General features: G+C 38.4%; 3 protein-coding genes and 1 pseudogene across 16 annotated transcripts; 3 read left to right on the forward strand and 1 right to left on the reverse strand.

The window, feature by feature from the left end:
- Positions 1 to 27,783: 27,783 nt before the first annotated feature.
- On the forward strand, positions 27,784 to 87,630 carry LOC149209665 (transport inhibitor response 1-like protein pseudogene; annotated as a pseudogene).
- Positions 87,631 to 107,984: 20,354 nt separating this feature from the next.
- Positions 107,985 to 118,480, reverse strand: LOC149209666 (uncharacterized). Of its 14 annotated transcripts, none has more exons than XM_089396448.1 (8): positions 115,344 to 118,480; positions 114,796 to 115,260; positions 113,558 to 113,631; positions 112,652 to 112,914; positions 112,383 to 112,526; positions 111,841 to 111,918; positions 111,678 to 111,751; positions 110,915 to 111,034 (listed from the first exon to the last, which is right to left on the reverse strand). In XM_089396448.1, exons 1-2 carry the CDS (start codon positions 118,414 to 118,416, stop codon positions 114,803 to 114,805), a joined length of 3,531 nt encoding a protein of 1,176 aa, XP_089252574.1. In that variant the 5' UTR covers positions 118,417 to 118,480; the 3' UTR covers positions 110,915 to 111,034; positions 111,678 to 111,751; positions 111,841 to 111,918; positions 112,383 to 112,526; positions 112,652 to 112,914; positions 113,558 to 113,631; positions 114,796 to 114,802. The 14 variants fall into 14 exon arrangements, 11 of the variants coding, with proteins under 11 accessions (XP_089252571.1, XP_089252572.1, XP_089252570.1 ...); XM_089396450.1 differs by lacking the exon at positions 110,915 to 111,034 and having other exon boundaries at positions 111,058 to 111,751; positions 112,652 to 112,710; positions 112,845 to 112,914; XM_089396449.1 differs by lacking the exon at positions 110,915 to 111,034 and adding an exon at positions 113,732 to 113,789 and having other exon boundaries at positions 111,058 to 111,751.
- A 16,610-nt stretch (positions 118,481 to 135,090) lies between these two features.
- LOC149209667 (serine carboxypeptidase-like 27) lies at positions 135,091 to 138,188 on the forward strand. The gene is made up of 5 exons (XM_089394310.1): positions 135,091 to 136,479; positions 136,622 to 136,729; positions 136,957 to 137,052; positions 137,150 to 137,242; positions 138,082 to 138,188. Exons 1-5 carry the CDS (start codon positions 136,146 to 136,148, stop codon positions 138,162 to 138,164), a joined length of 714 nt encoding a protein of 237 aa, XP_089250436.1. The 5' UTR covers positions 135,091 to 136,145; the 3' UTR covers positions 138,165 to 138,188.
- Positions 138,189 to 139,028: 840 nt separating this feature from the next.
- LOC149209668 (chaperone protein dnaJ 8, chloroplastic-like) lies at positions 139,029 to 140,186 on the forward strand. Its single transcript, XM_089394311.1, has 3 exons — positions 139,029 to 139,579; positions 139,819 to 139,887; positions 140,003 to 140,186. The coding sequence occupies exons 1-3, from the start codon at positions 139,385 to 139,387 to the stop codon at positions 140,171 to 140,173; spliced, it is 435 nt and encodes a 144-aa protein (XP_089250437.1). The 5' UTR covers positions 139,029 to 139,384; the 3' UTR covers positions 140,174 to 140,186.
- The last annotated feature ends 3,993 nt before the right edge of the window (positions 140,187 to 144,179 follow it).

The raw sequence follows: 144,179 nt of genomic DNA on the forward strand, positions 1-144,179 counted from the left end.
CCAGGATGAGTTAAGTATGAGTGGTAATTAGTTAACTCAGTTTATTAAGTTAAGTCCAGTTAAATTAGTTTCAAACTATTTGAGGAACTAATAGTGAGTTAACAGTCAATCGATGCATTACTGCACTCAACTAGTGCTACTCCAGTTAACTGAATATTCCCTCATCAGAAACTCATGCATGTAGATTATGAGTAAGACCCAGTTGAGACTAGAGTGCAGGGACATTGTACTATTTGTTTTAGATTTTTCTAAGTTGCACTAATAGTGCATGCATTCAGAAACTAAGGAATTTCCCTTTAAATACACGCTAATTCTCACAAGCATTGTGCAAACAATTAGAAGCTTGGAGGCTTTGAAATTTGGCTAAGTATTGGCCAAAGGAAGTCATCAGGTGGAGGATAGGAAATACTTGTGCATGTTAAGCTCAAGGTTGAGCATAGCATATTGTATTCATCCAAATTCTTTGATCAAGGGTGCAAAGAAATAGGGAGTTTGGAGAGCAGAGAAGAGGCCTTTATTTGGCTTGATCTTTCTTATGAGTTGGGAGATTGATTTTACTGAGTGCTGGGATTGTTCTTGAGAGAACAAGCATTGTAATCTCATCTTGATTTTCCGGATTAATGTAATACAGATAGTGGGGTTTTGAGTTGTGGCTTTCCCCAAATATTTATTGTGTTATGTGCCATTGATGTTCTTCCTCTTGTCGATTATTGTTTGCTCTATATTTATGGGATTCCACTATAAAGAGTATAAGTAGATTCTTGTCTCTTGTTTTAGTAGATTACATGAGCTTGTGAATCTATAAGAAAATTCTACATGGCATCGAAGCTGAGAACAATATACTAGAGGAGATTTCGAAGTTTTGAGCTTTGGGCTGTGAGTTTGCAGAGAAGATCTAAAAATTTTTGTGCAAAATTTTCAGAAACAAATAGCATATTTAGATTATTTGGGAAAAAATACCCAAATTAAAAATAAAAATAAAAAAATAAAAAAAAATAAAAATAAAAATAAAAATAATAAAATAAAAAAAAAAAATAAAAAAATAAAAAATAAATAAAAATAAAAATAAAAATTAAAAAATAAATAAAAAATAAAAAATCAGGCGAATTGGAGTATGGATGAGGGAGATATCACTGATTTAAAATGAACTCTTTTTCTAGAAAATTTCGTGATGATAGGACAGATGAAACAGATTGGTGTGCTAACCAAGAACCTCTATGCTCTTGAGGTTCAAGATGTATGCAAAGACTTGAGGAGATAGGAAAAGGTTAGAGACTTGCTGGTTGAGAGGGAGAGTAAATTACCTCTCAACATGCAGCCCCAAAAGAACCAGTCTCAGAAGCAGCTTCAGGAAGTTGTGGAGCAGCCACAATTAGAGAAGATTAGAGGAGACTGAGTGAGGCATCCAGTCATACAGAGACCTCCAGTAGGGGGAAATTTCGATTGAAGTGGGTAGAGGGATCACATGCAGCGATACCTCCAGGTGTGAGGTGGGGCGATTTGAAGTGATAGTCCCAAGAGGGCTGAAATTGGGCAGGGTTCACTGAGTGGTTTTATCTCATGGATCGTATATTGTTACATGAGCCCAAAGTACATAGTAGTAGGAGGAATCAGTGTGATTGATGCATTCAGAGATCAAAGTGACAAAGGCTAGAGCAGTCAGATATTGAAGAAGCGTAGAGAGGGTTGACAAAAGTGCAAAAAGGCAGAGTCAATAGAAGCACAAAGTTTTCAATCGAGAGAGGAAATAGTAGTTAGAGACTTTGATGACAGAGGCATCATTCTAATTCAGGTTGGATGTTTTTTGCTTCTGGAGTTGTTGGAGCAACAACACTCGAGAGAAGTGTTGCAAGCAGAACAATCCAAAGGTTCTGGATCAGGATCGAGTTGAATTCCTTTCTTGTTGAGAGGGAGTGTTGAAAATAGCAACAACAAATGCTAAAAATAGAATCCAGAAACTCCAATTTAATTTGTCCTTGAATTAAATTGTGAATTAAATTTCTCATAGCAACTTGTAAATAGTTAATTAAGTTTAATTAACTTAATTAACTTAGGAATTTTGAGTTGGAAGTCTTTCTGAAGTCATGTATATGTTCTCCCTATATTATAGGGGTCCAGGATGAGTTAAGTATGAGTGGTAATTAGTTAACTCAGTTTATTGAGTTAAGTCCCATTAAATTAGTTCCAAACTATTTGAGGAACTAATAGTGAGTTAACAATTAGTTGATGCATTAGTACACTCAACTAGTGCTACTCCAGTTAACTGAATATTCCCTCATCGAAAACTCATGCATGCCGATTTTGAGAAAGACCCAGCTGAGACTAAAGTGCAGGGACAATGTACTATTTGTTTTAGATTTTTCTGAGTTGTACTGATAGTGCATGCATTCAGGAACTGAGCAATTTCCCTTTAAATATGGGCTAATTCTCTCAAGAACTGTGTAAAAAATTAGAAGCTTGGAGGCTTTGAAATTTGTCTAAGTATTGGCCAAAGGAAGTCATGAGGTGGAGGATAGGATATACTTGTGCAGGTTAAGCTCAATGTTGAGCATAGCATATTGTATTTATCTAAATTCTTTGACCAAGGGTGCAAGGAAATAGGGAGCTTGGAGAGCAGAGAAGAGGCCTGGATTTGGCTTGAGCTTGCTTGTGAGCTGGGAAATTGATTTTACTGAGTGTTGGGATTGTTCTTGAGATAAAAAGCATTGTAATCTCATCTTGATTTTCTAGATTAATGCAATACAGATAGTGGGGTTTTGAGTTGTGGATTTCCCCGGATATTTATTATGTTTTGTGTCATTGATGTTCTTCCTCTTGTCAATTATTGTTTGCTTGATTTTTATGGGCTTCCGCTGTAAAGAGTAGAAGTAGATTCTTGTCACTTGTTTTAGTAGATTACATGAGCTTATGAATCTACATGATTTTCTACATTTTTGTATGCGAACTCAACCAATGGAATATACTCCTCCCATTTCCTCTACTAGTGCATCACATACATCCTCAACATATGCTTCATGATCCCGTTGACCCTCTCTGTTTGTCCATCTTTCTACAGATGATAAGTTGTATTGAAGGAAAACTTTGTACCCAAGCCTGCAAACAATTCCTTCCAAAACTTGGAAGTGAACTTTTGCATCCCTATCTGACACAATCTTCTTCGGAACACCATGTAATCTCACTATCTCTCTTATGAACACCCGTGCTACCTCAGTGGCTAAATATGTAGTCTTCCCTGGAATAAAGTGAGCTACCTTGCTCAACGTTTCGACCACGACCATAATATAATAATGTTGTCTCACTATCCTCAGAAGACTTGTAATGAAATCCATGGAAATGACCTCCCATTTCCATTCCATAATCGCTATAGTTTGTAGTAGACTACCTAGATGCTTACATTCCACCTTTACCTACTGCCAATCTAAACATTGTTATGAAACCAGCTCACCAAAATATAGAAAAGATAGGTAAACGCCTTAGAAACAAGCCTCTTCGAGGGGGAAACCTTCTTTACATTACACAAATGAACAATTCTTGGATGATACAAAAGACAAGACCTCCTTTCTATATATAGGAGTCTAAAGGGTCATAATATAATCAAAGTCGACATAACAATAATAATGTAAGGGCACAACAATAACAATAGTGGGATTCTATGGGGCACAATAATAACAATATGGGTACTACATGGGCACAACAATATAATAAGGGGGTTGCACTAATAATAATAAGGGGTTACACTAGTAGTATAAGGACATAACATGCCCCTCTCCTTCAAAAAGTGTTGTCCTTAATGCTGGAGTAGTTTTGGACGCTTCTGTATAAAATTATAATCCTTCCATGTGGAATCTTCAGCAGGTGAGTTCTTCCACTTGATGAGATACTCTAAAATTGATTGATTTCGTAGTTGTCAACTTCTCGGTTCTGTGAATGCTTCAAGTTCCAATATGATTTTTCCTTCCTTGTCAAGTTTTGGAAATATTGTTGGAACTGGAATCTTCGGCAACTTTTGAATGAGTTCCCACCCTACTTCGCCATTCTTCCATTCATCCCTTGCTTTGTTTATCAAATTTGGTTGGATAATTATACCAACCTCTACCATTTCTGCAACCATATATTCAATTTCAATCCTTTGGGCATATGGATATCTATAAGGCCTGATGTTTGGAGGAACACTTCCTGGAATCAAATGAATAGCATGATCATGATCACAAATACATGGGAGACCTTTGGGAGTCTCAAATATCTTGGAATGATTGTCCAAGACTTTTTGGAGGTCTCAAGAAATAAATGATTTCGATGTGGGAACCATTAGCGAACTTAATTGTGCAATTACGCCTCATTGTTCTTTCTTTAGAATCTTTGTCATTCAGTTAGAGATGATTATCTTTCTTGGTTTCACTGTGATACCCCTTAATTCAATTTCCTTTCCTTCCAAAGTAAATTTCATAAAAAGTTCTTGAAAATTAAAAGCTATTGTACCCAAGGATTGTAGCCATTGGACTCCTAGTACAACATCAGCACCACCCATTGGAATGGAAATCATTGGGCTATTCAATACATATTCTCCCATGGATAGCTTGATATTATGGCACTTTCTAGAGAAATTTATGGTTCCTCCACTTATAATCGTCACATGACACTCTGGTGCTGGACATAGGAAGCAATTCAATTCCTTCGATATCTTACAATGAATAAAATTATGGGTACTACCCAAATCAATCAACACCATTACCTTTTTCTTCTTGATATGTCCTTCTATCTTTATAGTTTGAGGAGTGGTAATTCCGACCAATGCATTACAAGATATGGTCATATTCATTTCTTCGTTCTTTGGGGTTGGTTCTTGGTGTGTATCCTTTTCTTTTGATGTTTCTTGTTACTTTTCTTCCTGATATTTCATTGCTTGAACCTTCTTGTTCTTGATATGTCCTTCTATCTTGAGAGTTTGAGGAGTGGTAATTCCTGCCATTGCAATACAAGACATAGTCAGATTCATTTCTTCTTTCTCTAGGGTTGGTTCCTAGTGTATATCCTCTTCTTTTGACGTTTCTTGATCCTTTTCTTCATTAGGAGGCATTTCTTGTAACAACTTTGTCCCATCTTCCTTCAAACCTTCCATGTCTTTCTTCAAATCTTCCATGCCTTTCTTCCAATATGATTTCATACCATCGATATCAGCTTTCAAGGCATAAATAAAACTATTTATCTTTTGCTTCTCCAGAATATCATTTACCCTTATATTCAATTTTTGAAAGTTGTCAATGTGCTCTATCATTGAACCTTTTTTTTTTAGATTTATCAATTGGCTAAAGAACGTGTTTCTCTTTGTATCTTCATAATGTGTTATCATTTCCTCTGTGAAAATTGACCACGTGACAAGTGGTTTACAAGAACAAAGCCCTTTATAGCATAAAAATTGATTCAGTTCTAAATAATTAGATGCAATATGTACCTTTTGTAACAGTGGTACACCATGTAGATCAAAATATTTCTCCATCTGTAGTATCCAATTTACCGGATCCTTTCCATCAAACTTCCTCATATCGCCTTTTCTTGATTTTAGGAGCTCGATATTAAAATGACTATAACTTTTGACTTTCAGATCACCAAGTTCTGAAATTGTATTCTGTAGTAGCCCTCTGAGTCCTCTTTCTAACCCCGCAAGTCGGATCAGAATTTGATTCTCCAAGAAAGAGTTATACCCAATCTCCTATGATGACCTGATTATATAATGTTTCAGTAAAGCGAACTTGTACGACTTTCCACGTCTCACTATTTCGACCTTTGGATCTGAAAAATATACACAAAAAACTATAGTCCATCCTCTTTCTATAATTTCTTACGAAATTTCAATTTGTTACTCAGAGAAAAGTTATGACGATTTTCCCAGGGTCACCTGTTTAGAATGTAATTCGGGAGTCTGCACAAATCCTAACTTCCTCAGATTATATCTCCTAACATATAGTGAGACAAGATCTGAAATTCAGGCCCGCGATTGACCAAGTTGTTGGCTCAAATGGGTTTTAAGTTTAGACTCTGAAACATCGTAGAAAAATAATTATAGTGACAATTCCACGATGGCCTGTTTGAGATGGAATTTTGGAACTTGCAAAAAGCCCTAACTTCCTCAGACCATATCTCCAAAAATATAGTGATACAAGATCTGAAATTTGGATCTTTAGTTCAGCGCGACGTTTTCTCAAATGGGTTTTTGTTTTAGCTTCTGAAATGTCGCATAAAAAAAGTTACAACGAAAATTCCACGATGGCCTATTTGGAGCAGCGAAACCCTAGAATCCAAAGCTCTGATACCAAATGTTATGAAACTAACTCACCAAAAGATAGAAAAGATAGATAAACGCCTTAGAAAGAAGCCTCTTCAAGGGGGAAACCTCCTTTACATTACACAAATGAACAATTCTTGGATGATACAAATGACAACATCTCCTTTCTATATATAGGAGTCTAAGGGGTCATAATATAATCAGAGCCGACATAACAATAATAATGTAATGGCACAACAATAACAATGGTGGGCTTCTATGGCACACAATAATAACAATATGGGTACTACATGGGCACAACAATATAATAAGGGGACTGCAATAATAATAATAAGGGGTTACACTAGTAGTATGGGGACCTAACAAACATCTAGCCATGAACTCTGCCACTTCCTTCTTCAGATTGAGTGACCTGCAGTTAATTTCATCACACTTATCCTTTGAGAAACTTGAAGTCAATTTTGTGACCTCATTACAATTGTTGATTATATTAAAACCCAAAAATAGAAAAATACGCAAAAAAATGAGAGTAGACTTGCCTCTTTAGAAGAAGATAACCAATCTAGAAACTGCAGAATGTTAGCATACTTACAGTTGTTCTAGTTGTTTCAACTAGGATATTAAAAAGGTAATGCCCAAGACATATTTCCAGCAACATTGAAGATGAAATCAAGTCAGGGAATTCTATGAAATATAAATGATTAAAACGATGACTAGAGGGATGTTTAGATGCACATAGTAACTTGGAATCTCCCTCTCACAATTGTGAGATATATGAAATTATTGACAAAACAAAATACACACCACTATGAGAACTGAATAAGATATTTAACAAACTTACTCCTAATATCTTTGAGCCAGTGAGCGACATTACCAAAAGTAAGCCTGCAACTCATACCATACACAATGAGGGCTTCCATAGCTCTCGTTTCGTAAGTCAATGTGATGCCTGAAACCTCTTCAAGCCCATGGTGACCCAAATTTGAGCCTTGGCGTCCTCCTATCGATCTCCATTGCCTGGGTTTGGAATTCTACGCATATCGTTGCCTCCATTGATCTCCATCACCTAGGTTTGGAATTCTATACCTTGGTGTTAGGGCTGAATTTTTCCCAAGCACATAAATTCAATTATAAAATAAAATAAAAACATAACATGCATCTAGACCTCATTCAAGGGCCTCCCTTTCATGAGGCCCACATAGATGCATCTCCCCACCTACCTAGTTGCATCTCTCCATCTGGAATATCCATTGAGTGCTTACACCTACCCTAACACCTAACCTCCTTCCCTTGTCACAACACTACCTCATTTCTTCCCTTGTCATGACATTACCTTAGGTTCTTATTCATGGTTTGAGTGGAGGTCCGAGACAACTATGGCTTCCCAGTCACTTTACTATGACACAGTTTATCATAGGTTTGGGATAGATTATATTTTTTATTGATCCATGATATGGGGCTCGAGTCACATGGAGTGGTCATTCTAGGAGAAATTGGATGAGATCACGTACTCTCTGAAAAGAAATGAAAACAACACTTCTATCTTGGACAACCACTCATTAGAGATGGTGGAGTTATTGGATTTTGATGGTGCCTTCCAAACTAACTGTAATAATCACCATGGTTTTATGAATTAACATGAATAATATCCATGGTAGTTGTAACAAACATAACAATAACCATTTGGAGCTTATTGTTGCAGAAGACAAGGTCAAGGGTTTTTTGCATAACACAAAAATGCATTGCGATATTATGTTGAATGATTTAGGTTATGAGAATGGATTGGAATTTATTGGAGCCATAGAATTGTAAACAACAAAAGTTGTCAAAAGGGATCAACTTTCATCAGCCAAGTTAATCAAAGATCAATCATTAGTAGTGATACTAACCCCATATAGGCTCTAGTAGATGCTTTGATAGGATTTTTAGAGGTTTATAGCCAAATTGAAGTGGCTATAATGGATCTTTTCACTAAGATAAATCTAGAGCTTCCAGTCTCTGGAAGAGGACAAGAAAGAAAAACTGTAATTTTATGAATTTAGTTTAGTCTCAATTTCTTCAAGCTCTGCATCAAAGAAGAGAAACTGTAGTTAATGCCTTCTAGTCCATTACATTAAATCTCCACCTTTGGAATGGTCTTGAAACCTTCCTTCCTTGAAAAAAGCTTCCTTAACAACCAGAAGGGGGTAGAACCTCCATTGACAACCAGAGGGGTTGGACACCCTCCTCGACAACTAGAAGGGGGCATAGCCCTCCTTGACAATCAGAGAGGGTAGAAGGGGGATATGACATTTGGAGAAAGGAGATAGACACACCTGTACATGACACATGGAGGAGGAAATCACCATAGTTAAGGACATTAATCTCTACAAATATCTATAGTGTCTGCAACAATAACCTCATAATAAAAAGCCTATTGGCGTAATGAACTAAAAACACAAAAAATTAAAATTAAAATCAAAGCAATTAAAATTGATGTAGATTGCAATTTTTTTTTTTTTGAAATACATTTTTGAATGCATAAATAGATTCAACACTCTAAAACACCTTTAGAGAACTCAAATTCTATAGATTAAACAACTTAAACTCAAGTTTCCAAAAATATCCATTGGATTTTGATTAAAATTAATTAGAAAAAATATTCTAGAAACAAGTCATTTCGTCTATAAGTTAGATTACTCCAGTAAAATTATCTGCTATAATTCATCTATAAGTCAGACTACCCCATTAAAATTATCTGCTATAATTCAGACTACATTAAAATTATCTATTGTAACTAATTCTAAAAATTCACATCCACTAGCACACACTTCTCTGAATTTTTAGGTAAAACACGAAATCGATCGTCAATGTTTTATTTTCACCATAATTAACGTCATAGATTCACATACCACTGACACTTACTTTCCCAAAAGAAATGACAAATCCAAATTATTTTTTCATATTTATTTTTCTGGATGTTTAGCAAGTAGCAACTATTAATTAATAACACTAAAAAGAATTTCTCATCCCATTAACACTCACTCGAATTTTTAGAATTCTAAAACATGTTCTATCCCAGGGCATTCTTTTCCTTTTTTTTGTGTTTTTAAGTTTTCAAGTTCGAAACACACAATGGATTTGAAGTCCTAAGCATTCTAGGAAGGACCATTTTCTCCACGAACTTGATCTATCCTTAATTAAATTTTATAAAAAGGTCACCTTGCCACATTTTTTAGATTGGAGGTTTACATATATTCCAATCCTTTTCTTAACTTAGTACATTATTTCATTGGATTTTATTTTGTCAAATACTAATTAATTAAATAAGTACTTCATGCTTAGTAACTTAAAGAAAAAAAAACCATTGGATGTTATTTTGTCAAAACTAATTAACTAAATTGGTACTTTGTGTTTAGTAACTCATACCCCAAAAAAAAAAATCTTGGATTTTACCATGAAAAATGTGTTGCTTTAAAGTCCTCTTCAGTTTGGAATCTAGACAAGTTCGAGTCATTTTTCTATAATAAATACAAAAAAATCCTCCATGCATCCAAACTTTGAATTAAAAGACCCTTTTTAGTGATGGGAAATGTAAACTTGTTTATGTGGCAAGGATAATGAGGACAATAACTTGTGACCTCAACAAGCTCAAAAGCTACCACATAGAGAGCTTGAACATTGGCATTTAACAAGCTTAGAAAGTGGCATAGGACTTTCTCATGTGATTAAAAAAATTTGTAAGTGTTTGACCCCTTAAACTTGAAATAAGTTTAGTCAAGTTTTATAAATCCCTCTGATTTTGGAGTCAAGATTTGAAGCAAACTTTGGTTACTTTGTTTTTCTCACTTATGTTGACGAAAAATTGTAATATATAAAGACCCTAGGTTCAAACTCAATGGCCAAAAAAGGGTCTATGGTAGTCTAGCACAACGTTGACATTTTCACCTTACTCAGAAGAAGTAAGGCATCTCACTTGAGGTGTGTCGTAACCTTACTAGTATAGGGACTAGAACCATACATCAAGGAGGGTTGCACAATGATTATTATTCACATGTATTCTAGTCTTTTCCTCAGATTCCACACGCTTTACTCCTTGGAAACTTTTATGACTTGGCTGCGACTATTTCATCTCACTTTGACAACCTTTGTGACTTGTTTGCACTTGCATGTTCCCATATTTGCTGCATACCAACTTGAGTCTATGACATATATTAGTGGATTTTCTCTCTTTTCCTCAATTGTTTCCTATGAAATTTCCCTTCAGTCAAACTTGGTAAAAATGTGTCAAAAACTTTCCCCCCAAAATGGAGGACCCAAAAATCCCTGACCACAATCGATTGACTCGTCCCCAAGTCAATTATTGGCTAAATTTGTTGTTTCTTCTTGTTGCTGTGAGGCTCCTTCTTGTGTTGCTTTTTCTTGAACTGTTCTTTTATGTGTTACTAGTTGTTGTTCAAACAAAGGACCCAACTGTGGGACAGATTTTATGGCTTTGGTCTGGAATTTGGCATATTCAATAATGGTCGAGTACTAGGAATCCTGTAGAGTGGACACTTGCTCAAGAAATGGTATGGCAATCTCAGTTGTCGGCTGGGTAGGTTAGGTATTCATGAGGGCAGTTCATTGAGTATTTTCTTTTGTGTTGAGCTACCACAACTTCTGATATTGGATCTGTGCTGGTGGTTTGAGGTCACAGAGTAGAGCCTTGGTGGCTCGAGAGTCATCCTCGATCTCTTGGATCTGATTCTCAAGTAAATCAGTATGTGCAAAAAATCCCTTTTACTTGTCAAGGTCAGGTGTAGTCATGGCTTGGTCGAACAATTGGTGAGCTTATTATCGCATAGCATAAACTAGTTGATTTCTTTGTAAGGAACCCAGACCAATCATTAACCTGAGTGAAGATTTCTTTTGCCTCTCTAGTATCTTGATGAAGGGAAGCCTTTAGAGAAGCCACATCGGTAATATTCTGCTCAATTTCAATTGCATATTGGGTGGTGGGATTAGGGAGTGCTCTTTGGTGGGCTGCGATAGTCTTTTGAAGCTCCTTGTTCGACGAAACAAGGTTGACGCATGTAGTTCCGATGTGGTCACAACAATCTGAGAGGGTGCAAGCTATTCTTCGGTGCATTCGATACTACCTCAGTGATGGTAGGCCAAAGAGCCTAGAATTTGGCATTGATATCATTAACCTGTTGTTGTAGCACTTGCTTTTTTTGGAGGATTTGATCTCGCTTGACCGTTATGGAGATAATTTTTTGTTGTTGTTGCTCATGTTCAACTATCAATGTATTGTCTAGTGCTTCAACATGGCAAGGATCCAGTTGAAAGAAAGTAAATAACTCAGTGGACGACCAATTTTGAAGCTCATATGGTGTCATGATATTAGGGTGAGGGAATCAGGCTTGCAATGATTTTCCACAGGTAATCGATTTCTTATAAATGCCTTGGGGTGAAGCTTCCCATTGTAGGTTTTCTACAGTGTGGGTGTTGGTGTTGTCTGGAACAATTGATGGTGGAGAATTAGGAAAAGGGTTGGATGTATGAATTAGGATATTTTTAAGCTCCTAGCCCTGTGGAGTGGAGTGGATTTGTTGGTCATTCGTTGGTTGAAGGTTGGATGCTAGTAGAAAGGGTGTGAGAGTCATACTAACCATTTCCACATTTCTAGTGTTAATAGAGAGGGTGTCTTGGGAAGTTTTAGTGATTTCTTGAATGATGTAAGCTACCTCCATTTCAGTCTCAACATTGAGGAGGTTTCTAGTCTGAGGAAGGTCTGAAATGGTTGCAAAGGGGGATGTCGTGCGAAGTGATGGGTTATGAGACACTAGGAATTAGTTGAGGTGGAATGCAAGATTTATTTGATGATTTGGGTGTTGGCGATAGAGAGGGGTTCTTTGTCAGTGAGGTAACTGAAACAGAGTTTTAGGAGACTTAGGAAATCAAGGTAGCAATCAGATGGGTGTCTTGCATTGTGGGCTTAGTAACAGAATGAGGGCCCACCAGGGGGAGGAAGGCAACCACTAGGCTGAATGACAAAGTACTGAATGGACTAACATTAATAATTTTATAAAATAGGGGCAGATAACTTATTGATAACCCAAGAGCTTCCAGAGTGTTTTAGACCGACATCACAGTTTTCTCAAATATTGTCAAGACAGGATTGAGAATTTCTTCTTCTTCTTGCTTCCAAGAGGCGAATGGGATCTCACTAGGTAGTGGTTATGGCAACCTTCCTTGAAAAGAGTATGTTTTTGTATCGAACCTCACCAATGATACCTAGCTAGGACAAAATTCCATTGTGGAACACCAAAGGTTGTCAAACCAGACACATTCCATTTATGGGCTCTTCCCTTCATTGTGGAATGCTTGTTTCGAGAGAATGAAGGGCAAAGCCCACTTATGGAATGTATCTGGGTTGACAACCTTTGGCCGAATCCAGCTGGTGTCATGGAAAACACAAAACCATATGGCATTTCAATGGTCATCCAAGAGTGATTTTGGAATTCTAGGGGCAGCCTCTATGACAGTGAGCATCTTAGTATACCATCTATTGAAGGAGGTCTTGCTGATTTCATTGTTGTTTGGGTCCCCTAATCTCTGCCATGGGGATTACGTGAGTTCCAGGGGCTGATATTTAGAAACCAGGGCTAATTCTATTTGGATGGCACCACTTCATCATTGTAAGAGAGACAACCAGATACCCATCGATGAAGTAGGTCACTCGCTTGTATACATCCTCACAAGATTCAAATAATTCATTTAGTAAGTAGCTTCACGAGTTCAGCTACTCCCATTTTTCACAAGCTTCAGCCACTAAGATGGTGTCCAAGGTGTATTTTCCCTTTGTGTAATTCCACATGATTTTGTTGGAAATTATGTGACAAACGAACTTAATTGAGATCACATTGATCAGATCGATCGTGGCTCCTTTCCCACCGCACTGGGTGGAATACTTAGTATCGTAGTTATTGTCACATCTCTTCTTCCCATGCTTAGAGGTGGTTTAGAATTAAAATGAAACCATGCCTCCCATAATGGATAACCTTGTCAAACTTTGGATATCATTGGCATAATTTTGGATACTCGAGTCATGATTGTAACTTGTTGACTGTATACAATGGACACAAGGAGGCGGAATTTTGACTTAGAGCCAAGGGAATTCGACACCAAAGCCAGAGTGAGGAGTTCGACCACCTAATATTTTACAATGGAAACGATATAGAAAGACTTGACCTGACACTTGTGATTAAACCGTTTAACTAATGATGAAAATGATGGCCAATCATTATGAAATGATGTCAAAACAAAAAATATGATAACCGGAATGTGTTAGGAATATTACGTGAGATATTTGACCCAAATTCGAAAAGACACTGGAAATTATTATTGATTATGATGGACAATATGACTACCATGTGCATTCCCTGACCACAATCCGTTGCGGAGGGATGCACTCAACTAACTAAAATACCTAATGCAAGTAACTTTATTCGCAACTGACATAACTGACTCAACTTCAAATCTACCTAATTGACTCTATCCTAAACCTAACTACGGTCCCATTTTGGAGATCATACCAATTTGATTAAGAAGTGGGTGGGTCATGGAAGGGATTCAGGCATGTGCAATTCACCAAACCAGTCGTCCAGTTGCACAAGATTAATAGCTCTAGACTATCACATTTACACAACAATGAATGGTCCGAACTAGTGCATCTAGAGCTTCCCAGGATACTTCAGAGACTTACTTTCATATAAGAGAACCTTATCCCCAACTATGAAAGGCTTCATCTTGATGTGTCGATCATGCCATGATTTTTGTCTCTCCTTCTCAATGGTCTAGTATAAATCATCTAGAAACATGGTTTCAACTAACTCCCATAATTCATTTAGTCATTCTGCAATTGACTCATCCTATGTCATCTTAGTGGCATGTGCAATAAAGAGGTTGTGAATTATAAATTTAGCAGGTACTACAAATTCTTGGCCATAAACAAGCTCAGATGATGTATATTTATGAAATTTTTTTACTATGGTACAGTAGGCCCACAAGGTAGTTGGTACCTTCTTGACCCAGTCATCTCAGTTGGCAATCCAAATCTTGGTGAGGTCCTTCTCTAGCATATTGTTGAAAGCTTTGACAATGTTGTTCACTTGCGGATGACATGGGATGCTTTTATGATGTTGGATTATGAAGTTTTGTAGAAATGCATTGACTATTTCATTAATGACGTGAATCCCCTGGTCACTGGTGAGTCTCTGAGGGCACCCAAATCGAGTGATTACATTTTCAAACATGAACCAAGCAGCAATGTCAGCAATGCAATCTTTAACTCATGTGACTTCGACCCAACGGGTGAGATAGTTTGTAACAGTAATAATGTAATGAGCATGTTAGTGACGAGCTGATGGATTAATAGGCCCCAAAAATTCCACAAACCATTTTTCAAAAGCTTGGAGTGTGTGTATGGGTTGCAAAGCAAGTTCATTTTTGTGAGATGGTCGCCCCACTTGTTGACAAACATCACATTTCTTGATGTAATATGTCGTATCCTAGAAGAGCGTGGGCCACTAAAGTTCTGCTTGCAATACTTTTCTCACAGTGTATTTTCCCCCTACGTGTCCTCCCACAACTCCATAGTGGCATTCCCATAGCACATATTGCTTCTCATGGTTGAGGACACATCGTCACAATATCTAGTCGAGACCCATCTTCTACAATTAGCCTGAGATCGGCTAGTAATTCACAACTTGAACCACCATATACCTTCATTGGGTTGTTGTGTACTCTTTCGAACATTTTCTAGTGGTTAAAAATAGTGTGATGTCTTCCAAGTAATCGAGGATGGACTCAACCCGAAATAGATAAGCTTCTGACAATTGATCATCTATTGACCCCCTGTTTCATCCAATTGACGCTGGGAGAGATGGTCAAGCCCCTAATTCATCCTTCCTTGCTTCACAATCATTTTGAATGTAAACTCTTGGAACAACAAGAGCGATTTGAAAATCCTCCCTTCTAGCACAGGCTTATTAACCAGATACTTCAGTGAAAATTAGTCAATGAATAACTTGAAGGGACCACCCAAAAGGTAGTGCCTAAATTTCTACAGCCACTACACCATCGCAAGAGCTTCATGTTAAATAGTGGTTTAGTTCTTTCTGCAGTGGAAACTTTTCTGTTGGAAAAATCAATTGGGTGATTAAGGCTACCGTCTCTAGGTTGGGCAAAAATAACTCCCAGAGTGATCCATGACGCATCAATATGGACATGAAATTCTTTATTCCAATCCAAGTAAACCAAGATTGGTGCATTTTCCAACTTCTCTTTTAGCATATTAAAGGAAACATTGCATTCATCGGTCCAGGCGAACCACTTATATTTCTTCAGAAACTTCTCAATGGTGCAGTAATAAGGGCATAATTATGAACAAACATGTTGTAGTATCATGTGTGGCCAAGAGTCGATCCTAACTTGGTGGAGGCATATTTAGAATTACCACAACCTTGGTAGGGTCAATGAAAAGTATATCTTTGCAAAATATATGCCCCAACAGTGTTCTAAAAGGGACATCGAAAATGCATTTCTTCGAGTTCAAAGAAATATGTAGTTGCTTGTAGAAATCAAACATTTCCCTTAGCAAGCTAGAGTGTCTCTTCAATAAGTTTTACATTGTCCAATCATCCATATACACCTACAAGAATTTGTGAATATAGTCGTAGAAGGCAGCAATCACGATCCTTGAAAACATCGTTAGTGCATTCTTCAACCTAAACGACATGAAATGATAGGCATAAGAGCCCCATTCAGTCATGAAGGTGGTTTTCATCTTGTCTTCCTCTGCAATGCGAACTTGGTGATAGCCAAATAACCCATCCATGAATGAATAGGCTTCGTTACTTACAACATTATCAAGGAACTCTTCATTGAACCTAGCAGGCAATGGATTAAGGATGTATACATTGTTCAAGCTCTTATAATCTATATAGACCATGATCTCTTCAAATTACTTCTTATTCTAAATGAAAATCAAGCTAATGCATTCAGCTTCATCAACTAGGAAGATGAGGCATGCTGCCAACATTTTGTTGATTTATCTCTTCACATTACCCTTGACCCTTGTATTTAGTTAATACGAGTGATGTTTCACTAGTCTCACATTTGGCTTCAGCAAAATATTCATTTCACCCAATTCCCCTTTAATTATTTTGAGCTCTGCAACAAACGAAGGAAAGATATCATCATACTCATTTAGAATATCAAACATCTCCTTGGTGGTTTGTTCATTCCAATAGTCCCCGATGGAATCCAGCTTTGGTTTCTCTTTGGTCCCGATGTCGTGCTTCCACAGTTTCAAGGGTTGTAGTTGTGGGCTAGTTATTACGAGGCCATATTCTATGTCTCATTCCCCATTAGATTATTTAAAGGTCAAGTGCCATAAACCTTCTAAACCGTCACTGCCATGTTTAATATTGACCTTCCCACAAGCTGCAACCTCATGAAATATCGATTCGTATGTATGATTGAAGGCATCCTAGTCACAAAATTCCTCAATAATTTCTCCTGCCTACGACAAGACCCTCTTGACAAATTTCAAGGAAAATTTTATTCTCTTATCTTTTTCAATAAAGGATAAATCACGAATGATTTGAGTTGTCGTGCGATCCCACTAACAGATCTACCTCTTTATTTCTTCCCTAAGATACCAAGCCTGGGAGAATTTTCCCAGAGTGTGGATGAAGCTATGCACCCACAGACTCTCAGGAAGCCCTTCCCTGGTCAATCTATATTTACAATTTTGGATATGCCAGTAAAGATCAGTGTACCCTTCATACTTAAGGAGATTGGGCGAGTAGTCCTCTGAATACCCAAATCTGCACATCAATGCGGACTTGACTACCTCCCATCCTAGAAGTTGGTTGCGATGGGAACCCCACCACCTTGTCGGTATTGCTTGAAGTGTGACTGATCTTAAATTAAACATGAATGCAAGAAATTACAGATGTAACCATAAATACAAAGATGTAGCATAAATAACATTTTATTCCATTTATATCAAATATTGAAATATGCTTACAAACAGAATGGAAATAAACTAGCTCAGACGATGGTAACTTATCTCTAAGAAGAGATGTGGCGGCTACATGCCTCTGAACTATGTTACCATGAGGCTCGAAGGCCTATTTATTATTGAGAAGCAATGGAAAACCATAAACATCCAAAAACCTAACCCTAGGAGATGAAGCGCCAAAACTATGGGTCCTGTTTGGGTAAATTGGTACATCAACTTCCCGGGGTTGTAACTTTGGCATATGATCTTCGTTTGACACAAACAATACTGTGTTAGAAATATCTATCTAAGGACTACAACTTTCAAGTGGAAAACACCAGTCAATGTCCCTTACTTTCCCTATTATCCCCAAAAAATGTCGTTTAGGGTCTCAAAGCGACTTCGGAAGTTTAGGACCTGAAAAATGCCAAAAATAGTAAACCGTGCTACAATTAAGGAAACTAAAAACTGAAAGAGAAAGTCATGGGGGTCCAAGTGGAATAGGTGGGTGGCCACCAACATCCACCTGGATTAGTCCTCCCCCCTTAGGAATCAATGGTCCCCATTGCGTTGAGTGCCTCCATGAGATGGGGAAACTTCTACTGAACTTGGTCCCTGGTGAGCCACTTGCCTTGGTGCAGGAGTTGGTCAGCTTTGACAACTTGATATAGTTGGATCTTCTGCTAGCGAGTGTTCTTGATCTATGTGTCCATAATCTAATAATCTGTGGCATGTTCCATGCAATTTGGGTTTAACTCTGTTGGTGTGAGTTGTTCTACAATATTTGATGTGTCCAGTAATGGTGGGAAGTATGGTAGAAGGTAGTCCACATTGAACACTGGATGTAGGCCAAGGAATGGGGGAATGTTAAGCTCAAAAGCATTATCTCCAAAAGCCTTGGTAATGGTGTAAGCACCATATCAAAGTGATCTGAGCTTTCTATGGGATTTGTTAAGGCGTTCTTTCTACAAATGGAACAAAAAATTTTCGCCCACGTGAAACTTGTGTGGCACTCGATGTTGATCATGTCGTTGCTTGTACTTGGAATTTCACTTCTCTAATATGTCGTGAACCTACTAGTGAATGTGTTTGCTATGTTAAATAAATCTGGTTGATTTATCAATCTTAGACAATACATGTGTGGATTTTGTCTGTGTAGTTGCATGAGGCATGACAACATCAATCAGACACAATGGTTGACATCTTAGACCCACTTGAAAGGGACTGTGACTAGTTGAACTATGGATAGCTCTATTATAACTGTGTTGCACATAGGGAAGACTCTCATCCCAGGTTTATGGATGCTTGTAGTTGTACATGCAGAGTATGTGCATTATCATCCTATTGACGACCTTCGTCTGGCCATCAGTCTAGGGATGGAAGGTGTTATCACTCAGAATTTTCTATAGAAGTTATCAGAAGAAAGAAAATGACCGAGGTAAGAATAAAACAACTTTTAAGCATAGGCTCTAGCCAACCTATGGCTCAGAGAGGGCTCTCTCTATATGATTTAGCTTTGTTTGCTGGGATTTCAGGCTAGTTTTGAATGTTCAGGGGGTTTTTGATTTGTATTGAAGATTGGATGGTGGAATCCTTAAAACAGATGGATAGAATGATGTCTTTAAACCATTGGGCTATGGAGTCAATAGAAGGGCAGCAGAACTGGAATTAACTCACTAAAGGGAATGTTCAAAGGGCAAGATAGTAGAGTAGAGTGCAGGTCTTTGGGCCAGAGGGGTGAAATGGTTTGAATCAGGGTGAGAGAGCAATCAAGAATTCTCATACTGGGACTTAAACGAGGAACAGAGGGTAATCAGAAACAAATGGCACCTAAGAATCCTTTTCTATAGATTATAAAGAGACAACCTAAACTAAGGAGTAATTAAGAATTACTTAACTTAGATATCAGTAGAAAACATTTATATGCCTAACTGTTAAAACAGAGTGTCATTAAACAAATTTTGAGATAATACTCCAATTATAGCATTCAGATTTAGATATACATCAAAGACTGTGGAAAAACTTTGAGAAAGATAACAACAACATGAGAAAATACTTGTCTGCACTTCACTCTACACATGAATCCTATTAAATATCTTGTCTTTATTCATCAATCCAGCTTGTTGGTCTAGTCAGTGATACAATAGCTTTATAGTATTTTGATCAAGAAGTCTATAGAATTGTCTAAGAATCCAACCTTCATACTTCAATTTGTGAAGTATTTATACAAAAATTTATTACAACATATCTCAAACTAACTTGAGATTTAATCTAGGAAATAAAAATATCTTCTTGCTAGAAGGTAGAGACAGCTATTGAACTGCTTTCATGTTGTCCCTTTTATTGTGGTGTTGTTGGCCTTTATAGTTTGGTTTGTAGCCCTTTATGCTCTTTTTTGTTTGAACTTTCATGTTGGTGGCTTTAGTTACTTTTGGATTTCATATGATACTTGTAGAAATTTTGAATAATTTAACACATATTCACAGAGATTATCATGTAGAAATTTTGAATAATTTAACACATATTCACAGAGATTATCCTGATCATACAATTATAAGCGGAACATGTATAATACATAATCTCCTCTACGTTGATCATCAATTTACAGAAGCAGAAACATTTACAGGCACACATAGAAGCATCAATCAAACTCATAAACACAGTATGTATCCCGGGGAAAGCATCTCGCTAAAACCCCACACTATCTGTATATTATATTGATTGAGTCATGTAACATTACATAGCATAATACTTCTCACAGGTATCTCCACCTCTGTTACACACAATACAGCTCAGATCTGATCTCCAAATCTCTTCCACTGCTTGCCTGCCTCCACTGCTCAATACCTGCTCAAGAACTGATGAGAATGGCTCACCAAACTCGATTTTCACCTGCAAAATAGTCACTCACTCTTTGTGGACGTGAGAAAAGGCTAAAATGTGGGCCAAATACGTGAGAAAACTCATTGGCATACTCAATCCCTTGATTGTGCAAGATCTGATGCACAACTATAGTCACAACTGATAGCAATCTGATTCTCTACCACTTGTCCCTGTTGAACCGAACATGCACTGACATGCAACTGAGTTAACTGATGTATTCTTTAGTTGTATTATGAGTTAATAATTAGTTTAACAACTCATCATTAGTCTATCTGCAGTTAGACTAACTGCAACTAGTTTAACTAAGTCAAACTGAACACAACTCCATCAACTGTACCTCCAGTCCACTAAACTCAACTCACTTGAGTTCTAACTGAAGTCATGCATGCAACAACTCAACTGACTCATAAGAAAAGCGTATTTCCTTCTGACAGCTGCATGTGCCACCTCTGTAGCTCAAACTGAAGTGCTCCAAGAGAATAAGATCAAGTTTATAGTCCAAATATTATTGTGAGATAATAATATTTGACTTTTCTATTTTTGACAGCCAGTCTAAAAATAGACTTTGACCACTCACACTGTGATCACTCACACTTTCATCAAAAATAGAAGTCCATCTATTTTTCCCAACTTGATCAATCATCCATAAACATAGACATGATCCATATGTCTAAAAATAGACATAGTCTAAAAATAGACTTGCGCCAAAAATAGCCTGCGGGCCCACTTAGTGAAGGCGACTCTATTCACTAAGCTCCATCATCTTGTTGTAATCTCAACAAGCATTTCTTGTTGTACACTTTTCAACACTCCCTCTCAACAAGAAAGGCTTCCTCTCAAACCCGATCCTGTAACTCTGGAATGTTCTCCATGCAACACATCTGGCCGGTCCACTTGCTCTGTCATCAAAGTCTCTGACTGCTATTGCCTCTGTCGACTGAAACTCTGCATCTCTGTGCTCTTCAGTATCTGACTGCTCTAGCCTCTGTCACTTTGATCTCTGACTGCATCCGTGCTGCTGCTGGTTCTATCTCCCAGTATTGCATCCGCACTGCACCTCCCAACTGACCTCCCTGTTGGGATAGAAACATCCTCTGATGCTGAAGCTCTACCTGCTGCTGACAAGTGCTCCCTCTCTGACATCTGCGCTACTGCAACATCTCCATGCATCTCGCACCATTGCACACCTCTCTGTGCCACCTAGCACTGTGCAAAACACTTGTGCCTCTCGCATTGCTACAGCCTGCTAGCTATGCGCTGTCCTGGGATTCCCTGCACTGTCGCTCTCTCTGCCGCTCCATCCGCATCTGTCTCTACCCAATCAGTCAGTTCTTGCTACTACACATCGGGGCTCCCGTAGCAAGGTCTCATCCAAGAGGTTGGGTACCTCAAGGATCCTGCCCCTCCTCCTTGGGACAATCAATCCACATCACCCCACCTCCTACCTGGAGGTATGGCTGCATGCGATCCCTCAGCCCACCTGGCTTGAAGTTTCCCCCTACTGGAGGTCTCTGGATGAGTAGATGTCTCTACCCGATCTCCTTTCAGCTTCCCTTGTTGTGGCTCCTCCACAACCTCCTGAAGCTGCTGCACCAATCGTGGCTCCTCCACAATCGTCTGAGACTTCTTCTGGCTCTGCATGTTGAGAGGTAATATACGCTCCCTCTCAACCACCAAGTCTCCATCAGTTGCCTTGCTGCTCAAGGCTTTGCATGCATCTTGAACCTCAAGAGCATATAGGTTCCTGACCCGTGAACCAATCTCATGACAACGAAAGCATCGCACTTCCGTTTTGTCAACCTTCTTCCCACCACTGGAAGAACAAGATTCGAAAAGAGAAACCTTCTCCTTCCCCTTCTTCGCCTTACTCGTTAAGGCACAGTTCTCCTCATCATGCATAGATGAAGAACTGTCTCTGGTGCTCCGTCTAATCTCCTCCTGCATCAAATCCGACCATAGTCGTTCCCAATTTGGCAGTTTCTCCCTTCCATTCACCGAGTCCTGGTAGCTATGCCAACTCTTAGGAAGGTCAAGGTGTCCTAGACTCACCATCCTCATCATCAACAGTAACCCCCACACTTCCCAGCTCATCTCGATACTGAGTGAACCTCGTGAGATACTGGGGCATACTATCTCCATTCTCGAACTGAATGTTTCTGAGTTTTATCTCTTGCTTTGGAATTAAATTCGAATTCCACCAGCAACCAACTCAACTGCTTCCGATCTAGAATTCGTGAGTACAAAATATTTCTCGTACAAAGATTGACGGTATGGGCTTTCACCGGATATTTCACCTTCCAAAGGAAGGATGAATCCAGAGGCTACCTGGTCCGATTACAGGCTCTGCCTAGAGAAATAGAATGTAAACTCTTCCTGAATAGTAGATCTGATGATCAGTCCTCGCTTGATATCCTGTAAAAATCTCTTCTACAAATCAAGCTGCTCTGATACCATGTAGAAACTTTTTCTACAAATCATCTAGCTCTGATACCATGTAGAAAGTTTGAATAATTTAACACATATTCACAGAGATTATCATGTAGAAATTTTGAATATTTTAACACATATTCACAGAGATTATCCTGATCATACAATTATAAGCGGAACATGTATAATACATAATCTCCTCTACGTTGATCATCAATTTACAGAAGCAGAAACATTCACAGGCACACATAGAAGCATCAATCAAACTCATAAACACAGTATGTATCCCGGGGAAAGCATCTCGCTAAAAACCCCACACTATCTGTATATTATATTGATTGAGTCATGTAACATTACACAGCATAATACTTCTCACAAGTATCTCCACCTCTGTTACACACAATACAGCTCAGATCTGATCTCCAAATCTCTTCCACTGCTTGCCTGCCACCACTGCTCAATACCTGCTCAAGAACTGATGAGAATGGCTCACCAAACTCGATTTTCACCTGCAAAATAGTCACTCACTCTTTGTGGACGTGAGCAAAGGCTAAAATGTGGGCCAAATACGTGATCAAACTCATTGGCATACTCAATCCCTTGATTGTGCAAGATCTGATGCACAACTATAGTCACAACTGATAGCAATCTGATTCTCTACGACTTGTCCCTGTTGAACTGAACATGCACTGACATGCAACTGAGTTAACTGATGTATTCTTTAGTTGTATTATGAGTTAATAATTAGTTTAACAACTCATCATTATTCTATCTGCAGTTAGACTAACTACAACTAGTTTAACTAAGTCAAACTGAACACAACTCCATCAACTGTACCTCCAGTCCACTAAACTCAACTCACTTGAGTTCTAACTGAAGTCATGCATGCAACAACTCAACTGACTCATAAGAAAAGCGTATTTCCTTCTGACAGATGCATGTGCCACCTCTGTAGCTCAAACTGAAGTGCTCCAAGAGAATAAGATCAAGTTTATAGTCCAAATATTATTGTGAGATAATAATATTTGACTTTTCTATTTTTGACAGCCAGTCTAAAAATAGACTTTGATCACTCACACTGTGATCACTCACACTTTCATCAAAAATAGAAGTCCATCTATTTTTCCCAACTTGATCAATCATCCATAAACATAGACATGATCCATATGTCTAAAAATAAACATAGTCTAAAAATAGACTTGCGCCAAAAATAGCCTGCGGGCCCACTTAGTGAAGGCGACTCTTTTCACTAAGCTCCATCATCTTGTTTCAATCTCAACAAGCATTTCTTGTTGCACACTTTTCAACACTCCCTCTCAACAAGAAAGGCTTCCTCTCAAACCCGATCCTGTAACTCTAGAATGTTCTCCATGCAACACATCTGGTCGGTCCACTTGCTCTGTCATCAAAGTCTCTGACTGCTATTGCCTCTGTCGACTAAAACTCTACATCTCTGTGCTCTTCAGTATCTGACTGCTCTAGCCTCTGTCACTTTGATCTCTGACTGCATCCGTGCTACTGCTGGTTCTATCTCCCAGCATTGCATCTGCACTGCACCTCCCAACTGACCTCCCTGTTGGGATAGAAACATCCTCTGATGCTGAAGCTCTACCTGCTGCTGACAAGTGCTCCCTCTCTGACATCTGTGCTACTACAACATCTCCATGCATCTCGCACCATTGCACACCTCTCTGTGCCACCTAGCACTGTGCAAAACACTTGTGCCTCTCGCATTGCTACAGCCTGCTAGCTATGCGATGTCCTGGGATTCCCTGCACTGTCGCTCTCTCTGTCGCTCCATCCGCATCTGTCTCTACCCAATCAGTCAGTTCCTGCTACTACACATCGGGGCTCCCGTAGCAAGGTCTCATCCAAGAGGTTGGGTACCTCAAGGATCCTGCCCCTCCTCCTTGGGACAATCAATCCACATCACCCCACCTCCTACCTGGAGGTATGGCTGCATGCGATCCCTCAGCCCACCTGGCTTGAAGTTTCCCCCTACTGGAGGTCTCTGGATGAGTAGATGTCTCTACTCGATCTCCTTTCAGCTTCCCTTGTTGTGGCTCCTCCACAACCTCCTGAAGCTGTTGCACCAATCGTGGCTCCTCCACAATCGTCTGAGACTTCTTCTGGCTCTGCATGTTGAGAGGTAATATATGCTCCCTCTCAACCACCAAGTCTCCATCAGTTGCCTTGCTGCTCAAGGCTTTGCATGCATCTTGAACCTCAAGAGCATATAGGTTCCTGACCCGTGAACCAATCTCATGACAACGAAAGCATCGCACTTCCGTTTTGTCAACCTTCTTCCCACCACTGGAAGAACAAGATTCGAAAAGAGAAACCTTCTCCTTCCCCTTCTTCGCCTTACTCGCTAAGGCACAGTTCTCCTCATCATGCATAGATGAAGAACTGTCTCTGGTGCTCCGTCTAATCTCCTCCTGCATCAAATCCGACCATAGTCGTTCCCAATTTGGCAGTTTCTCCCTTCCATTCACCGAGTCCTGGTAGCTATGCCAACTCTTAGGAAGGTCAAGGTGTCCTAGACTCACCATCCTCATCATCAACAGTAACCCCCACACTTCCCAGCTCATCTCAACACTGAGTGAACCTCGTGAGATACTGGGGCATACTATCTCCATTCTCGAACTGAATGTTTCTGAGTTTTATCTCTTGCTTTGGAATTAAATTCGAATTCCACCAGCAACCAACTCAACTGCTTCCGATCTAGAATTCGTGAGTACAAAATATTTCTCATACAGAGATTAAATGTATGGGCTTTCACCGGATATTTCACCTTCCAAAGGAAGGATGAATCCAGAGGCTACCTGGCCCGATTACAGGCTCTGCCTAGAGAAATAGAATGTAAACACTTCCTGAATAGTAGATCTGATGATCAATCCTCGCTTGATATCCTGTAAAAATCTCTTCTACAAATCAAGCTGCTCCAATACCATGTAGAAACTTTTTCTACAAATCATCTAGCTCTGATACCATGTAGAAAGTTTGAATAATTTAACACATATTCACAGAGATTATCATGTAGAAATTTTGAATAATTTAACACATATTCACAGTATCCTGATCATACAATTATAAGCGGAACATGTATAATACATAATCTCCTCTACGTTGATCATCAATTTACAGAAGCAGAAACATTCACAGGCACACATAGAAGCATCAATCAAACTCATAAACACAGTATGTATCCCGGGGAAAGCATCTCGCTAAAAACCCCACACTATCTGTATATTATATTGATTGAGTCATGTAACATTACACAACATAATACTTCTCACAAGTATCTCCACCTCTGTTACACACAATACAGCTCATATATGATCTCCAAATCTCTTCCACTGCTTGCCTGCCTCCACTGCTCAATACCTGCTCAAGAACTGATGAGAATGGCTCACCAAACTCGATTTTCACCTGCAAAATAGTCACTCACTCTTTGTAGACGTGAGCAAAGGCTAAAATGTGGGCCAAATACGTGAGAAAAATCATTGGCATACTCAATCCCTTGATTGTGCAAGATCTGATGCACAACTATAGTCACAACTGATAGCAATCTGATTCTCTACCACTTGTCCCTGTTGAACTGAACATGCACTGACATGCAACTGAGTTAACTGATGTATTCTTTAGTTGTATTATGAGTTAATAATTAGTTTAACAACTCATCATTATTCTATCTGCAGTTAGACTAACTACAACTAGTTTAACTAAGTCAAACTGAACACAACTCCATCAACTGTACCTCCAGTCCACTAAACTCAACTCACTTGAGTTCTAACTGAAGTCATGCATGCAACAACTCAACTGACTCATAAGAAAAGCGTATTTCCTTCTGACAGCTGCATGTGCCACCTCTGTAGCTCAAACTGAAGTGCTCCAAGAGAATAAGATCAAGTTTATAGTCCAAATATTATTGTGAGATAATAATATTTGACTTTTCTATTTTTGACAGCCAGTCTAAAAATAGACTTTGATCACTCACACTGTGATCACTCACACTTTCATCAAAAATAGAAGTCCATCTATTTTTCCCAACTTGATCAATCATCCATAAACATAGACATGATCCATATGTCTAAAAATAGACATAGCCTAAAAATAGACTTGCGCCAAAAATAGCCTGCGGGCCCACTTAGTGAAGGTGACTCTTTTCACTAAGCTCCATCATCTTGTTGCAATCTCAACAAGCATTTCTTGTTGCACACTTTTCAACAATACTCTTTGGCACTGATACTCTTTAGCCATGCTGACATGTCTTTACCTTTTACCTTGCTAACTGTACATTAGCCTTTTTACTACATTTTACTATAGTAAATCAGTCAATTTTTCCCATAATTCTGCATCAGGTAACGTGATTTTTAACATCCTTCTATATATCTCATCTACCTCAGTGTACTTAGCAAAAGTAGGCCTAGTTATGAATAAGTGTTTCACCTCATGCAGGAGGAAAAACAGGGTTTCAAATGTCTGGTAAAGAACTTTTCCTGTCGGCAATGCCTTTATTGATGATGTAGTGGCTTGTTCATTAGCTAACTCTCTGATTTTATTGTCATAATCCTGTTGTTTCATGAGCTTGTCATTTATGACCAAGGGACTGGGTAACCCTTTCTCTCTCAAAATTTGAAACTTGGTCATAAATCTATCATTTGCTACCTGCATATTTTGACACTTGTCCTCCAAGTTTAACATTAAGTTTCTCTCGAAAAGGACCTTTCTTACCTCCAAAATTGTTTCTGCCCTATCCTCTATATCCAATTCCTGAAGTTCATATTTGTTTTTACTATTGAGGAAGTGGATAAGTCTGGTTTCATCTTCAGGCATGTCTCCTAGTTCTTCCTTGACTTTTTGGATAGCTTCTGTAGCTATCTTTATCAAGTCTATCTGTTCAAAAATCACTTGAATGGATGGCCAAATATCATTGACAGAGTCAATGATATTGGCCCATAATAGTTCCTTGGCTTGCCCAAGGGGTTCCTTTAGTGTCAGATCTTTCTCCATGGCCTTTAATCTTTCATTCATTCTGGCATCTTTCTGCACTTCTTCCTTGTGCATGATCTTGGCAAGCTTGTAATCTGTTTCCAATCTTTTCACCTTTTCTTTCAGTTTGTTCATTTATGTAGCTTAAACACACGTTTCCTCCATGGCTCTGACCAACTCTGCTGCTTTTTCTCCTGATGCACCTAAAGCTGATGTAGACTCTGTTGAAACTAGTTGTGTTGTAGGCATGGGAGCTGTGAGAGCCAATGAGGTTGCCAGCGTTGAAGGGACTACTGTTGAGACCGTTGGGATGACATTGTTAGATGTAGTGGCAATATCACTTTGCTTCAATTGAATTAAAGTGTCTAGTTCTTTCTTTGTCTCCTTTAACTGATCATTAAGTTTTACGACCAAGCCCATCAACTCTTCATGTCTAGTTTGGGTCTCTAAGACCTCCTGTGTTTGGGGATGTTGCAGCTGAGGTATCTTCAATTTTTTTCAATGCAGCAATGTCATCATTTTTCTTCTTTATCAGTTATTCAGTGGCTTTGATATCTTTGGGATCATGTCCCAATTCAATCACTAAGTCTTCCAAAGACTTGATTCTAGTATCCTTTGCTTGTGAGGAGGCCTTCTCTAATTGATATTGAGCTGAGATATTGCTCAATGAATTCTGCAGTTGATGGGAAGCTATGGATTTACCTGTGAGGGTGGAGTATATCATCTCTCCAGCCTATTTGTACAATTCGATTTGGTCAATGGGATGAATATCCCTTGCCAATACCTCAAAGTCAATTCTCTTGTAATCTGTTGATGTCCTTGGTTGTTGTGTAGTTGGTTTTATGAAAGACAACTATAGTTTTCCCTCTTTGATGTCAAAAGTTGACATCAACCTTATCTGATTGGTAGGTGTGAGTTTGAGATACTGAGCATAGTTTGGGCCTTTAGTTTATCATTCTCATCTTGATTTCTTTATATATATCTTTTATATCCTTATCCTTATCAGTAGGCCTACTGAATGAGGATACTTCTACACTCAGCTGTCTTTCCAAAATCTGGGTCTGTGATGTAGATGGCTCCTATGTTTCCTCAGATAGAGGTGTGCCTTTACTTTTGTCCAGCTCAGTATCAGTTATTTCTACTGAGCCTTCTGTGTCTTCTTGCTCTGAAACAGGATTTAGCCTAGGTATTTTGCTCTGACTAGTCCCATACTGTATATTTGATGTGCCCATTCCCGAACTTGAGGGTTCCTCCCTGGTCCTTTTGGGGTTCTTTTCCTCATTCTGAGGAGTCTGCATGATAAGAAGGGTGCTCATGGTTGGCTCTTGCTATTCAGGTACCTGCAGAAATGAGCTCTCATCAAATTGTCTTTCTAAGTCACATAAGGTATTCTCTACATATACCTTTGTACTGTCTCTATCTACAAGAGTGTTTTCCACCCACTCAGATTGATTTGCATATCTTTCTATCTCTAGTATGGGGTGGTGAATATAAGGTCCCTGTTGTGGGGAAAAATGCCTATGCAGGACGATCCTATCCACCTAAGGTGTGACAGTGCCTTAGCAACAAACAGAGACAGCTATTCTAGTATTCTTCCTTTATGAATTAAGAATGAAGAGAGATGGATGGACTCACCGGTGTCTTCCGTTTGTCCCTCGATCCGGTTTCTATTCTCTTGGAGAGTTCCCAGCTACTTGCCTTCTTGCTCGCCCAGCTTCAAGAGGTTTCTGCAAGATCACAAGAAGAGAACACTACACAAGACATGGATTCATATTCATAACTAGTTCAGGATTAGAAATAAACTAAACATACTAATGCAATCATACATCAAAAATACACCAGTATATAGGAGAAACCAAGATAGCTTTATTGATGAATAACAAGGTTCAGGAAGAGATACAACCCAGAGGGCTCCAATCCAACATCTCCTTCCCAGCAAATGGAATTCCTATCTTCACCCCCTTCAAAGCATTAAGCACCCAATGATTCCAATCTCAAACCAACAACAATTCTTTGCAATAACAAAATTCCAGCCTCTAGATCTCATGGAGGAGAGATCCATATATAGATGTTTGGAGAGAGGATGAGTCAGCTTGAGATCTGACTAGTGTCCTCTCCCTCTGTCAGTTCTTGATTCCACTTGGAGGTTCTTGCTTCCACCTGAAGATTTGGAACCTCTTACTCATCACCAGTCGAATTCCCTGAGGCAAGTGTCATTTTGGAAGCTTCCTGGGTTTTAACACCTTGAGAAATGAACTTGCCACATGTCCACTCTCGCTCAGCGCAGGTAGCCAGTGTTGGCTTTGACATTCAGTGCAGGTAGCCAGTGTTGGCTTTGACATTCAGCGCAAACAGCTAGTGGAGCCACTGAAATGATCCTGAATTGACTTGTTTTTGAGTAGTTTCTGGTGGAGAACTTCTGTGAATTGCTGTGGTTTGTTAGCCTTGTTCCTCTAGGGGTAGGAACAACATGTTTAGGGACTTTGGATCCCTTAGATTATGGACATTTCATGCTCAATGCTGTAAGGCACAAAAATGTCTATAACAGTTGCCCCCTAAAGTATGAGGCCGTTTATCGGGTGAAATGCTTTATCAGGGGGATCCGAAGTTCATCCAATGCTGGGAGGAGACCTGTAATAAGATACAATACAATACATTATTTTTCATACTGCTTTCATGATCTAGCTGAGGTGGGCATTCCCATGCTTAGATTTATAAATTTATTTTTTTGTACATAGAACAGACAATCGTCTGATGGTAGACTGATAATTTTGATGAAATTATCATCCTTTTGAGTAGGATGATTATCTGCTGCAATGATGTACATGTCAATGTATTTATTTTTCCTGAATATATATCGTAGCCTGGATGGATGAAACTAGATCCGGGGTCTTCAAACTCGTTCGATCTTCACTCTAAGTACAAGTCGATCCATGTGAGAATTGTTCTGAAGTCGAACATGGAAAGACATTGCTTGATTACCGGTCAATGAGGTAAACCGTTAACAAGCGCGAGAGGAATCACCAATAATGATAATGAACCTCAAGGTACTGCAGTACAATTCACGTGGTGTGAATAAAGGACTCGGCGTCGAACACCACGCAAAATCTTTTGGTCGAAGGTCATTGATGTATACCTGTCGCCCGAAGTGAGAAACTTGCCATTGAGGCATGCAAGCTTCAAAGTACTGAAGGGGTTGTTCCTAGATCAACTTCTTGGATAATGAGCTGATGTCGACAAGAAGCGATCCATCAAAGGAGGGCCTTAATGAATCCCACATCAGTGACACGGAACGGAGCTAATGATTTTAATGGAGGTGAAAACGATCTGTGACATATGATTCAGGGTGGCGGTCATGAAAGGATGAAGGATAATGTATGGCAGTGGATGGGTCACGGTTGACTTTTCTGAACGACTTCTCTTGAACATATGGTGACACTGATGCGATGGATTGGTAGCATTACCCCAAATATGGATGGTATGGCGAGACCATGGATGTGACCGGTGAATGAAACAACCCAACCCGATTGTGGTACGAAGGAAAAGTGTCATGTTCAAGAGCGACTTGCTACCATCAAAGTTTTCTTGAGTTTCTCCCAATTTTTCCCCAGTCATTGCTGACCAGTACCTCTTTATTTTTGTCAAGCTTGAGGAGGATAACATATGCTTGTTCTATAACCTGCCCTTCGGGCAAGCCCATCGCTATGTTTTAACGAGCCTAGCGATAGTGAAACTCGTTCTCGTCTAAAGACAAGTTTGTCGCTATTTAATGATTTTAACGAGTCTAACGACAAAGATAACTCGATCCTTTGCATTTTTAGAGAGTCTGAAAAGGTACATAAAGTTAACTCCAAAAGTCCTTTTTCGTCATCTAATCCCTTAAGTCCGAAAAAGTATAAAACAATACAGAAGGGATGAGTTTTCGATAGTTTTAACGAGCCGAACAAAACAAGCGCTCGATCTTTTTGTGCAATAATCCCTCAGGTCCAAAAAGATTAAAATCTAGAGGAGGGATAGCTCTTCTGGTCGCTTTAACGAGCTGGAAGGCCAAAACTCGGCAATCTTTTCATATTTTACAAGTCAGATGAAAAGAGCTTAAAGAAGACTCGTCTTTTGAGGAACGAGTGATAAACAGGGTTAGCAGCTGATTCCAGGTACAGGTTGGAATTTTCCAATCACGGCAGTGTCACAAGGATGGCTAGTGAAATCACTCTTCGCAGCTGTTCCTCAAAATGGGTAAAGAATCATATGGACGTGAACGATCGGCCAATGGAAAAGTGGAGGTGACGGTGCAAACACGACCAAGGCTTTAATGGCTGATGATATTACATTCACTGTGGTTATTTACCGGGATAGTTCATTTTTTAACGAGCTTAAACGCGGGTGGAAACATTTGCTCGATCTTATGTTTATTTTTTAATGAGCATGAACTATGCGCTAAAACTGCTCGGATCTTGCGTTTATTTTTTAACGAGCATGAACTGTGTGCTAAAACTGCTCGATTACCCAGTCATATGATAAGAGTGTCTCATCAAGATTCTATTTTTTATGGAGCTTCACCTCACTAAGCTTTGCTCCGGATCCTTTCTTTATGCAAGTTAGGAAACGGCTAACCTAAACAATAGATAAATAACCACTCTTTGCTTGCACTCCAAAAGGTTTGCATGCCCCCAGGCATAAAGTACGATTTCAAGGTTACCCCTCAATTTGTAGATAAAACATTTGTTTTACCGGGAGAGGCCTACCTCTTTCAGGCTACCCAAAGATTGTTCTGTTATTCTTTCAACAGAACACTTCTTCGGCGATGTCTACCGAGATAAACAAAGGTGAGTGACGAGACCCGCCCTCTCACATAACTTTGGCAAGAGAATCTTATTCCAGAACAACCCCTCTTCCAACCATGGACGGGGTACAGACTAGTCATATTTTCCCGCAAAACCTACCTTATACCTAAAGTTTTCCAGCCGAGGCAGACCAGGACGCATGCCCCCTGGGTTCCAATCATATCCTCCCGGATTACTCGCACTCATCAGGAGGACGGACTGTGGGTTGAGACATTTCTTGTGTGAAGAGACCATTTAGGGATGGTACATGACTATTTGCAATGCGTGATCCGGGAAATGAAAGTTGGTCCATGAGCTTGACCACTCTTCCTTCATGCGGAAAACACATTACTCTAAAGAGTGAGGAGACGATGGCTCCCATGAAATATATATAGTCTCGTCCAAGGAGTAGGTTATAATCCAAGGGTCCTTGAACAACCATCACGTTCATTTGAACGGTCTTCCCTTTCAATGTTATGGGCACATTGGGGAGGATCCCTAAAGGTCGACTGGTTCCTTTATCAAAGCTTGATAGATTTCTCATTTCAGGAAAAAGCGCTGGTGAACCAAGCGCTTTCCAAGCAATAGAGGAAAGGATACTCACAGATGCCCCCTCATCAACGATAGTGCCAGCCATTACCATTCTGTATATTTGAACGATAATTCTGAATGGTATGCTTGCTGGCAACCGGGGTCTGCCTAGTTGGTTCCAGTCGAACGAGACAACTAGGTTGCTTGGTGGTGGGACCGAATAGATGGCCGGATACGACTCTGGCGAAGTTCCTTCCTGCGATAAAGGAATGGGCAAATTTCCCCCTTGTTCATTGGAGTCTGTGTTGATGAAGAGAATTTGGACGGTGTCGTCTTTATTCTCCTCTGTGATGGTATCATTCGAAGATAGAGCCTCTGAAGGCAAAACCGGGTCAACTGCCGCCTCAACCTTTTGACTTTCGTCAGGCATGGATCCAGACGGTTCATCTTCAATGATATATGCTTCGGCTGACCACCTGGGCGGGCCAGCCGGGTTCTCAACTAGTGAAGGACTTGGCAAGAGTTTTTGATATCCAGGAGGAAGTTGCGCTCGTAAAATCGGGCGATCTTCCAGAACTCTTTTAGCCTCGTCTAAGAAGGGACAACGGTGGATGGCATGGTCGCCTTCACACAGTTTGCGGGGAAATCTAGCTTTCCCTCTCTGTCCTGTGACTTCACTTTCACTAGTTGACGGTGAGCAGTAAACATGGTTATCAGAGGTTGACGCTACCGAATTGTGCAAACGGGGAGACCAGTCCCTTAGTATCCGAGGGATACAGGTACAATCTCTGTGGAAGTGGTCTCCCTTGCATATGACACATGGCGATTTAGGCCTAGTCAGTGCTGTGTGTGGATTTTTGTTAGACGCCACTTGTTTGCCCCCAGTCGCTTTTGGCTCCTTCTTCTTCTTCTCTTTCTTCTTCTTTTCCTTCTTCTCCTTAGGAACTTGGTTTTTTGTTTTACCAATTCCGTCAAGCGAAGAGGAAGGAGGAGAGGAAGAATTAGATGAAGTAGAAGGCTGGTGAGAAACTCTGGTCTGGTCTAACTGTTGACTCGACTGTTCAGGAATAGTGGTGTTCTGAACGACATTGGTTGAAAAGAGCCAGACCGACAGGCCAATTGTCAGTCCTGGAAGCGACAATGTGGCCATATGGGGCGCACCAACATCTCCCCAAGAGGAGAAGGGACTAGGATTTCCACCAAGGGGAATTCCTTGGTTGGTGTGCTCCATTTTTTCAACCTAAAGATCAACGCAGGAATAAGGGGTAATTGTTCCGTTTAAAATAAATTTTAACGACGCTTTAGACACAACTTGCTTTTTCAATTTTAAAGAGTCGAGAAAAAGCTAAAGATGACTCTAGTCTCCTTCGATGTTTTAACGAGCCCGAAGTGACAAATGCTCGGATGGAATTTTTTCGTTATAGAGTCTGAAAAATGCCAAAAGGAACTGCTCTGGAGTTCTAGGCAGAGGGTGTGCCAAACTTTTCACAAAACCGCAGAATACTTTTTAGGGTACGGGCGATCGATCTTCCTGAATGCTGTGTTCAGTGCATTGCGATCAGTAGGGCGGCCGACACGGCTTCCTAAGGATAAAGGTTTTATGCCTATAGGGGTCTCCCAATATATACGCGACGGTACATGGGAGCACAATCCGTACTGGCGCTATCGTCCCTCAGGAGGAATCACCCACCATCAACGAGATCGACAGTCACCAGGCTTTACGATGCCGGAGCACGTCTCTAGCCTAGACCTCTATGTTGTGCATTATGTTGCAAAGCGTTGTTAAGTTCATTCAATTTATTTTAGGTTGATCTTTTTAGAAGTTTTCCTTTCAAGGTTCACCACGAGATGTATGATACAATTCCTAAATGCAGTCTAAAGATGATAAGAAAGCTTTATATCTTTTCAACTTTGAAAATCCTAGCTACTAAGGGAAAAGAAAGACACCATCTTTTCTCAAAGAGCAATCAGCACACTCTAATGCACTTTTCCTAAATCAAACATGCAAACTATCAAGATGCAAATGCACAATGCATGTGTTTGTTTTCCGCTTTCTTAGTATTGATGCCTACAAAGAAAGCTTTTTGTACAACTTTGAATTTGCTTTTAAATGACAAATACAAACAAGTTTACTTTTCCGAAATCAGAGAGGGTAGAAGATATTACAACACTTAATGATTTCCGAAATGAATACTTGTTTCGACACTTAAACGAGACAAACTCAAACCAATAAGCAAAAGCAAATGTATAATCCACTGCAAACAGCCAATGAACTCTCTCCTAAGATCACAATCAACAGATATGAATCAAGGGCTACAGGATGATTATTTCACTCATGCAAAGGAAAACTGCGAATGGCGCCACAAACACATAAAAACACTCACAGTCTTTTTGTACAAAAGGAAGTGGAATTTAAGTAGAGAAAAGGAGTTACCAGGCTGGTACCTATGCTGGTTACAGGCTGCAAAAATCAGAGATCAAAACAAGGCAAAACAGAGCAAAGAACCCCAGCTGCACAAGGCCAAACTGGTTCAGCGCAACCTCAACACAGGGGTTTTGACATTCAGCGCAGGTAGCCTTCACGGGACCTACGTTGAAATGCAGAACCTCTTCACAGCTGTCGCGCTGAAGGAGAAACTCTCGTTTCTCACTGGGTTCTGGGTCACAGATTGCTATTTAATCTACTGTTTCAGGCCAAATAAAAGCAACAAGCAAGGTACAATCAAAGGGATGCTTTGAGGGAGTACTAAGATCTATCACAAAGGATCATCAAATCATTTGTGATTCCATTGTTCAGATCATAGACAAGTCCAGTGATTGGATCAAAGCAGCAACTGTCTACTTTGCATCTGGGAATAGCAGATGCAGTTTGATTGTTGCTGTCAATTCTATGAAACAAACAATGATAGAAACACAAATAAAATGACTAAACAGATCTCCCCAGCGGAGTCGCCAATTTGTTGTGGGGAAAAATGCCTATGCAGGACGATCCTATCCACCTAAGGTGTGACAGTGCCTTAGCAACAAACATAGACAACTATTCTAGTATTCTTCCTCTATGAATTAAGAATGAAGAGAGATGGATGGACTCACCGGTGTCTTCCGTTTGTCCCTCGATCCGGTTTCTCTTCTCTTGGAGAGTTCCCAGCTACTTGCCTTCTCGCTCGCCCAACTTCAAGAAGTTTCTGCAAGATCACAAGAAGAGAACACTACACAAGACATGGATTCATATTCATAACTAGTTCAGGATTAGAAATAAACTAAACATACTAATGCAATCATACATAAAAAATACACCAGTATATAGGAGAAACCAAGATAGCTTTATTGATGAATAACAAGGTTCAGGAAGAGATACAACCCAGATGGCTCCAATCCAGCATCTCCTTCCCAGCAAATGGAATTCCTATCTTCACCCCCTTCAAAGCATTAAGCACCCAATGATTCCAATCTCAAACCAACAACAATTCTTTGCAATAACAAAATTCCAGCCTCTAGATCTCATGGAGGAGAGATCCATATATAGATGTTTGGAGAGAGGATGAGTCAGCTTGAGATCTGACTAGTGTCCTCTCCCTCTGTCAGTTATTGATTCCACTTGGAGGTTCTTGCTTCCACCTGGAGATTTGGAACCTCTTACTCATCACCAGTCGAATTCCCTGAGGCAAGTGTCATTTTGGAAGCTTCCTGGGTTTTGACACCTTGAGAAATGAACTTGCCACATGTCCACTCTCGCTCAACGCAGGTAGCCAGTGTTGGCTTTGACATTCAGTGCAGGTAGCCAGTGTTGCCTTTGACATTCAGCGCAAACAGCTAGTGGAGCCCCTGAAATGATCCTGAATTGACTTGTTTTTTAGCAGTTTCTGGTGGAGAACTTCTGTGAATTGTTGTGGTTTGTTAGCCTTGTTCCTCTAGGGGCAGGAACAACATGTTTAGGGACTTTGGATCCCTTAGATTATGGACATTTCATGCTCAATGCTGTAAGGCACAAAAATGTCTATAACAGTCCCAACTTGGCCTTCTTTCTCAATCTGGTCATAAATTCTTAAGGTTCATACCTCGACATGAAACTCTTTTGGAACTTCATTTGCTGCAAAATTTGGTCTGCCTCCTTCCCTACCTCTCTAGAATTGCAGATGAAGGGATCTAACTAGTTTTTTTACTTTGAATTGTGATCTTTTCTTGGCTGAGATGAAATTTATCTCATTAGAGTTCATTATTTGTCTATAGTACTCTACAGAAAATAACCTCATGGGGAGGTATTTGGGTAGTTTATATGGTGCAAGCTGGCAACCATAAATTCTTATCTCTGTGTGGTTTTGGTAAAGGTACCAATCTCCCACTTTGCTTTGTTTAGACAACTGAAGGACCCTTTCGATCTCTGGACTTATCCTGGGTGGAGGGCTTCCTTGTAGCATAGTCATGACTGGATGAACAAAAGAATCTATGAAATCTGAATAGGTATATGTTGACCCAAACTTATGGAATAGTGGGGTCCAAAAAATGACAGACCTGGGTTGGCCTTTGGTATCCAACTTTTGGAGGGGGAAAAGAAATCTTTCTGGCTGATAATATAGGAACATATGGTAGAGGACAGATGAGTATTTGAACACTCTTTCATTGTGCATCTTGGTGAACTGTTCATGCATTCTCTCAACTATGAACTCAGCATAATTGTACAAAATAGCAGGAGGCTATCCTGGGGTATAGATTGACATGAAGGCTAGGACAATTTCATCAACAAATTCATCAGCGGAGTAGCCTAGGACACATGATATCATGGTGATGATTTGTTTGCCCCTTTCAGAGAACATGGTATAAAGATATGGGGGGGGAATTTTAGGAATGTGTTGCTCTTCAACAATGAAATCTTGGAACAATTGGGCTAGTTTAGAGGGACTTAAATTGGAATATTGGTCTAACAAATCTCCAATTGAGAGTGAATTCAGGTTTCATCCCAGTTGGAGTTGTAGCATTCCATTTATGGAATCAGCTATAATGGTGAATAGAATCTTTTGGTCAGGGGACATAATAGCTCTCGGGTTGGGAATATAATAGGCATGGCACTGGTGGACAATTTCAGGGAAAACATGTACCTATGGGAACTGGTATTTGGGAAAATTTGACTCCCAAAGGCCAATATCATCAGCATGGTTGAGGTATATATCCCTACTTAAACAATGGATTTTAAGTAGGTGATCCTAGGTAGATGTATCCTTAATTTGGAAATCCCTATCAGCCAAGGGAAGGTGGTCGAGGTCCAAATGGGGAGTTGTGACAAGTCTAACATCCAAGGCAACAGGGGCAGCCATAATTTAGTTCTTGTGGATTTAAAGTTGGCTTTACATGTTTATTCAGAAGTTTCTCACAAGAACTGGAATTTTTTAGAGGGTTCAGCCGTGGGTTTTTAAATTTAAAGTATTTATTCAATTAATTTTACTTAATTGAAACACTGTACAAGGCTAAACATTTTCGAATTTGAAAGGGCGAGTGATAATTTGTGGTAAAATACCTGGAATTGGGTGAATAATCTGCAAATTTGGAGGCAGCTGCAAAGGTTCGAATGGTTCTGGTATTGACTGAGAGGTCGACTGGGATCTCTGCAACTTTCTTCAGGAGTGAATTCCGCTTTTGCAAGAATCACACTGGTTCACTGAGAAAATGAGCAAAAAAGGGTAAAAAAGAGCTTCTCAGCCTTTTTATGGAGCAATGGTTATCTTTTGGCAGGTGATTTCAAATGAACAGTAGGTGGTTTGGTGGGTTACGGGGGAGGTGGTTTCCCAGGCCATCGCACCGCTTATGAGGCGAAGGTGGTTTTCGGGAGGGGTCGCCCGATATAGTCTAGAGCTTGATATGTAGCCCTTGGGGGGTCGGGGAAAACCACTTTATCGGGTGGGTAATGTTCGTCCATCAGGCACAACCGATATGGTTGTGGACCATTGGATGAGCGGGAAGTTGATCTAATGGTAGTTGGCTGACAAACTTGCACAAAGGAAATGAAAAAGAGTTTAAGGGGGGTCCAGGGTCCTTAATCATGGCGGTTTGTGATTAACGTGGGGTTAATCACGAGGTTAGGGGATCGGGTGGAACTTAATGATGGAATTAACTTAAGTTTACAGATATTTGGTAAATTAAGTGGGTTTTGTCGGGATTTGGCGTAAATGTATTAGTTTCTATTAAAACCAAGGGTTGGGGGTATTTACATAGGGATTTAGTTAATATACAAGAAAAGGGTTTCATCGGGGAGTTATATAATAAAGTTAAAAATTAATATGAAAAGTGATGAGCGGAGTGACTATATCCTTAGCATAATGTAAAATATGTGCATTTTATTTCATACATTTGGCACTTAGGATAGATTACTTTTTGTGGGTTTTTGAAATGAAAAGGGTTTTAACATGGAATTGTTTTTACTTTTTCTAGGCAAAAGAGTTTTAACCTTAGGAAAAGGGGTTTTATTAAAGAAATGGGGGGGTGGATTTTATGAAGGGGATTCTAGCACTTGTGTCCATAAATCATTAAGCCGAGGGTCCGGTCCCACCAAAAGTCAGAGAAATGCTCCGAGCCTCGTTGATTTGCAGGATTTAAAGTACTAGAACATAATTGTGGATAGGAAATTAGTAAGTAAAGGGGAAATATGAATGATGGGGAGTTAATCACATTAACTTGCAAACCTTTGTTTTTTCTTTCACAGTTGATCATACATGTTGAAATATGTATCCAAGCATGATGCATGTGTTTCGATCCAATTAACCTTGTAGTTCAACAGCCTTTTTTCTACTTACCTATCTATTATTATAACATTTTTTATTCATTTATTTGGATGCATTTAGGCTAGCAAACCCTTATTCTATCTTTTCTTTAACAAAACAAAATATCTATTTCTAACCTTATATCATCCAAGGGCTCAGATTAAACTCATGAGCTCCTTTTATTTTCTCTACCTATCTAATGATCTGCCAAGATTAAACTGTTTGGTCAGATTTTATTCTCTAACTATAAACATAAAATTCAAAGCATGATATAATCAAGATTAAACAGTTTGATTACCATGGATTGTGGCATGAATAACAAGCTGCACACAATCATTATTATGCATAAAAGTAAATAGTAGTGGCATTTAGACTTGCTCACTTTCATGGTCTCCTTTTGTTTTTTGGGTTCATATATTTTAATTTTTTGACCTTTTATCATTCTTTTTGTCCTTTGATTATTCTTTTAGGACACACCCTCTTTACATTTTTTAATTTTTTAATATGGAAAACATTTGCAGAAAGAAAATGTATGTACAATATTACAAGGCTTAACCTCAGTCATTCAAAATTATGACTCCTATTAGTATAGGAACCTAACAGTGGCTCCACTTGGGGATGGCATCTTTTGAAAATATGTCAAGAACTAATGAAGATTGTTAGCCTTTGAATTGTTGTTGATGTTACCTTGCAAAGTGTTCTTCTATGCATCTGCATTATTGATACTTATGATAGTAAATCTTGTAAATCTTAGGGCCTTCTCCTCGGGCTTCAACTTCAAAAATCACCATCCAATCCATACTAGAGTTTGTAAAATAGAATATGTACAAATGGAAAATTAAAATTAGTAACTAGGTTCAAAGTAATGTTTTAGCATTCGACCATTCACTGGCCCATCTTCTGCATCTGTACCATCAATTTCTCTCAGGAAGAAAGCATTATTTCCTTTGTAAGCATAAATGACATAGGGACCTTTCCATAGGAAATCAAATTTCCCATGTTTACGTTTGAATTCCCTCCTTGAATCCCACTTGATCACCTTGTCACCAAGGTAGAAATCTTCACCCTTGGTTCTCTTATCAAAAATCTTTTTAACCCTTTCCTGCACAACTTGAGACCTGATATAGACCTCTTCTCTAGTTTTTTATATATGAATAGTTTAATTGGTTCTTCTTTGGATACTATTTGGTTCAACCTGCAATTCTTGAATTATCTTCATTACTGGTACTCCTAAAGATGATGGAAAGATAGCTTCCATCCCATAAACTAGTTGATAGGGAGAAGTACCAATTGATTTTTTAGTACTCAATTTGTCTGCCCATAAGGCATTGACTAGCTTTTTATTCCAAGTTTTCTTATTTTCCTCTAGTAATTTCTTGATGATCTTTACCATGCAATTGTTTGAGGATTCTGCCAGTCCATTTCCTTGAGGGTAATAGGTTGTAGAATGGCCCAGGGTGATATGATATTTATTGTAGAAATCTATCATTCTTTTGGATTTAAAGGCTGCTGCATTATCAGTAATGAGCTTAGTTGTGCATCCAAATCTTGATAGAATATTGATTTCAAGGAAGGTTATGATAACAGTATCTGTGACTTGCCTTGAAGGTATGGCCTCTATCCATTTTGTGAAGTAGTCTGTGGCTATGAGGATCCATTTGTGCTGGGCAAAGGAGGATCCTTAGTTGCTTAGTGTCCCCTGAGTCATCTCTAGTCTTCTTTCCCCATTGGGTGACTATGTTAATGTTTGAAATCAAATATGGTTTAGGGTACCGTGATTTTTCATTAATTAATTTTTCTACCCTCTGTCGGTTGTGTTCTTCCCATCTAGTGATTAGTTCTCGAGAATCCTCTATTGCATGCATGTTGACTCTGCACTGGGAGCACCATGGTCTTCTGGGTAGTGGAAAGTCTCTAGCAACATGCCCCTCTTGGTCTTAGTTATAGCAATAGATTGGACATTTGCCTCTTGTTCTTCCCCGCATTGTTCCTCCACCTCCTCGTCCTCTAGAAGATTCATTAATTCTAAAGGCATAATGATACAATTGGTCAGTTAAAGTGTCTAAGGCTCTACACTGATCAGTGTGGTCAGTCAGTGAGCCACAAAATTCATAGAAACCATTTTTTGAGACATTTAAATATTTTTGTAATATCAGACAAAGGCATGGAATATGTCCATATGTTCACCATATTTCACAATATTCGTTTGGAGGTGCACCCTACTAGTTGGGAAAAGCATGAAATTGTGTGTGGTATCGATATAGGCCATGCATACCAATTTACAACACTCCAACAATGAGTACGAATGTAGAGGGCACCCCTGGCATGGAGGGAGTGCTTGGCCCCCTTAATCCGTGGCATGATGCTCTTCGATGTGGAAATTGGTACACCACATGTGAGTTCACGTAAGTCACGATGGGTGCATGTCCTTCATCTTTTTAGTTAGATCAACGATCTAATGTTTAAAACCTATGAGAGTAGGGTCATTAAAAACTGACCCCCCTCAGTGTTCATGTGGATATCTTGTTATAACCTCAATCCTAGTTTCTTGTTCAAGTGCATCTTGTAGGGTCTCAATATTTTGTGGAGTCAATGGAGTCTAGGTGAGTGGCAATAGTTCTTTGATGAACCAATCCCACTAGTGATTAGGATTAATGTGGTAAATTAGCTTGCTAATGGTGTCCTTAAACCTTTGCATCATTTCCCACATGGTTCCTCCCTCTCACTACTTTATGCCCCACGGTTTAGATAACCCCTGTTGGTTAGTCTTTGTAAGTTTGAATTCGTGAATGAATTCCCACTGAACTTCATCTATTGTAGGATTCTGTTACAAAGCAGACCACTTGATGAACCACCTAAGCACCCTTTCTCGGAGAGTGGCTTGAAATTAAAGCAGTTTGGTGGCATCCAGAGTTTGACGAGCTCTCTAGATAGCCTCACACAATTACCAATGTTGTTTGATATCCTCATTCCCCTTCCCAAAGAATTTAGGATACCAAGTAAAAGATCTTGCCATGTTTCCAACCATACGTAGTTGAACGGATGAGACAAGTATGAGCCCCTACGAACTAATTTGTGATGACCCTTGGAGACTTGAATGACAACTACTATTCTAACACTAGAGATACCAGTCTTATAGGTATTATGTACTTTGTGAACCTTTATTATTTTAACTATCCTAGAAAGAAACTGAACAGGGTTTTGATAAGGTACCATGGAAGATCGGGGGAAGTGCTACCTAAACTATTAGGCAAGGAGTTACTATTCTCAGGAGCCACGTCATCTTCAGAAAAAAAAAAAATCTTCCTCATCAAGTGCAAGTACTTATCCTGGCCCTCCCATTGGCACGTAGGGGTCACTCCATTCGGTGTTTCCATTTATCTTAACAGGAGGAAGTCTCTACTGCTTCTTTCAACTTATGTCAACGTAGCGGTCCTAACCTCTCTTGTTAGCCCAAGACTCATCCTATATTTATCCCCTTTTTTCCTCAACTCCAACTAGCTTAGTCTTCCTACTCACGCTTTGGGGCTACTCAACACCACTCCTACTTGGTGCAACTCCCTTTGTCATATATGGATCTCCTGCAAAGCCTTCTCCTGCCATTCCTCAGCTATTTGTTCCCTACATTGTACCCTTATATCTCTATCCCTTTGAGAGTCATTTGTATCCATCTCTCCAATATCTTCATCGCTTGCAGCCAAGTAATGTTTCTCCCCCTATACCCTTCCCCTAGTACTGGGGTTTTAAGAAACCATGGATTGGTGAACTGAAAGTAGGTTTTCCTCCACCATTAGTACTTTAACCCACAACGAAATCTCCTTCAATAGCCTACCCTGAAGCACTGGCTTGAACACGACCTCAGTCTTGGAAAAGGATAAATGGCCTTCTGTAGCAAACGTGACGATATAGACCTCTAAAGTAGCTTGTACCAGAAAATCGACAACCCGATTTAGCTCTGTATTGAGCCAGTATAGCTTGACTAGGTCAGGAAGAGTCTAGGTATGTGGAGATCTAATCTGACTGCTAGTACTTTATTTTATCTGGAACCTTCACAACAAATTGTAAATATCTTCCAGGAACTTACACAAAAATATCTCGTACTGATTTCTCACAGGCTCTGCATACAAAACTTCTTTCTTTGCTCGCTTCACACTCTTGTGAGGGAGGTGTGCTTACTGAGAAATAAACCACTCCACTTGATTGTGCCATGAATCCTGAATATCATTCTTGAAAATCCTCGACACCATGTTCTAGGTCCCTTTAAGAAATTTTAGGTCCTAGCAATGGAACTATTTTTTGGAAAAAAATTGTAACAGATGGAGACTTTGGGTTCAGACACAGGGGCCAACAAAGGGTCCGTTGTAGTCTAGCACAACACTGACATTTTCACCTCACTCAGAAGAAGTAAGGCATCTCACCTGAGGTATTTCATGGCCTTACTAGGATAGGGACTAGAGCTAGACATCAAGGAGGGTTGCACAATGATTACTATTCACGAATATTCTAGGAAATCGTATCATATGACAAGTAATCAACACAAACTATGAAGCAAAAACATATCCAAAGAAATAGATAACAGTTACATTCATGTGTAAGAAAATTTTAAAGAAGGCCATGCAAACCAACATATTTAAAACATAGAGCAGTCCTGAAACTCTTTCCATTAAACTTAAGTCATCATTACATTCTGGCACCATGCCCCTTCAGGTTGGATTAGAAGATTTATTATACAATTTAGCTCAGAAATAGATATGTCCAATAGACCCAAAAAAAACATCTCCTCATATTGGCTTTGCCTATTTATTTTTTCCTTCTCCTTTGTCTTTTATAAACTTAAATCACTTGAATTACTATTCTTTTCCTTGGATTCCACACACTTTCCTCCTTAGCATCTTTTATGGCTCAGTTTCGACTGTTCCGTCTCTCCTTGACGACCTTTGTGACTCAACCACACTTTCATGTTCCCATATTTTCTACTTGTCAACTTCATTAACTGATGGATCTTGGTGGATTTCCTCTTTTTTCCTCGGTTGTTTCCTCAACAACTACCCTTTGGTCAGATTTGGTCAAAATGTGTCAAAAAATCTATCCCCAAAAATGAAGGGGCCAACAACTTGTAAAAAATATTTTATGGACATAGTTGTTAACTCAATTGCATTACAGAACCTTTTAGATCCAAGTTCATGGGTAAGTCAATGGTGTGCATAAGTATTAATCTCTAATTGAATAGATAAGAACTTGCCACATGGATATTCACCCATATTATGTCACAACATATATGATGTCTATTTTTTTTCACCAACATGAATCGGTAACTCATTGGAGTAATCTTGGCGAGGCCCAGGATCCAATCTTCTGATTGCCACTACAACACCAAGAGTATATCCAGCTCCCTGCAAGTTGAATATATGAGGAATATATGACTTAGCAAGAATAGAGATGTCTTGTCTTAACAACAAACAGAGTAAACTCCTTAGGGTCGCTTATTCCTCTAGACTCAACACAATAGGCTTAACATGTCATTTCAAGGAATTGATCTTAGGTGGGGAGGGAGTTAACATCATGTCCTAACCACTCAACCTAACCTTACTTAACATATATGATGTCAATGTTAATGATAACGTGGAAGGTCATGGTAGTCATATCGTTCCACATAGATATATAAAACAATGTGAGTCATTAGGACACGTGGAAGGATATCTAAGTTCCACATGGAACTCACATGTTAAGTAGTTGAATGTTTCTCTTTCAATATTTAAGTAATAAGGGGAACACAGAAGGGATTTGGGGGTTGGGGGATAGATATGTTTCACAACAATAGAAGGCATTTCTATTATTTTTTTCTTTATGTGGTATGAGGATCTAAAGCACAAAATATGGTTTAATCTTAAGTATAATGGTTGTAGTTAGAATGTAGTTTCATGAAATCTCAAGGATTTGAATAATGGACTCATTGAAATTCTAGTGTTTGTAGCTCTCTCTCTCTCTTGTTCATGAAGATTATGACTTTTTCCCTATATTTTGACTTTACTTACAAGGTTTTATGACATGGGCCCCACTAAAATGTAGTATCCTCTGATTTCCACTTGATGGGAAACTAATGTGATATCATTATCTCATAGCCTTGACATAGCTTCCATGTCGAGTTCTAATAGTGGATGTAGTTTATATCATGAAGGATATGAAAATTACTAACCTCTTCTCTTCCAATTCATTTTCACTATGTATGGTGTCACATGGAAACATTTTTTCTTTCAAGGAAAATAATATGGTTTATGCACTTAGATGCATTGGACTTCAAATCCTCATAGCATACAAAATTAGGAATTTAACTTATTATAGTTTTGGGTGATGGTAGGATCTATGGGAGGATTTATGTGTTGAGAGTTATGAAGGGCTCCACATACTTGGAATATTTATAAATAATAATGAATATTGTTTTCAGTCTAGGCCTTACAAAGGTTTTATAAAGGACTTGAAATTCAGTTTTCCTTCCTCAAAAGTGCATGTTATATATTCTTTGTTGAATGGATTTTCGAAATGTTTTATAAATGACTTGAGATTCAAATTTCCTTCCTTAAAAGTGCATGTTATATATTCTTTGTTGAATGGAATTTAGAAACTTTGTTTACATCTAATAAGCTTGGGTTGTTCGAGGAAGATGGGGGTTCTAACGCAAAGGTCTATACACCAATCCTGCAAGGTGAAAGATATTGTATGTTGTTTATTGATGATAATACTAGAGTGGTTTGGGTTTCATTTCTTAAAGCAAAATTAGAGGCACTAGATACTTTCAAACCATCCAAATCCTTAGTTGAAAATGAAATGATCTAAGAATCAAATGCTTGATCAAATAGAGGATATGAATTTACCTCAAATGATTTTAATGAATTCTGTGAGAAGTATGGAATTAAGAGACAATTTCAGTTGCAATAACTCCCCAATAGAATGGGGTCATATAAAGAAATAACATATTAGTATAATAAACAATGAGAACAATGTTGCTAGAAGCCAAAATAACATATAAGTTATGGAAAGAAGTAATGGTTGCAACAATTTACATCATGAATAGATCACAACTCCAAGTTAACAACAATAGGACACCATATAAGATATTGAAAGGTAGGAAAAATTTAGTTAATTATTTTTAGACACTTAATCCTCTAGGGTTTGGCCAAATTAGGTAAATATGTTAATAGAAAAACTAGAATAGGAAAAGATCCTAGAATGGGAATCCCAAGGGTCACCATTCTAATTTTATATAATGACATTAATCTTACAATAGTGCATTCATTCCGTAGTTACCATCTTGGCTTGATATGGTATCAGAGATCGGGAAATTTTTCCTAGCTTAGTAACCTCTTGTTCCATATGCGCAAATCTTGTCTCTACTCAATATTGGGTTTGATGATTCTGTTCTAGCCTATCAATTCACTAAACATTTCATAAATGTCTTCATCTTGTTAGTCCTACTATCATTGACCCATTTTTCATTATTTTTCCTTGAATTGGATATCAAGTTGGCTTCCATAGTATCATTCCCTAATGATCCCCTCACTAATGGTTAATTCTCCATTTACATCTCTTTCTGTCCACTATGCAAAACTTCCTTCAGCAAATTACAACCCAAACTGTCTACAACTGTCACAAGCTTGGAAATTTTGTGCATTATTTTAAGTAGAATTTGGAATCTATTCAATAGGGTTCCATATTTTAAATTGGCTTCTTTTGTCTCTTGGCCAATGTGTTTAGTGTATCATCAATAGGAAATTCCTCTCTTATGCTTCTTCTCAACTGAAATAATTTCACTATCAATTCCAAAATGTTAGCATTTAGATTAACAACAAGAATGATGATTGGTTGCAATGCATTCCTTCATTACCAGATGAGTTTCGACGTCAAATTAAAGCGATATTACCATGCATCGAAGATAAATGTTCTTAGAACAAATTTTTCAGTAATGAGCATTGCACATGCTCAATGATTATATTGAATGGACGGTGACCTAACCATGAACAACATTTGACTGGAGATTTGCATAGAATATTAGTGTTCATTATTCTTTGCATTGATGATTTGGCTTTTCCTGTGAATATTTTTTGTATAGTTGAATAGATAATATATAGTACTTGATCATATTCTAGTTAATATATGGGTGATGAGGACTTGATTGTGCAATGGGTCATGGGTAGAATAGAGTTTAAGTGTCATTTTGACTTGTTAAGGTCATTCTCAACAAAAGAATTAATTTGATTACTTGGTGCAAATTTTTATTTATTTATTTATTTATTTTTATTTTTTTTCAATTAACATCCTATCATCTTACCAATTCTTTTCGTGAGTGAGAGATTATGTATTTTTTTATATGTAAAACCATGTTGAAAGGAATGGGCCCCACATCTCATTTTTCATTATGGAACAAATTTAAAGGTAGAAGGTAAAGTAGACACCCCTTGCAGAAGTAGAAGGTGTATCTGGAAAAGGAAGAACAAGAATCCATCACTCTTGGCATTACTGCTCTTATAGATTTGCAAACCCTTTCCTTTAAAGTTTTTTAGTGAATATGCATTCTCTTATCTCTATTTTTAGAGTGGTACTCACTGGAAAATAAAATTACCATGAATATTCCAAAAAGATCAAACACACCCTTATCTTCAATGACTTAGGGTGTCTTTGAAGGAGAAGGTGATAATTTGTCTGCCAACCCACATCAGATAAAGAGAACGCCATATGGGAGAGCAAGAATAAAAGGTCATATGCCCTAATTGATGCTTTTTTAATTGAAGAGGTGAGTCCTCATTTTGAATTACAAAAGCTTATGATGCATTAAAGAATTTAAATGATTTATTTAATTTACACTCAGAACTAAAGGTACTTCAGTTGATGATTAGTCTCTTCAATCTAGAAATGAAGGATGATAATCCCCTAGCCGTAGCCTTAGAAACCAAAGTTATTATGCATGATTTAGAAGCCACTAGAATGAAAATGGACATCCCCCTCACAAGTCTTTTCAAGGCCCTCTACCCTACATAGTCTCACTATCTTGAATCCTTACAAGCTAGTGCCCAACTTAAGGACATTACTTTTGACACTCTTGTGGAGAAGTTTGCAGGAAGGGAGAAATATTTTGGGAAGATGAAGGGAAATTTTAATTCCCTAAAGAAGTTGTGTGCCTTGCAAATAAAGCGAACAACTAGACACTAGACTCTTCTAGAAGAATAAGTGGCAAAAGAGGATTTTGAACAAAGAACAATAAAGGCAAGGGAGTAAACATCATCAAGGAGGAAAATATTATCTCCATTGTATTTGATGCAATGGAGATGTACATGATGCATCCACATGAAAAATATCTCGAGACAGAATCCAATAAGAAATAAAAGAAGAGAAAGGTAAAATGTCAAATTTAGGGAAAGGTAAAGCACCTAATATACTGTTGGCTCAATTGGGCCTAACCTAGCTTCAGAAGAATTATTTAGCCAAACAAGTCCCGCAGATACCAGCCCTTTCGGCAAAAGTCCATGAAGCGCAGACTGAGGTATCACCCGAGGTAGTAGGGGAGCGTGCTAGAACCAGGTTTTTGCACCCTTGGGATGTCTAGATGTGGTGGTTGAGGCTTCGTGCACTGTCCTGCAGCTTCGTTCTGCTTCTGTCCAGACTTAGGGTTATCGTAATTTCTTACTACCACACTATTTATGTATTAGATTTATTTATTTAGGTCTTAAAGCAAACATTTATCTGATGTAACCCGTTCGCGTAATTTAAATAAGCATCAATTCATATATTCATAACCAAGGCAGATGCATAAAGAATAAACAGTAATAATGAAATCAAACCGCGATAAATCAGAAGTTTACACAAAATTCCAGAACCACTTATGTTTTATTATCTTTCTTCACCAATACATCCCAATCTGCCCTGCGCACTCAGCTGCAGGGGTCCATGCACACAACTACGGACTCTCCCAAGCCTCTGCGCACACAGCTGCAAAGCCTCTTCTTGCTACCCAACCCTTTGACTTGGACTTACAGACGCTTTCTTCTTCCTCAGATACCCATTACATGATAGATTCAAGAATTTTTTCCAACCAAACCCAAAAACTGTCTTTCCCCCATAAAGCCTCGCTCTATTTATACCTATCTATGGTCTGCAGACCAACTTCCTATATAAATATTTTTTATTATTTTTCGGGCGGACAACCCTTTGACTCGATCTTTTACCCTTAACGCTCCGCATATTCCGGAGTTTTACAATATGTTTATTCTAATTTCCAGATTAACACACCCAAAACTGTTACACAGGACCTTCGCTACCCAACAGTCCCCCAACACAATCATCGTGACTCGTCCCGAGGCACTCGTTGGTGCAGCAAAACGAGCTGCCCCGGCTTCACGATCCACTTTCCTCTGAGTGATACTCGTCATGCTATTACATCCATGTTGTCTCCTACAGCGTGTCGTCTGGCTCCTACTTCAGTGTTTTGACCCCTTCCTGCGATCGATGATGCTCATTCTGCTCTGCTCGGTTAACACAAAACACCCCCTCTTAGGACTTTATTTTGAGTGGGGGAACCGCGTACAGGGCTTTCGTGTACCACCGTAGCTACTTCCAGAATTCGTTTCCAGTCTTTGTCCCATTCCTTGCTACGTGTGTTGCAATTTTGCAAGACCTTGGTTGCTATCTGTGAGACCCACCTTCCTTCTGTCACTCATAGATTCCTTAGTTCCCTTGTTTACGCCCATGGTCTTTGTTTCTCTTCCTTCGGTGAATTAGTGTCATGGACCATTCAATCTGCGGCTTCCGGACCACTTCTGCTTCGTGTTGCTGTTCTCCGAGTATATCGGCAGGCATCCTCTTGTAGGTTAGAGCATCCGGCTGCTGCAATAGCCATCTTACCACCTTCGGGCTTGCTCCTGGTGCAGAGATAATTAACAGTGCCATATCAATGGTTAGCCAATAGTATGCGGACTTGTAGTTGGGTTGGTGGATGTTCCTTGTTGATTTATAAGCACGCCGAATTTCAAATCCCATGATTCCCACCTTTTGTAACCCTCCCTTGAGCTTCCGGGCGTAACTCATGTCATAGCTGGCTCGTACTCCGTCTCTTAATTATCCGCTGCCCGCTCTCTTAAACGTCTTGTCGTGAATAGTGACCCGAACGGTCACCTCTACTCGTGGTACCGCAGCAACAGGCATCTGACTGCGCGACTGCGTTTGTGCTGATGAGCCCGAGCTACGCACCTTTCGGCATTCGCGGCCCTTATCCCCAGATTGCTTTACTGTCCCGCACTCTCTTTCAACTGGTTGGAGTGGTGAGACTGTTTTGTGAATGGCTAGTCAGGCGGCCGGCCCGCCGATGTAGAGCTTCAGGCGACTGCCATTCACTCGACCCGGGAAGAGATCCCCATTAAGCTTGTCCAGCTGGACCATGCCCCCGTAACTCATGTCATAGCTGGCTCAAATTTCTCAAATTTACCGTCATATAGGAGTACTAGATCATTTTCTTTGAAAGTGCACACCTTAATATGTCAATCATGCCATGCCTTTTCCCACTGTTTTTGCACTTGCTGGTGGAAGCCAGCCAAGAACCGTTCTTCTTCCAGTTCTTCAAGTTGCGCGAGTCTCTCCTCCAGAGCCTCAAGCTCTGCTATATCCATGATTGCCGCTATCCGTAAGCTCGGCACAATATATTCCATAGGCATAACAGCCTCCTAGCCATAGACTAACTGAAACGGCATCTGGCGTGTCAACTTCTTGCATGGGGTGCAGTACGCCCATAATACAGCAGGGATACATAAGTCCCAATCATTTCATCATGCATTACAGGTCTTGGTCAATGCGATCTCTAGAATTTTATTGAATGCTTCCACCGTCCTGTTGGCTTGCGGATGGTATGGCGTACTCTGCTGGTGGTATATTTAGAACTCTTTAGTGAGGGAGCTGATTGTTTCATTCAAAAAATGCGTTCCTCGATCGCTCATGAGAATTTTGGGACACCCAAACCTTGTCAAAACATTTTCAAACAAAAACTTCACAGCGGTGGCAATCGTGCAATCCTTAACTGGCTATGCTTCTTCCCACTGGGTCAAATAGTCAGTCGCGGTAATGATATAGCGCGCTCCGATTTTCCATCGCACCTCAATAGGTCCTATGAATTCAATGGCCCATTTTTCTAAGGGTTGTACCATCATCTGTGGCTGGAGCGACATTTCATCTCTTCGTGAAGGTTTCCCCGTCTGTTGACAGACATCGCAGGCGCAGCAGTGTGCTTTCGAATCTTGATATAGAGTAGGCCACCATAGTCTTGTGCGAAGGATTTTTTGGGCTGTGGTGCGACCCGCATAATGTCCGCCCGCAACCCCTCCATGTGCTTCGGCCAGGATTTGTCCCCTTTCAAACTCTGGGACATATCGCCGCAAGAACTCATCGGTGCCCATTTTGTAAAGGTGGCCTGCAATCACAGTAAAATCTATGGTGCGTATTACTAGTTCCTTCTTTTGTTGAACAGAGTAGCCTTATGGTGCAGTCCTGGTAGTTAAGAAATAGATTATATCTTCGAAGTGACCATCCGCAACTCGGACCGCATATACCTGGGCATCTAGAAGTCCATATTCTATATTTGTGGGTTCTTCGCCAATCTCAATTCGTGATAGGTGATTTGGGCCTACATTTAGACATCTCGATTTGATGATTACCTCGAAATCGTACTCTTGGAATAACAGCAACCATCGACAGATACATCGCCCCAACATAGGCTTGTTCACTAGGTATCTTAGCATTGAGTGGTCGGTATACATCTTAAAGTGGCCTCCAAGTAGATAGTGGTGGAATTTTTGTAGTGCGTATACCATTGCGAGCCCCTCGTGCTCAGTAGTGGAGTAATTCTTCTCTTATTTTGATAACCGACAACTTGTGAATGCAATTGGATGGTCGATTCCTTCAACTCTTGGTTGGGTAAGTACTGCGCCCAACGTGATACACGACACATCAACATGCACATGAATTTCGACGTCCCATTTTGGGAAGACCAGAATAGGGGCCAATGCCATCTTTTCCTTCAGTACCTCCAAGCTTTTGTCACATTCCTCATTCCAACAGTAAGTAGCATCCTTCTTCAGCAATTGTTCCATTAGGGCCATGATCTGGGCATAGCCTTTGATGAACTTTCAATAGTAGCCTATGTGTCCTAAGGTGGCGCATAATTGTTTGACACTTCGTGGTGCTTGCAGGTTGAGTATGACGGTGATCTTGGCTGGGTCCACCATCAAGACATGTTGGCACACTATGTGGCCTAGCAAGTTTCTGAATGGGACCAGGAAGGTACACTTCTTCAAATTGAGCGCAATTTGATGTTGGCGGCAAGTATCCAACATCAACCGTAAGCTCGCCACGTGCTTCTTAATCAATCCAAACACCATCCAATCATCCAAATAGGCTTCTAAGAACTTATGGATAAATTCTTTAAATGTCGTAATGACTATTCGTGAAAATATGGCCGTCGCATTTTTCAGTCCGAATGGCATCACTGTGTACTGAAAGCAACCCCATTTGGTGGCGAACGTTGTCTTACTCCTGTCCTCCAGCGCGATCTTGATCTGATGGTATCTTGAGAACCCATCCATGAAGGAGTAGGTTTCCTGCCCGCCCACATTTTCCAGTACCTCATCTGTGAATGGTGTAGGTAATGGATCGTAGACATAGGCATCATTCAGCTTTCTGAGGTCCACACATATGCGAATCTCTCCCTTTTGTTTCTTCTCCTGTACAACCATCGGGCTTACCCAATCAGATTCCTTAACTGGTTCAATGATCCCAGCTGCCAACATCTTGTCCAGTTCTTTGCGGACCTTTGCTTTATATTTTGGGTTCAGTCGGTAGGGTCGTTGTTTTACCGGCTTCACGCCTGGTTTCAATGTTATCTTCATCATGCCTAAGTCTCCTAGGATCCCTTTAAGCTCCATCATTTTGGTCGGAAACAAATCTTGATATTCCCTCAGTAACTCAACAACCTTCTCCACGGTAGCGTCGTCCTAGTAGTCCCTAAGCATCGCATACTTTGGTTCATCCTTAGTCTCGATATTTACTTGTTTGGTTTTTAATGGTGCTGTGATGTTGGGGTCCTCGATTTTGGGTCAGCGCACCTCTCGGCTACCCTCATACTCCGAGATGTTCATGTTTCGCGGATCATCCTCATCATCTTCTATTTGTACATTATAGCATTCGAGGTCCTGAGTCAGCTGTCGTGACCAGTTGGGCTGTACAGGTTCCTCTTGCTCCAGCGGTGTTTTGAATATGGCAGCTTTCACCAGCTATAGAGCTTCGTCCCCGGGTTCCCATTGATCTTCAAACAGGAAGGTCAACAAGAATTCTATGTGCAAGATATCTCATTCGCCTATGTTGTGTCGAAGCTCTGCCTTCGTATACTAGTTCCTGGGAATGACGTCCAATGTGTGATAAAATAAGTGCACCCATTCCGGCTGAGGTTCCTCTCTGTAGGCCTTGCTCCATTTGGTAAGATGCATGCGCGGATCATCTTGCCCAGTGTACTTTTCCGATATGCGCAACTCCAACTTCCCAAATCTAATCTTCATCATGCGCCTACAGGCGCACCAATCTTCTAACATTCCTTCATGTGTGCCCCACCATCACGCTGGTGTTGCCCGCACCGCCCATTTCATCGCTTCAAAGCGTTGGTGCTCTGGGACTGCGATCTCAAATGCGGTTAGGAATTTATCTACCATTGTCAACCCATCATATTTTGGCAATTCGCGATCTTGGGCCCTTACACAATACAGTGATTTAGTTAATGAGTTGTGCCATCGCTCGGCTTCTAAGTCCCATGTGCATGATTCTGCATTTTCCTGTGATAGCCTTGCATCCTTTTTTGTTTCCATCCATTCTCTCAGTTGGGAAAACATTCTAAAGCTACAAGCTCCATCGTTGTCGCATCCTCTGTTGTTCACAGGTTCAAGGTAGCGCGACCCTTCAGCCGGATCGAGTGAAATGACGACACGGACCGATTTGGTTTCGAATATCATTGTCTTCTTCTTTAGATCAATTACCCCATTCATATTAGTGGCCCACTCTATTCCCAATAATGCAGGATAGGGTATAGTCTCATCCATGAGCTCAATGACTTCAAAGTCTGTTTGGGTACTTGTGTCGTTCAGATCCACCATAACCCGTCACAACCTTCCCATGGGCAACACCTTCTGCTGATTGGCCATTCTTAATTGGACAGGGGACCATTGTAGTGTAGGCTTACCCATGCGTTCCCAGGTTTGTTTTGGCAGTACATTGGTAACTGACCCTAGGTCCAAAATGACCTGTTCCATTTCACAATCGCCGATCTGCACTGTTAACCACAACTCCCTTCTGGTTTTTGCTACGTGTCTTTCCAATTTTTGGATAACGCGAGGCTCACTCCAGCCAGTGCATCTACTTACCAACTCTTGTAAGCTTGTGACCATCTTATTGTCGTGAAGTAGTCGTAAACATGTCTCTACAAAGGTAGTAATTATGGAGGGTTCTCTGTTTGGCTCAGAATGGTCCCGGCTACCTGAGGTAGAGACTCCTGCGAGGTTCTCTGTATCTATCTCCCTGCCACTTGCTAAACTTTCTTCATCTGCTCCCACGTCCGCCCTATTTTTCCATTCCGTATTAACCTTGGGATCTTCTTCGTGCGGTTCGGACCTCATCATTTGCACATTTTGTGTAGTCGTCGATTATGCCACCCTTTTTTCGCAAATCTGCGCTATTAGTGTAGGACACTTAGTCAGCTCATGATCAAATTGCTCATAGTAGCTGCAAGAGATTCTTGTTGGGTTGGTACACTCCCATGCGAAATGTCCTGGTCCTCCGCAGTTGTAACAGATTACCTAGCCGTGACCTCATCTGGGTCCCATACCACCCCGGCCTCGTCCCCGACCCTGGAACCCACCACACGTGATTGCCGCGGCTGGATTCTAACTTCTCACCTCGATCTGCATCTTGTACGCAGGGGACTGGTCTGTTAACAACTGGTAGCTACGACAGTCTCTTTCCTCGTGGCCCACCGACTGACAGAAGTTGCAAAACAACTGCTAGGGGGTCTGGTTTTATTTGGGTAAAAGATGACAATTATCAGTGTTGTGTTTCCCTCCTACTTGACAGATTGTGCACCAGAGCGGAGCTGTAATGCTAGGTCCTACCTGTGCCTCTGGTCACAACAGCGTTGTCCCCCCTGAAGCCACAAAATTTACTACAACTGGGCAGTGATCTTTATCGTGTCCCTGGCCTCTGCACTTTATACACCATACTTCTTCCCGAGCGTCAGCTCATGGTGCTGGTTCTTGTTTCAACTTCTTCATTTCGACGCACAACTCCTAGATCTGCACTTGGATTTGTTGCACTCCCAACCCTGGGTCTTGCAACGAAGTTTCATGTAGCCTTATTATCGTTTCTAGTGCTTCGGCCTGGGTTGAGATCTTTTGTTGTGACAGAGCCACCCTTAGGTGTGGTGGCAATGATGCCATAAACCAAGTGCAATGTTGTGCATTTTTTAACATCATGTTAGCTTCGTGAATGGTATCTTTCAGTCTTATATCCAGATCCCATGGGGTTTCGTGAGGCCTCATCGTAATTTCCTTGAATCCTATTACCACCTGTGTTTCTGACTTTGGCCGGCTAAACTCCTGCTTTAGTGCAGACTGGATGTCTGCTATCCCTACCGTAGGATTCTTGCTTGAATATTTTATGTACCAAGACAGTGCGTGATCCTGCAGTGCGCTGACTGAGGTAGCCTTCCTTATATTCTCATCTGTGATTTGCTGTGCATTCCATACTGATGTCAACACAAACCAGAATTGGTCCGGGTCTCCTGCTCCCTTAAATACTGGTAAGTGAATTGCGCTGGCCATAGTTACCCTTGCTCTACTATCAGCCTTTTCTATAAATTCCCCGTGTTTCACACTAGACACCCCTTAGGCAGATCCCGGTCCTGGCAATGGAACCATTTGTTGGCTCAATTGGGCCTAACCCAGGTTCGGAAGAATTATTTAGCCAAACAAATCCCGCAGCTATCGGCCCTTTCGACAATAGTCCACGAAGCACAGACTGAGGTCTCACCCGAGGTAGCAGGGGAGGGTGTTGGAACCAGGTTTCCGCACCCTCGAGATGTCTAGATGTGGTGGTTGAGGCTTCAAGCACTGACCTGCAGCTTCGCGCTGCTTCTGTCCAGACTCAGGGTTATCGCAATTGCTTACTGTCATGTTGTTTATGTATTAGATTTATTTATTTAGGTCTTAAAGCAAAAATTTATCCGATGTAACCCGTTCGCGTAATTTAAATAAGCATCAATTCATATATTCATAACTAAGGAAGATGCATAAAGAATAAATAGTAACAGTGAATTCAAATCGCGATAAATCAGAAGTTTACACAGAATTTCAGAACCACTTATCTTTTATTATCTTTCTTCACCAATACATCCCGATCTGCCCTGCGCACTCAGTTGTAGGGGTCCATGCACACAGCTACGGACTCTCCCAGGCCTCTGCACACATAGCTTCAGAGCCTCTTCCTACTACACAACCCTTCGACTCAGACTTACAGACGCTTTCTTCTTCCTCAGATACCCATTACATGATAGATTCAAGAATTTTTCCCAACCAAACCCAAAAACTGTCTTTCCCCCATAGAGCCTCGCTCTATTTATACCTATCTATGGTCCACGGACTGACTTCCTATCTAAATATTTTATATTATTTTTTCGGGCGGACAACCCTTTGACTCGATATTTTACCCTTCGCGCTCCACATATTCCAGAGTTTTACAATATGTTTATTCTAATTTCCAGATTAACACACCCAAAACTGTTATGCGGGACCTTCGCTACCCAACATCTACTCATATATTGTTGCACATCACAATATTGGAGTAACTAAAGACCTATTTCAAATTTCATTTTCTTCTTGGAAAGATGCATGGCTACTTGATACAGGTGCAACCCGCCACATGACCTTATGGAAAGACTTCGTTGATGACTTCAGTGACAATGTAGATGGAGTAGTATACTTTGCAGACAATTTAAGACTCAAGCCATTCAGACTTGGCACCATAAAGCTCAAATTGATTAGACTCCCTAACTTTCATCTACATGATGTTCTATACCTTCCAGAACTATGGAGAACTCGTTGTCCCTTGTTCACATTCGCCAGCAAGGATACTCCATTCACATATTTGATGGAAAAGTTGAGGTGAGAAAAGTAGCAAAAAACACAGTTGTCATGATTGGAATAGAGGAGGAAAGACTACTAAAGTTGCAAGGAACATATGCTTATGCACAAAAATATGCATATAATTCTTAGTACAAATAAAGGTACATTTCCATCCAGGTCTTTATACATGCAATATTTAGACATGTGAATTATTACAATCTGTGTTTGTTAAAGGGAATGGTGTTTTTGGTTTACCAACAATTCCAAAGAAAATGAACTAATGTTATGCTTGTATCCTAGGAAAACATAGCAAAAAACCACTTCATGATTTTGTTTCCAAAGCACGTAGAAATATTGTTGTTGGGCCACCAAAATTAACATTCACTTTCACTTTATTTTTCACCTTTATCCTATTTTTTCATCTCATTCCATCACATTATGATTACATAAACCTACTACATGAGTTCACATTTACATTTTACAAAGTTATTAATTTCATGTATTTAGAGTGAATTTATGATTAAAAGTTATAGAAATAACATGTATTTTCTAATACCTAAAAGTGGCTTGAGTTTGATGATATGTGTAGATCATTTGGAAGCTTCCAAGGCACCCTTATTGGCCTCCCAAGATAAAATTCGAATTTCAACTCAAGAGGTGGACCATATTCCAAGGAGAAATATCATGGAGATCTTTATGAGTCATGGGATTTGTATCTAGTATTTAGGGATAAGTTGAGACAAGTATGGATCTAGTAGATATTTAAGGGATCTACATTTATTGAGTAGATATCCCTAATTCATGTATAAATAGGAGGAGCATCCTTCAAAGGAAGCTAACAGTTGTTAGTTATTCATTAGCATTAGATTTATCATTCAACATGAATAATATCATTTTCTTTCAATTATGAGTTATGAGTGTTGTGTGATTCTTAAGAGGTGGTAGTTGTTCATGTGTGCTCATTGAGGAATGGAAGGATCCCCATCAACCACAATCTGCATACAACTATAACATAGTTTTATTTTTGTTATTTCCTTTCCTGCAAGTGTGTTTTTACTTTCATGCAAGTGTGATTTCATTTCCTAGATTGTCATTAAACTACTTTCTTTATAAATTATCATAGTTTACTTGCTTTCCAGTTATTTTATATTTGCTTCTTATAATTGTTCATAGATTAGTTTAATGCATTTTTCTTTGATTCTAGTTGTAATATGCATTTCCATTCTTTATTTTCATTCTAAACAAACCTCCTACAACAATCTCATCTGAGGTCCCATATATTTTGGTTTGCTTCTAAGTTTACGAAACCCCTGGGTTGACAATTAAATAATATGGATTTAACAAAAAACTAAGTCACCCTAGATTTTGGCGCCATTGTCAGGGAAGCATACTTAGATGTAACTAGATAGGAAGATTGTTCAGAAAGCATTTTCATTAGGGTTATTTTCATTTAGACAAAAATTAGAAAATATAAAACATTCATACAAGATAAAACCCCATTCACTTTAAAAAAACATTAAAAAAACCATCCACATCATGAATTCCTAGTTTTGCAGGTAGAAGAAATGGCTGGAGATGGTGAATATGAGGAAGATCCTTTTGGATTTCCCATTCAAGAAACTGATATCAATGTTCATATGAAGAACATCTCTCCATATATACTTCCTATCTTCAATGGTATGAGATCAAAAGACCCATAAACTTTTCTATTTAAATTTGAAATAATTTGTAGATCTTATGGCTACTTATTACACATTCAAAAGTTGAATTTTCTTCTGGCAACATTGAAGGATAGAGCTCTTAAATGGTTCATGACTTTAGGAACAAATTCTATAAGGACATGGGATGATATGAAAAGAGTGTTTTTGGAAAAATACAAAGATTATTGTATAAATCATGACCTTAGAAATCAAGTCTTTAAGATGAACCTAAAAGAGGATGAAAGCTTAAAAGATTTAGTGGAGAGATTTACATATCTAATCAAAAGGGATAAAATGCATAATTTAGGATCAGACACATTAAAAACTCTCCTACTAAATGCTATAAGGGATGAATGGATTGATCTTCTTAACCTAGTGGGAAAAGGAGATGTTTCATAATTGTCATTTCAAGAGATTTGTGAATTGTGTAAGAACATATCAAGAGGAAAAGAAAAGTATGAAAGATCCCCTTAGGATTTTGTTATGGAAAAAGTAAGTAAGTCGACATCAGTATTGGTAAGTCAAATTGAACTTAACAATTTGATAGACATTTTTGGTAATTTAAAAGAACAAATTGATATGCTAAGAATGCAAAACAAGCAGATAGTTGAGAATGTTGCGTCATTTATGTTTTTCCCTAAATGAAAAAAAAAACATGCTTTGCATGAATTTCCACTTGATAACATTAAATTGGATGAAATTTGTGCAGGATCACATACTACTAAAGATTGTCCATCATTACCGGGGTTAAAGGTAGTTTACCAAGGAGCAAATCAAATGTTGGAACAATCTTGTTATGGGGCTCCAAAAAGATCATGGCAACCTCATCAACCTGGTATGATGCAAGATCTTACTTCTCAATTTCAAAGCTATGCACAACAATCTCAAAGTAATTGGAATACACCCTTGCCTTGGCAACCTTGGCCATCTCAATCCCAACCTCAAAACCAATCTTGGAAACAAGGTTGGCAAGGGCCTTATAGAAGAAATCCACCATATCCTCAATCTTTTCCTCACTATCCCCAATGCCAAGCTCAATGCTATTCATACTATTGACCTCCACCACAACATCCATTTCATGTTCAATTGACCTCAATTCAACCATTACCATCCAAGTACCCCAAAGATCCATTTCCACTCCACTACCTGCACAACCATTTGGAATCCTCAACAATAAAACACCTCAATCCACTCATAATGTTGAGGTACTGCAAAATAAAGCACCAATTTCCATTAAAGAACGACAATCAGAAGAGGAAAAATATTCAAGTAACTTTCAAGAATCATGGATGCATGTTAAAGAAGAGAAGTTGTTGAAACCTAAGTTTCACGTAGGTCTATCACCTGATTCTATGAATGAAGAGCACATCTCTGAAGACTTCCATGGCATGATATCAGAAAACCAAGGAAGACAAGATTACATTGAATCTTGGTTTAAGACAGTTATCGGATCTCCGGATTCCATTCTTTAGTATCTTCTAACATTATTCAAATCAAGGCAGTTGATCTCTCATATACTGGTACCTATCAAAGAGTATATTTTAAACATGAATATGAGTTTACTCATAATCTTGTTATGCAAATGGATGCATTGGAAATTCTCTTATACTTAAAAGAATGCTTCATTTCTTTTTCAATAGAATAGGACTAACAAATAAAAACAAGTTTTTTGTGATTTTAAGGATAAATTTGCAATTTTGTGGTGCAGTAAGAGCCACCCATTTATTAACCTTTGGCGGAAAGTTACAATAAAACAAACGATAGTAAATAAGGAGCACAAGCAAGGATTAAAGAGCGATAATTTCAGGTATGAGATCGATTCTTCTCATTTATTTTTTGAATCCAAAAATTTAAAATATAATAAAAAATACATAATACATACATACATATACATACATACATAATACATAATTTACATAATACATACATACATACATACATACATATATATATATATATATATATATATTAAATTCTAAAATGGAACATAACAAATAAAATCTAAAAAAAACACAAAATAATTTTTAAATAAATTGTTTCTTTAAAATAGAATTTAAATTTTAAATGGAACATATATATAAAATTAAAATTTAAAAAAAAAAAAAACAAATTTGTTGACCATTATCAACGGTGGTATTGGCATGACAAAACCTTTTGAAATTTTATAATTAAACTTATTCTATAGAATCTCGTGATCTTTAGATCTTGCAAGATCTGACACGAAAGAGTTTATGGAAGTTCTTGCAGCTGGTGCTGAGCATGATTGGTCAATTCGATGTATGTTTCTACTCAGCGTATTTGGTTGCTGAGAAGGTGGTTGTCACCACCAAACATAATAGGATGAGCATTGATATGAATTGCTGGACATTGACCTCGAAACAAGCTTGCAAATAAAACATTTAATAAAAAAACTCTGCAAAATATTAATTCAAATTCTGAGCTCACTGGATTGTTTGGGGTATAATAAGAAAAAGGTACAATGCATGCCACAACCCATGGAGCCTTCCCATACAATCAATGAATTCTAGAAAAGGCAAAGAGATTACACTAGGAGATGCATCGGCCTCAAGATGTCAAGGTCAACAGATCAAGTCCCAGGCGGAATGCCTGGTGATGTTGATATGAAAAAATCCTGAATGATTATGAGTTGATGACTACATTAAGTGCTATCGAATGGAGCATCTATTGACAAAGATGATTCTGTAAACCTCGAGGTCAGTTGAGATCTTCACAAATTTGCTAAAGGAGAAAAATCCTCCAAAACCCATCTGTCTGTGAGGAAAATCGGTATTTCTGTTCACATAATAAGGAAGAGGAAATCACGCCAAGATATTCTCCAACATGATCAAATAATTACGATTTTTCTGTATAGGACTTTCTTCGCCCATCTATATTCAATCCATCTTGATATGAGTGTAAAGGCATAGCTCTCTCTGCGCTAGTCCTTGTTAGGATTTTGAAGTTTATTCTGTCTCCCCATGGATTATCATAAAAAGGTTTCCCAAGATCAAGTCTGTGTCACTCAAGGGGAAGCCCCGATTTGCAGATTTTAATTTGGTGTTGTTATCACTCAGGTTGTCCCTTGGCTCCTTAAGGGATACGGCCGAGGTAACCACAAACCAATCTTTGGATTGCAAGTCCTAGCCTACCTGCAGTCAGAGAGGGCTCTCTCTTTATAATTTACCTTTGTTTTTGGGTTGATTTTAGGCTAGTTATGGTGTACTTGGGTTTTGTTTGAATTTGGTGGGAAAGATGATGATTCAGACAGAGTTGTCTTGCATAGTGTGAGAAGTTTAGACCATTGGGCATGGAGTCAAGGATTAAGGCTGCTGGTGCGTTTTCTTGGTCACAAGAGGAACTACAAAGCACTATAGTTTAAACAAGGAACAATATCAAAGCTCGAATAAGGATGAAATGGATGTCAGGGAATGAAAATAGTTAAGCAGCTTTCATTATGCTAACAGAGGGAAGGCGCGTGAACATTATATAGGAGCAATCAAGGATTCCTAAATAACAGTCATATATGAAAGAACTAGTGTAAATATGAGCAAAGAAGCATTCATATTTAGGACTAATTCAGAGGAAAACATGGAGAAATAACAGGAATTGAGAACAGAGTACAACTAAGCAACATCTGAATTAGTCTTTCTTCCTGCAATTTAGATCATGACATATAGATGATATAGCATACATAGAAACTGAAAACAAGGGAGAAAGACTTATTGTTCCATGAAGAAAGCATTAGAATTCTGCAATCTACTCTTCGACCATCAAATCCACATCAAACAGTCCAGACACAAGGTATTCTAGCAATCTCTGTTCATTAAATCTCTCAAAGCATACAGCGCAAGTCTAGAAAGAGGATTTTTCAACCAACCGACCCTTTAAACAATGAATCGGGGTGGTTTATATAGAGAAAATATCCAAAAATATCTATTACAGCAGATCTTAAACAGATCTGAGGGAAATGAGTTCTTTAATCTAATCTTATCCTGAAATTAATGCATAAAATATCTATCTAACTACTGCGCTGGGGCAGCCGCCTCAAAAATGAGTTGAAATCTGTCCTTATGGCCCTGTGCTGTTCATTTAGCCATAACTCCACTTTGGTTTCTGCAGCGCTGCCCTTAGGTGGCCTTATGTGCATTAACTTTGATCTAGTGAGCTTTAAATGGGCCTTTACTGCTTTTTTAACTTGGATGGAGGCCTTTAATGTTCACCTGCTTTGATATTGCCGATCTAATACTCTTTGCCGCTTCACTGATACTCTTTAACACTTGAATCGGGCCACTTTCTCTCCCTTGATATGCTTGAAACTGTCAAATCGCCCCTTTTCTACCCTTTCAAGGCAAAAATAGCTACTGCAAATGTTTTCCGTGGCCTCTAGAATGCTATCGGCGCTTGCCGATCAAAAATAGTACTAAAATATGAAGAAATGCTGCAAAAAGGAGGATTTGTATGTTGATGACCATGCTGAGGACGAGGCTGGCTTTCTGGAACAAAACTAAGCTTGGAGCGATCCAAAATGGCTTACGGATGCATGATTTCCCTTATCGGGAGCACGTACAGGCATATATGTGAAAATATGAAAAAATGTCGCCTTTTCCTTTTACACAAAAAAGACCCATTTCTATGCAAAATTCGTGAAAAAATTGAGCGGGAGAGACACTGTAGCTAGGAATAAATCCTGGCCGTTGGATCACGCGAAGGCAGATCCAATGGCTGGCGCTAAATCAGTGATCGACGGATCGGTAGTCCCAAACTGAAATACCTCTGAAATGCGATGAAGTCTGCGGACCTGACAATTATAATAGGCTCTTTCATTATGGATTTCGGGTCCGGCCCATCGGCGGTCCCAAATCGGCGGATTTACAGTGAAACGGGTCAGCGGACCTGAAATCCCCTTCAACAGTTCTATATAACTTTTCAGCTCCGGAATATCGGAGCGCACAGTGCCAATCCCTTCGGACCCGAAATCTATATATGCCGCACTTTATAATATTTCGGCTCCGGCCAGTCGGAGCTATATATGGGAGCGATGCGACTAAATATGGGCCATTGATCTGAGGGCCCGAATGGGCGGTTGAGATTTAATCGGCATTTCGCTATCGGCGGGGACATGGGGCGCGGCTTTATATTATTGCGATCGCCGAAATGGGGCGATCGCCGAAATGATCTGAGCCGTTGAATGGGTGGGGTGATCGGACGGCTGACATTAAGTCGCAATATCGCAATCGGGGAAAACCCGGGGGGCGGGGTTTTATGTGTATAATGCGATGTGATGCGATATATTGAAAAATGCGGCTTTTAACGTTAAAACTTATAAAAGGGGATTTGCGATAGAAAGCATATATGGCGGATTATATGGGAAAATGTGTTACGGAGGCTCCCGATAGCGATATCGCATCGGAGCACGGGGAAGAGGCATGTTATATGGGACAACAACATTGCGATACGCCGATCGCCGAAATCGCATCGGCGAAGCATTCATCGGGGACTTATATAAAGGCCATCATTCTCGCTGCGACCTCCGACAGCGATATCGCCGTCGGAGGGGAGGAACTTTGATCGGGGGCATGCCTTATGCATCGACAAAGGGCCAATTGCGATCGGAAGAGGATTTAAGCGATCGGAGGCATGTTTTTCACAATCGGAAGGAGTCCGAAGCGATGGTGAAGGGGTTTTTGGGAACAAATGAGGACTTATGAAATCGGAAGAAGGCTTATGATGATGGGGGAAGGATTTTATAGATCGGAGATGGATTTCTCCGATCGGAGGAAGACTTTTGTGCACTAAGAAGGGTTATTAATGCATCGGAAGGGGTCCGATAGCATTGAAAGAGGGTTTTATGCCTTGAAAAGGTAAAAACAAGGTTAAATGGAGGGTTTTTATACATCGGAGGAGGGATTTTATGCAATGGAAGAAGTCCAAATGCATTTGGAAGATGGTTAAGGAGGAAAAAGAGGGTTCTTGCCAAGTTTCGGGCAAACTTAGCAATTCCCTATGGTTATTTTTCAACCAGAGGGAGGGGATATATACATAGAGGAGCTATTTAGCATATTTTAGTAAGGGGAAGGGAAAATAGATAGGGATTTACATAGTAGAGTTAGAAATTAATATGGATTGTGACAAGAAAGCGCTAAGTTTAGAGATCTTAGGCTTAAAAAAGGGAGATAGAACTTTGTAGAGGACATATGAACACTCCTTAAGTAAAGCAGATCTTGACCTCTTTAGGGGAATCAGTGAGTGATTTGGGAAGAGGAAGAAGGGGAAGTTAGACATGCCTCGCTTGAGCTGATCCAAATCGAAAACTGCCTCATACTTGTGATCTGAATAGATATAACACTTGAAAACACAAAACTGATCACAATCATTGATTCTGCAACCTCAAAACTACCTACCCAGCCTACTTACCTAGCATTTTCTCTTCTTTTTGGTTTGGGTGCACTTGAACTAGCAAACCCAGCTTTTCAACTTTTCTTTTGGCTATCCTCGTATCTAAATATGCCCTTATAGCTTCCAGGGGCTCAGATTAAGCTGTTGAGCACCCAAGATTCTCTACCTAGCTAAGATCTGCCAAGATTAAATAGTTTGGACAGATATTCATTCTCTATCTTCTAAACAAGAAATTTAAACCCAGGGAAGCCAAGATTAAGTTGTTTGGACTTCCCTTAACTATGAAACTCTTCAAAAATGGAATAGTTCTTCAAAAATGGAATATAGTAGTGGCATTTGAGCTAGCACACTTTCCTGGCCTTTTGTTTGGGGTTCATTTCATTTATTTTTCTCTTTGGCCAATTGATTCTTTTTTCCCTTTGATTATTCTTTTAGGGCATACCCTCTTTACATTTTTTAAATTTTCTGAGTTTTTCTAGGAAATATGGAACCTTTGCAGCATGGAAAGATGACATATTCGGCATGTAAAATAGTCAATCATGAAATATGAAAACCTATTGCAATAGGAGGCTAATAGTGGCTCCACTTAGGGATGGCTTTTCCAGATGAAAAGCCAAGAATAGCAGGTCAGAATGCCTTGATCTTCAATTATTGTTGTAAACTGAAACTCTCCTTCTTCTTAATGCCTTTGACTGAATTCTTATAAGCTGATATGCAATATCCTTTTGAGCTGAATCCCAGAAAAATTACAGCTCCGCTTCTTGCCTTTTGGGTGCTTGTAAACATAATGAAATCTGCTTGAGCACTTCTTTGGAATTATTTCAAAAAACAGAGATCTGAAATGGAGCTTTCTTTGATCTTTCCTTCAAAATTTGTTGCGTTGTTCCCTCTTATCGGCCTGCTATAAAACAAAAGTGCTGATAATATAAAATATTAATGTACAGATAGTATACAGAGCTGTGTTGCGTTCAACAAAAGGGATCATGATAGTGCTTTAGCATTCGGCCATTGACAGGGCCTTCTTCAGCTGTGCTACCATCCAAACTCTTCAGAAAATATGTGTTGTTGCCTTGAACAGCAGAAATAATAAAGGGGCCTTTCCACAGGGAGTCGAATTTGCCATGCTTTCCTTTTTCCTCTCTACTTGAATCCCATCTTAAAACTTTGTTGCCGATGTAGAAATCCCGGCCTTTGCTCTTTTATCAAACAATTTCTTTAGCCTTTCTTGCAAAATCTGAGCTTTGTTATACACTTGCTCTCTTGTCTACTGTAGATGGATAGTTTGATTTATTCTTCTTTGGATATCATTTGGCTTTGCCTGAATCTCTTGCAGCAATTTGATAACAGGGATTCCCAAAGAAGAGGGGAACTTGGCCTCCATGCCATAGACTAACTCATATGGGCTCATCCCAATGGATCTCTTGGTTGACAACCTATTTGCCCAAAGGGCATTTACTAGCTTTTTGTGCCAGTTCTTCTTGTTTTCCTCTAACACTTTCTTGATGATGTTAATGAGGCTTTTATTAGATGACTTGGCTAAACCATTACCTTGAGGGTAATAGGCTGTGGAGTGACCTAAGGTAATGTGGAATTTGTGGAAAAAACTGATCATTTTCTTGGATTTGAAGGCAGCAGCGTTGTCTGTAATGATCTTTTCAGGGCAGCCAAATCTGGACAGAATATTGGTCTCTAGGAATTGGATAATGGTGGAGTCATTGGCTTGCCTACATGGGATGGCTTCAATCCACTTGGTGAAATAGTCGGTGGCTGTTAGAATCCACTTGTGCTGGCCAGAAGAGGATGGATGGATTTCTCCAATGAAGTCTAGACCCCATTGTTGAAAAGGTTTCTCAGTTGAAATGGGCTTAAGGGGCAAAGGCATCAGCTTTCTTTTGCCTTCAAATATAATTTTGGCATTTGTGGCATGAAACAAAAAACTTTCTCACATCAGCAAACAAAGAGGGCCAATAGAAACCAGCCCTTAAAATCTTGTCAGCAGTGGACTTCCAATATAAGTGCCCTCCACAATCCCCTGCATGGAATTCTTTCATGAAACTATCAGTTTCATTCAAAGTTAGACAATTAAGAAAAATTCCTTCATGATTTTTCCAAAACAGGGCACTATCTAAGACACAAAAATTTGATGCTTTCATCTTTAAAAATCTCTTTTTGGTTCTGGACAACCCTGGGGGAGCAAACAAGTTTAACAATACAAAACAAATATCAGCATACCATGGGGATTGCAAGAAGGCCTGACTGATCTGTGGAGTTGCCAACTCCTGTTCATTTTCTAGTTCATTAATGTCTAAGGCTTGAAAATTGGTTTCGGACATCAGTTTGGCTAAACCTTGTCCCTTTATGAGCTTGGTGGGTTTTATCTCAATATCATACTCAAGGATATTGGCAATCCATTTGCCTCTTTTGCCTTCTATTCCCTCTTGAGTTAATATGTCTTTTATAGCAGCATTTGGAACATAAGCGATCACATGTGAATATAAAATGTAAACTCGGAAATCCTTGATGGCCTTAACAAGGGCATAGGCATGCTTTTCCATTATTTGATATTTCAAGGGTGCATTTCTAAGAGCTCGGCTGAAAAAAGCAATAGGCTTTTCATTTCCTTGATCATCCTTTTACAAAAGGACAGCAGCTATGGTGTGTTCAGATGCAAATGAAAAAATGATGAAATCCTTATCAAATTGAGGGCTTGTAAGGACTGGTGATTGGGTTAATGCAGATTTTATGCCCTCAAATGCTTTCTTGGCTTCTAAAGTCCATTTTACCTTGGAATCCTTCTTGAGCATGTTATTTAGCATTCTTGTTAGCTCAACCAGATTTGGGATAAATCTCCTTAGGAAATTGATCTTTCCTAAGAAAGCTTGCAACTCTTTGGTGTTTCTTGGATAGGGGATTTGAAGAATGGCTTGGATCCTTTCCGGATCGATTCTAATTCCGTCTCTTGAGATAATATGGCCCAACAATTTGCCTTCTTCTAGGCCAAAGAGAGATTTCTTGGGGTTTAAGGAAATGCCATATTTCCTACAAGTTAGGAACACTTTCCTTAGGTGTTTAAGGTGCTCTTGATCAGATTTTGAGAATGGGGTAAGGTCATCAAGGTAGACCACCAAGAAATCATGGATTTCTTTGGAAAATGCAATGTCCATGGCCCTTTGAAAAGTGGCACCTGCATTCTTTAGCCCAAAAGGCATTTTCACATATTTAAAGGTTCCCCACGGTGTTGTAAAGGTTGTCTTGTCTTGATCATCTGGGTGAACTAGTATTTGATTGAAACCTGAAAAGCCATCAAGCAATGAAATTCTAGATGACCCCACTACTCTTTGTAGGATGTGGTCCATTTTTGGCAATGGGTAGTGGTCCTTAAGGGAGACTTGGTTCAAATTCCTTAAATCAACGCATAGTCTAATCTCACCTGTTTTCTTTCTGGTGGGAACAAGATTGGATACCCATTCTGAAAATCTAATGGGTGCTATGATACCTACTTCAAACATCCTCTTTACTTCTTTCTCAATCAAGGGGAGAAGCACAAGATTGATTCTCCTTAGTTTCTGTTTGAAGGGCTTTTGATTTGAATTTAAGGGAATGGTATGTTGAATGACTGAAGTGTCATAGGACTTGAGGTCCTCATAACTCCAGGCAAAAACATCTTGGAACTCCTTAAACAAGTCAACATACTTGGGCTTCTGATCAGGTGGCAAAGACTTGGACAGTTTTATCATTTTGGGCTTCTCTACTGTCCCAATATTACAGTCTTCCACAACAGCGTTTAATGGTTGCATCTTTGGCTTTTTGGGGACATCGTTTGAATCAAAAATATCTTCTAAGGGAGTCAAGCCCGTGGGCAGGAAATTGTCTTTTAGTTCAATAACTTCAACCTCTGTTTCAGCTATTTCATCCAAATTCATTTGTTTCGGCTCTTGAATGTTTTTGTCATAAAAAATAGTTGGGTGCAGCATTTGATTTGCTGCTTCAGCTGTTATGGTCTGCTCATTTTGGTTTACTGCTTGTTGTGGATCATCCATGGCATCCATATCAATGTTTAAGCTTGAAAATTCTTGCTGTAAAGTCAAGAAATTGTTAATCTGTGCATCGTTTTCAAACACTTGCCAGTCTTTGACATTGTTAGGGATAGCAGGCCTGTGCTTTATCTCAGCAGTAAAGTGGTGATTGGGCTCAAAAGGTAGCTTGCATGTGCTAGCAAAAGTAGCTAGGCTGTGTGCATGTAGATTATGGCTTCTTGGAATTTTAGCAAGCTGGGATTCAGTGAAGGTATTGAGTATTGCAGTGGCAACAGTCCTATAAGCTCTTTGCCTTCTATCATTAGTGATAAAATTTCTTTTCATTTGTTGTATGATTAGGTCGGAGTCACCTAGAATGGAAACCTTGGCAGCTCCTACGGATTTGACTAGCTTAAGGCCTAAAAGGAGGGCTTCATACTCTGCCATGTTGTTGGTACATCTGAAGTTTAATCTATAAGCATGACCCTCTGCGTGATTGTTTTGTGTATTATGGATCCACACTCCTGCCCCTGCTCCTAGCTTATTAATAGAACCATCAAACTCTAAATACCAAAGGATTTCTTGCTCTTGACTAGTATTGAGAGTTTCAACCATTTTAGGAGTGGGCAGATTTGAATTTTCTATTTCGGGAGGTTCTTCTTGTGTGCTGGTTGCATTGATTGTTTTGACAGTTTCTTGGCTATGGGCAACCGATTCTTCATTTATGCATGTTTCTTGTTCTAAATCCAAAGGCTTATCATCAGTGGGAGGAGACATATCATCATTAAACAAAATAAAAGAATCCATATCAGAATGGATTGAGTAATTTGGAAAGTTTTGGGACTTTTCCTCACTACTTACCACATACTTCATTAGTGTTTCCCTATACAATCTCTTTGGTTGCCCAAAGACTGAAATAGTGGCATAAGAGAGGTCTAAGTGCAGAGATCCTTGGAGTTTGGCTCCCCAAGACCTTGATAACAACATGCCATAATTTGGTGGAATGTCAGCAACCACCACGTCCATTAGGATTGTTTTGTTGGGAAATTGGACTAAAGACACACATAAATCTTTGATTAAGCCTAAACACTTGACCTGACTAGAATCAAATGAGAACAGGTCTTTGTAGGGTCTTGTAACATCAAGGTTTAGCTTCTCCATTACAGCTTTGGGCATTAGGTTGTGTGAGGCACTTGAATCAAACATTTGCATTGTGCAACACTTTATCATGTATGTGTAAACTGACATAAAAGGGTAAAACAGCTCCATGTGCTGATTTTCCATCGACTTCAGGTCCGAAAAGCAACTCGGGTTGATCATCTAATACATTCACATCATCCCTATTCTCTAGCATTTGCAGCGATCTCTTGATTTTCTGCCTATAGATATCATGCTTTGCAAGTTCAGATAAAGGGATGGATATCTTCAGTTTACCTATTTCTGCCTCTAAATCAAATGTTTTCTCTGTTTGGGTTTTAGTGTTGTGACTGGCAGATTTTCCCTTTTCAATTGTATATTCAGTGATCTTCTCTTGGTTATCAATGATTTCTTGAGATTTTTCTATTTTGGGAAGGCTTTGAGGAGTGCTGTTTGAATCTTCTTCTGAGGGAAAAGATACAATAGGCTGATTCTTGGAGGGCTGAACATCTGAAACATCTTCCACAGTCACTTGTTTTGGATTTGGGACTGTTTTATCAGCAGTTTCTATGAGGGCAGCCTTTTCTTTGATCTTCTTAGGCTGCTTGGTATCATTTGGTTTAACATTTTCGGGCACATCTATGATTCTTGTCCTCAGCTTATACTGTTTGTGGACCTCATAAACAGCTGAATCATAACCTTGTTTAAAGTCAAAAGACTCACCAGACTTAGTCTGAAATTGATTTATATCATGGTCATCTTGGTCTTCTCAGGTTAGAAAAATTTGTTGCTCACCCTTCAAACCCATCAAGTTTATGTGAGTGTCCTCTGTCTTCTCACTAGATGTGGATGCTTCAGCATAGTTTTCATAAAAAGGAGGTCTTATATCATGGTCGGGGCTAGCCCTTCCAACATTTGGGTTTTGGTTTTTCCTAAAATTTGGGTTTCTGATAGTATTGGCTTGTTGCCCTTCCCATGATGTTTTTATTTCCATAGTTCCCATTCTATCTTCAAAACTGTGCACTTTATTTAAGATTGCATCCAACTTTTGGTCAAATGCTGGAGGTTCTTCTCTAAAAGTGGTTCTTCTCTCGGCTCTTGCTCTATTTCGCTTGGTAATCAGATTTGCCTCCACACTAACAGCTACATTCTGCATGTCTGCTAAGGTTTGAGGGGCTCTCTCCCTCAATTGATATGCCATGTCGGTACCAAAACCATCTGGGAATTTATACAAAGCAATATCGGGTGGAGGTCTGAGGTTCTGTGGGATTGCATTATAAACATTGTTAAATCTTGCACAATAGTCTAAGACAGCCTCTTGAGGGCCTCTTTTGATAGTATCATATTCTGATAATATGTGCAGGGGATCCTTCTTTTTCTCCCATCTGTTAAGGAATGTTTGGTAAAGGGCATCTGGGTTAGCTATGGAATTTGCAGGGAGAGCTCTAAACCAGGGCCTGACGTCACCTGTGAGACTTTGGACAAAAATATTCATTCTTACATGATCATCATCTATTTCATAACTCTCAAAATAATCCTACATTTTCTTGGTGTGTTGCAGGGTTGTGCAAGAACCAGTACCATCAAAATATGTGATTTTAGTTTGGTAATCTTGAGGCATAGCCCCAGGATTATTAGGCAGCTGTAAAGGTGCATACCTATTCGCCATATTCACAGGGATAAGTGGAACAACAGGGATAAATGGAACGACTGGAATAGTAGTAATAACAGTGGTAATAGGAGGAGTATGTGTAGTGAATGGAGGTGTGAAAAGGGTGCTTTGAGAGGTGGATGATGAACTAGGGGAAGTAGGGTTTGAACGAAATAAAACTTTGACAGGGGTTGGAACACAGCTTGGTTGAACTGTTTCAGGACTAGAATCAGCAAAATCTTCTCTTCGCTCTAGCTTCCTGAGGTTCCTTGGGATTATATTGGGATTTTCAAAAGCAGCTGGGGGATTTGGGTCTAGATTTGACCTTGTATAACGTGAATTCTTCTTGGGAGCCAGCTTCTAACTTGTTTTTTGGAATTTTCTGAAGATGTCCCCAGCGGAGTCGCCAGTATGTTATCACTCAAGTTGTCCCTTGGCTCCTTAAGGGATACGGCCGAGGTAACCACAAACCAATCTTTGGACTGCAAGTCCTAGCCTACCGGCAGTCAGAGAGGGCTCTCTTTTTATAATTTACCTTTGTTTTTGGGTTGATTTTAGGCTAGTTATGGTGTACTTGGGTTTTGTTTGAATTTGGTGGGAAGGATGATGATTCAGACAGAGTTGTCTTGCATAGTGTGAGAAGTTTAGACTAATGGGCATGGAGTCAAGGATTAAAGTTGCTGGTGCATTTTCTTGGTCACAAGAGGAACTACAAAGCACTATAGTTTAAACAAGGAACAATATCAAAACTCGAATAAGGATGAAATGGATGTCGGGGAATGAAAATAGCTAAGCAACTTTCATTATGCTAACAGAGGGAAGACGCGTGAACATTATATAGGAGCAATCAAGGATTCCTAAATAACAGTCATATATGAAAGAACTAGTGTAAATATGAGCAAAGAAGCATTCATATTTAGGACTAATTCAGAGGAAAACATGGAGAAATAACAGGAATTGAGAACAGAGTACAACTAAGCAACATCTGAATTATTCTTTCTTCCTGCAATTTAGATCATGACATATAGATGATATAGCATACATAGAAACTGAAAACAAGGGAGAAAGACTTATTATTCCATGAAGAAAGCATTAGAATTCTACAATCTACTCTTCGACCATCAAATCCACATCAAACAGTCTAGACACAAGGTATTCCAGCAATCTCTGTTCATTAAATCTCTCAAAGCATACAGCGCAAGTCTAGAAAGAGGATTATCAACCAACCAACCCTTTAAACAATGAATCAGGGTGGTTTATATAGAGAAAATATCCAAAAATATCTATTACAGCAGATCTGAGGGAAATGAGTTCTTTAACCAAATCTTATCCTGAAATTAATGCATAAAATATCTATCTAACTGCTGCGCTAGGGCAACCGCCTCAAAAATGAGTTGAAATCTGTCCTTATGGCCCTGTGCTGTTCATTTAGCCATAACTCCGCTTTGGTTTCTGCAACGCTACCCTTAGGTGGCCTTATGTGCATTAACTTTGATCTAGTGAGCTTTAAATGGGCCTTTACTGCTTTTTTGACTTGGATGGAGACCTTTAATGTTCACCTGCTTTGATATTGCCGATCTGATACTCTTTGCCGCTTCAGTGATACTCTTTAATTGAATTTGGGCTTTATCTTTCTCTGAGACTCTTTAACACTTGAATCGGGCCACTTTCTCTCCCTTGATATGCTTGAAACTGTCAAATCGCCCCTTTTATGCCCTTTCAAGGCAAAAATAGTTGCTGCAAATGTTTTCCGTGGCCTCTAGAATGCTATCGGCGCTCGCCGATCAAAAATAGTACTAAAATCTGAAGAAATGCTGCAAAAAGGAGGATTTGTATGCTGCTGACTATGTTGAGGCCGAGGCTGGCTTTCTGGAACAAAACTGGGCTTGGAGCGATCCAAAATGGCTTAAGGATGCATGATTTCCCTTATCGGGAGCGCGTACAGGCATATATGTGAAAATATGAAAAAATGCCGCCTTTTCCTTTTACACAAAAAAGACCCATTTCTATGCAAAATTCGTGAAAAAACTAAGAGGGAGCGACACTGTAGCTAGGAATAAATCTTGGCCGTTGGATCGTGCGAAGGCAGATCCAACAGTTGGCGCTAAATCAGCGATCGGTGGATCGGCGGTCCCAAACTGAAATACCTCCGAAATGCGATGAAGTCCGTGGACCCAACATTTATAATAGGCTCTTTCATTATGGATTTCGGGTTTGGCCCATCGGCGGTCCCAAATCGGCAAATTTACAGTGAAACGGGTCAGCGGACCCGAAATCCCCTTCAATTGTTCTTTATAACTTTTCGACTCCAGAATATCGGAGCGCACAGTGCCAATCCCTTCGGACCCAAAATCTATATATGCCGCACTTTATAATATTACTAAATATGGGCCGTTGATCTGAGGGCCTGAATGGGCGGTTGAGATTTAATCAGCATTTCGTTATCGGTGGGGACATGGGGCGCGGCTTTATATTATTGCGATCGCCGAAACGGGGTGATCGCCGAAATGATCTGAGCCGTTGAATGGGCGGGGTTGTTGTGGGGAAAAGTATCCGATGCGGATGACCCTATCCCTACTCTAAAGGTGACAGTCTTTAGCAACAACTGAAAGTAAAGCTTTGATGTTTTCCTCTATGAAAGTACAGAGAGAAGGATGAAAAGATTAACCAACCTGGTGTCTTTCGCTTAGTCGATCCTTGTCCTCTCTCTTTGTCTCTTGTTCCCAGCTCCTTGCTCTCTTTGCCGGTCCAGCTACACACAGATCCTGCACAAAACAAGAGAGCAAACTACAAGATACATGTACTCATAACTGAAGCATGGATTAGGATGAATCAAATATACATGTAAATACAATACATCAATGCAATACAAGTATATAGGAGAACATGCAAAACTTTATTGATAGAAGTAACAGGGTTCTGAGAAGGTTACAACCAATGATGGCTCCAATCCAGCAGCACCTCCCCAGCAGCAAGAACTCTCCTCTTCACCTCTAGTAAAACAATCACCCAATAGCTCTAACTGTAAACCAACAACACCTCCTTGCTTTACACAAAATTCCAGCCTCCTTAGACCTCATAGAAGAGCTCTATATATAGGAGAGAAGAAGAAAGGATGAGTCAGCTTGAGACTGACATGAAGCTGCCTTGTGTCCTCTCCCTCTTCAGTTAATCTTCAGTTCTTGAGTCCACTTGGAGATCCTTGCTTACACATGGTGATCAAGTACCTCTTACTCATCACAGGGCGAATCTCATGAACCAAGTGTCAGTTTGGAAGCTTCCTGGGCAGTTGACACCTTGCAGGATGACTGTGCCACTTGGCCAATCTCGCCCAGCGCAGGTAGCCTTCATTAATCTTGACTTCCAGCGCAGGTACAAGGAGGGACAGTTGCATTCCAGCGCAGAAGCTCAGTGGAGCAGCTGACATGATCCAAAATAAGCCTGTTTTGAAGTGTTTTCAGGTGGAGAACTGATTGGAAGTGCTGTTGTTTGATGACCTTGTCCTTTTAGGGGTAAGAACAACATGTTTAGGGACTGAGGATCCCTGTAATTATTGACATTTCATGCTCCATGTCGCGAGGCACAAAAATGTCTATAACAGTTGCCCCCTAAATTATGAGGCCGTTTATCGGGTGAAATGCTTTATCTAGAGGGTCCGAAGTTCATTCCAGTGCTGAGGAGGCGCCCTGTAATACAATACAATACAATACATTATTTTTCATTCTATTTTCATGATCTAGCTGAGGCGGGCATTCCCATGCTCAGCTTTTATAAATACATTTTGGTACATATGACAGACGATCGTCTGAAGGTAGACTGATAATTTTCTGCTGAAATTATCATCCTTTGAATAGGATGATCATCTGTTGCAATGATGTACATGACAAATGCCTTTATATTTCCTGAATATATATCGCAGCCCGGATGGATGAAACTAGATCCGGGGTCTTCAAACTCGTTCGATCTTCACTCTAAGTACAAGTCGATCCATGTGAGAATTGCGCTGAAGTCGAACATGGAAAGACATCGCTTGATTACCGGTCAATAATGAGAACCGTTAACAAGCGCGAGAGGAATCACCAATAATGACGATGATCCTCAAGGTACTGCAGTACAATTCACGTGGCGTGAATAAAGGACTTGGCGTCGAACGCCACGCAAAATCTTCTGGTCGAAGGTCATTGATGTATACCTGTCGCCGGAAGTGAGAAACTTGCCATTGAGGCATGCAAGCTTCAAAGTACTGATGGGGGTGTTCCTAGATCAACTTCTTGGATAATGAGCTGAAGTCGACAAGAAGCAATCCGTCAAAGGAGGGCCTTAATGAATCCCACATCGATGACACGGAACGGAGCTAATGATTTTAGTGGAGGTGAAAACAAACTGTGACATATGATTCAGGGTGGCGATCATGAATGGATGAAGGATAATGTATGGCAGTGGATGGGACACGGTTGACACTTTCAGAATGACCCCTCTTGAACATATAACGACACTGATGCGATGGATCGGTAGCATTACCCCAAATGTGGATGGTGTGGCGAGGACCATGGTGATGAGACCGGTGAATGAAACAACCCAACCCGATGTGATACGGAGGAAAAGTGTCATGTTCAAGAGTGACTTGCTACCATTAAACTTTGAATGTTCTCCCAATTTTTTCCCCAGTCATTTCTGACCAGTACCTCTTTATTTTTGTCAAGCTTGAGGAGGATAACATATGCTTGTTCTATAACCTGCCCTTCGGGCAAGCCCATCGCTATGATTTAACGAGCCTAGTGATAGGGAAACTCGTTCTCGTCTAAAGACAAGTTTGTCGCTATTTAATCATTTTAACGAGTCTAACGACAAGGAAAACTCGGTCCTTTTCATTTTTAGAGAGTCTGAAAAGGTACAGAAAGTCAACTCCATAATTCCTTTTTCGTCAGCTAATCCCTTAAGTCCGAAAAAGTATAAAACAATACAGAAGGGATGGCTGTTCGGTACTTTTACGAGCCGAACAAGACAAGCGCTCGATCTTTTTGTGCAATAATCCCTCAGGTCCAAAAAGATTAAAATCTAGAGGAGGGATAGCTTTCGGTCGTTTAACGAGCTAGAAGGCCAAAAACTCGGCAAACTTTTCATATTTTACGAGTTAGTGAAAAGAGCTCAAAGAAGACTCGTCTTTTGAGGAACGAGTGATGAACAGGGATAGCAGCAGATTCCAGGTACAGGTTGGAATTCTCCAATCACGGCAGTGTCACAAGGATGGCTAAGTGAAATCACTCTTCGCAGCTGTTCCTCAAAATGGGTAAACAAACATATGGAGGTGAATGATTGGCCAAATGAACGGATGGAGGTGGTGGCATATAAACACGACCAAGGGCTTTTAACATGGCAGTCAAAGGTTACATTTACCAAGGTTATTTACCGGTTCATTTTTTCTGGGTGAGCTTGAACTCTAGGGGAAGATTGCTCACAACTTATGTTTATTTTTTAACGAGCATGAACTATGCGCTAAAACTGCTCGGTGATTGCTTTTATTTTTTAACGAGCATGAACATTGCTAAAACTGCTCGATGATAAGTTTGCATGCCCCCAGCAGGTGCATGCCCCCCAAGCTTCATTGCATTCAACTTTGTTGATTGGAATGAAGGTTTACCATTGAGATCTGGAAAGGGGATTGTTTCATTTTTTAATGAGGTTGACATAGTAAAAGAACTATCCTCATGTTTTTTCATTTTTTAACGAGGTTGACCTGAGATAGGAACTATCCTCGAAGCTAACAAAATATCTAGGAATCTTCTGAATCCAACCAGAAGATTGGATTAGATTTCATTTTGTAGGTTTCCACCGTGGCCACTCCCTCCAGATTACTTGGAGGCGGTAGGGCGAAAGTACCCATTAAGGCAGGGTCTTTTAGAAGACCTACTCCGATATTTTGAAACGAATGGTCGTTTCCATGGATCAGAGGAACGCTTCCTGTAACTTGTGAACCATTAGGGAGGAAATTTTGTTGGTCAATGATCGTAATCCCTCCTTGAAAGGGGAATGTGATTTTCCTAAAATAGGTCGACACAACAGCTTCCATGGCATAAATCCATGGTCTTCCCAGTAGGATGTTATAGTCAAGATTGCCATCGATGACTTCAACATCTATTTCTACTGTTTTGCCCCCTAGTTCAACTTTCAAGTTACTAAGGATACCATAAGGGGTATATGTCCTTCCGTCGAATGCTTTTAATGTTGTCGATGATCGCTACAAGGTTGGAGATCCTAAAGTTTTCCAGCAACTCATCGACATAATACATGTCGATGCCCCCTCATCAATAATTGTTCGGTGAACAGTTTTGTTGAGGGCATTCACTTGGACGAGGAAAGCTAGTTGAGCTGGTAACTGAGGATCATATCCTTTGTGATCAAAGGATACAAGATTGGAATCTTTAGGATCCACCCCACCAATTGCTGATAACAATGCCTGCCTTTGGGATGGGCAATTTTGTAGTACTTCAAGAGTCGACATAGCGGACGGCGATTGCGCCAAATCTTCCACTATATTATAATGCTGTGCCGCTCTGGCACGAGGATTAAATGTCGACTTGTGTACTACTCCCTTTGGCGGTTTTATTGTTAATTCATGTGTGATGGGGGGTACAACTTTTGCCGAAGTTGTTGTCGAACTGCTAGGTTGATCTTTACCTTTATCGTTCGACACCTGTGGATTCCCGTAATCTTTGTTCCTTGTCGAAATCAAAGCATCATTCTGTTGCTTTGATATCGATAACATAAGCACTTGCGACGGTGAAGCATTTCCACTACCAACCAGATTTTTTCCTCGATCGGGAAACGGGTCAGTTAACACAGCCGGAGTTTGCGAACTCTTTAAAAATCTTTTTAGATCAGCTTTGTATGGACATTCTCTCGTCCAGTGATCCTCATCACATATCTGACACCCATAAGGTGGTTTCCTATCTCGAGGAGGGCTTGAAGAAGTTTTTCGAGGAGATGACTTTCCTTGTTTCTTCTTCTTCCCTTTGTTTTGATTCTTCTTGCTTCCTGGTTGATTGGAGTTTTTGCCTTTATCCGTAGATACATCATTTACCTCCGAAGCAAGAATCTCTTGATTTGCTTTTTGATTCGAAGTCTTACAGGCTTTCTTATCGGAATCCCTTGTCGACTTAGCGTTTGCAGTTCCAATCACGCCATCACCGGCATGAGAGTCACTATTTGATCCGGGAGAAGGAGGGATTGAAAATTCCGGTCTGGGGGCGTCAGGTATCTTATCATAGAGCGTGCCCGACTGAGTATATACTAAGTCCAAATATTGAGCACGAGCAATAACCTGCTCCTCTGTTACGACGCCTCCCTTGGCCACATCTTCTGTTATTGCCGGCAGAAGCGACTTTATAAACCACTCAGCTAATAGCTGATCTGGAACATAGGTTTTTACCATTCTACGCCGACGACGCCACTCATGTATATGATCAGATATATGTGTGGCTGTTGTCTGCTTGAAATTGGTCAAGATCTCTGTCCCAGTTTCGTACCTTATAGGTAACTGAAAGTGTGTTAAGAAAGTCGTGGCTAGGGAACTAAAATTGTCGAAAGAGGCTCTAGGTAATTCAATATACCATTTGGCCACCGGACCAGTCAATGTCCTCTGGAAAAGACGAAGCCTTATCGAATCATCATTCAAGGTATTCGACGAACACCACAGATGGAATGTCATCACATGATTCGACGGGTCTTCGCCCGGATTTCCATTGAATTTAGGAATGTCCGAAGGAAGTTTGTGAGGAATCGCTGGCCACCAATGGGCATAGGCGATTGGATCGTTCGTCAATCGATGTAAATCTGGTAATTCTAAGGTTGCCACGAATGGCAACTGCTGATTCAGGTTTGGCGAGGCGTACCCAGGATACGATGGAATCGCCTGAGCAGTAGGCCTTTGCACACCAGCATAATGCAACTGATGTTGATATGACTGATATGGTTGGTGGGCTTGGCCACTGTAAAGTGGTTGATTTAACCCGTTCTGAATATAGGGTTGCCCACTATTTGCAAAGATCTGTTGTTCAGACCCCTGGTACACCTGTTGAAACTGAGGTTGTTGGTATTGCACCATCCATGGTTGTGAAGCCATGTTTTGTTGTGCGACACTAACCGACGGACCAAGATGCGGGGTTATGGTTCCCGTTTGTATCTGTGTCGTCCCGGCAGTTGGCGATTGTGGTTGTGTTGCAGGGTCAATAGGCTGTTGCATTACAACTTGGGGTTGACATACAACAGGCATCGATTGAACTTGCGACACGGTTACAATTGCTGGTGTCGTCGGGATACTGGACATAGGTACACACTGTTGCATGGAATATACAACTCTTGGTTGTTGGGGTAACATAGGTACCCAACCACTCGTCGTTACTTCAGTCAAACCTGAATGTGGTTGAAAACTGCCGTATGGGTATCCCCCCGAAAGGGGAAGTGAAAGGGCATATTGCCCCCCATACGGTAACAATCCGGAGCTCAAGGGTATAGATGGCCTTTGAGGACTGGATGGCCCAAACTGATTCCCAAAGGGATCAATTTGTCTCGTTTCAACATAAGAATTACCGGGTATTATACCGGAAGAACAAACTGGAACAGACCAAGTTGTCATAATAGTCCCTGGGTGGACTCCTTCTAGCTGATGAGAGCTAGTCGGGACGGCTGGTATGCCGGCAAACATCGTTGGATTGGCAGCAGGAACTTCTGCTGTCGCTGTGTCATTTGGCATAGTCCTAGATGTCGACGGTTGTTCAGACATTTTAAGTCTATCCAATAAACTTCCTAACGATTCTTCAGGAACTTCTGGTGGCGATAGACAAACTTCTGATGCAGAAGGAAAAAGAGGGGTACCTACTCCAAAATGAATTGGAGTATTTGCTTGCTGGTCCTCTACGATTTCCTCTATTGCAATCAGACCAGGAGGAAGAGGAAGACCGTCAGGTCCGTAAAAGATTTCTGGTGCCGAAGAAGGGGTTGCTTCGACAGCGACAGTCGTTTGAACAACAAGACTCTGTGGACCGGTTTCAGATGGAACTGGTTCAGTTATGCAAGTACTTGTCTTCAGACTAGGATCAGTGCAACTGTCCCTCTGTTGCCGTTGAACTTCTTCAATAGAGGCAGGGATTCCAGAAATATTGGGAGCGACCCGAATCTCAGATGTTGTTGGAACTTCCGTTCTAACTTTAAAAGGAGATTTTGACCTGGTCAAACGAGTTCGCTTCGTCCGTACTACTCTCGGTTCCGGAGACAAAGGCGGTTGACTCGCAAGCCTCCCTGAACGACGGGGTTTTAATTGACTTTCCTCCACGGTTGCGGATTACTTGATCAACTAAAATACAAAAAGGGGAATTATATTTCCGTATTGAATGAATTTTATTAGACGCTTTTAGACACAACTTTGCTTTTTCATATTTTAAGAGTCGAGAAAAAGCTAAAGATGACTCTAGTCGCCTTCGATGTATTAACGAGCCCGAAGTGACAAATGCTCGGTTGGACCTTTTCAGTTATAGAGTTTGAAAAGGGCCAAAAGAAACTGCTCTGGAGATCTAGGCAGAGGGTGTGCCAAACCTTTCGCGAAACCACAGAATACGTTTTACGGTACGGGTGGTCGATCTTCGTGAATGCTGTGTTCACTGCATCGCGATCAGTAGGGCGGCCGACACGGTTTCCTAAGGATAAAGGATAAAAGCCTATAGGGGTCTCCCAATATACGCGACGGTACGCGGGAGCACAAGTCCGTATTAGTGCTATCGTCCCTCAGGAGGAATCACCCACCTTCGTAGAGATCGACAGTCACTACGTTTAACGACGCCGGAACACGTCTCTACCTAGACCTCTATTGTGAGCGTTATGTTACAATGCGTTTTTAGATTCATTCAATATATTTTAAGTTGATCTTGTTTATCAGTTTGTCTTTCAGGATCACCACGAGATGTATTGGTACAAATTCCTAAATGCAGCTAAAATGATAAGCAAGCTTTCACAATCTTTTTAGCTTTGAAAATCCTAACTACTGAGGGGAGAGAAAAACAATATCTTTCCACACAGAGCACAAAGCACAAACTAATGCACTTTCTCCTAGATCAGACACACAAACTTATCAAAAATGCAAATGCAAGATGCATGTATTTCTTTTCTTTTCCTTTAATGTTGATGTAGACAAAAGGAAAAACTGTTGTATGATTTTCGAATTCAATTTGAAGCGTAAACAAACAAGCTTGGTCTAAATGAAAAGACGCTTTACAAGTACTTGTTTCAACACTCAAAATATATGAATTCAAACCATAAAGTGAAAAACAAACAAACTCAAACAGCCATGAACAGTAATAAAACTAGCTCATAAGATCACAAAGACACTTTTACAGTTCAGGATCTAAGAGGTCACAACTATACTGGTTCGCTTTTCACAATGGGAAACTGTAACTGCAACAAGAAATACTGAAAGAACACTCACAGTTTCATCACACAACTGAGGCGGAATAATGTCAAGGAGAAGGGCTTACAGCAAGTACAATAACCAGCAAGCAATCAGCAAAAAATTCAGTGAAAACAGGGCCAAGACACAATAGGAAGACTGAGCAAGACAATGGCTAACTGGACCAGCGCAGGTTCTAGTCTGCCAATTTGACTCTCAGCGCAGTTCCCGAAGGGAGTACCTGCGCTGTAATGCAGACTGCCTGTGGACAGCCTGCACTGACTCACGAGAGTTTCGTCTACAAAGAATTCCGGGTCATAAAAAGCTCAAAAATGCACTGTTTTTGCTGAAATAAAAAGCTATAGGTCAAGTACAGGCTAAGGGATGATCAAGAGGATGAAGATCTATCACAAAGAGTAAAGAGTCTTTTGTAGATAAGCTCTTCAAATCTTGAATTTGCTCAACAAATGAGCAAGAGTAGCAATCCCTCTACTTCGCTTTTGATATAGTCAAAAGCTTTTCGATTTGGTACTCTTTTCTTCAAGAAATGAATAGCAAAATACTACAAACACCAACAAGATACTAGGCTCCCCAGTGGAGTCGCCAGTTTGTTGTGGGGAAAAGTATCCGATGCGGATGACCCTATCCCTACTCTAAAGGTGACAGTCTTTAGCAACAACTGAAAGTAAAGCTTTGATGTTTTCCTTTATGAAAGTACAGAGAGAAGGATGAAAAGATTAACCAACCTGGTGTCTTTCGCTTAGTCGATCCTTGTCCTCTCTCTTTGTCTCTTGTTCCCAGCTCCTTGCTCTCTTTGCCGGTCCAGCTACACACAGATCCTGCACAAAACAAGAGAGCAAACTACAAGATACATGTACTCATAACTGAAGCATGGATTAGGATGAATCAAATATACATGTAAATACAATACATCAATGCAATACAAGTATATAGGAGAACATGCAAAACTTTATTGATAGAAGTAACAGGGTTCTGAGAAGGTTACAACCAATGATGGCTCCAATCCAGCAGCACCTCCCCAGCAGCAAGAACTCTCCTCTTCACCTCTAGTAAAACAATCACCCAATAGCTCTAACTGTAAACCAACAGCACCTCCTTGCTTTACACAAAATTCCAGCCTCCTTAGACCTCATAGAAGAGCTCTATATATAGGAGAGAAGAAGAAAGGATGAGTCAGCTTGAGACTGACATGAAGCTGCCTTGTGTCCTCTCCCTCTTCAGTTAATCTTCAGTTCTTGAGTCCACTTGGAGATCCTTGCTTACACATGGTGATCAAGTACCTCTTACTCATCACAGGGCGAATCTCATGAACCAAGTGTCAGTTTGGAAGCTTCCTGGGCAGTTGACACCTTGCAGGATGACTGTGCCACTTGGCCAATCTCGCCCAGCGCAGGTAGCCTTCATTAATCTTGACTTCCAGCGCAGGTACAAGGAGGGACAGTTGCATTCCAGCGCAGAAGCTCAGTGGAGTAGCTGACATGATCCAAAATAAGCCTGTTTTGAAGTGTTTTCAGGTGGAGAACTGATTGGAAGTGCTGTTGTTTGATGACCTTGTCCTTTTAGGGGTAAGAACAACATGTTTAGGGACTGAGGATCCCTGTAAATATTGACATTTCATGCTCCATGTCGCGAGGCACAAAAATGTCTATAACAGGGGTGATCGGACGGCTGACATTAAGTCGCAATATCGCAATCGGGGAAAACCTGGGGCGCGGGGTTTATGTGTATAATGCGATGCGATGCGATATATTGAAAAATGCGGCTTTTAACGTTAAAACTTATAAAAGGGGATTTGCGATAGAAAGCATATATGGCGGATTATATGGGAAAATGTGTTATGGAGGCTCCCGATAGCAATATCGCATCAGAGCACGGGGAAGAGGCATGTTATATGGGACAGGAACATTGCGATACGGCGATCGCCGAAATCGCATCGGCGAAGCATTCATCGGGGACTTATATAAAGGCCATCATTCTCGCTGCGACCTCCGACAACGATATCGCCGTCGGAGGGAGGAACTTTGATTGGGGGCATGCATTATGCATCGGCAAAGGGCCAATTATGATCGGAAGAGGATTTAAGCCATCGGAGGCATGTTTTTCACAATCGGAAGGAGTCTGAAGCGATGGTGAAGGGGTTTTTGGGAACAAATGAGGACTTATGAAATCAGAAGAAGGCTTATGATGATGGGGGAACGATTTTATAGATCGGAGATGGATTTCTCCGATCGGAGGAAGACTTTTGTGCACTAAGAAGGGTTATTAATGCATCAGAAGGGGTCTGATAGCATTGAAAGAGGGTTTTATGCCTTGAAAAGGTAAAAACAAGGTTAAATGGAGGGTTTTTATACATCGGAAGAGGGATTTTATGCAATGGAAGAAGTCCAAATGCATTTGGAAGATGGTTAAGGAGGAAAAAGAGGGTTCTTGCCAAGTTTCGGGCAAACTTAGCAATTCCCAAGCATACTTATGGTTATTTTTCAACCAGAGGGAGGGGATATATACATAGAGGAGCTATTTATCATATTTTAGTAAGGGGAAGGGAAAAATAGATAGGGATTTACATAGTAGAGTTAGAAATTAATATGGATTGTGACAAGAAAGCGCTAAGTTTAGAGATCTTAGGCTTAAAAAAGGGAGATAGAACTTTGTAGAGGACATATGAACACTCCTTAAGTAAAGCAGATCTTGACCTCTTTAGGGGAATTAGTGAGTGATTTGGGAAGAGGAAGAAGGGGAAGTTAGACATGCCTCGCTTGAGCTTATCCAAATGGAAAACTGCCTCATACTTGTGATTTGAATAGATATAACACTTGAAAACACAAAACTGATCACAATCATTGATTCTGCAACCTCAAAACTACCTACCCAGCCTACTTACCTAGCATTTTCTCTTCTTTTTGGTTTGGGTGCACTTGAACTAGCAACCCAGCTTTTCAACTTTTCTTTTGGCTATCCTCCTATCTAAATCTGCCCTTATAGCTTCCAGGGGCTCAGATTAAGCTGTTGAGCACCCAAGATTCTCTACCTAGCTAAGATCTGCCAAGATTAAACAGTTTGGAGAGATATTCATTCTCTATCTTCTAAACAAGAAATTTAAACCCAGGGAAGCCAAGATTAAGCTGTTTGGACTTCCCTTAACTATGAAACTCTTCAAAAATGGAATAGTTCTTCAAAAGTGGAATATAGTAGTGGCATTTGAGCTAGCACACTTTCCTGGCCTTTTGTTTGGGGTTCATTTCATTTATTTTTCTCTTTGGCCAATTGATTCTTTTTTCCCTTTGATTATTCTTTTAGGGCATACCCTCTTTACATTTTTTAAATTTTCTGAGTTTTTCTAGGAAATATGGAACCTTTGCAACATGGAAAGATGACATATTTGGCATGTAAAACAGTCAATCATGAAATATGAAAACCTATTGCAATAGGAGGCTAACAGGTGCCACCAAATTGCGAGGGCCATCTCACTCCATGGGTGTCAACCATGACAACTGCTTATCCATTACTTGATAGGTTGTACTTGAAGAGGATGACTATCATAGATTATGATCTCACATTGCTTGAAAATTCCTTCCTATATTTCAAGGAGCTTGTTATGGTTTGTTGTGATGGATTCAACACATGTGGACTCACCTCGATCACAAGAAAATGTAGGAAATTGACCACACTTGGTTTGAATGAGAACGAGATACATGCTAATGGAGAAGATTGGCTGGCTTGCTTTCCTGAGACTTTGACGTCTCTAAGATCTCTTTGTTTTGATTGTTTGGAGGGCCCAATAAATTTTGATGCACTTGAAAGATTAGTTGCAAGATGCTCGTCTTTGAAGAAGCTCAGGCTAAATAGAAATGTTTCTATAGTGCAGTTACAAAGGTTGATAATAAAAGCACCACAACTTACTCATCTAGGAACAAGCTCATTTTTCTATGAGTTCCAACCGGAGCAAGTAGTAGATCTTCTCGCAGCCTTCAGCAATTGTAAACAAATTCAATGTTTGTTAGGATTTCGTGAAGTTGTGCCAGAGTATCTACCTACGGTATATCAAGTTTTCTCTAATTTAACATCTCTAAACTTCATCTATGCTATTATTGGCAGCAAAGAGTTGGAAGGAATAGTCTGTCACTGTCGTAAATTGCAGCTACTCTGGGTTTTGGATTCTGTAGGAGACAAAGGTTTGGAGGCAACAGCTAAAACGTGCAAGGATCTGAGGGATCTCCGTGTATTTCCTGTGGATGCCCATGAAGATGGTGAAGGTTTTGTATCTGAATAGGGCCTTGTTGTGATCTCCGAGGGGTGTCCAAATCTTGAGTCCATTCTATACTTTTGTCAGAGTATCGTCACAAATTTCTAAATGCAAATCAGAAAACCGAGGTTATGTAACTGAAACCCCAAATCACGGGATCAGGACCTCAATTTCTTAAATGAATTGTAAATTTCAACGATTAGATTACCTGCCACGTTTATTACGACTTCGATGTGTCAATTTCTCATTTATGGACACTTAAGTTCATTTTTCTGTGCATAGATTTTATTTAGAATTGGTTGACATTTGAATTTGTTTGATTGCAGGTATGTTGCAGTTGAGAAGAGGATGCATCGAGCCCAATCACCTCGAGCGATTGGAAAAGATTCTTTGCTGCTAGTTCAAGATGGAAAACGTTTTTCATCATAAATAAACAAAATCATTATGCACCGCACAAAACTGAATATAATCAACCCAATTGCATTATGCTACAAAGGATAATGGTCATGGATCATTGAGGTCAAAATTAAATCATATTATTCTTGTTTTAGAAGCAGAAGATGGAGCCAAAATTCTCTGCAATAATCACTCCAATACAGGAGATTGCATCGTATCAAGGAATCATGGCAATCTTTTATTGTTAGATTGTTGTGAAAAGAATAGTGGAGATTGTGTGGTATTAAGAAATCATGGCAATTTTTGATTGCTAAATTATTGTGAAAAGACCATAGCAACTCCTCAAGAAACTAGTTGCATAGAATAATCGTTTCGTTGTTCTATTAATTGTATCTTTCAGGATGCACAAATATAGCTCGAGCCCACACAACAGAGGATAAATTTTCCAATTATTCACAGTCTTTGGCGCATACCAAATATTTTTTTAACAATTTCTGTTGAGTCACCGCTTTCAATTTAATTCACGATCTCATCATAGTTATTTTAGTTTCTAGTTTAATTAGTTTTATTTTAGTTACATTAGTTTTGCTATTTTAATTTTAGATTTTATCTTTCAACATAAATTCACTCATTGTTAGTGGGTGATCTAGTATAAGAGGACCTGATAGAGAAACTATATAAAAAGTAATGGAACAACAAACAAATCTCTCTGCCATTTTTCAGCCATTGAATGTTTTACAGATAAATAAGCAGATCTGAAATTCCTTTCCTTTTTAATAAAAAATTGCTTTTTTTTTCATTTTCCAATAAATAATCAATAAAACTAGTAGGGTGTTTGCTAGTTTTATGAAAGAGGTACTATTTAATTTGAAGATTGGACTGATTATTTGTTCATAACAAAAATACATAGCTGTGTGTAATTAACTGACTGTTCAGGATTTTAGCTACAGAAATTGTGCACATTCTGTAGCTAAAAAAAAAAAAGAGAAAGAGAGAGAGAAAAAAAAGGGAAGAAGAAGAAGAAAAGAAAAAAAAACAAAAACAAAAAAAAATCAAAACAAAAAAAAAAAACAAAAAAACAAAAACAAAACAAAAAACAAAAACAAAAAAACAAAAAACAAAAAAAAAAACAAAACAAACAAACAAACAAAAAAAAACAACAAACAAACAAAAACAAACAAAAAACAAAAAACAAAAACAAAAATAAAACAAAACAAAACAAAAACAAAAACAATTCTGCAGCTTTGTATTTAACTCAATGAACTATTTGTCAACAATGCGTTGTAAGAAAAAAAAAAAACTCATGATCAACATGTCATATTATCTGTCTACTTCATATTTCACATCAGCATCATGTTTCCATGTCACATTTACACATGACTATTTTCACTGTTTCACAAAAATTTCAAATAAGCGTAACTTTCTCATACGACTTCAGTTTTTGACGATTCAAACATCGATGAAAAGATCTCGATGATATATACAAAATGAGAAAGCTTTCATAAGAATTTGGAACAGTAAAATAATGAAGAGATTTCCAACAAGACATGACAGGGAAATGAAGGCACTAGTTTCGAAATAGGTAAAAATTTGTTTGATTTTCTTTCATGAATTTGTTTTATTAGTACCAATTCTCAGTTTTTTTGTGTAAATTTTATAAATAAAAATGTGGACACAAACAAACAATGTTTCTCAAAGACCACATTTCTTTCAAATGAACATGATCGGAGCAACATCAAAGATGAAATATCCAAGCATTAGCACATGATTTTGGATAAAGAATGTCGAATCAGATCCATCACACCATTTGGAAGCCTTTCAGATACCATTTCTCACCATCATATTCCTACTTATTCAATAAAATCTTCATCTCATTTTCCTTCACAGTCATTTTCCTGCCTCGCTTTCACTAACCTGTAATCCAACAATAAAACCATTCACCTCCCCTACAAAGCTGATTCATTCCATTTTCCTTTTTGCATTGTCAAATAAAACTTAATCCACTGCAAAAATTTTCATCCATAGTCCTTCAAAATTATTGTTTTATGCTCGCATTAGATGATGGAGGATTCATTAAGGCCTCCCTTCTAACAAGTCTTGACCTATCGACATCAGCACATTATCTAGGTTCAAGGCTAGAGTTCTCTTTCAAAGTACCATGAGGCTTGTATGCCTTAATGACAAGTTCTCTCACTCACAATCATGGGAATACACCAATGTCCCTTGATTGTTGGATCTTGTAAGTGGCTCGACATCAACTCATCTATTCACACATTGCAAGATGCACTTAGGTACCTTGGCACTCACTGACATTAATGGCGAGTTTTCCTCGCATTAGTTAAAGACATTCAACAATGGCCGGTAATCCAATGATTTCTCTTCATGCTCAACAACAACACGTTCATTCAAATGACTAGAATTGTACCATCGGGTTTTGTAGCAGGTGAAGTCTATATCATTTCATCATTTTCAGCAGATACAACAGATTTAGTAGCAATAATAAAGGATCCACATTCACAACTTCATCCATCATGTATAAAACCAAGTGTTACACAGTAATTTGTCACTGACCTCATCTCAGTCCCTCCGCTGTGTCATTAATCAGATAAACATGTCCATATCTTCCCACTCATGCAAGAAGATTAAGCAAATGCTCTCTAATGCTGAATATTGACCCTTTTTTACTAAGTTCCTACATCGTCGCTAGTAAACCTTTAAAATGCACGACGATTGGTCCAAATGCATTGCCTCCTTGCAATGTCATCGCTGAGCTTTAGTTCATGACTTGTGACGATCCACAATTGGCGATTTTGTTCAAACAGTCGGCCTTCTGGATGTCTCTAGAGCTAGTTGTTGGGTCAGTTTGGGTCGCTTTTCCTCCTCTGGGATGGTGGTTCCACCTCTTGTGCAACCTCCCTTGAAGATAAGCTCCCTCTCCCTCATTTCATGGAGACTCCTTCTCCTATAAAATCACTCACCATTGCTATGATCTGCTAGTTCTTTAGTTGGGCAGTGTTGGTTGGTTCTTTTGAGTTTGCTTTGAAATTAAGTAGATAGCTTTGGTGTGAGTGTGACAAGTGTGGGATTGCTAATAGTTTGGTAAGAGGTTGTGGAGTGCCTTAACCTTGTATTAGAGCTTGTGAGTGAGAGAGAGATATTGTCTATTTGGGAGAACCATTCTTGAGAGTGAATGCTTAAAGAAACATACTGGCTTAACCCTCCGAGAAGGCTTGCAACATCAAGACCTGGTTGTAAGCTTTGCTCTCTATTCATTTTAATACAATCAATGATGATTTCCTTTATCTTGTGTACAATTTACTTGATAACTTGTGATTTCTTAACTTTATAAGTAAATAGATCATTGTTGTTCTCGGTTACATGCTCTATTGTTTTCTTGTGGTGTTTCAGGTTGATTGCTCATTGAGGAAAAAGAAACGGAAGCTGGAGTAGTGCAACAGAACTTCATCAACCACCGGTTTGAGGTAGGCCTCCAACGATGACTATTTAAGGGAATCGATTGTTGTTTTGTCTTTGTTGTGACTAGGCCCACTCTAGGGCTAGAGAGGTTGCCTTTGTATGCAGAGGGAACACTTTCCTACTTCACAAGTTGGTGACTCTGCTGGGAAGTCCTTTGTATGTTTTCTTCTTGTTTACTTTTGATTTGTCTTTTGTTTTAGTCTCTTGGATTTTTGGGGTTTCCACTTTTAGTTTTTGGGTTACCTGGGTCAATCTGGGAATTCCCCTTACTGCTTGGAAGGTTAATCTGGTGTCATTTAGGTGATTTTAGTTTGTCTTTTACTTAAGTAAGATCATCGCTGAGGATAGCCTAACAGTTGCGATGACGTCGCTGATGTTCTAGCTTTGTACCCGCGACTATTTGGCTTTCATCTTGGGTTTCTAGTTTAATTCCCGCAATGACTCCTGAAATCGGACTGTCTCTGAAAACAGGTGTACTTTAGCGACTAGTATCTAGTTGTCAGTGTAACACCTGCGACGACGTATCTAGTTGTCAGTGTAACACCTGCAACGACGTCTCTAGTTGTTAGTGTAACACCTGCGACGATTCCTGTAAAGTTGTTTTTACAACTTCACCTCCTGAATCCACTAGTCTTGTTTATCCCTTGTTGTTCCCCTCTCCCATCAGCTTGTTTTGATTGCCTTTAGTTAAGGTACTGTCTTTTTGGTTTCATTGAGTGAATCTTGTCCTTTTAGCCCTGTGACCTAGCTCTTTCAAGTTTTTGAACCATTTGTCTAAGTTGCTTGTCTATCCAAGGTTCATACGCAACCATCTTATTGATTTGCTTGAGGCTTTTTCGTTGCTTGTTTCTTGCTGGTTGATTTTTAGTGTCGATTATTGAACCAATTTTTGATATTGATTTGATTTCTTCACTACCAAGCATAGATCACAATTGTTTGGATCGATCAGTTCACACTTTCTTTTTTGTCTCTTTAAATTCAAAACAAAAAAAATAAAATTGAAAGATTGCATTCATTTGATATACGAAAGTGAAAGTATATGTGCATTTCAAATTTTCATGTTTGAGAAATTGAAAAGCGAACTCTAAATCTATCACTAGTAGTATCGATGCACTGTAGGATTGGTGTGTTAATGCATTGTGTTTCTTAGTGCTTGCATTTTCTTGTCTTGGTTTTGTCTTGGTTTGAGAATGAACTTTCTACCTTTCTGTAAGTAGGTGTTCATCGAAATGAAAGATGCTTTACTCATTCTAGTTGCATCCTAGGGTTTTTGATATACATACGGTAGGGCCTGGAAATTGAAACCTAATTCAAGATCAACTCTAAAATTAACTGAATGAACTTAACAACGCATTGGAACTTAACGCACATTATTTAGAGGTCTAGGCTAGAGACATGCTCTGGCATCATTAAACCTAGTCACTATTGTTTTCACTTAAGGTTGGGTGATTCCTCCTTCTGTGACTCAATAGCTGCTAGTATGGACTTGTGCTCCCAGTACCGTCGAGTATATATCGGGAGACCCCACTAGGTTATCATCCTACATCCATAGGAAGCTGTGTCTGCTGCCTTGCGAACCATAACACACCGAACACAACATTTGCAAAGATTGACTGCTGTACGGAAAAGTCCTTGGTCATTTCTCTTCCATTTGATCACCAAGGTGTATATGCAGTTTTACAGTTTGTCTGGTTAACCTTTTGCCTAGTTCTCCAGAGTAGTCACTTTCGTTCCTTTTCGACTCCTTAAAAGAAAAGGTCCATCTGAGCACTTGTCCTTTCAGGCTCATTAAACCTCGAAAGAGATAGAGTCACCTTTTTGTCCTTTTCTTGACTCTTGAAACATGAAAAGGTCCAGTTTTTCCTGTGTCATAAAATTTACAGCCCACGAAATATTCCTAGTAACAGTTCGAGTTCTTGATTACAGTGCGAGTGTTTTTCAGGCTCGTTCCCAATGGCAACATTCCCCTAGTCTACTGGCCAAGTTCTTCCCCCAGATGGGAACCCTAGTCCGTTTCCTTCTTTTGGAAATGTTGGTGCTCCATATATGGCAACATTATCTTTTCCTGGGTTAACCATCGGTTTGCCCGTGTGGTTGTTTTCAACCTCGATGGTCCCAAGCGTCATAACCCCTATTCCGTCGTCTCCTTCATTTGAATCATGACACGATGATTCCAAGGTTGAGCCTTCACCCTCTTCCCCTGTTTCTTCATCCTCCTCTCCTCCTTCGCCTGGTGAAAGTTCCACATCCAGTAACCAGGAGACTAAGAAGAAGAAGAAGAAGAAGACGAAGAAGAAGAGAAGTCTGATAAGCACGAGGCCACCTGTGCAACTATTGCTCCGAGTACATCTCAGGTCGGAACACCTCCTGCTCCTCCGCAGAAGGTTAAGTTTCCTTGTAAATTATGCAAGGGTGACCATCTTCTTCGTGATTGTCCTGGCATTCCTAGGATCTTAGAAGTATGGTCTCACGATCTGGCTCGTCCCTCATCATCCTCTGAAGCTCATGTCAATGTTCAATCCTCAACTGGCAGCGGTAAGAAGAAAGGGAAGATTCAATTCCCCTGTAGACTGTGTGAAGGCAACCATCTCCTTCACCTTTGTCCACTCATGGATAAAGCTTCTGCCGTTTTGGAAAGTCTTACAGCTTCTTCACCCCAACTTCCCATTGGTTATCAGATGCTATCTTCAAACCCTCTCCCAATTGACAACGAGATTAACTTAGATTCTTCTCTTGTCCACCCTTCTCTTCCCGAACCTGGCTGTGCTCCGCTTGTTCCTGACCAACCATTGGTCGGAAAGAGTGTCGACTTGGATTCACCACCCATTGATCACTCTGTTCCGGAAGAGCATCATGATTACACTACTCATGTTCTTCTCATCTCATCAGATTCTCCTGAGTCTGAGAACGACCCTCCTATCCCAACTGATTCAGAGGGTCCTTCTTCAATTCCTGTTGGGAATGGGGGCAATCATATGATACGCCCACGAAGTAGTTCGGTTGTTTCCTTCGACTGGAGTCATTTGAATGCTTTCCACCTTCCATCCTATGTGCCTTTCCAGATTACAGTACATGCCTATGATAAGGTAATACCTGGCACTGTCTTGGATGAGGGTGTGTCAGTTAGCCTCATGCCTTTCACTACTTGGCAAGCTTTGGGCTCCCCACAGCTTGTGCCGGTCACGCAGAATCTGTTGGCATTTGACGGAGGAACCAGTCAACCTTTAGGGATCCTTCCGAAGTTCCCTGTTACTTTGGGAGGCAAAACCGTCTATATCGACGTGATGGTTGTCCAAGGTGCTTTAGATTTCAGTCTTCTCCTTGGCCGTGATTATATTTATGCCATGGGAGCTCTTGTTTCTTCACTTTTCCATGTGGTTTGTTTTCCGCACGATGGAAGAATGGTGACTATTGATCAATTGTCATTCTTTAGTCACCTGGTGCCTCCTGTACCACCATCATCCCCCATCGGTTCTTATCTGCAAGCAGTACCTTCCTTGCCATAGGTCAATTATGTGGCTACCTGTTCCGTCTCCGCCTCTGCTGATGATCATGTAGATGGTCTCGTACATCATGTACTGAGGGAATTGGAACTTGATCTGTCATTAGTGCCTCATGACATGCATTCCTCCCAGAGTGCATTTCTTCCATCCCGCGAAGACCTCTTGGGAGCCATGTTCTCATATGGCCCATGAATAGGAGTACGAGGATAGTTTGATATTGTGTCAACCTCGTTAAAAAATGAAACAAGGATCATGGAGCACAGTTCCTTGTCTTGTGTCAAGCTTGTTAAAAAATGAAACAAGGAGTCCCGAGGATAGTTCTGATCTTGTGTCAATCTCGTTAAAAAATGAAACAAGGGTTATGAGGCTAGTTCTTTTACCGTGTCATCCTCATTAAAAAATGAAACCACTCCCTTTCCAAATCAAGTTTTTGCTTAAGATCTCATAAAATCCAAGTCGAGTCTTTCCAAGATCTCCAAAGTGAACCTTCATTCCATCCACCTCGTTGAATGCAATGAAGCTTGGGGGGCATGTACCTCGATTTGTGTTATTATGCTGGGGGCATGCAAACTTATAACAAGCATAGTTTTTCGTTTCAAGCTTGTGTAAACATGAAACCGAATCCAAACAGAGTTCTCCATGGTTCAAGCTTGTGTAAAAATGAACCCATACCCGATTTACACCTCGTGATTGTCGTTTTTATCCTCTAATTCTGCTAGATGAGCCTTGGTTGTTTCGTTCCATCATCGCCATCTCTTTGGCTGATCATATGCTTTCACTTGGTTGTTTTTTCCTTTCCTGAGGGACCACAGCGATGAGTGGTTTTATTAGCCAGCCTCTTGACCATTACATGTTTTGAGCAGTTCCACCATTACCGAAACCAGTTTCTACCCTTTATACCACTCGTTCCTCCAGGACGAGTCTCCTTTAAGCTCTTTTCTGACTCGTAAAAGACAAAAAGATTGTTGAGTTTTCCCTTTTAACTCGTTAAACGGAATAAAAGGTGGTCCACTTTCTGATCTTTTCTGACGTGTAAGCATGAAAAGATCACCAGACTTTTGTCGTTTCAAGTTCGATACTAGTTATGAAACAACATGTCTTCAATCGCTTTTTTACTTTTTCGGATCAGAGCCACTAATTATGAAAAGTACTCCTTGATCGTAATGGTCAAGCGGTTCTCTTGGGTATTGTTTTCTACTTTTTCGGGCTCGAGGGACACAAATTTATGAAAAAGGACCCCCCTGGAGTTTTCTTTTTCATGTCTTTTTCAAACTCTCTAAACATGAAAAAGACTCTGAGTTTTACCTATGTCGGACTCGTTAAACCCTGACGACATTGGACTCGTCACCATGACGAGACTCGAGCTTCTCCTCCCTAGGGCTCGTTAAACTATTACTAGGTTGGATTCGTCCGAAGGTCGAACTTATATCACAAGCATATGCTATCCCCTTCAAGCTTGTTTTTCAAAAATAATTGGGGTACTCGCCAGCAATGGTGGGGGAAAATTTGGAAGTCGTCATTGGTTACCTATGGTAGCTAGTCACTCTTGAACATCGACACTTTTGCTTCTTGTCGAGTTGGGATATCCTCACATCGTCATTGGCCTTCCGAGGTTTTTGGTTGCCATTTTTCCTCATTCCATCTGATCCATGTTGTCTCCGTCAGACCTTCGATCCCTTGGTACCAAAATGCTGCTACATTCTGGAGTCGTGTCGCCGATATGTTCAAGAGTATAATCCTTCTGCAGTTCACACCCTTACCTCCTCCTCTGATGCTCTGTTTCACCATCTACCACTTGTTCCTTATCTCGCATCGTTGATGGGGAAACATTATGGCCCTCCTGCGATGGATCGCCTCCTGTCGACACCAGCTCATTATCCAGGAGGTTGATCTAGAGATCCTTTTCGGTACCTTGGAGCTTGCATGCCTCAATGGCAAGTTCTTCGCGCCTGACGATAGACTTTCATCATTGGTCTTCGATTGGGTGATTCCACGAGTGTTCGACTTCAGCCCATTTTTCACACTTAGTGGATTGTACTGGCAGTACCTTGAGAGCCATTGGCATTATTGATGGTTTCTCTCGCGCTTGTTAACAGTTTTCATTATTGATCGGTAATCAAGCAACTTTCTATCATGCTCAACTTCAGCACATTTGTTCGCATGCTAGAATTTGTACTATGATCGGTTAGGGTTTCAAGACCCCGAACTAAGATTACATATGTTCGGGCTGCGTGGATTGGTTCATGATTACATATATGATTCTTTGGTTGGATGGCTGCGACCATACCTTTATCATTATATATGGTCTTATCAACTGGGTGGTTGCGTCCATACCATAGACCAAGTTTCATATGTCTTTTGGATGGTTGCGCCCATGCCTAGAAAAAATGTATTTCACTATCAGAGATATCAGTTGTACTTGCACCTACAAGTTCTTCAAGGTGGTGTTCCAACTCAGTCATGGTTTCATAAAGCATTTCACCCCTCCCACTCTCTCAGGCTTCATGCTTTAGGGGCCATCTGTTACACAGTAATTTGTCACTGACCTCATCTCAGTCCCTCCGCTGTGTCATTCATCAGATGAAAATGTCCATATCTTCCCACTCATGCAAGAAGATTAAGCAAATGCTCTCTAATGCTGAATATTGACCCTTTTTTACTAAGATCCTACATCGTCGCTAGTAAACCCTTAAAATGTGCGACGATTGGTCCAAATGCATTGCCTCCTTTCGATGTCGTCATTGAGCTTTAGTTCATGACTTGCGATGATCCAGATTTGGTGAATTTGTTTAAACAGTTGGCCTTCTGGATGTCTCTAGTTCTGGTTGTTGGGTCAGTTTGGGTCACTTTTCCTCCTTTGGGATGGTGGTTCCGCCTCTTGTGCAACCTCCCTTGAAGATAAGCTCCCTCTCCCTCATTTCATGGAGACTCCTTCTCCTATAAAATCACTCACCATTGCTATGATCTGCTAGTTCTTTAGTTGGGCAGTACTGGCTAGTTCTTTTGAGTTTGCTTTGAAACTAAGTAGATAACTTTGGTGTGAGTGTGACAAGTGTGGGATTTCCAATAGTTTGGTAAGAGGTTATGGAGTGCCTTAACCTTGTATTAGAGCTTGTGAGTGAGAGAGAGATATTGTCTATTTGGAAGACCTATTCTTGAGAGTGAATGCTTGAAGAAACATACTGGCTGGACCCTCCGAGAAGGCTTGCGACATCAAGACTTGGTTGTAAGCTTTGCTCTCGATTCATTTTAATACAATCAATGATGATTTCCTATATCTTGTGTACAATTTACTTAATAGCTTATGATTTCTTGACTTTATAAGTAAATAGATCATTGTTGTTCTCGGTTACGTGCTCTATTGTTTTCTTATGGTGTTTCAGGTTGATTTTTCATTGAGGAGAAAGAAACGGAAGCTGGAGCAGTGCAACGGAACTTCATGAACCACCAATTTGAGGTAGGCCTCCAACGATGACTATTTAAGGGAATCAATTGTTGTTTTGTCTTTGCTGTGACTAGACCCACTCTAGGGCTAGAGAGGTTGCCTCTGTCCGTAGAGGGAACACTTTCCTACTTCACACCAAGACACAGATCACATTCTTGTATTCTTGATTCCATGATTCAGTAGCAAGAGCTACATTTTTCTACATATACAGAGTTTGTCCACTTAGGTAAGTAAAAGTATGTTCTTTTCTAGCTTTTTATCATATAATTCCTTTAATACTGAAATTATAATTTTTGGAAAATGCTTCACCATGTTCATGTTCATACCTCATATTCACATTTCATGATATATATCACATTCATATTCCATTATCACCTTTCATATGTCATATATGTCCTTTATGCACATGTCATCCTAACCAACATACTTTTCCAAACAACTACTATTGCATTATGATTCAAATGTTACATGTTTTGCAAATAATGATCGAAGAATGAATGGTTGATTAAATGTTTTCAAAGTATTTTGATGCAACACAAAAACAACAAAAGTATTGCTACACAAGAACCAATACTAATCAAATTTTGGTTGTTACACAAGAACCAACCAAAATAATATGTTACAATAGAATGTTTGTTAGAAAGAATACTTTGCAAAAAGAACAAAGTTGTGAAAAAAATATGTAAAGTTAAAAAAAATCGATATCAGCCAAAGTTCATATAAAAGCAAGACAATTCAAAAAGATTAAATCATGATTAAGTGAATCAATGCAATAGATTGCATGAGGACATGCAATAACTTAAGTGGGGGGGTATGTTGGGCTGCCAAAATTAACATTCACTTTCACTCTATTTTCCACCTTTATCCTCATTTTGTCACCTCATTCCATCACATTATCATTACATAACCCTACTACATGAGTTCACATTTACATTTTCCAAATTTATTAATCTCATGTATTTAGAGTGAATTTATGATTAAAATTTAGAGAAATAACATGTATTTTCTTATACCTAAAATTGGCTTGAGCTTGATGACATATGTAGATCATTTGGAAGCTTCCAAGGCACCCTTATGTGGCCTCCCAAGATCAAATTCGAATTTCAACTCAAGAGGTGGACCATATTCCAAGGAGAAATATCATGGAGATCTTTATGAGTCATGGGATTTGTATCTAGTATTTAGGGATAAGTTGAGACAAGTATGGATCTAATAGATATTTAAGGGATCTACATTTATTGAGTAGATATCCCTAATTCATGTATAAATAGGAGGAAGGAAGTTAACAGTTGTTAGTTACTCATTAGCATTAGATTTATCATTCAACATGAATAATATCATTTTCTTTCAATTATGAGTTATGAGTGTTGTGTGCTTCTTAAGAGGTGGTAATTGTTCATGTGTTCTCATTGAGGAATGGAAGGATCCCCGTCAACCACAATCTACATACAACTATAACATATTTTTATTTTTTTAATTCCCTGTCCTGCAAGTGTGTTTTTTACTTTCATGCAAGTGTGATTTCATTTCCCAGATTGTCATTAAACTGCTTGCTTTCTAGATTATCATAGTTTACTTGCTTTCCAGTTATTTTATATTTGATTCTTATAATTGTTCATAGATTAGTTTAATGCAGATTTTATTTATTCTAGTTGTAATATGCATTTCCATTCTAAACAAACCTCCTACAACAGTCTCATATGAGGTCCCATATATTTTGGTTTGCTTCTAAGTTTACAAAAACCTCGGGTTGACAATTAAATAATAGGGATTTAACATAAAATTAAGTCACGCCACAATTACATTGATTCATTCCGATTTGTGTGGCCCTATTCCTATTCCTTCTACAAATAGAAATAAATATATGATGACTTTTATTGATGATTGCACCAAGATGTGTTGGGTATATTTATTGCAAAGTAAATCATAAGCTTTTCAAACTTTCAAAAACTTTCATGCATGGATTGAAAATGATGCACACTATCATATTAGATATATATTCCTACTGATAATGGAAAATAATATACATCAATGAATTTGAAAACTATGTTCGCCAACATGGGATTCAACATCAAACAAATTTGTTATACAATCATCAACAAAATGGTGTAGCTGAAAGAATGAACAGGAGTATCTTAAATATGGTTCATTCAATGGTGTTTTTCAAATATGTAACGTTAATGTTATAGGTTGATGTAGTTCTGTGTGTAGTATATATTAAAAATAGATGTCCATCTCATGCTTTGAGAAACAATAATAATTTTGAAATGTAGTATGGCCATATTCCTTCGGTAAGGCATCTCAGGATCTTTGGTTCCACCTACTATCCCTTGATTCCTAAATAACAAAGAAACAAAATTGGTCTAAGGAGTTGAAAGTGTATATTCTTGGGGTGCTCAAATACCACAAAAACATATGGTATGTATGCTGAGGTAAATAAGAATTTTATATTGTATATAGATATGATTTTTCTTGAATCTTCCAAGGCTGACATCAATGTTGAGCAACATCTTGATAGTTTGGACAGATTCAATCATGGAAAAAAAATCATGAATTTGATAATAATATTCCACATATTCAAGGGGGTATCCCTATCCTAGATCAATCAGTAGAATCTCCTTTTGAAGCACTTTCTCCCCATCATTAAGTTCTAGCCACTTATTCATATCAGGAAGATGCTTTGAGTGATGTGATTGAGAGAATAGGAAGGCTAAATCTTGATGCATCCCCATCTCAATCAACAAAGAAATCCATACCATCTTAGAAAGGTCCTCTAAAATGGCTCACAAAACACTTGAAAGTGTTCATCTCGGTGAGGTTGGAAAGACAAGAACTAGAAGTTCCACCAAACAAAATGAATATGAAGTAGATGATTTTGATTTAGTTGATGATATCGATGTTTCTTATGATTGTGAATTAAATTTGTCTACAAAATTTGAACCAACTTTCTTCAAATAAGTTGCTTTTCATAATGAATGGAAAGAAGCAATGCAGAAAAAGTATGATGCTATCATAAAGAATGAAACTTGGAAGTTGGTGGATCTTCCATTTGAAACCAAACCAATTAGACACAAGTGGGTATTCAGGAACAAGTATAAATCAGATGCCTCACTTGAAAATCAAAAAGAAAGGCTCATGGAAAAAGGATTTGCTCAGAAAGAAGGGGTCGATTATGAGGATACCTTTGCCCCCATAGCAAAATGTGCCACCATCCAAACTCTCTTTTCCTTGGAAACTCATAATGGATGGAATATCCATCAAATGGAATTAGAAACTACTTTCTTGAATGGAAACTTGAAAGAAAATGTTTTTATGTCTCAACCAAAAGGTTTTGTTGTGAACAGACAATAACTTAAAGTATGTAAACTCATCAAATCCTTGTATCGCCTAAAACAAGAACCATGAGCCTTGTTTCAAAATTTGATTGGGCATCCTCTGAAATTAAATTTCAAACACTTTACTCTTGATTATGCAACATTATTTGTCAAGAAAATTAGAAAATTATATTGCATCCATAAAGAAAGAGTTGAATAAACAATTTCAGATGACAAATTTGGGGCATCTTCACTACCAAAGTAAATATATACTTATTTTGATGGAACTTAGTTTTACATTTTTATTGTTTGAAAAAATGAAAGTAAATATATACTTATTTTGATGAAACTTAATTTTAATAATTAGATGGATTGATTTTTAATTATACTAAACCAAAAAAAAAAAAAAATTAATGTCTAGTGTGTAGTCGATGAATAATAATAACACAAATAAAATTGTCCCTTACATTCAACTATTATCATCAAAATTAATAAAAAAACTCAACTATTATACAATTTAATTTCATCAAGATTAATAAAAAATCAGTTTAAAAAAATAAGATTAAATTTATTAAACATATTTTAATAAAAAAAATTGATTTTAAAAAATTAATCAAATCATAAAACTATTGATCAAATCTTTTAATGATATTTGTACATATGTTTATCATTGTATTCTATCATGCCTGTAATATTTTTTAATATCTCACTATACAAGAAACAATTCATATTAAAGAAGAGTTAAACTTTATGTAGCATTAATCGTTATAAGTGATTGCAATCACTAGAAAATATCCATTTTAACTTTGGATCAACTAGGCTTGGAGAGGGATCTAATCTCTCAAAATGAAAACTTCTTTTTGAGTGCAAATCTTTAAGAAAGATTTGTACCTTGTGACATTTGATTCCTCACATCACTTGGTAGATCCTTTGTTAAGATGGATCTATTCTAGTTTTTAATAATATTATTTATATTATATAAATTTCCCATGTCTATATATAAAAGTATTCTCATTTTTAATTTCATAACCATCCTAGACCCATCTAACTCTGGATCTATCATGTACCGAGAGGGATCAAATCCCTCGAGGTGAAAACCTTCCTTTTGGAGTGTGGAATTTGAGGAAAGGTTTGCACCTTGAGGGATTTGATCCCTCTCGACGCATGATAAATCCAAAGTTACATGGATCCAGGTTGGTTCCAGTTGAGGGTGATAATGACAAATTTTTAGATGATCATTATTATGTATATGTTTGAGATAAACTTCATACTTTGAAATTTACATTATGTTTTCTTTGTTTGACATGACTATATCATTCTCTTCTTTAATTTTGCTTTTTTGCATGCCTTGAATGGCTTGTACGTCGCTTGGATTCTTTGAGTGGTTTGTGTGTTTGAATTTGGATGGTAATGTTTGTGAATGTTACATTTGATGCGTTATATTTTTATATGTGTATGTTAGTAATTAGTTGGTGATGAAGAAGGGAGACAATCTTGTCGATAGTTTGCAAGAGGATTGATACTAAACATATATTTTGAAGAGTAGTTTTAATAATTTACGGCATCAATATTACACTTGAAATCATTTGTTTCAATGCTAATGTTTGAAATAATTTATTTCCTTCAAAATATTTTGATGATTTTTTTTATTTGTATTTTGTTTTGCAAAATTCAAGAAATAATGTAATTTTGATTTTTTTTTAATGAGTGGTCAAATTTACAAAATCTTTAAATTATTTGTTAGTTTTTTCATCTTTTCATATCGATTATATGAAAATGATAGTTGAGATTGTAAAGCATTCAAATCAATGAATCTACACTAAAATCAATTCAAATCACCATCTACACTAAAATCAATGCATCTAGTGCAAGCAATAAAATATGATTAGAAACCAATGTATATAGTGCAAGCAATCAAATAGAATTAGAAATAAACATCTACACTGAAATCAATGTATTTAGTGCAAGCAATCAAATAGAATTAGAAAAGATCTACATTGAAATCAATGTATCTAGTGCAAGGAATCAAATAGGATTAGAAATCAACATCTACACTGAAATCAATGAATCTAATGCAAACAATCAAATATCATTAGAAATAAACATCTACACTGAAATTAATGCATCTAGTGCAAGCAATCAAATAGGATTAGAAATCACCATCTACCATGAATTCAATGCATTTAGTGCAAGAAATATTCTTTCCTCTCTCCCCACTCCATATATATCTATATATCCCTCCATCTCTCCTTCCTTGTCTCTCTATCTCACCCCCAACCATGCACACTCTATCTCCATATCTTCCTTTTCATTCTCCCTCTCTCTCTCTCGCTCCATTTTTCTCTTTGGATGTCTTTTTTCTTCCTTTACTCTCTCCCCTTCCAAATCCATCTATTTGTCCTCCCTCTCTCCTCCTCTCCCTCCCTCCCTCTCTCCTCCTCTGTCTCTCAAGTTGTCTCCCTCCCTTTCTCTCCCATCTCCCTCTCTCCCCCCCCCATCACTCTCTCCCCCCACACATCACTCTCTCTCTCTCTCTCTCTCTTCCCTCCAACCCTATCCTTATCTCCCTCGCTCTCTCCTTCTCTCTCCCCCCCATCACTCTCTCTCTCTCTTCCCTCCAACCCTATCCTTTGTAGAATTTTCTCTACAAATCAGCTAGCTCACTGATATCATGTAGAAATTTCACTTGCAGATCCAACTGACATATGCAATGTACTAAAGCATAATACTAGATCTACATCTACTATAAACTTTACGAAAGCTAATCAACCATGATCAACATCAAGCATGAACACATATAACTGATAAGAAGGAATCAATCAAACATAACACAGAAAAATTTATCCGAGAAAAGCACCAACCTAAAACCCCATCTCTATATTATCATACATAGGATTTATACAAAGCCTTAGCTCTCACACAACTAGCCAGCTCTCAGTACAATCCTCACAGATGAAGGTGGAAATACATAAGGATTACACAAAGCCTTAGCTCTCACAGCTAGCCAGCTCTCAATGCAATCCTCTTGGATGCTCACAGGCAATCAAGACTCTCCTAAGCCTTCTCCTCTACCCTCCAAGCCTCCTATTTCCTTGCGTAGTTTTTCCTGGGTGATCCTCCTGTTACCAAGTGTAACACTGATCTCACACCCTGTAAAACTGCACAATCCTCAAGGAACCTTGATCCTTCTGCTTGGATGATATTCCTTTATAGGAAAAATCCATCCAACTGATAGTACATTGTCCCTCCTTTGATCTCAACTGGGTCTTTCTCTGAACTGACATGCATGAGTTATTTATGAGTGAATCTTTAGTTATCTGAATTATAGTAGTTACATGCATGCAAGCATTAACTAACTGAACTCTCATTAATTTAACAACCTGTTAAATTAATCTAACCAGAATTGACTAAGTTAACTGAACCAACTAATTACAACTCATCCTTATCTCTTTAACTGATGGATAAATTCATCAATTAATAGATAAAATGTTGCATGTGCTCACATAGACTTCAAGTTTGACTTTCCTTAACTAATTAACTCAAACTGAATTAATTAATTAATTTCCAAACTGCTGTTGATATCAAATTCGAATTTTACTTCCTATTTTTAGTCCAGGGACTGACTAAAATAAGAATCCATCTTGAACTGCTAAAAATAGAACTTCTATTTTTAGCACTTCCATTTTTCATTCTTTGTTGCCCAATCCACCACTGGTACCCAAACTGCTATTTTTAGAACTTCTATTTTTAGCATTTCTTTTTGCCATTTTCAACATCCTTATCTCCCTCTCTCTCTCCCCCTCTCTCCCCCCTGCATATTTGTGTCTCCTTCTCTCTCTCTTACACTTCTCTCCCTCTCTCACTTCTCTCCTTCTCGCTCTCTTCCTTCCTCCTCTCCCATGTCCTTCGTTTTATCTCCTTTAATGCAAGCAGTCAAATAGGATTAGAAATCACCATCTACACATGATTTCTCCCTCCATATCTACCTACCTCTCCCTCTCTCTATCTCTCTCTTCTTCCCTCTCTTCACCTTCCATCTATATATCTATCTCTTTCTATTTCTCTTTTGTCTCTTTATATCACCCCCAAAACATACACACTCTTTCTCCACATATATATATCTATCTATATATATATCCCTCTCTCTTTCTTCCCCTTCTCTCCCTCTTCCCCCCTTCTATCTCTCTTCCCTCTTACTCTCCTCTCTTCCTCTTTCTCCATCTCCCTTATCACTCTTTCTCTCTCTCTCTCTCTCTCTCTCTCTCTCTCTCTCTCTATATATATATATATATATATATATGTTATTCTTCTCCCCTCCCTCTCTCATCCTTTCTCTCAAGTCCTCTCTCTCCCTTTCTCCCCCTTCCTCTCACTCCCTCTATCTCGCCACTCTATCACTTTGTCTTTGTTCTTCCCTCCCATATATATATATATATATAGAGAGAGAGAGAGAGAGTTAATATATATCATTATATATTATAATATGAAAATTTTAATATTATATTAAATTTAATATTGTATTAATCCTAAGTTATTAAATTTATAATATTAATATTATAGTATATTAATATATTATTATTATATTTAATGGTACTTTTTATATTGCATGATAACAAAATTTTCAAATATTACAACTTTGATGTGGAAATATTTATGTCTTTAGAGATTTCAATGTATCCATAGGATATTGTTTCCATGACTCATTTTACAAATATTTAATTAAAATGAATATTAAAAGATTCTCGAGCAAGATTTTCAATTCTTTGTGTTGAAATAACATTTTTACTTTATTTTACTAAATGGTAGACTTTAGTAAATAGTAAAGAAGTTTAAGATTTTACATGATTTGGAATTTTAATGTGGTGAATTTTTTGATGAAGGTAAATTTATTATCCATTTAAATTCAAGGGATATGATAAAATAACTATTAAACATATAAGATAATTTTATTACAATACAATACAATTATTTTGTGCATTTAATAGTTATTTTATCATTAAATTTGAATAAATATATTAAACATTTAAATTAATTATTTTTATTTTTTTATTTAATGTGGTAAATTTTTTGTTGAAGGTAAATTTGTTATCCAATCAAATTCAACTTATATGATAAAATAACTATTAAACACATAAGATAATTGTATTACAATAAAATACAATTATTTTATGCATTTAATAGTTATTTTATCATTGAATATTTTGGTCGACATGATGAAAATTTCAACTTTGATGATGGGCCGACAAACTTACACTTTCAACTTTGATGATGTACCGACAGACTTACTACTTATACATACTTACACATCATACTGGACGGACATACTTATACATACCAAGCGCACATATTTATACATACCCAGTGGACATACTTATACATCATACTGATAATGGACCAATAGACTTACACATCATACTGGACGGACATACTTATACATACCAAGCGCACATACTTATACATACCAAGTGGACATACTTATATATAAAATTAAATTGATATAAAATATTTACAATATATTTTGACTATGAAATAAGTTAAGGCTTATGGGCCTGTGGTATTGATAAGCCACAATATTTTCTGGTGTAAAAAAAAAAAAAAAAATTACAAGTTAATAATATCCATAGTAAAGTGGGGTGAATATTCATGGTTAAGATATATTATAATTTTATTTTAAATATTAAGTTTTATGTGTTTATTAATAAAATTTAAACATGGTTACATAATTATTATTTTAATTTATATGGTAAAATAGATCCTAATTTATAGCTACTATTTATATGTAATATGTTTTAATGTGATATATATATTATAATATTCTTTTAATAAAATTACAATATGACAAATTGAATTTTATTATTTTTATTAATTTTAATGTTTTATAATTAATTGAGCCAATATTTAGATGTTTACACTCATTTACGAACACTACAATAGAGCCTCCATTTTAGGCTTTAGATTACTTTTAACTTTTTATTATTTTTTGTCAAATGTTTATAAACATCTACACCACTGACTATAGAGTGCAATGTTTACCCATACTCGGATTGTAGAGTGCATGTCTGCACAATAACCCAAATTACTAAACGGTTTCATAAAACTAAAGTAATATGGAAATTCTAAATTCATATGAGGCATACATTGCAAATTCAATTTAAAAATAGAGAAATCTTTATTAATCTTGATCATTAGCCTATTTACAATACATTTTATCAATTAAACATGCACCATCAACACGATATGAAAAAAAATAATATAGATGAACAATATACATCTCAAACATACAATATCTCATCGAAAGAAATAAACATGTCAACTAAACATCTCATCATAATTCATAATCATGCCATATATACATCTCTAGTCAAATATTTACCACCCAATATATATCATGTAGAATATCATTGATACCAAGGTCCACCATCATAGCTAGAGGCATCAATGGATGGATCAATATATGGTGTAGATAATGACACAAGTGGAGGAGAAGGAAGAGGAGGAAGTGGAATGGTGGATGGTGCAACTAGTGATGCGTGTGGAGGAGAAGCAATAGGAGGAGGATGTGAATCAGTGGATGGTTCCACTAGTGACTCATGTGGAGGAGGTGAAGGAGGAGGAGTGGATGTTATAACTGGTGATTCATGTGGAGGAGAATCAAGGGATGTCACTGGGTCTATTGAAGAAACAGGTGATGGAGAATCATGATATGAAGGTTTAAGTGGTGGAGAAGCACAATGTAAAGGACTAGGTGGTGCAAAATTATGATGTGGAGGACCAGGTGGTGAAGATTCATGATGTGGAGGGCCCAGAGCATCATTCTTAGAAGATGGCATGGACTAACCATTTTCCTTTAACATTCGAATGAGGTTGAGGGTACCTACGACATGACACATCGATAACATCATGTCACGAGCAAGTGGGCACCATATCTTTATCAACTTCAAGGAATGCAAGATATATCTAGCATGAAAAGATGCCACCACCTCCCTATGCAATTCATCAAATTAATCTGGACCTTATGATCCAGACTGCATGGCATGACAAGTCTACGTGCTAGAGGCTACTAGACAGCCTCATCCATTTTCTCATCCTATTGGGAGGTTGATCCCCAACATATGTGTCCATATCTATAAAAAATAAGTAATAATAATCAAATAATTGAAACAAAATATTATGATAAAGTATATGAGTATTAAATTATAAGATAGAAAAATGTGCAACTAATTTTATCAATGCATAAGCATAATATTACCTCTATCATCTGGTGACTCATCCTGAGTAAACAACAGGTCCAAAACTCAAACATACCAACTGTAAATATCCACAAATGTGATGAAAATCACAATGTGTAATCTCATACAATATGAGGTGTAATGGGCTTGAAATACGAGCAAATTCAAGCCACTAGGATCTTCTAATCTGAGGAACTTCCTACTTGAACTATGATGAACATGTGAAGTAGTGTTAAGCTCTTCCATCACTTCTAAGCTTGCCGCAAAATTCACTGATGCAAGTTGCCAACAATTCAAACATTAATTTAAATAAAAATTGAAATAAAATCCTCACAAAAACATTGGTTTACATATAAAATAAAATTAATATCTTTGTTATCACTTTTCATGTGCCTTTTACAAAAAAATTTATTCTACAACTAGCTCTCTCTCATATGTACTCCAAGTGGTAGTTGGATCTTGGTTTTGAAAAGAAACAAATGATGGTTCTATTGTTTAGAAAAGCTAATTTCCTTCATTTGATGGAAAACGAGCTATTCCTGTAGGTTTCCAAATCAATATCAGATCTAATCCCATTGACGTTGTCATTTTGACAATGTTTGTGCATATATTTCCATAGACAATTTTGGACACTTTATGTAGAGTTTCCTGGAAGTTTTGGGAAGTCTATGGAAGACTTATTATATTTTGGACTCTATTTACAAGGCTTGAACTGATCTGACATGTATTGGAACAAAGAAGTTTAATTTTCAATTTTGAGCTATATACAATGTAATATATAGGAATAAATTTGGATATAATCTAAGAAGCAATTCATTGGTTTCTCATGCAATGTTATATGCATATAAATACTCTTTATCTAGAATATCATGTGCCTCAAGTATATGTTTTGATAAATATATCAGCATGCTTACATGTAGCATTGTTTCTAGTATCTTCTTGACTTCCACCAGAATATTGGTGCCCATGGTGTCAATTGTAGTTATAGCTGCAACAAAAGTTCACGAATTTATTTATGCAATTAAATTAAAATTGATATTGATATGCAAGGTTTAGGTGGATTAATGAATATCATACCAGTGCAACGTATCACTGACATGTTATCATTTATTCTTCTTTATTTTATCTTCTTCATCACCTACTCAACTGAATATCCTGCATAAAATTTACAACCATAAAAGGAACTAAATATATTTAAAATTCTTATACAGTTATAAAACTATGAAGAAATTTATGAAATAATAAAAATATCAGAATTATCCTAAAATAATGAACCTATTAGTAATATGGTATTGACTCATCAACTAAATTATTATGACAACAAAACTAAACTAAATAGAAATGTCCACAAAAATAAAAATATTCAAGCATTCAAGTTTAATTCCCACCCTTTAAATTTATAAATATAGAAAAAAAACTTTAAATCATGGATTCCAAATCTATCATAAATATCTAAACTATACAACGCCTACCATAAGATTGACTAGTTAACTAGCTCTATATATATAGATACCTACAACATGACACATCGGTAACATCATGTCACGAGCAAGTGGGCGCCATATCTTTATCAACTTCAAGGACTGCAAGATATATCTAGTATGAAAAGATGCCACTACCTCCCTATGCAATTCATCAACTTAATCTAGACCTTATGATCTAGAATGCATGGCATGACAGGTCTACATGCTAGAGGCTACTAGACAGCCTCATCCATTTGCTCATACTATTGGGAGGTTGATCCCCAACATATGTGTCCATATCTACAAAAAATAAGTAATAATAATCAGATAATTGAAACAAAATATTACGATAAAGTATATGAGTATTAAATTATAAGACAAAAAAATGTGCAACTAATTTTATCAATGCATAAGCATAATATTACCTCTATCATCTGGTGACTCATCCTGAGTAAACAACAGGTCCAAAACTTGACAACAACTGTAAATATCCACAAATGTGATGAAAATCACAATGTGTAACAATGTGTAATCTCATGCAATATGAGGTGTAATGGGCTTGAAATATGAGCAAATTCAAGCCACTAGGATCTTCTAATCTGGGGAACTTCCTACTTGAACTATGATGAACATGTGAAGTAGTGTTAAGTTCTTCCATCACTTCTGAGTCTTGCCACAAAATTCACTAATGCAAGTTGCCAACAATTCAAACATTAATTTAAATAAAAATTGAAATAAAATCCTCACAAAAACATTGGTTTACATATAAAATAGAATTAATATCTTTGTTATCACTTTTCATGTGCCTTTTACAAAAAATTTAATTCTACAACTGGCTCTCTCTCATATGTACTCCAAGTGGTAGTTGGATCTTGGTTTTGAAAAGAAACAAATGATGGTTCTATTGTTTAGAAAAACTAATTTCCTTCATTTGATGGAAAACAAGCTATTCCTGTAGGTTTCCAAATCAATATCAGATCTAATCCCATTGACGTTGTCATTTATGACAATGTTTGTGCATATATTTCCATAGACAGTTTTGGACACTTTATGTAGAGTTTCCCGGAAGTTTTGGGAAGTCTATGGAAGACTTATTATATTTTGGACTCTATTTAAAAGGCTTGAACTGGTCTGACATGTATTGGAGCAAAGAAGTTTAATTTTCAATTTTGAGCTATATACAATTTAATATATAGGAATAAATTTGGATATAATCTAAGAAGCAATTCATTGGTGTCTCATGCAATGCTATATGCATATAAATACTCTTTATCTAGAATATCATGTGCCTCAAGTATATGTTTTGATAAATATATCATCATGCTTACATGTAGCCTTGTTTCTAGTATCTTCTTGACTTCCACCTGAATATTGGTGCCCATGGTGTCAATTGTAGTTATCGCTGCAACAAAAGTTCACGAATTTATTTATGTAACTAAATTAAAATTGATATTGATATGCAAGGTTTAGGTGGATTAATGAATATCATACCAGTGCAGCATATTACTGACATGTTATAATTTATTCTTCTTTATTTTATCATCTTCATCACCTACTCAACTGAATATCCTGCATAAAATTTACAACCATAAAAGGCACTAAATATATTTAAAATTCTTAGACAGTTATAAAACTATGACGAAATTTATGAAATAATAAAAATATCAGATTATCCTAAAATAATGAACCTATTAGTAAAATGGTATTGACTCATCAACTAAATTATTATGACATCAAAACTAAATTAAATAGAAACATCCACAAAAATAAAAATATTCAAGTATTCAAGTTTAATTCTCGCCCTTTAAATTTATAAATATAGAAAAAAAAACTTTAAATCATGGATTCCAAATCTGACATAAATATCTAAACTGTACAACACCTGCCATAAGATTGACTAGTTAACTAGCTCTATATATATAGATACCTATAACATGACACATCAGTAACATCATGTCACGAGCAGGTGGGCGCCATATCTTTATCAACTTCAATGACTGCAAGATATATCTAGCATGAAAAGATGCCACTACCTCCCTATGCAATTCATCAACTTAATCTGGACCTTATGTTGCAGATTGCATGGCATGACAGGTCTACGTGCTAGAGGCTACTAGACAACCTCATCCATTTTCTCATCCTATTGGGAGGTTGATCCCCAACATATGTATCCATATCTACAAAAAATAAGTAATAATAATCAGATAATTGAAACAAAATATTACGATAAAGTATATGGGTATTAAATTATAAGACAAAAAAATGTGCAACTAATTTTATCAATGCATAAGCATAATATTACCTCTATCATCTGGTGACTCAATCTAAGTAAACAACAGGTCCAAAACTCGAACATACCCACTGTAAATATCCACAAATGTGATGAAAATCACAATGTGTAACAATGTGTAATATCATACAATATGAGGTGTAATGGGCTTGAAATACGAGCAAATTCAAGCCACTAGGCTCTTCTAATCTGAGGAACTTCCTACTTGAACTATGATGAACATGTGAAGTAGTGTTAAGCTCTTCCATCACTTCTGAGTCTTGCCGCAAAATTCACTGATGCAAGTTGCCAACGATTCAAACATTAATTTAAATAAAAATTGAAATAAAATCCTCACAAAAACATTGGTTTACATATAAAATAAAATTAATATCTTTGTTATCACTTTTCATGTGCCTTTTACAAAAAAATTAATTCTACAACTGGCTCTCTCTCATATGTACTCCAAGTGGTAGTTGGATCTTGGTTTTGAAAAGAAACAAATGATGGTTCTATTGTTTAGAAAAACTAATTTCCTTCTTTGGATGGAAAACAAGCTATTCCTGTATGTTTCCAAATCAATATCAGATCTAATCCCATTGACGTTGTCATTCATGACAATGTTTGTGCATATATTTCCATAGACACTTTTGAACACTTTATGTAGAGTTTCCCGGAAGTTTTGGGAAGTCTATGGAAGACTTATTATATTTTGGACTCTATTTAAAAGGCTTGAACTGGTCTGACATGTATTGGAGCAAAGAAGTTTAATTTTCAATTTTGAGCTATATACAATTTAATATATAGGAATAAATTTGGATATAATCGAAGAAGCAATTCATTGGTTTCTCATGCAATGCTATATGCATATAAATACTCTTTATCTGGAATATCATGTGCCTCAAGTATATGTTTTGATGAATATATCATCATGCTTACCTGTAGCCTTGTTTCTAGTATGTTCTTGACTTCCACAAGAATATTGGTGCCCATGGTGTCAATTGTAGTTATAGCTGCAACAAAAGTTCACAAATTTGTTTATGTAACTAAATTAAAATTGATATTGATATGCAAGGTTTAGGTGGACTAATGAATATCATACATATCACTGACATGTTATCATTTATTCTTCTTTATTTTGTCTTCTTCTTCACCTACTCAACTGAATATCCTGCATAAAATTTACAACCATAAAAGGTACTAAATATGTCTGAAATTCTTAGACAGTTATAAAACTATGACGAAATTTATGAGATAATAAAAATATCAGAATTATCGTAAAATAATGAACCTATTAGTCTATTAGGACAGCAAAACTAAACTAAATAGAAACGTCCACAAAATAAAAATATATAACCCCTTTGATTGAAATGACATTAAATATTAAGTTTAATTCCCACCCTTTAAATTTATAAATATAGGAAAAAACTTTAAATCATGGATTCCAAATCTGACATAAATATCTAAACTGTACAACACCGGCCAAAAGATTAACTACTAAACTAGGTCTATATATATAGATAGAGAGAAAAAATAAAACAAGAAAGGTTTTGCATACCAGTGAAGTTGGTAATTGAGCATCGGTAGGGATGTTGATAACAAGCCAATTAATATTTTTGATAATCCCGGGAGGTCTAAGTCATCATAAATTGTATATAAAGGTCACAGCTTTAGGATATTAATCATTTTCCTTTTATTGCTAGTCGAATCCATAATGGTATAGTTGAAGAGTAAAGCCTTGGAGGCTAGCCCGTGGACATCATTCTATAAAATTTAAAATTTACATTTAAAATAATGCTTATTTTTTTCTAACAATATGTGTTATGAACAAAACAGATTGATGAAATTTATGATGGTTAAAAAAATCTTAAAATTATAATCCTCTAAACAAACTAGTATATATATATATACGCAATTTCTTATCACTTTTTTTTACTGCTTTTTGTATGGCTAGGAACCATCAATTTTGGATCTGGGATAAAATAAAATGGATTTTAATGAGATGATTTCATATAACATTTTTATTGGATTATTAATTAGATGAATATTAGAAATACATTTAGACATATCTTGTTTTACTTACACATTAAAATATAACGATAAACATCTAGTTTATATGTATGAAAACATTGTTTAACATAAAACTGCATTAATGGTTGAGTAATGTAAATACCTACCATTTGATTAAAATGTAGAACTTTGATCATTTGATGTAGTAGCATTATTCCCCGTTGCACTTGTAACGGAAAGCAAAGTAGATATGCTTGGTCTTAATTTCTTTGAAGCAACTTTGTTTTTCACCAAATCCTCTCTAACACTCTCCAACACCATCAACACATCCCTTATAGTTGGGCGTTCTTCAGGTGAATCTTTTGAACAAAGTAGACCAACACGTAACAAAGAATGTAGGGATTTGCATTTATCATTGTCTTCAATTTCATATTCATCCACCTTTCTCAAAAGACAAATGTCAATTACCTCATTCATTCTATTTGGAAGTGCCAAGTTTACCCATTTGCTCAAGTTCAAGTCTCCATCAAACATGTCACTGGTCGGCTTTTTTCTAGTAAGCATTTCCAATAAAAGAATGCCATAACTGTAAACATCTCCTTGAGTTGAAACCTTCTCACCCAATCCATACTCTGCATTCAAGGCATCCCTAATCAAATAATTACATTGTTAATGAAAAAAATACAAATAAAAGTAATATTTCAAAAGATTATACCTGGTGCAATGTAGCCAACAGATCCTTTCAAAGCAAGTGTTGAAGTAAATGAATCATTAGTGGTAGCACCAACTAATCTTGCAATCCCAAAATCTGTTACATGCCCTACCATGTCTTCATCCAAAAGCACATTACTGGGTTTTATATCACAATGCACTACTTGTACAGGGGAATAATGGTGAAGATATTCTATGGCATGGGCCACATCTATGGCAATGTCTAGTCGAGATTTCAATCCCAATTCACACACATTTGTATTATAGTTTTCATCTCTATTAATATACAAATGCTTCTCTAAGCTTCCATTACTCATAAGTTCAAACACTAAACTTTTGAAGTGGAGGTTGGAACATGAGGTTATGATCCTCACAAGATTCCTATGTCGAACCTTTTGCAAGACTTTGCATTCCATTTTAAAACTCTTGTCAACTTGGTCACTTTGCAAATTGAAAACCTTTACAGCAACAAGTGTGCCATCACTCAAAATACCTTTGTAGACTGATCCAATATTACCCTTCCCCAACAAGTTGGCCTCAATAAATCCATTAGTTGCTCCCACGAGCTCTTGATATGAGATCCTTTGATGCTCTAATTTTTGCAAAATAACTTCTAGAAAATGTGGCTCTTTTATTTGAAAATTGCCCCTCCAAAAGAATTTTAAAAGTAGACAAGATAATATAATACCAATAGCACCAACTATTGGCAATAGAACTTTCATTAGAACTTCAACATGACTTGTTGGTGTTCGACATGGAGGTAATGAAAATACTTGTGGTCCACATAGGCGAGAATTTCCAATTAAGGAAATGATGATGGATATATTTGTGAAAAATCCTCTTGATATTTCTCCTTTGAGAGTATTAAAAGATAAATTCAAACAGTGGAGGTTTTTCAACTTGTTAAGAGTGATTGGTATTGTACCTGATAAGGAGTTGAAAGAGAGATCTAAGTCCACAAGATTTTGTAGATTTCCAAGTGAGTCTGGAATTGAACCTTCTAAGGAATTGTTAGATAGATTCAATGATTCAAGAGCAATGCAACTTCCAAGTGTTGTTGGAATGACACTGGTTAGTAGATTGGAAGAAATGTCTATAGCTAGAGCGTCTCCAAGTTTTCCAATCTCTGGAGGTAAAGGGCCCTCCAACAAATTCCATGACAAATTTAAATAGAAGAGTAAGTGAGGAAGAGTGACAACTTCTCGTGGTATGCTTCCACTTAGTCTATTATGAGACAAGTCCAATATTTCCAAATTCTCACAATCTCTTAAAGTAGCAGGTATCTTATCTGAAAAGTAGTTGTCATGAAGGGAAAGGATCCTTAGTTGTTTACTGGGGCATAGAGAATTGGGAATTTTTCCAGAAAGCATGTTTGTACTAATGTCCAAGAGACCAAGATGATTTAGTTGTTTAAAGTGGTCAGTGATGTTCCCTTTCAATTTGTTGTTTCCTAAATATAATCTTTCTAATTTTTCAAGGTTTCCTAATGGTGGAATACTACCATTTAAAACATTTTTCGCTAAATTTAGAAAGGTTAGGTTTCTAAGATTGTTGATATGTGGAGGGATGTTTCCTTCTATCATGTTGTTTGATAATGATAAGATAGACATATGGATAGAAAGTTTGCCTATGGCAGGGGGCAAAACACCACTTAGTTTGTTGTCATCCAAACATAGTTCTTGTAACTGAGAGCAATTGGTGAGGGCTACAAGAAAGGGCATAGTTGTAGTGTTGCCACTATCAAGTTGATTATCTTGCAAGTCTAGTTGTCTAAGGAGGGATAGCTTACCTAACTCTATTGGCACACTCCCACTCAGCTCATTGTTATTAAGAAAGAGATAATAGAGCTGGGAACAATTTCCAATGGAAGTTGGTATCTTTCCATTAAGATAATTGCCCCATAAAGATATTATTCTCAAGTTAATGATATTTGGCAAGTAAGTGGGAATGTTGCCTCTAAGTTCGTTTTCCTCAAATCGTATTTCAGTCAAAGTGGAAATGTTTGACAAAGAAGAGGGAATAGTGCCTGACAAATTGTTGTCATATAGATGAAGGCATTTCAAATTAGTGAACAAGCCCAATTCATGTGGAATGGTGCCAGTCAATTTATTTGTGCAAATTCCCAAAACACTCAAAGAAGAAATATTAGATAAAGAAGTGGGAATAGTACCAGAAAAATCATTTTGATATAAGAAAAGATTTTCCAAATGAATGAGCTGACCCAATTCTTGTGGTATGTTTCCTGTAAATTTGTTTATGGAAATATCTAATGTAAGCAAAGTAGATATATTTGACAAAGAAAGCGGAAAAGTGCCGGACAAAACATTTTTATATGCTTCAAACACAACCAGATGAGTGAGCATGCCCAATTCATGTGGAATATTGCCGACCAGTTGATTTGAGAAAAGTACAAGCCATTGCATATTACTGAGCGAACCCAATTGGGATGGAATGACACCAGTCAAATTATTTGTAGAAACGTCTAGTTTAATCAAAGCAGAAAGGTTTCCTAAGGAATAGGGAATTGAACCTGTGAGCCAGTTGATTTGTAAGTCAAGAACCTCCAAATGCACCAGCGAACCCAACTCTACGGGGATATTTCCACCCAGATTGTTGTTTGCGAGCGACAGAAGAGTCAAATTTCTGCAACTGCCCAAATGACTCGGAATGCTTCCCTCTAATTGATTGTGCTCCAACCAGAGCATCTTCAGACGAAAGAGGCGTCCCAATTGTGGTGGGATATGACCATGGAGTGTATTGTGTGAAAGACTGAGTGAGCGGAGAAATGAGAGATTGCCTAAGAAAGGAGAGATTGTACCTTGCAGATCCATGGCACTGAGGTCGAGGCCCACCACTCTATTCGGATGTCGGTGGCTGCAGGTGACCGCAGTCCAGTTGCAGAGAGGGGTGGTTGGACCCCAGTTGGCCATGGAATCGTAAGGATCACTGGTGATCAGCTTCTTGAATTGCAACAGCGACTGCCGATCATCGTGAAATGGGCGAGCAAGGGAGGGGAATGAGAAAATGAAGAGCAGGAGGAACAGAGGCGCAAACAGAAAAGAGAGAGAGGGCATCATGATTTTGTTTGAATATTAAATTGGGAATGGATCTGGAAATGCAAATGAACAGGTAAGAGGGAAATCGCAGTGGTATAAATGCGCCTTCCTCACAAGTATTTATAAGCTATTTACATATAGACAAAGTGGTCGGGTTGTGGGGCACAGGGAAAGAGTGGGGCGGCGGGCCAATGTTCCATTAACACTCGCTTTACCAGAATGTCATCCCAAAAACATTTATTAATGAGCAACACCACTGATAACTACATTGACTACAATCACGCGAAGTGCGTGAAAGAAACCAGTGAAAGTTATGGGGAGACGACAATCACGCGAAGTGCGATTAAGAAACCAATGGAAATTATGTAAATTATAAGCTATGTACAGGTAGACAAGGTGGTTGGGTTGTGGGGCACAGGGAAAGAGTGGGGCGGCGGGCCAATGTTCCACTAACACTCGCTTTACCAGAATGTCATGCCGAAAACATTTATTAATGAGCAACACCACTGATAACTACTTTGACTACAATCACGCGAAGTGCGTGAAAGAAACCAGTGAAAGTTATGGGGAGACGACAATCACGCGAAGTGCGATAAAGAAACCAATGGAAATTATGGAGAGAGTGGGAAATTACAAGAGTTTTGCATAATTTAGGTTATAGTATTTATTATGAATTAAAATTAAAATTAGAGTAATTTATTAGACCACGAACGTAACAAAAGGACCTTGAACCTTATAATCTTCGGTTTAAAAGAGAAAGAAGATGAGGATACTTTAGCCTTAGTCCAGACAGAATTACATAATAGATTACAAATTGAAACAGTGTGTCTCATAGAAGCAACAAGGTTGGGGAAATTAACCGAGAATAAAGGAAGACTAATCCGCATAAAGGTGAGCTCTACTGATCATAAGCACGACATACTTAGTAAAACCTCAAGTCTAAAAGGAATGGGAATATTCATAAATGAAGATCTCATTCCAGAAGATCAAGCAGAATTAAGAAAGGAGGTTCAAAAGGTAAAAGAAGCTAGAAAGGAAGGAAAATGGGCAATAATCAGAAATAGAAAAGCCTTTATTCGAGATAGAAACCAAAAAGATAGTAATCAATAGCAATTAAACATGCGTCGGATCCTTTCTTGGAACTGTCGGGGCTTCCCATGGAACAAAGACCCCAAGCTAAGTTGGATTTCAAATGATGTTGATATTATTTTGCTTGTTGAAACTTGGGAGCACGAAGAATCTAAGATCCCTAACATAGATGGCTTTATGCTATGGTCTACGTGGAACAAGCGATCCTCCCGTAGAGGCATTGGGGGAATAGCTTGTTACATTAAGAAGAACATCTCCCCCCATGTTAGGATTTATAAAAATGACCCTTACAACCAATATAGTTGGATAGAGATCAAAGACATTAATAATAAAAAGTCCTACATAGCAATATGTTATTTTCCCCCCATCAATTCTAACTTCTATAAGAAGAAGAATCTAGATAAAACTAACCCTTACAATGGTTTAGAGAATGATATTTCTAGCCTAAGGAATGACAGTAATATCCTTTTAATAGGTGACTTTAATGCTCGAACTTCAAACAACCAAGCTATTATTCTAAGCAATCATTCCAACCATAATCCTCTTTGGTTAGACGAAGACCCTACCCTGGCTAGTAGGTACAAAAGGAGCTCTGAAGACCTCGGGGAAAATTTGTTTGGGTCAGAGCTAGTCAAGCTCTGCAGTGCTCAGGATCTCATAATTTGAAACGGTCTAAAGAAGTGGCCCAATTCCAGCAAGATGACCTGCATCCATGGACTTGGTAGCAGCGTGGTAGAGTACGTTATTTCCGATCTCTCATTATACAACGAAATGGTAAATTTTGACATCTTAAACGACCACGAACCTGACTCTGATCATAGGCCTTTACTTATAACTCTCAATTTTGTCATGCATAGAGTTCCCATAGAAAATAATACTTACAGCCAAAAGAACTTAATAGTTGATAGAAATAAAAAGGATCTCTTTCTAAATGAATTAAAAACTAATTTGCTTCATTTATCGTATAGACAACATAGAAGACTTCTATCATAATTTTACTACAATCCTCTCATATTCTATTAACAAGTTCTCAATTGAAGTCTCAAATAATAAAAGAAATAGCAAAACCAATCCATGGTATGACAAAGATTGTAAAAGTGCGAGGAGAGCAATTAAGGAAGCTATTGATGATTCTCTTAAAATGGACAAGATAAAAATATACAAAGCCCTAACTAAAAGGAAAAAGAGGCAGTACATTCGTCAAAGACAGGAAAATCTCTTACACCTCTCTAAGGTAGCTCCTAAGAAATTTTGGACGCAGATTCTGACTGGGAAGACTAAGGATAATAATAAAATTGCTCTTCACGATTGGAATTCTTATCTTAAAAAGCTTTATGAATCTCCAAATGTCATGGATAATTTGGAAACCCTGCTCACAATGAAAGAAGTTTTCTCTTTAGAAGACATTAAGTTTGGGGTTAATCGCCTCACTAATGGGAAAGCTAAGGACATTGAAGGTTACCAGGCGGAAATCTTAAAAATTGGAGGTCATGTCCTCATCCCCCACATCCACAAGCTTTTCAATCAAGCAGTCAAGCAAGGGTTCCCTAAACCTTGGACTGAGAGCCTCATTATCCCTATTTTTAAAAGTGGGGATACAAATAACCCCTCTAATTATCGGACAATTATGATCAGCCCTCTCTTAGCCAAGTTGTATGGTAGTATTGATCCGGATTTAAACAGGAACGCAACAAATTACAGAGATAACCATATACACAAAGATGCAGCGGAAATAATACTTCATTTCATTAATGGAAAATACTGAAATATGCTTACAAACAGAAATGGCAATAAACTAGCTAGGGCGATGGTAGCTTATCTCTGAGAAGAGATGTGATGGCTACATGCCTCTGAACTGTGTTACAATGAGGCTCGAAGGCCTATTTATTGTTGAGAAACAATGGAAAAACCCTTAACATTCCAAAACCTAACCCTAGGAGATGAAACGCCAAACTGTGGGCCCCGTTTGGGGGTAAGTTGATACATCAACTTCCCGGGGTCGTAACTTTGGCATATGATCTCCGTTTGACGCGTACAATAGCTCATTAGAAAGATCTATCCGAGTACTATCATTGTTGGAATGAGCAACACGAGTACTATCATTGTTGGAATGGACTCGTGTTGCCCCCGGATTCCCCAAAAAACGTCGTTTAGGGCCTCGAAACGGCTCCGGAAGTTCAGGACCCGAAAAACTGCTAAAAATAGTAAGTTGTGCTACAATTAAGGAAACTGAAAATGCTGAGAAAGAAAATGGTGGGGGTCCAGGTGGACTTGGCAGGTGGCCACCAATATCCACCTGGATCATTCCTCCCCCCTTAGGAAGCAATGGTCCCCATTGCGTTGAGCTCCTCCATGAGATGAGGAAACTTCTGCTGAACTTGTTCCCTGGTGAGCCACTTGCCCTGCTGAAGGAGTTGGCCCGCTTTGACAACTCGATACAGTTGGATATTCTGTTGGCGAGTGTCCTTGATCTGTGTGTCCATGATCCGATCAGTTGCAGCTTGTTCCATGCAATCTGGATTTAATTCTGTGGGTTTGAGCTGTTCTGTAATGTCGGATGTGTCTAGCAATGGTGGAAAGTATGGCCGAAGGCGGTCCACATTAAATACTAGGTGCAGGCCAAGGAATGGGATAATGCTGAGCTCAAATGCATTGTCTCCCATAGCCTCAGTAATGGTGTAAGGACCATATCGGAGTGGTCTCAATTTCCGATAGGCTCCAGTAAGGCGTTCCTTTTGCAAATGCAACCAGACTTTGTCGCCCACCTGAAACTTGTGTGGCACCCGATGTTGATCATGTCGCTGCTTGTACTTGGCATTTGATTTCTCAAGAATGTCATGGACCTGCTGGCGAATATGTTGGATGCGCTCAATGAAGCTGGTGGCCTTATCTGTTTCGGACTGGACATGAGCTGAATTCATGTGAGTAGCTGCAAGTGGCATGGCCACATCAATAGGGCATAGTGGCTGGAATCCCAAACCCACCTGAAAAGGGCTATGGCCAGTGGAGCTGTGAAGAGCTCGGTTGTAGCTGTGCTGAACGTAGGGGAGGCTCTCGTCCCATGTGCGTGGATGCTTTGAGTTATACATGCACAAAATGTGCACAATCATCCTATTGACAACCTCTGTCTGGCCATCAGTTTGAGGATGGAAGGCTGTGGACTTCGTGAGTTTGGTGTCCAGCATTGACCAGAGACTGGACCAAAAGGTGTTGAGAAACCGACTGTCCCGATCTGAGATGATAGACTGTGGGATCCCAAAGTGCACCCACACTCGTTCAAAGAAGAGTTTAGCAGTGGCTTCTGCTGTGATATTCTTCTTGCAGGCCATCATAATGGCCATCTTTGAGAACCTGTCGACGACCACAAAAACACAGTCATTTCCATGCTTAGTGGAAGGAAGGCCTGACATGTAATCCATGGAGATGGATTCCCAAGGTCGACTAGGGGTAGGCAACGGGGTATAGAGGCCTTGCTTCTTAATGGTCGGTTTGGCAATGGCACAGGCAGTACATGATCGGATGTACTTCCCAACATCCTGTCGAAGATTCGGCCAATAGAAATAGTTTTGCAGTACTGCCACTGTTTTCTCGACCCCGAAATGCCCAGCAGCCCGACTGTAGTGTGCTTCCCAAATCATCTTGGCACGCTCGCTTGAAGGAACACAAAGGTGACCGAGGTGGCATAATAGGGCATCCTGGAGGTGAAAATCTGCAACCTGCCGACCCTCCAAGAGTGTCTGGTATGTGTGGCCGAATTCTGGGTCGCTTTTGTAGAGAAGTGGCCAATCAGAAGTCTCGTGCCCGCAAGAGTTGAGCACGGTGGTTAGCGCCATGATCGGTGGTCGACTGAGGCAATCTGCAACATTATTGGTGCTGCCCTTTTTATACTTGATATTCAAGTGAAACTGTTGCAGGTATGTAGACCACTTCTGATGGCGATCATTCTGCAATTTCCCTTGGGTCTGTATGAACTGCAGAGGTCGGTGGTCTGTGTGGATGACCGTTTCCTTCCCCAAAATGTAATGCTTCCATTGTCGGCAGGCCTGTACAATGGAATACATCTCTTTATCATAAGTGGGGTACTTCCGGACTGTGTCTGAAAGTGTTTCACTGTGATATGCCACTGGATGTCCATGTTGAGTAAGGACTGCCCCAATAGCATAGTCAGAGGCATCTGTCTCGACCTCAAATGGTTGTTGTAAATCTGGTAACGCGAGCACTGGTGTCGTGCAGAGGCGATCCTTCAACTCCCTGAATGCCTTCTGTTGAGATTCAGACCAAAAGAATTTTGCTTTCGCCCCGCCCTTGGTGACTTGACTCAAGGGCCAAGAAATATGAAAAAATCCCAACACAAACCTGCGGTAGAAGTTGGCAAGACCTAGAAAGCTGCGGAGCTCTGTTAGAGTGGTTGGAGAGGGCCAATCCCGAATGACTTGGACCTTGGCTGGATCGACATGCACCCCCTGTTCATCAATGATGTATCCCAGATACTGAACCTCGGTCATGCCAAAAGTGCATTTCTCCAAATTGGCACATAGCTTGTGTTGCCGCAGTGTTTGGAGAACCTGTCGGATGTGGTGGAGGTGCTCTTCCCAACTCTGGCTGAAGATCAGAATGTCATCCAAGTATACTACTACAAAGGAGTTGGTGAATGGCCGCAAGATGTCATCCATTAGCCTCATAAAGGTTGCAGGAGCATTCGTCAATCCGAAAGGCATGACCAACCATTCGAAGAGGCCCTCCTTGGATTTGAAGGCAGTCTTCCACACATCTGAGGGTTCAATTGGTACCTGGTGATATCCTGACTTCAGATCGATCTTGCTGAAATATTTCGCCCCCTTTAGTTGGTCTAGGAGGTCATCAATCCGCGGGATCGGGTACCTATTACGGACAGTGATCTTGTTCAGCGCCCGATAGTCAATATAGAGTCTCCACGTCCCATCCTTCTTCTGTACCAACACTATCGGGCTCCCACAGGGCGAAGAACTCGGACGGATGTGACCTTTCTGTAGGAGCTCCTGAATCTGCCTCTTGATTTCATTGTTCTCCAGAACGGAGCGTCGATAAATTGGTCCATTGGGTAGCGGCGCACCTGGGGTCAGATCGATGGGGTGCTTGACTTGACAGTGCAGAGGAACCCCTGCCGGGGAGGTGAAGATGTCTTCGTACTCCTCCACAATCTTGTCCATCTGTAGCTGCCGTGCAGAGGGACCCCTTTTGGAGGCCGCGGCCACTGTCTTCTTCTTCCCTTGAGGGCGTATCATCAGGAAAACAAATTTCCTGGTTTTGGAAATGATCTTACTGCATTGTTTTGCAGTAATCAAAGAGATGGCGGCAGGTGGTGCTACCTCTGGTATCCTGAACAACTTATTTCCCAATGTAATAATAACAGCACGGGGCCTTGATTCATACACAGCATGTCGCTTCCACAAGTATGGTTGTCCTAGTAATACATCACAAACTTCAAGGGGAGCAATGTCACACAATACCTCATCTGTGAAGGGCTTGATGTTGTATGGAAGGCGACACTGCTGGCTCACGCGAAGATCTCGCCCTTGGTGAAGCCACCCAATGGTGTATGGTTGTGGATGTGCTGTGGTCGGTAAGCCCAACCGCTTCACGACCTCTGCCGAAATGAGGTTCTTTTGACTCCCGCTATCAACAATGAACTGTATCGGGGAGCCCTTTACCCACATCTGGGAGTGGAAGAGACGCTCCTCCTCCTCTGGATCTTCGGGTTCATTTTTCTGGATCTTTGCGGTAGCAACAGTGGCGCTGGGATCCGCATCAATGATCTGCTTCCCTTTTTCATACCCCTTATCGGGTTCTGACTCAGAGTCGGATGCATCTGATTCTGAAACCTTTAGCTCAGCCACCAGTGACTGCTTGGCCCGACACTCACTTGTGTTGTGAGTGGAGCTCTTATGGAACTCGCACCATTTTCCAGTGTCCTTTCTCGGCTTCGCGGTGTTGCTCTTTGCTTGCAGCTTCGGCTGGTTGTCTTGGGCTGTCCCGCCTTGGCTTTGTCCTTTGTTCTGTGGTTTAGGGGCACCTTTCCCCTGCTTTGGATTCGCAGATCCAAAGTCTCGCTTCTTTTGTTTAAACTTCTGCTCGACCTTGACGACATACCGGTATGCTGCGCCGAGCGAGGGGATGTTTAGGAACTGTATTTCTTCCTGGATGTACTTGTGCAGGCAGCCACGGTATTTGAGTATCAAATGTTGCTCTGAATCCTTGATACCCAACTTTGTGCGAAGGGTATGGAAAAGATTGGTGAACTCCGGCACGTCTTGGTCCCTTCCCTGCCGCAGCGTGGTCCACTTTATGTATTCATCCTCATAGCTTCGGACAGGGTAGTACTGCTCCTTGATGGCATCCCGGAATGAATCCCAGGTGGGTGCGGCTGAAAATAGTGAGCCAGTACTTTCATCCTTCTGCTCGCAGTAGGTTTCCCACCAGTCCTTGACGTGGGGGGCTGCTTTGAGAAGAGCAAAAACAATCTTTTCCCGACTCGAAAATTCATGAACAGAAAAATAACCCTCTAGCAGATTTAACCATTTATCTACGGCATCGGCGTCTATCTGACCCTCGAATATGGGGATTTCAAAATTAACATGTACCTTAAAGGGTGTGGCGTTTCCAGAGGAGCTGCTGGAAGCCGATGCGCCGCTTCTGGGTAGCCGCTGAAGGATCTGCGCAAAGCTGTCCATCATCGCGTTCCGTTGTCGCTCGAGCGCTTCTTCGAGCAAGATTTTGATGGGATCTCCTGCCCCCTCGTCTTTCTTCTCGTCCGCCATGGGAGGCCGTCGGGATTTGCGAGGCTGGTCTTGCAAAGGTTCAACCAGTTCAAGCCCTAACTCCTTATATCCCGACCTTGTTGGGGACTTGTAAAGAAAAACAGAGAAAAAGCAGACCGCTCTGATACCACTGATCCGGATTTAAACAGGAACGCAACAAATTACAGAGATAACCATATACACAAAGATGCAGCGGAAATAATACTTCATTTCATTAATGGAAAATACTGAAATATGCTTACAAACAGAAATGGCAATAAACTAGCTAGGGCGATGGTAGCTTATCTCTAAGAAGAGATGTGATGGCTACATGCCTCTGAACTGTGTTACAATGAGGCTCGAAGGCCTATTTATTGTTGAGAAACAATGGAAAAACCCTTAACATTCCAAAACCTAACCCTAGGAGATGAAACGCCAAACTGTGGGCCCCGTTTGGGGGTAAGTTGGTACATCAACTTCCCGGGGTCGTAACTTTGGCATATGATCTCCGTTTGACGCGTACAATAGCTCATTAGAAAGATCTATCCGAGCACTATCATTGTTGGAACGGGCAACACAGTCCATTCCATGGACTCGTGTTGTCCCCGGATTCCCCAAAAAACGTCGTTTAGGGCCTCGAAACGGCTCCGGAAGTTCAGGGCCCGAAAAACTGCTAAAAATAGTAAGTTGTGCTACAATTAAGGAAACTGAAAATGCTGAGAAAGACAATGGTGGGGGTCCAGGTGGACTTGGCAGGTGGCCACCAATATCCACCTGGATCAAGTATTCTGGAAAACAAGTTAAGCATATGGCTTGAAAGTGAAGGTAAGCGGGCTAAAGGCCAAGCAGGTTTCAGAAGGCATCACTCAACAACAGACCACCTTGTTACGCTTAGGATCATTGCGGAGGAATGTCGTAATGATAAATCCAATTTATTTTGCTACTTTGTGGACTTTAGAAAGGCTTTCGATACGGTTCCTAGATACAACCTTTGGAATAGGTTAGAAGAGCTAAAGGTTCCTCTTGAGTTGAGAGCTGCTACTATAAGGTTATATGAGAATGTAATTGCCAAGCTAAAGAGCAATGAGGGGTGGTCGAAAGATATTAAGTGTAACATTGGAGTTAAACAAGGTTGTCCCCTCTCCCCTACCCTATTTGGCATTTACATCAATAAGCTCGAAGGCTATTTAGAGGAAGCAGGATGTGATGGCACAATCTTAGCTGGGATAGTCGTTATTCTTCTTCTCTATGCTGACGATATTGTTCTTTTGGCAAGGCGCCCTTTAGATCTTGATAAGAAACTCAAGCTTCTTAAGGATTTCTGCTCTACCATGGGTATGACTGTTAACACTGACAAAACAAAAGTTATGATTATCAAATCCAAGAAGGACACTTACGCTAATTTAATGTATGACAATAATAACTTGGAGGAAGTGTATTCTTACAAGTACCTAGGAATTGATATCCATCACAAGCTCAACTGGAACCATAGCACTGAGAAAAGGATTAATGGGGGGTGGAAAGCTTATTTTGGTCTTGAAAATAATTGTAAAACAGCAAACCTCGTAATGTGGGATAAAAAGAAGTTCCTCTTTGAAACTTTAGTCACTCCTGTTATCTTATATGGCTGTGAGGTTTGGGGTTGCAGCATCTCTAGAGAATCATGGAGAAAGATTGAGCAAATCCAGAAGCGTTTTTTAACTTATAACCTGAAAATTAAAAGTAATACACCCTATCCTATTCTCCTTATAGAAGCAGGTCTTTCCCCTATTGAGAGCCTAGCTATGCTTAGGTTTCTGTTGTACAAGCACAAGCTCAATAACATAGACGATCATAGACTTCCTAAGCTAGCTTTAAATTCCAACCAAAACCACCTAAGGCTCAATCGAGGATGGCATAAAGACACAAGGCCCTGGTTAAACTATTGGGAGATCAACGAGAATGATGCATTTCAAAACATAAATAACATTAAAGATATTGTTACTTCTAAGTTCAAAGAAAAATTATGGTGTGAGAAAGATTTAGTGTCTAAAAGAAAATTAAGTTATTATAAGAAGGTCATCAACCCCACCCTTGAAGATCAAAAGTATCTCTCTATTTTAACTAGCTCAAAGAAGAAAATTAATATAGCAAAGATTAGAATGAATTCTCATGAGCTCCATAGTGAAACAGGTCGTTGGGCAGTTCCTAAAACGCCATGGATGGAAAGGATGTGCCATATTTGTGAGAATAGGAGCATCGAGGATGAAAACCACTTCCTCTTAGAGTGCCCTGCGTATAACCACATTAGATCTCAATTTCACAATCTTTGCTACAATACTGACCTTCCTAGCCTTTTACAATGTCAAAATTATAGTGAGCTCGGGAGGCTTCTCTCCAAGCTTTTTGAGCATAGGAATAAAATCTTAAACCAAAATAAATAATTTGTTTATTTAGGTCCGATAGATCATTGTTTGGTCTCAGTGGACGTTAACCTCCATCATCATCATCATCATCATCATCAAGAATAAACCTCTCAACTCAACAATAGAAATGATTTTGAGAAAATCTAAAGTATAATTATTAAATTTTAAAATTTTGAATTATTAAATTTTAAAATTTTGAATTATTCAAAATTTACTCAACAATAAAAATGATTTTGGAAAAATCTAAGATATAAGTTTTAAGATTTTGAATTATTTAAATTTTTTAATAGTGCTAAATAAATTTCTATCATAAAAATAATTTAAACACCAAGAGTAAATTTCTTAAAAAGATTCACATGATTCCTACGAAAAAATTCACCATCCAAGAGAAATTATAGCTTCATGGACACAACTTTTCTTTTTGTTGTGTTCCCAATGCATTTAAAGTCCTAAACATGCTAAGAAGGACAATTTTCTCCACGGACTTTATCCATCAATAATTTAAATTTGATAAAGCCTTTTTAGATTGGAAGCTTTACACACATTCCAATTTTTATGTTGAATCATTGAGACGACCGTTTTTCTCGATCTAGTTTATTATTTCATTAAATTTTATTTTCATGTTTTTCAATACTAGTTAATTGCGTATTTCATATTTTGTAATTTATATAATAAAAAAAATTATGAAAATTATTTTTCTTTAAAGTTCTCTTGAGTTTGGAATCAAGATAAATTAGAGTCGTTGTATTGGAATCTAGATAAATTAGATACCTTGCATTATAAGAAATGGAGTAAATTTTAATTGTGGTTTTTTAGAATTTCTGAATGATTCTTGGTCAGAATTTGGTGACAAAATATGTGGCTGAATCTTGATTTGTGTTATTTAAACTGGTTTTTTGACTATTTCTCAACACTCTCAAAAACCCCTAGGGCACTTTGATTGTGAAAAGTTCACCCGTAAAACTTGTGATTTCAACAATAAAACTTGTGATTTTAATGAATCCCTATCGGATTCTAGACAAATTAGATCGGAAAATAAACCAAAAACTTTTCAAAAAATTACACTTAAAAAACTACTCAATAATAATGCAAAAAAAATTTCACGCAACCAAACTTTAAATCTAAAAGACGCTTTTTAATGCATAAAAAAGTCAATGTGACAAAGATAATGAAAACAATAACATGTGACCTCACTTTAAATCTAAAAGACGCTTTTTAATGCATAAAATATTCAATGTGACAAAGATAATGAAAACAATAACATGTGACCTCAACAAGCTTAAAGATTGGCATTTGCAAGCTTAGAAAGTGTCATAAGAAATGCCAAGACTCTTCCACCACACCCAAACTTTGAATTAAAAGACCTTTTTTCAGTGCATGGAAAAGGTAAACTTGTTTATTTGACAAGGATAATGACGAAAATAAAATGTGACCTCAACAAGCTCAAGGTTTGGCATTTAGCAAGCTTAGATAGTGTCGTAAGAAATGTGAAGACTCTTCCACGCACCCAAACTTTGAATTAAAAGACCCATTTTAGTGCATGGGAACGGTAAACATGTTTATATGGCAAGGATAATGAGGACAATAACATGTTACCTCAAAAAGCTTAAAGATTAGTACTTAGTAAGTTTAGAAGGTGTTATGGAAATTATTCATGTGATTAAAAAAAATTGAAACTGTTTGACCTCTTAAATTTGAAATAAGTTTAGTCAAATTTTATAAATCCCTTATATCTCGGAGTGAGGAGTCAAACAAAATTTTCTTTTTTTTGTTTTCTTCACTTATATAAATTCTTTTATGGACACAATCATCAACTCAATTACCGTTTGTGTAATCTTTTAGATCCAAGTTCATGGGTACATTTGAAAGAGTAAGCCAATGGTGTGCATATGTCTTAATCTTTTCTTGAACAAATAAGATCTTGCCACACGGAGATTCACTTGTGTCACATCATATATGATAATGATAACCTGGATGGTCATGGTAGTCGTATCTTGCCACATAGATACACAACAAAATATGAGTTATTAGGACACATGGAAGGATCTCCAAGTTCCACATGGCATTCACATGCTAGGTAGTTGATTCCCTTTCAAGATCCAAGTAATAATGGGAATAAAGAAAGGAGTTGGGGGATAGATATATTGCACAACAATAGAAGGAGATTCTATTATTTTTTTCATTCTATATGGTATGAGGATCTAAAGCACAAAAGGTGGTTTCCTCTTAAGTTTAATGGTTGTAGTTAAAATGTAGTTTGATGAAATTTTCATGGTTGTAGTTAAAATGTAGTTTGATGAAATCTCAACGCCTCAGTTGAAATTCTAGTGCTTTGGGATCTCTCTCTTTTTCATAAAAACTATGAATTTTCCCTATATTTTGACTTTACTTGCAAGGTTTTATGTCATGGGCACACTAAAATGTAGTATCCTCTGATTACCACTTAATGACCAACTAATGTGATATCATTACCTCATGGCCTTGACATGACTTCCACAACGAGTTTTGAGAGTGGATGTAGTTTATATTATGAAGGATATACAACTTTTCAACCTTCTTCTCTTCAAGTCCTCTTCACCATATATGGTGTCACACGAAACATTTTTTTGCTTCAAGGCAAATAATATGGTTTATGCACTTAGATGCACAAGACTTCAAATCTTTGTTGCATCTATAAAATTAAAGAATTAACTAATTCTAGTTTTGGGTGATTGTGGGATCCATGGCACGATTTATGAGTTGAGAGGCATGGAGGTATTTATATACCTCGAATGTTTATAGATATTAATTACTAGCAATTGCACCTAAAAGTGTAAAGATACACCGAAGAAATAAAAAATTTAGAAAATTTATCTAGTCATAAAAAGAGTGTACTCATAAAGTTTGTATAAATTTTAATTTACCGTAAAATAAGTTTAAAATACCAAAAAAATTAATCTTTAGAATTTCAAATTTCAAGACTCGGTGTGACCAACATTTAAAAACTTTGATTCAATTCAAACACTCTCAAAATGCCTGCCAAAAAGATTAAGAATCCATGACATGAAAATTTGATTAGAGATCCATGACAATAATAACACTAAGAATTTAACCAAATGACAAAAGTTTCTCATAGACTTTGCATGACATGGGCATTATGTCCAACCTCTTTTCCTGAACTAGAAAAGTTGACTAGACTCGTTGATATTGAAAAAAATAACCCCATTTATAACAAGAAATGTTGACTAGACTAGTTGATATTGAAAAGAATAAACCCATTTATAACTGTCATATAAAAAAAACCAAGTGAAAACCCAAAGAAATTTAAAAAATATATTCAATATATATTCTTACTTGACCACAAACCAGCCTTCATTGATGTGGCTGACACGCTTTGGAGTTCAAAACCTATGAAATCCAATACTTTATAAGACACACAAAAATAATATTTAAACTCAAAATTAATACTAATATAAATTAAATAGGGGTGTGTGCAGGAAGGGGAATGCGATAATGGAAAATCTACAACTAATGTGGGAAAAGGTGAAAAGGTTGCCAAAATGGGTTGTTCAGGACTAACACTGCAAGCAAGTCGTGAGGGACACTGCAACGCATGTGTGTCCATCATCCATAGAAATCCAGTGAACGTAGTGTACCCTGCAAAGAGTTCCACACTTGTTCAATATTTCACCACACTGCAACGCATGTGTGTCCATCATCCATAGAAATCCAGTGAACGTAGTGTACCCTGCAAAGAGTTCCACACTTGTTCAATATTTCACCACACTTTTTCGAAAATGCTAAATAATATGATAAGGATTTTGAACATCTATTGCCATCATATAACGACATTAAAGGTCTCAAAAATTATTTCGATTTGAGCAATTGAGTGATCTCTCTCACCAAATTAAAATAAAATATAATAAAATATAAGAAAAACCATTTTACTTTATCCCTATAGCGGTAAGAAATGAAAAATTCCAATCAATAACCATATCTTGAAACAACAAAAAATGAAGACAAGACAATCCTAGGCTTATTCAAACTTTTATATTTATATCAATTTGCAATTTACATTGCTATATACTTATGCATAAATAAATTTGAAAATTAATATACCTTATAAATAGAATTAATAAATCAGTGTTGATTGCTCTGGTTATTAATATTATTTAACATGGTTATTAATATTATTTAACATTTTAATTAATTATATACATGAATCTATCATCTTAAGGAATCCAATGAAATTGTGAAAATTAAAATAATTTTATAATGTTTTTATAATATGGCAAATCTAAATTTTGCGTATACCAGTCTTAACACACCATCCATAACCCTGGGGTTGTAAATTATGTTCTAAAAAACTAAATAAATCAACTTATTAAACAATTTTAAAAGTTTTTCTTGAAAAACCATTATTATTTTCATCTTAATTTACAACATAGTTACCAAGTTTGAATTCGAATCCATAAAATTTCCCATGAAAATTTTCAAGTCAAAAATTATTATCTAATAAATAAATACATATTTAGAAAATCAATAAACTTATTTATTTATGTAGATTTCGTTAAAATAAAAATATATTTAGAAAATGAGTAATAATGTACTTTCACTCATTAAACTTTTAACTTATTTGTCAAAAATTCTTATCCAATAAATAAATACATATTTAGAAAATCACCATTTTAAAATGATTTATGTAGAGTTCAAAATAAAAATTGTCATATACCCTGGTAACCTCGCATGTAAAAGCAGGGAGTCAAAATTTTTTATACAAATTACCCACAAGTAATTATCAAATTCACAACTCCACAATTTCTTATTAACCATTACATATAATGTTCATTAGTACATCAAGTAAATTGCAATAGAAGACAGTAAGTTGTATAACCATTAACCACCACTGTGGTAGTGTAATAACATAAACTGTCTCATGAATCCTTGCATCCATTTCATGATTTGCTTGACCATATTAATTAATCTCATACTTGGACTTTATGGTTATCACATCAAATAAATAAACATCATCATCAAGGATTCAACATCATCCAACTGACACAAAAGACAATCACACCATTGAAACACTGATATACCCTAGAAACCCCGTAGGGTGAAAACTAGCAAACGTTTAATCTTATTATTAAACACTTGTGAGGGATTTCACCCCACTCAATGGCTTATAAGGGATTCCATTAACCATTGTTATAAAATTATTACATTGAATTATCTTGTGAGGATTTCACCCACTCAATGGCTTATAAGGGATTCCATCCCTTAACCATTGTTATAAAATTATTACATTGAATTATCTTTACGTTGTCACATAACTAGCTAAAAGCTAATACAGTTTCCATGTAATCTTTTACTTACATACCGCCACAATGCAACATTCCTTGTGGCATGATTGTTCTAGCAATGTACGATCCTGCAACTCAAACTCATCTGCATGGACCATTAATCCTTTTCCTGCCACAAGGTTAAACATCACTTTCTTTAGGCACCATCCACCGTCGTTTCCTGTCAATGTAGTCGTCAACAAGCTTGGCAACAAGATTAGATACCATATTAATCAATCAATAAGCAACCTCTAAAAGAGATCTTTTCACTTCTACTCAGATGCTTTGTAGAATAAGTGTCTACGTTCAATTAACCAAAAAAATACGAGTTGTCTTTAGTGAAACTTTTTGGAAGTTTGTCCAGTGGGTATTTCAGGTCTAATTTCTCTAAAATCGGGACCAGTGCAAATAACACAAATCAAGATTTCACCTCAAATTTTTTCAGGGCACTGAATGCATATGTACAATAAAAAAAGCCAGTTTAAATAACAGAAATCAAGAGTTCACCTCAAATTTCGGGACAAAAAAATCCAAAAAATCAAACTAAAAACAACAACAAAAAATAATCTAAAAAAAACCATTTCATTTATAAATTAAACTACATTAAAAATATGTATTATAATTCACCTATCATTTAAACTATCCATTCAAATTATCTTATAATTCAAATTGCTCTATTAAAATGATCCGCAGTAACTAATTCTACAAATTCACATGCACTTCTCCGAAGTTTTAGGTAAAACACGAAATCGAAGTTTTAGGTAAAACACGAAAGCGACCGTCATCGTTCCATTTTCACCGTAATTAACTTCATAGATTAATATCCTTGACATTTACTTTCCCGAAATTGTTGGTAAATCCAAATTATTTTTTCATATTTAATTTTCCCGACGTTTAGCAAATAGCAACCATTAATTAGGCCGATAGGCCTTCCCTTTGGAACAGACTTTCGTCGTTCCTTTGTCTCCCGTGCTGACACGTGGACAGTTATGCCATCGATGGGTGTCTCCCTCCCTTTGTCTCCCGTGCAATCTTGTCCTGACACGTGGTTTCTGCAGCCGATTTTACACTGAGTTGTTACCATTTTACGCCGGAGTTCCAGGATAATTGTTTCGCAAGATTCAGCCAAGTGGATCTGGCTACAGATTTCCTCATCTCCAAGGCTGCCAGAACTCAAATCTGATCGCACACGACTCTCTCCTTTGGTCATTTTAGTCAGTTGTTACCCATTTTACGCCGGAGTTCCAGGATTATTGTTTCGCAAGATTCAGCCAAGTGGATCTAGCTACAGATTTTCTCATCTCCAAGGCTGCCAGAATTCAAATCTGATCGCACACGACTCTCTCCTTTGGGGGTGTTTATTGGGGACACCCAATGCTCAAAGATCTGGATCCAATACCCATTTCCTAGATCAGCGTAAACAACGCGTCGGTTTGATATTCAGCGTGTATCCGTCCATTCAACGGGAGATTGGGTTTCTGCGATACATTCATTTTGTATCCATCCAACAGTTATTGGGCGTCCGCAGTAGGTCGATATTCATTATCTATCCCTTGAACCAGCTATTGGGTTCACGCAATAAGCTGATATTCATCGTGTATCCATTGAAAGGTTATTATTTTTCTGCAATAGCTTGATATCCATTGTGTATCCATCCGACCAGATATTGGGTGTCTATAATAGGCCGATATTCATTATATACCCATTGAACCGGCTATTGGTTTTCTGCTATAAGGTGAAATTAACTGCGCAGCTATTCATTCAGGTTTTGGGTTCTTGAGCACACCCAAGAGTTCGTTTGGTGTTGTGTGGAGATGGCTTACAAAGTCGATGATGATTATGACTATTTGTTTAAGGTGGTGGTCCTGATTGGGGATTCTGGTGTCGGTAAGTCCAATTTGCTCTCCAGATTTACTAGAAATGAATTTAGCCTGGAGTCCAAATCTACAATTGGTGTGGAGTTTGCAACACGGAGCATTAATGTGTTACAGTATTACATGGATCATGCCTTGTCGTACCTTATACTCCAAGCATGAAACTCGTAGATATATCAATACCATACGTATACACCTCTATGCGCCGAAAACAGTTACAGTTTTAGAATTTAATACCTTCTGCCCCCTATCAGATTATAAAACGCCCTATTCGTTGGGACTGTGCGTATGATATTATCGTTACAATCATTTTGGAGGAGCATTGGCAGCAGACTTACAATGAGCAGGTGCGAAGTTTATCTGGGATTGCTTCTGGTTCTGGTTCTGCTTTTGACGTTGCAATCCACAGCCACATGGGAGGAGAGTAATGAGATTGATTGGAGAAATAAGCAGGCCAGGGACAAAATCACTGAACTCCCTGGTCTGCCCTCAAATGCGAACTTTGCCCAATATTCTGGCTACATAACTGTAGACAAAAACGCTGGCAGAGCCCTTTTCTACTGGATCATTGAAGCCACAGAAGACCCATCTTCTAAGCCTCTGGTCTTGTGGTTGAATGGAGGTAACTATGACTATTAGAAAATCAAATAATGTACTCTTGTAGTATCATTATAGAATATCTTCTGCAAAATTGTTCTTTTGTCTACCCAAAATCGAATAATTGCAATGGAGACTTATTCTGCAACGATTTGGTTGGATTGTAGGTCCTGGGTGTTCTTCTGTGGGATATGGGGAAGCAGAAGAGCTTGGGCCTTTTCACATTAATTCTGATGGGAAAACTCTCCACCTTAACCCATATTCATGGAATAGATGTATGTATTTATGAACTTGGCTATTTTCATTCTTCTCCCTGAATTCATGCAGAAGGAATGATACAATTTGTTTGTTGTTTTGAAATTGACCCATTTATCTGCAAATCATTTTTGGTATCAACTCTTTTTTATTTGCTTGCAATACAGTTTGTTTGTTGTTTTGAAATTGACCCATTTATCTGCAAGTCATTTTTGGTATCAACTCTTTTTTATTTGCTTGCATGCAGTGGCGAATATACTCTTCTTGGATTCCCCTTCTGGGGTTGGTTTTTCCTACACCAACACTTCTTCAGATATATCCAAGTCTGGAGATAAACGAACTGGTATGATGTATGGTGCTTACAGTTTAGTTTACCATTTAGTGTTTTGTAGTGGATACTTTCAAGGTAGATTAAAATATTTTTAACCCTGTAATTGCAGCTGAAGATTCACTCAACTTCTTGCTCAACTGGTTGGAAAGATTCCCTCAATATAAAAATAGAGAGTTTTACATTTCAGGAGAGAGCTATGGAGGTACATAAATTTCCCCTGTATTCAGTCATGTATTGTTAAAGTAGCCTTGTCTCTCTCTCTGTTGTTGTCATTATGTGTATGCAGGCATGAACACAATAATATCCCAGGTAAGAATACCAGTGATAAACGTAGTCCTATTCATTGCATCATATACATACATATATACATATATATATAGTTTTGAATTCAATAAGTAAACATATGGAACTTAAAATTCTGGCAAATAACAAAAAAAATTAGACAAATAATAAAAAGCTGAAAACAAAATCCAAATCACCATAGTTTCATCTTAACTCTAAATTTGTTAAACATAGAAATCAAATCCCTTGAGTATATACTAACTTTTCCAAATTTGTTAAACATAGAAATCAAAGAATAATCACCACAGTTTCATCTTAACTCCATATTTGTTAAACATGGAAATCAAATCCCTTGAGTATATACTAACTTTTCCAATAGTACAAAAGCTAAGATCTTCAATACCTTTAATAGTACAAAAACTAAGATATACCATACTTTTCTATATATGTGAAGGACTTTTTTTTTTTAATTTTCTTTTGATTGGATACTTCAGGTCATTTTCAACCTTGTTATGGACCATACTAAGAACATATTGTGCCGTAAAAAGCACCTCTTGCCATATAAAACACAGTGTCAGAGCTCTCAGTGATAGTGATTTATTTATTGGTAGCTTTCTCTCACTTTCTCTCTGCCTACCCTTATGAAAACAATGGAGTAACTGAGTGTAGAGCTAACAGAACTCTGCTCAAGCCTGTGTTTCACGGTTACTTTTAAATAATCCGTAAATTTGACTTAACTTTGTTATTCTCGTTTGTCAGGGCAGAGCAGAGTCATGTGGGATACGAGGGATTCTGAGTCAAAAAGGTCAGAATCAAGTTGTTTGCACGAGGTACTTAATTAAGAAACCTGGGACCAATAGTCATCTTGTGGTTGATTTTTGAGGTGCATCGGTGGGTGTGTAATCTTATTACTGTAATGCCCAGTAGTTGGTGCCTTCTGCCAATGCAGCTTTGAAACAGAAACTATGGTTTTCCTTCAGAAATAACACACGTCCAGCACCACAAATCCCTGGAATTTATGGGAATTTTATGTCTCATGCATTTCATATTCATATTTGCAATTAAAATAGTAGATGAGGATAGTTCTTGACAGTAGAGGTGTTTTCTTTATAATGAACTATTTCTTTTATTCTGGGCTCTTCACATGCTTGGTGATGCATGTTAGAGTGCCAAGTATTGTGAGTTCAGTTATTTTAGTTTCATATTGTCTAGATATGGCTCTTGGGCCTTTACTCCTTGGAAATTAGAAGTGCTATCATTTTCATTTTGGAGGACAGGTTTGTTCAGTTGACATTCTTTACTGTAGATTACAGCTGCTGGCTTATAATGTGGATAAGTTTAGGTCCTGTTCATCTTTTTCAAAGGTAAATGAAATGGTGTCATTGGTTGCCATCTGAAAGTTTTTGGTGCCTGGAGAACAGTTTTTTTGACTTATAGCTTTATCAGTGAGAAAGGTTTCATATCAAATTTCCTCGTGGTTTAATTGCATCAGCTGCTTCCTTAACTGTATTATTTTAATAGCTCAATGGAGACCGCATTCGTAAATGTTAATCTGAAAGCAGTCATAAGCAAAACAATTTGTTGTTCTTGTCTAATTTTGTGAAATCATATTAGGCTTGCTTACACCTGCATAAAAATTGCAAAATCTCCATTACCTGCATAAAAATTGCAAAACCTCCGTTAACTGTTGCAAAATTGAACTCTTATATATTTTGTTGCACCTATCATAGAATTCACACGAGACCTATAGACATTTGGGTTCAAGATGCTTAGAGATGGTTTTCTGTAATTACGTGATCTCACCTAAAGTATTACTATTATGGATTAACCCTTCAGAATTAGTGTTGGTACGTGGCATGTGATAGTTTTTGGTTCAGGATGATTTTGCTATGCTGCAATTGTTTCTGGTAGATATAGATTACTATGGATCATTCAAACTTTTGTGAGCCAAGTGTGTACATGTGTCATGAAACAAGAAGACTTAATTCTGTCAGAGAGTTGGGGATTATGGTGAGTGCTTTTCACAAATAAGATAGATCCCTTGTTTTCTCTACTATGGAAGATGCTCCAGACACTCACAATGGGTTGCACACTGCTATTAATCTGTATTCTATTACAAATGGGAGGCAAGAGGAATGTAACTGTGATGGCCTATGTTGCTTTTCCTGGGATGAAAGAGCAGTATGAGACGCTGAGATTGAGCCCTGGGGCTTCTGAAAAAGATGTGAAGAGAGCCTACCGTCGCCTTGCGTTGCAGGTATGCAAGTATCCATTTGAAGCTATGTCTCTTACTTTCAAGATCAGATATTTTCAATAAATCTTCCATTTCTGAAGCAAATAGAAAAAGAGATACAGGTTTGAAATAGAAATTAAAAATGTCAGACTTCACACATTCTTGAGAATTTTTAAGAAAATTTGTCTGGCAATATCCCTGGTCATATATAATGTCAGAAAACATTAATATTGCACTCATATGTTGATATAATCTGCTTACAGTATCATCCGGATGTTTGCAAAGGAGATGTGCGTGGGGTTCAATTTCACAAGATCAATCAGGCTTATGAGGTAAATTGCCTGCCTAAGAGTAATCTTTATCTATATGCATTTTCATTCTGTAATATGGGACTCTTATGCAGGCCCACGGTTTTCTGATTGTTGTTACTTTTGTGATAATGAGCAGACGTTAATGTCCAGTTTAGCAAAGGCAAAGCAGCAAAGCTATTCTGCTGATTACTCTGTCGAGGGCATGATGGGAATCAATAACGCTTATTGGGACGAGTGGGAAGAATGGATGGGATGGGAAGGAGCTGGAACCCTTGATTATTCCTCTCATATTAACATTTATGCCTGATGAAATTTTATCATAGACTGTGTAGGTGTCTATTGTCCGGCCTTGCAAACAGTTATGGCCTCTCCATTACCGATCCCATGTTGACTGTTATGGGCTATCTATAAAGTTCCTGCTATTGGCAGAAAAACAACTGTTTTAGAAAGCCCATAAAGCTTCTTCATTCATCTCCTGGAAATACAATATGTTCTTCTAATTGTATAGTTGATTTTATTTATCTTCCGTTGGTTTCCATAACACAAAGGACTTACTGATCCAGATGAAGCAACAGCTTTCTGAGTTGTCTCTGTTTTAGTGAGTCATTTGATTTGGTCATGGGTCCTGATTATTAGACTACCTGTACATATGTTCTGTTCATTTATACTCTCAACTACTTGTACATACCTGCGGGATATCTCTCTGGACCATGTGATTATTATGGGGATCTGCTCTTCATTAAAGAGCTCATAACTATTCTTCCTGCAATTTGTAATGACATTCATTTAATGGAAACCATTATTTTGATTAAGAGATCTTTGATCATTGAGATGAAATGCTGCCGTTTCATTACATAATGCAAAATTTCTACATATTTGATCCTTGAGACATAATGAAACCGTTTCATTCCATAATGAATTTTTCTATTGTATATCATCCTGAACAAGGCATTATTCTTGGCTGTAACTTATAGGCAATCCCTGCCTGTATTTGCAGGATTCAAATGTTGTTAAGTTTTACCATTAATGTTAATTTTATATGTTTCATCTGGGACTGAGATATATTCAATCAATTAGTTTTGAGTATTTGCTTTCTAGATTGTTACCGTGACAAATCTAGGGTAATCCCTGACAAATTATGCTTGGGGCTATAATTGTGGAGCCATTGAGTGCAGAATTGATGCGTAGATCCTGTAGCAAGAGAGATATGAACTGTGCAGGGCGATTGAAGTAGGCAAAGTGTCCAGGTTACAGATGTAGCGGCGAAGAGTGGCCAACAATGGGGTGGCACTAAAACTACTTATGTGATAGATACGGAAGAAGAAACTCATCACAATTTCGAAAGTATTCATATTTGCCATTTAAAATGTAAATTCTTCTGATTCCTTTTTCAAGAAAACAGTGGGAATTTATAGATTGTGTTTCTTTGTTTACATTAATGATAAAAGATCCAGACGAAATTCCCTGAAGGCTTGTTCTTTTTCAGGGTTTGAGTGAAAAATGTCGCTGCGTATGTATCCTACTTATGGAAAAGGGTATAAACAGTTTTGGGGCAGCAAAGATTGCTCCAGAGAAAATTCCAAGAAACTGAAATCATTTTAATTGAATTTGAAATTGTAGAAACCTTGAACCCCTTTCTTGGTTTGAAATCAAAGTTGAAGATGATTGGTGTGAGTAGAAGGAAAACGAGTGTATGGGAGTATGGGAGTGTAGAAGGAAAAATATCTGGAGACACAGATTATGTGAGGAAGCAAAACACAAAGATGGTCTAAAACTATTGTTAGAATTGGATATCAAAGAAACCTGTTAACCTATTGCGAATGAGTGATGCATAAGCAGTGTTATGTGGGGGCAATTGGTGTGTGACCAATGTTCTGTGTGAACTGGCGATCATTGGGAGTTGTTATCTGGAGACACAGATTAAAGTATAACTGAAAATTTTGGTTGAGACTATTTCCATTTTTGGAAAGCCAAATTGTAAAATGCCCTTTAAAGGAAGGATGTGTAGGGATTGCAGAAATTTCCAGAATCAAATTCTTGATGTAAATTTTTAAAAATTCACCTTATATTAAAGGTTTCTAATTTTTTTGAGAGCGCTCTTTCTTCTTTTTAAACCCCTTAAAGGTGGGGTGGGGATGTAAGATATATATTTTATTTGTAGAAATTCAGACAAGTAAATAGAACATTTAAAATATTTGCACTGTTTTGCCTCTTAAAATGCTTGAAAATGAAAGTTTGAATTGTATCTTGGACAGAGCATAGATTAATAAGTGCTAAAAGCTTGCTTTGAGGGCCAGAGAAATACATAGTGTTTTGAATGGTGGGTTTGCCAAAATGGAATCTAAAACCACTATATTTGAGGACTTAAGTATGTAAAACAAAATACTTTGAAAATTACAATACATGAATTTAAAATCGATTTCGAAATTTTAATAATGTTAATGTTTTACTTCTACTGTCAACCAGTAATGTAAGTGATTTGTTTTAACATTTGCAAATCACAAATTTCTCCACTTTTCATTTACCATGTACAACGTTGTAATTTACTTTTTATTTAGAAAAAAACCGTGCTGCCAATAACCTATTGAACCTATTGAGCTTTAAGTATGAACGCGTTCTACACTTACTATATTAATATGAATGGTTTGGTTTTGGTTTTGTTCTTCTAATATCAAATGTACTGGTACAGGATGGTCAACGTGGTTATTGCCTTCGTCACTACATACCTTTATATATGCTTGACTATCTATAAAACTTTCTTCCTTTCACTAATCCTATCGGCCTCTCTTTGTACCTTTTGGGACAATTGCTAGTTAATAACACTAAAAAAATTCGCATCTCATTAACACTCACCCGAACTTTTAGAATTCTAAAATACGGTTTATCCGGGGCATTCTTTTTCTTTTTGTTGTGTTTTTAAGTTGTCAAGAAGTCCTAAGCATAAGGACCATTTTCTCCACGGACTTGATCTCATTAAAACAAAATAGCTGGATGGTAGTTTTTTTTTTTGGAATTTGATAAAAATAATTTAAAAACATATGTAATTGGAGTGTTTAAATTGTTTTTACGGTGGAAATAAATTCAATATTATAAAAAAAAAAATTAGGCATCTAAAATCCTGAAGTTTGACAACTATAACTAAAATTTGAAAAATTTCTACCAAAATTTTTCATAATTTTACCAAAATTTCTGAACTATATTATAATTTTTTTTAAACTAAAAAACGATTGTGCCCTTTTTAAATTGGAAATTTATGCATATTCCAATCCTTTTTTTTTCAGCACGAAAAAAAGCTATATAGATATTTTGTATTAATCAAAAAAGTGAAAGTACATCAAAATAGATATGGCTTCTGTTCTGGTAGGAGAAAAATAAAACCATAAACCTCATGGAGAAGGATATGTGTATCCTGATCAAAAAAACTGATACATAGAGAGTATGAGGAGAAATATAACATCGGACATATCTTCAAATAGATTTCAATGAGCCAATGTATTGTATGAAAAACCACATATGTATGAGATATAAGTTGGGGAACAAAAATCTTATCTGATTGGCATCACAAAATAGTGAATTGTGAACCCGTCATGGAGAAATCTTGGATCTGGCAGGTGTGGTTGTCCACAGTAATTTGAGCCTCCATATGACTTGTGGGCTGCTTTGACAAAATGTCTACTCTTCGATTTTTTCCTCTGGCTATGTGGGAGATGGTGTAGTCCTTCCTGTTGTGCCACCAATCCTCAATCCTGTTTAACCAGCCAGTAAGGTGTATATTTCTGATTCTATTTTTGGACAGAACATGATCGATGGTGACTTTGGAGTCTCCAAAAATTTGAAGGTTTCTGATGCCAAGGAAATCAGAAAAATGAGACCAGCCAGGGCCATAATTTCTGCTTTGTTGTTTGTACCGGGACCTCCGTTCCAATGGATATCATAAGTTTGTCCTTCCTCCGGAGCAATGTGAAACCCACAGGCACATATGTTTGGTTGAGCAGCACCATCAAAAAAGGCGTAAAGATATTCATAGCAATCATTGGGCAACAAGTTCCTTCGCTGATCCTTACTTCATTGGATTTCATTTTATCAAATACTAATTAATTAAATACTTCATGATTAGTAACTTCAAAAAAACTAATCTGGAGTATAGATTCTGATGATAGCATTTTATTTTGAATTGGTTAGTGCCTATTACTTAATTAATCTCTAAAATAAAAAAATAAAAATTATAACGAAAACAGCTCCACCATACTAATTCTACAAATTCTCGTCCCACTACGAAGAAACACAAAATCTACACTTTCATTTTCGCAATG

This window comes from Pinus tabuliformis, chromosome 1_2 (assembly GCF_031772625.1).
Source record: "Pinus tabuliformis cultivar Carrire ecotype Pingquan chromosome 1_2, CPIR1, whole genome shotgun sequence".
Lineage (NCBI taxonomy): Eukaryota > Viridiplantae > Streptophyta > Pinopsida > Pinales > Pinaceae > Pinus > Pinus tabuliformis.

Excerpts from the sequence above, each read along its gene's own strand:
- LOC149209666 (XM_089396446.1), bottom strand. The coding sequence starts at position 118,416 with ATGATGCCCTCTCTCTCTTTTCTGTTTGCGCCTCTGTTCCTCCTGCTC. Across the intron at positions 115,261-115,343 it reads TGTTGGCTACATTGCACCAG|AGTATGGATTGGGTGAGAAG; the intron begins GTATAATCTTTT and ends CCTTGAATGCAG.
- LOC149209667 (XM_089394310.1), top strand. The coding sequence starts at position 136,146 with ATGATATTATCGTTACAATCATTTTGGAGGAGCATTGGCAGCAGACTT. Across the intron at positions 136,480-136,621 it reads GGTCTTGTGGTTGAATGGAG|GTCCTGGGTGTTCTTCTGTG; the intron begins GTAACTATGACT and ends GTTGGATTGTAG. Across the intron at positions 137,053-137,149 it reads GTCTGGAGATAAACGAACTG|CTGAAGATTCACTCAACTTC; the intron begins GTATGATGTATG and ends CTGTAATTGCAG.
- LOC149209668 (XM_089394311.1), top strand. The coding sequence starts at position 139,385 with ATGCTCCAGACACTCACAATGGGTTGCACACTGCTATTAATCTGTATT. Across the intron at positions 139,580-139,818 it reads ACCGTCGCCTTGCGTTGCAG|TATCATCCGGATGTTTGCAA; the intron begins GTATGCAAGTAT and ends ATCTGCTTACAG. Across the intron at positions 139,888-140,002 it reads AGATCAATCAGGCTTATGAG|ACGTTAATGTCCAGTTTAGC; the intron begins GTAAATTGCCTG and ends GATAATGAGCAG.